Genomic DNA, 123,377 nt, shown 5'->3' with positions numbered 1-123,377 from the left:
CGAGGGCCCTATCCTCCAGGAACCCTGTTATACCTTCCCTGGGCTGGGGTGGATTATGTCACCTGCTACTAGCAAGCTTCTGAACTGGGCAGCTGGGGGCCCTCTACGCGCTTTGAGATCTACTGATGAAAAGAACTGTATAAGGGTGAAGTGTTATTAGTTCTGCCCAGGTCCTTTCCCTCTAGCTTAGGGACCCAGCAGAGATCCTGGCACATTACAGCCCAATGGGTGGGGGGAGAGATGCACCTTAGGGTATATCTATGCTGCAGCTGGGGGTGTGGGGCTGCAGCAGGAGCAGACGTACAGCAGACATATCTAGCTAGCCCGAGGAGCAGCTGGCCGCCTGCTGCTAGCCCAGGACCCAGGGCACATGTTTGAGCAGCCGCTGCCCCGTGCTACTGGGACTTCACTGCTATTAATACTCCAGCTAGCCGTGATCTCGCTAGATAAAGGGGGTCATCACCCGATCAGGGGGTGATGCAGCGCTCAAGCTGCGCTGGAATGTAAGTACTGGAAGCATCGCAAGATGCCAGGGAAGTGCTGGAACGGTGTGGCGGAGCGTTCCGGCACGACTCGACCGTTGGCTCAGATATGCCTAGAAGTGCAGTGGTCACACCTCCTGGTTGCAATGTAGGTATACCCTGAGCCCCCGTGAGGGGCCCCCCGGGGGTTCCTTGGTTCTCATACGTGGGCCTGCTGGGCAGTTCTTGGAACCCCAGCTTGTGGCTTCAAAGGGGAAGTTTCTTCCACAAGAAGTGCCACCATCCTGCACCAGGGCGATAAGAAGAGCTGCTGCAAGAAACCAAGGAGGGGAGCTGAGCTCTGGCAGGGAGATAAGGCAGCAGAAAGCTGCAGGGGTAAAGCAGAGAGATTGGTGCTGCATTCTGTGTTAACCCTCGCAGTGCTGGCCGGATGGGGACTCCTAGTATGTAGACTCTTCTCTTCCCCCCCACAACTCCCCATTGTTCTCCCCACCAGGGTTCTTGGTCCCCACAGCTGTCCCCTAGCAGCAGAGCACGAGATCCGCTGTGATGTGTTACCTCATGTCCTCTGAGGCATAGTGCTGCGAACTCAGTGCCTAGGTCAGTGCCAGGAACGCTGGCAGTCAGGTGCTAAAGCCCTGGCTGGCTGGCCCACTTGGGCTCCATGACCTCCACTTCAGACATATCCAGAAGCGAGAGTCATTCCATATCAGAGTAGGGCTTGTAGGGAGAGACTCTACAGCAGCTAAGTCAGAAGAAATGTTGTGTTCCTTCTATTCTGGGGCCATTCAGAACTCTGCCCAGCCCTCTGTGTAAGTTAGAGCAGCCTCGAGGCTGTTCTAACTTATGCTGCAACCTATAGCCTCGTGTACTCTGGTCATGCCCCTGATTTGCTCTCTACTCTGGGGACAGGGGGATGCAGGACCCCTATACCAGCTAGCGAGGCCCCCTGCCCACGGGACGTTTACGGGGGGGGGGGCATATCTGCCCACTTTATGCTGCTAGAGCGGCCTAAAGGGGCTGGCATGAAATCGAGATGGGGCACAGGGTCTTTGTTTCCCTTTCTATAAGCTGTACAGTCAGCCCCGAGCCCCAGAACAACTTCCTACTCCAGCAGGAAAGGCAAAAGTTATAGGCAAAAAGGTCAGAGTTAGTTACTAAAAGAAAAGAAAAGAAAATATAAGCATGCAGTCTAAACTCTCAACCCTGTTAGACTGGGCAACATCTAGATTAAGCAGGTTTTCTCACCCCACTGGATATTGCAGTTGATAGTACACAGATTTTACTCTTGAAATCTGGGCCAGTCCCCTCATTTGGAGGCTTCAGAGTGTCCTTGTTGCTTGCAGCATAGGTGGGTGAAGGAGAAAGGCCATGTGCTTGGGGAGCACAAGTCCAGACATGTCTGGGGGGCATTGCTGAGTCTCCAGGCAAGATTGAGCAGTTCTCTTGGTGGGGCCTCATGCAGGTGAGTCATTGAATTGTAGCTCCCTTGCTGGACAATAGCTGTTGATGGGTTGTTTGACACCCCGCCCGGGTGTTGGTTACTTTCCTTGCTGTTGACTCTGGGGAGCAAATATCTGGTGGATTCCCCAACTTATAGCATGTTTTAGTGACAACCATACAACATAATTCTCATAACTTCATATGCATTAATGATACACATCTATGGATAGAGACACGACTTTCAGCAGATCGTAACCTCTCCCCTGAAACCTTACAAGGCATGCTTTATATGTAAGATCACAATTATATAAAAATGAGGAATATGGGGGTTACAGGATGCTCCCCCAAGCTATAGAATGTCACATGTGGGTCCCAGGAACCATCCATGAGATTATTTAAAGCCTTCACATCCCACTATTATTATTAGCCAGTTTCAGTTCTTGAAAGAAAAGGAGAACAGTTTCTCCTGTTACTTTCCTTCCTGTAGATTGCAGGGAGGTAGGCGGGAGAGCTGGAACAATTTTTATAGTGGGAGGGGGGTGCTGCTGATGGAAATCATGTGTTCGGTGTTTGTTATTACTGCTTCAACCTGGGAGCCATGGCAGCACCCCTAGTTCCAGCACCACTGGAAGTAGGTTTACCCTCATAACAAACATTAGTGAGATGCTTAAAGGCCATCGTGGGTAGGGGAGGTGTATCTGTTGTGACAAAGCTCTGTCCTTGCTTCCGTGAGTCCCGCGTTTCCTGGCAGATTTCACTAGCCTCAGAGGCTCACCGTGACCCTCCACGTAGCCGTTCTCTCTCTGGAGACAAGGGCCACAGTCTACTGAGCCATTTTCATCATAAGCCAGCGAGGGAGGTGAGGAGAAGCTATCCTCCCTTGCACAGTCTCTGTTGTCTCCCAGTCTCAGTGATTAATCAGAGGGGCAAAGGGGGGGAGCCCGGGCCCGCCCTCTACCCAGGGACCCTAATAGTATCAGCTATGGCAGCTGACTTTTTAGAAACATGACATGTACAATTCCCTGGGCTACTTCCCCACAGCAGCCCTCACTTCCTCAAGTTCCACTTCACCCTTACCTCAGGGCCTCCTTCCTTGTGCCTGATATGGTGTGTACTGCTCAGCCTCTCCAACAGCGCAACTTCCTCCCACAGCTCCTGACACATGTGCCCACCTGACTAACTGGGAGGCTTGTAACTAGTTTCAGCCAGCCCCTGATTGGTTTCAGGTATCCCAATCAACCTAGCGTTCTCCCCAGGGCTGGTGCAACCACTAGGTGAACTAGGTGGTGGCCCAGGGCGCTAAGAGGTTGGAGGGGGGTGACAAAAAGTGGTGCCCTGGCTTGGCAGGGAGAAGCCACCTTCCAGAGGCATCGGAGAGCCAGACCGTCGGCTTGTGGGGGCGGCGAGCGAGTTCTGCGGCTCCCGGGCATGTGAGCCGCCGCTGCCCCTCCCGGAGCAGGCTCAGGGCCCGGGAGCTGCAGAGCCCAAGCGCGGCGAGGGGGGAGCCGGGGGGTGCACGGGGGCCAGCGCGTAAATGCATATTTAGGGTTCTTCAATAACTTGATATCCCATCACATTGCATTTTGGCCTTTTGTGTTTTGTGTTTGAAATGCAGATTCTGTGCTCACCATTGAAAATCTTGGTTACATTACCGAACAATGGTACACAATTCAGAAGAAGCCCTAGATTATAGTTTATCATGCAAGATGGGAATATTCTTCAGATTTCAGATACAAAAAGACCAATTACATGGTTGAGAAGTAAATATAAAGTATTTTAATATGTTTATACAAAGTGAGTTGGTTTATACTTGGACCATCACATCTTTTAAAAAGTCTTGTTTCACTAACTTTAATATTGTTAACAATTCGCAAAGAAAGAAAATGATTTTGAAAGTTGAGTATGGAAAAACAACCTTTCCCTCGCCACCCCTTTTCTACCTTTTGAGGTAGTTACTCAAATATCTGCACAGCATGTTTTGAAAGTCAAATGAAAAACAATGAACTCATATCAACGAAGCCACCAAGTAGTTTGGTTTCCAGAGGATGGGAGAGAGAAATACGTTTTTTATCTACGAGATAAAGAGCCTAGATTTTCAGGAAAGTTGCTGGAAGTTAGATGAGCAATTAACTGAAGGGGACTTGTCAACTGCAAAGTTGATTCTTGATCGGCTATGCCAAGTGACTTGATTTATTAATTTGGATTTCGTTCTAAAAGAAACATCCCACAGCCATACGCACCGCGGACAGCCTGCCCAGTTGTTTGTCTATGCACCTATTATATCATGTCTTTAGACTGTAAACACCTGGGGACGATCATTTACTACGTATCACGCACTGAAGCATGTGAGTAACTTTAAACATAGCAGGGCTACTCACACGGTTGAAGTTAAGCAAGTGCCTCCGTGCTGTATTGTCTAATCATCAGTTAGTAGATGCAATGGCATTTGAAGTGCTCTTTAACCATAAACAGACAGATTAGTGTTGTCCTGCACCCCAGGACACATAGTACATGGTTTAAACACGCCCTATCCCTGCTTGCTGGAGTTCTTGGGGGGCAATGTGCCTATTCCATTGAATATGAGGCACATGGGTGTCATGGTGGCCCAAGGATATGTCTGTGTAAAAGCTAGCTCTTCTAGATGTTCCTCTGAGTTGCCTTGCAAGGGAGGAGAATTTGTGTGTTCCAGGAATTCTGAGGAAAAGCTGGGAACAGAACATGGATCTGCTCGCTCCCTGGCACGTGACTCACACACAAGACCTTCCTTCTCAGCAGCATGTATGATTTATATTATAAGAGAAAAAGATTTATAACCCAATAATAAAATATCCCCTCTGCCCTTGTACTGTATGATTGTATTCATTACTGATCATTAAGAATTATCTTTTTAATAATCAAGAGGTAACAGGTGCAGTTAGAGCTATAATCATTGGGATTTGCCCCTCAGTGAATTGATGGGCGGGACGGGCGGGGGAGAGAAGCAAGGTGGAAGTTTCACCCAGGGCGCAAAATATCCTTGCACTGGCCGTGGTCCTCCCTGCCTTCTGGAAAGCTCTTAATGGGCCCCAGGTGTCTTAATTGACCTGTTTCAGAGTAACAGCCGTGTTAGTCTGTATTCGCAAAAAGAAAAGGAGTACTTGTGGCACCTTAGAGACTAACCAATTTATTTGAGCATGAGCTTTCGTGAGCTACAGCTCACTTCATCGGATGCATGCCAGGAAATGGCCCACCTGATGATCACTTTAGATAAGCTATTACCAGCTGGACAGTGGGGTGGGAGGAGGTATTTTTTCATATTCTCTGTGTATATATAAAGTCTGCTACAGTTTCCACGGCATGCATCCGATGAAGTGAGCTGTAGCTCACGAAAGCTCATGCTCAAATAAATTGGTTAGTCTCTAAGGTGCCACAAGTCCTCCTTTTCTTAATTGACCTGGAGCAGCTGCCATTTAACTTATCCTGGTACCAGGGATTTGTTTAGCCTGGAGCTAATAGATCTATCTCCTACTACTTTTCTATAGCCATCTGGCCTTGCTCCCTCACACCATCCAAAAAGAGACACAGCTGAGATAAGGCACGGTGATAAAAAGCCCCAGTAAAACCTGTGTCACTCAGCAAACTTCCTCTGAGAAAGATCACAACAGGATAAAGTAGATGTGGTTTTCTTGCCTGGCCGCAGAAGGCAGCGGCCACCATGAGGCAGCTTATCTCCCACCTTCTGGGTAAGTTTGAAAGGAATTGGGTTATTTTCTTCCAATGGGGGCTTGGTAAAAAAAAAAAAATCTTAGCTTGAGGTCTCTGGGGCAGGAAAACTCTCTTTCTTCTCTGTTTGTACAGTGCCTAGCACAAGGGTCCATGACTGGCTGCTGCTGCAATAATTGTGTTAGGATCTTTGTAGGGCCCTTCACTGCTGGGCATTCAGCCCAGATCTGTGACTCTTGAAATGAACACTCATTTCATCAATGACCTGGAAGAAAACATAAAATCATCACTGATAAAGTTAATAAACCACAGATTCCAAGGCTAGACAGGACTAGTGTGAGCATTTAATCTGACCTCCTCTCTACATAGACCATAGAACTACCCCCAAACTAATTTCTGGAGCAGATCTTTTAGAAACACATCCCATCTTGATTTTCATATCGTCAGGGATGGGCAATCTACCATGACCCTTGGTAAATTGTTCTAATGGTTAATTAACCTCACTGTCAAAAATGTACGTCTTCTTTCCAGTCTGAATTTGTCTAGATTTATCTTCCTGCCATTGGATTGTGTTACACCTTTCTCTGCTAGATTCAAAAGCCCAATATTAAATATTTGTTCCTGTGTAGATGTTTATAAATGGTAATCAAGACACCCCTTAACCTTCTCTTCCTTAAACTAAATAGATTGAGCTCTTTGAATCTTTCACCTACACACGTGCTCCAATCCTCTAATTCTCCTGGCTCTGTTGGGGATAGTCATTGGGCCACAGACTGAGTGAGATTGACCCTGCAGTGAGGGGGTTAGTACACCTGCTTGGGACACGGGAGACCCAGCGTCCAGTCCCCCGCTCCAATGGCTCTTTGAGCTCTTCTGCTTTGTATAACTAATTAAATATGACAGACTTTGGTAGCACAGAGGTTAGGACACACTCTTTATAGGCAGAGACCCCTCTGTTCAAATCCCTTTTTCTCCCCCCCGCCCCCCATCAGGCACAAGGGGGAATTGAGCCTCGGTCTCTCGCAATCCAGGCGAGTGAGCTAACCCCAGGCTAAAAGGTATGAACAAGGAGCCCCCACTGCTTATCCCCCTCCCCCAGTTTTGAATGGGACCCAGTCCAGGAGGCATGCTCTGAGCATGCCTACAAGATTGGGGCCCCCATCCCCCAATTTGTGGGGTTTAGGTGTGAGATAGGCATCAAGAGCAAGGCAAACAGGGCATGTGCCCAAAGGCAGAAACTCAGGTGCCTAGAGAAAGTTTTAGCCTGTGAGTTTAGGCATCTACAGGGTTAGGGGGCAGCTGAGGAGGGGTTTTGTGGATCTGGGATTTAGGCCCTTAAATACCTTTGTGGATCGGGCCTTAATTGCAAGACCCCCATTTTTCTTGTTGACTTCAATGACGTTATTGTAGATTGGTACCAGTGTAACTGGGACCAGACTAGCCCCCAGAGCTTTATCCTAACTCAGTGGTTCTCAACCAGGGGTACACGTGCCTCTGGGGGTCTGCAGGAGTCTTCCAGGGGGTCCATCAACTCATCTAGACATTTGCCTAGTTTTACCACAGGCGACATAAAAAGCACTAGCGAAGTCAGTACAAACTAAAATTTCATATGGACAATGACTTGTTTATACTGCTCTATATACCATCCACTGAACTGTAAGTACGGTATTTATATTCCAATTGATTTTATAATGATATGGTAACAATGAGAGAGTCAGCAATTTTTCAGTAATCGCATGCTATAACACTTCTGTATTTTTATGTCTGATTTTTGTAAGCAAGTCGCATTTAAGTGAATTGAATTTGAGGGTATGCAAGACCAATCAGACTCCCGAGAGGGGTGCAGTAATCTGGCAAGTTTGAGAACCGCTGTCCTAACTCATGATGCAGCTTGGAGCAGCCATATAACAAATGGTGGATTTAGTTAGTAAAAGTTCCTTAGGACATGGGACCATCTGGGTCATTGAGTCCAGGCCCCTGCTATCATACACAGTTCTGTCTTATCTCAGTCCTGTTATATGAATGACATTAATTCCATCTTCAGACTAGCTGGGTGGGTTAGTTCAGACTAGTCCTACTGGAAAAAGGTTCCAAAACCTCCTTCCTCTAACGTCCAGCCATCTTGGATCCACAAGGAAAAGACCCTCATGTAATGGGCTGCAAAGTGCTGGATCTCCAACACAAAGCAGTGAGAGTTGGGAAAAGCCCTCGGCCAACGGTAGTGAGATCTTTCTACTGTGCCTGGCATGACCTGTTGTTCTATTGTAAACTGCTGAATCCATTGGGAGGGTAAAATAAGGATCAGGTGACAATATTGTTCATCCAAAAAGGTTTGGTCCCTTCGTTTTTAAATCCTCACCGTGTGCCCCTGCATTTCTTAGTTCTGGCTGAGTGTGGAAGAGGAAGTATCAAGTAGCCGTTCTTTGGGGCTGCTACAGTGCAGGGAACAGAAGTAAACTTCTGAGAATTCCACCTGCATTCCCAGCTCCAGAGGGGTTTTTCCTGAGCAGCTGGGCTTCTGATGGTGGCATCCAAAGCACGTTTCTGAGGCTCCGCTATCTGTGAAAGGCGCAGAGGGTCAGTTGATGTGTACTGCGGCAGCAGGTTACAAAGAAATGGCTTTGAGACTGGTTTCTGAGACGATTTGATAAATGTGCAGTGGGGACATTGGGCAATCGGAGAAGTGAGTCACTCTCTCTCAGCGTAGGCTTGGGAATGAGACAAACCCCGAGTGTTCTCACTCGGGGTTTGCTCAGACAAAACTCCCTTGGGGTTTCAACGACAGAGGTCAGCTCAACAGTTGCTATAGCTCTGCTAAAGTCAACAGAGCCACACGGGTTTGTAGGCCGAGCACAACTCGATTTTAGTTCTTTATTTTTATTGATTTTAAATGTTCTTGGTTGTGGGGAAACTATGGGGGGAGTCGGGCAGTATTTGTTTAATGACCACAGACCTTGAGATTCAAAAAGTCAAAGCTCTGTCATTGTTAAAACACAAATTGTCAGTGTCAGTCACAATATAGAAAGTAAAAATCAGTAAATCAAACTGTAATAAATTCTCAAGTAACATTTTCTTTCTTTCCCTACCGGTCAATTTCAATTGTTGAGGGAAATATTCTTTTTATGGGTTTGTGTGTGTGTCTGGCGAAACTGACGTTTACCATCATCTACCCATAAACATTCAGTCCTACCAACCCTCCTGTTTTACAGGTCCCCATCCTCCCCACGAGGAGCGTTTGGCCCACTGTAAGCCCCCCAAAATTGCTTTTATTATCTATAGACTATATTCCAAAGTGTTTGGGGGTGGGGGGTCTCCACCGGTATCAGGACCTTTCTGTGCTAGGCGCTGTATGGACACAATGCTCGCCTTGAGCTTACAGTCTAAATAGAAAAGATGGACCAAGGGGATACTGAGAGGGGTAAGGACTTGTCCAAGGTCAACTGGCAGGTCAGTGACTGAGCCAGGAATAAAACTCTGATCTCCCAGCCTAATGCTTTATCCACTAGGCCATGCAGCCTCCTACAGGGTAACAGCAATAAAACCCAGTGCAGTAAGAGCATCCTTGGTTGTTTGTCCTCTTTCAGGCATTTGCCGGATCGTCTGCTTCAAGGGGACTCAATGTTTCACCAGAGCTCGTAAGCTGATGCCTAGAAACATGAACAAAATCTCCAGTTCCGAACCTCGGAGTGTCCTGCAGCTGGAGGGGGGCTTTGAACGGGCAAAGAACTTTCCATCCCATTTCCTCCTTATGTCTCTATGCATATTTTTCATTCTCTTCTGATCTCTTGATCTTTGTCTCTGCCTCCTTCTTCCCCACTCACCAGAAAGCCACATGCTCCACTGGTGGCTAAATAGGGCTGTGTTTTAATTAAATGATCATTGCTGTTTCCATGGTTCCTTCTTCATTTTACAGCTAATAGGTGTGATGATCCGTCTACGTGCCCTAAACATGCAATGTGCATCTATACGATCCAGAGCCATTACTGTACCTGCCAACCTGGGTTTGTATCCATTTCAGGGGACCCAGACTTCACTGATGCAACAGGTCAATGCAAAGGTGACTGAGTCCCTGAGCCAAACTCAGTGAGGGGGAGCCCTGGAAAGGGGAGACAGTTCTGTCACTTGCTCTAATGCGGCTGAGCTTGCAAAGAAAGTGCTCAATGCATCACCATCAAAAAGAGCATTACTAACTGGAAATGTGACTAAGAGACCAAGGAAGAAATGATCCAGGGCCAGGAGATTTAATGACTTGGCTTCCCCTGCCTGTTAATCTGGCCATCAATGAAGTCAGGGACCTCCAATGAAACTGGAAAGCAGCCATGTGCAAACTGCCCACAGCCCTGGGTGAGGAAGCTGCTGAGCCACCCAGGGTGTAGAGGTCCCCACTTGCCCTTACATTCTTCTGGGGGAATCCCGCATACTTCCCTCTATGTGGTCGGAGAGACCTTGGGCAAGTGCGGAGGGGAGGAGCCTACTGTGGCCCTATCTGTTTCTCAACCCCCATTTGTGGGACTGTGACCCACCAAGAGGAAGCAATGTACCTCATGCAGCCGCTGGCGGGGAGGTTTTCTGTGTGCATCCCGCCTCCTGTGTGCCATGTCGGGGCCAGTCACCATCAAATGGATAAAAATGAAGGCTTTGATTTTCCCCAGTGTAGTGTTAACCTGTGGGACTCACTGGTGCAGACGAGGAAACCCATATGTTGGTTGAAAACTCATTGAAGCCAGCTCAGATCCTCCCTGCCCCCAACACCAGTCCTCCATCCATACCTCCCTACCTCCTCCTGCTTTTCCTTTTGGGGCTTCTGGGGAGGCGGAGAGGGATGGGGATTTGTTCCCTCACCTGATGCCTTCAGAAGTGTCAGCCAGCTGGCTTGGTTCTCCCACCCCAGCCACATGCTCTGCTGGCTCCACCCTTTCTCCCTCGCTGCATGATTAACTGGATTAATGAATGAATGTAAACGACACTGAAGAAGTCAAACAAAAGGTGCAAAGGGTTATCCGTTGCTCTCTTTAAATGACACGATTCCTTCTTCCTTTAACAGATGACATCTGTGTGAATTCGTCTACTTGTCCTGATCTTGCAACTTGTCAAAACATCCCTGGGGGCTACCACTGCACCTGCAAAGCCGGGTTTGTGCCTAGTTTTGGGGAGGAACCATTCACTGATCCAAGAGTGAAGTGTGTCGGTGAGTTTTGGCTCCGGAGCCCAGCTAAGCGAGCGGGAGCCCTGTAATGGGGTGACTGTAATGTAGGGTGCTCTACTGCACTTGCGAGAAGCTCTTGCCAGAAAAGCCATGTATCCATGCGCTCTGCTGACTGGCGAACGCGACACAGTGACTGAGGCCGTGTCTACACTTCCAGCTGGGGGTGCGATTCCCCGCTCACGGAGACAGCATGCTAACAATAGAGGGTAGCCAGGCTGGTGCAATGGTGGGACGGGCTAGTTGCCCCCGGTCTGTACCTAGCGCCTTAGATCACGCTGCTGCGGTCACGCTCTACTTCTAGCATGCTGGCTTGATGGGAGCTAGCATGAGTGTGTCTCCTCGAGCTGGGAATTACGCCCCCAGCTCGAAGGGCAGGCATGCCCTAAAAGAGCAGGAAAGGGATGATCTACAGCCCCCCAATAGCTGTCAATCTTCCCCCCCCCATGAACCAGGGGATGTCCAGTCAAACTAAAAAGCAGCAGGGTAAGATTAGAATGAGCAATAGGCACAGAGCCCTGGGTCAGGGGTGGCATGGAGCTGTACAACCCTGCTGGGGCTGAATCTTTCCCTGAGCAGCCCAGGGTATATGGGGAATGTCCCGCCCCCATCCCGTTACATTCTTCACATGTTGCAATTCCAGCTTCATGTGGCCAGACAGATCCTTTGGCAAGTGCAGAGGGGAGGAGCATATTATGGCCCCACCTCTTTCCCTACCCTCTTTTGGGGCACCGCAAACCACCATGAGCGGCAGGGTGGAAGCAGTGACCCTTGTGCAGCCTGTGGAGAGGGTTTGGGGGGAGGCTGCTAATCACAATCTGGCCCCTAAATGGATCAGAGGAAATGCTTTTGTTTTACGCAATGCTATGTTAACCTGTGGAACTTACTGGTGGAGACTGAGCCTGGGAGCTGGGAAGGGAAATGGGGGCAAACTGAGAGACAGTCTTTGGAGGAGACTGCGGTTGGATGAGGAACTGGGATGGGAAACTGGGACTGGAAACCAGTGTCTGGAAGTAGGGCGGGGAGACAGATCAGTCCAGGCAACAGGGGGAAGATGGGACTGGCCAGGGAAAGAGACTGGGTTGAGGCGCTGGGCTGGGGGAACAACAAGGAGCTTGGACTGAGGGACACTGGGACTCAGTGGGACTGGGGAATATTGGAGGGGGGGGGGACTTGGCACAGCTGGAAACTTGGAGGGGAGGAGAAAGATAAATGGGATAAGGAGCCGGGATGCAGGGGAACTGGGACTGGCTGGGAAAGGAGACTGGGATGGGATGAGACCCCTGAGGCGTTCAGATTGGGACGGGGACAAGAGCCAGGGATGGTAAGAGACAGCACTGGGACAGGGACAAGTTGGCGGGGGCGGAAGGGGGAATAAGGCTGAAGGAGCCAGGCTTGTGTATGAGCATGCAGAAGAATCTGTTCCCATTAGTGGACACTCCACTCCAGTGCCTGGAATGGGAGCCAAGATTCCTGTCCACAGGATCAGAACCTCCCTACCCCCAACTCCCATCCTTCATTCCTACTGTGAAATTCCCCAGGGTACAACCTGAACTGCTGTGTCCCCTTAACACTCTATCCTGGGATTCTTTTTACGCTGCTTTACTGTCAGACCAGCCACTCCTGGCCTGCTCATGTACAGCCACTAGCCTGCAAAATCACTCCCAGATGTTTACATGAACGCTGTCCCAGCCATCCATGAATAGATACAGGGAAACACCCATATACCCCCCACTCCCAGCCTTGTGTCCCCTGAAATGTGCATGCTATACTGCTCAATAGACCCTTGGACAGTGTAAGCTCATAGATAGTCTGACATTCCAACAAAGGGTAATGTTTATGCACCAGCCTTTGTTATCTCAAGTAGAGGTTTCCCAAACACACTGGTTTAGATCAAACAGTAAAACATGTTTATTAACGAGAGAGAGAGTTTTTAAGTGGTAAGGCACAAAAGTCAGAATTGGTTACAAAAGAAATGAAAAGATAAAACCTCAAGCTAATTCCTAAACGTTACCAAGCTAAATAAGATTTGAAGCCAACATCCTTCTCACTACACCCAGAGGCTGCAGGAAGTTCTCAGTTCCCAGGCTGGATTTCCTTTCATTCTGGGACCACTTCCCTTAGTTCAGTGTTTTTCAAGGATTCATTGATGTTATAAGCAGACAGAGATCAGGTAGACAGGGTAGGTGGGTACAGGCATTTTTGTCCCCCTTTTTATACTCCATCGGTTTTATGCTGGAAATACCCTTGCTGGGTCTTGTGGGGAGGCAGGATATGAGCGCCGAACTGTCTTTCCGCTGATTTGTAAATTTCCTGTTTACAGCTCCCCAGTTAGTGAATCTCCAATTAACCAGGGGATGACTCTTTAAGATGGCAAAAGCACTTTTGCCTGAGAAGACATGCTGCTCCTGCAGATGAGCGTGGAATCTGAGAGCCCTTGGCAGACTTCCTGCTGTTGCTCTCCACGAAAGAGCAGACTGATGAGAAAGCTAGGCACTGTGCTGCAGTGTTTTCTCCTTTGCATTTTGGCAGCAGCTTCCCAGTGTGGATCGTGGGTTCTGTAGACAGTTATGCAAACAGTTATACGACTGCTGTGGTGGGGAATTAGCCCTTTTGAAATACCGGGAGGAATGGCAAGCCGTAAGGTGGCAGGAAGGGGATCTCCTGCATAGTTATTTGAGTGCCTTGCGGAGACTATTTGAGAGTTCTTTCCCTGCACCACCTGGCTGGGAGATGGCTTGAGTGCAGCAGAACTTGCTATGCTCAATTTGGAACTGGCAACGCAGATAGGAACGTATGCCCAGTGGCAAGCCATGAGAGAATCCTTTGTGAAAAGCCAGTTTATAAATGGTTTAATAGGGGAACTTCATAACCTGCTGGTGAAGGAGGGTGATGTACCGGATAAACCTATGGATTAGCTTATACACAGAGTTCAGAAGCCTCGATCTGATGTTCTAATGAACTCTTCAGTTTGTCGATGATTATGATGAAGGTATTAACTGTGAAGGCCTCCTTGTCACTGAATGAGTGGGCAGTTGCGTCATCATATGTCTTCTGTCTTTTGCGGTGTTTGGCTGACTTACAGTCATGGTTAGCAGTCCTTGCAGCCCCCTGAATTTCATGTTTCAGAGTAACAGCCGTGTTAGTCTGTATTCACAAAAAAAGAAAAGGAGTAGTCGCTAAGGTGCCACAAGTACTCCTTTTCTTTTTTTTCTGAATTTCATAGTCATCAAAACTATCCCGCATTTGTTGAAGAACACTTCCAAGACTCCTCATTAGGTTTACAGCAGTGGAAAGATCAATCTGAGCACTTTGTAAGCTTAGACTGCACTTGCTGAATGGCTGAAGTATATCATTCCAGACCTCCCACAAATACCAGTTTCCAAAGTAAGCATTGCATCACTGGGGATCTTCACATCTTTCCTCGTTGCTGATTTTTGAGATTCATCATCCTTGATGCTCTCTAACGCTTCAATGATGTTGTGGTATCCCAGAACAGCTGCATTCACAGCTTCACCGTTGGCACTGTGCCCTGTCCCTGAGAGTGATTTGAGCACTGAACATCCCTTTTGTAGTGAATCTCTAAGAATCATCCAACGACTGGTTGATGCCTAGAAAAAATTGTACAATTCTTGGACAAATCCAGGAAAAGAAACTGCTGCAACACAACAATCCACGGCAGACTGGCCAACAAAGTCGAGTGAGTGGGCAGCACATGGTATGTAATCAACCAGAGCATCGGGCTCTCTTATCTTTGCCTGTGTCCCTGAATATTTGCAGCTCATATTACTTGCTTTGGCCAGGACAAAGGCTGCTGTCAATCCCATTTTCGGTGAGGAAATTGAGTCGGTACGAGGCAAGTTTCTCCCGTGTGGCTGGTGATGTTTATGAAGGTCATGAAATGCTCAACTGGTCCACTGGATAGCACATAACACAAGATGACAGTCAGCTGATCTACCTGTGACACATCCAGTGTTGAGTCAGACACTGAAAAGTATCCCACATCTTTGATCTCTTCTACAATGACTGATAGCGTCTTCTTTGCTAGCAGTGCAATGAATTCATCACCAATAGTCTTTGATAGATATGAAGTATGGCCTTTTCCATGATTTGCGTGTTCATTGATGTGCTGAGCTAAGAGAGAATCAAACTTAACGATTATCTCTAGAACACCAAGGTAATTGCCATTATGTTTTGATCCAACAGTCTCATCTGAGCCACAGAATGACAGACCACGCTCAGCAAGAAAAACTATGGTTTCAACTATGCATCTAAGAACGTTCTTCCAATAAGCATGAGCTTCAAAAACTGGTTTTCCATTTGGGTATCAATTCTGCCACTAACTTACTTTCAGGCATGGCAGCTGCTACCTAACAATGTATGAGACTTGTTAGGGGGCTTATTCCTTCACCCACTTACTTCCCTGGTCCTTCTCGCATGAACAGAGCAACAATACCCGAAGTCCAAAGGTGCAAACAATTCGATGTTTATTGGGGTGAACTTCCAGCAAGCATGATTCCAGTTTCCTTCCTTAGTATCCTCCTTCCCAGCTCTGACACCACAGAGCCTTACACCTGTGTCCCTGTTCCCATTCCTACCCTTAGCCAAACATGATTCCAACTTCCTTACTCCCATTCCCTGTTCCCATCTCCCCCACTCACACACCCACTCACTTCCTCATTGACTACAGATTATATAGTAAAACTTGAGTTCTGCTTAGCTATACCTTAACCAATCATTTTCCTGAAATTTAACTAACCAATCCTAACATATTGTAACATGATTATGTAACCAATTATATCCCACCACCTTAATTAGTTTACACCCAGCAAAGTTAATTATACAGCAGACAGAAACAATCACAGAACCAGACAGAGATTATCCAGACAGACAAACAATAGTAAAGTGGGAACTATAATGACAAGACAATACAGAAGTGAGGATTTCACATCCCAGCTATTGATAAGTGAGTTCTTGCCAGACAGGATGCTATCAAACTAAGTTTCCTTTTACATTTTCTAGGCAAAAAGAAAAAGGAGTACTTGTGGCACCTTAGAGACTAACCAATTTATTTGAGCATGAGCTTTCGTGAGCTACAGCTCACTTCATCGGAAGTGATGAAGTGAGCTGTAGCTCACGAAAGCTCATGCTCAAATAAATTGGTTAGTCTCTAAGGTGCCACAAGTACTCCTTTTTCTTTTTGCGAATACAGACTAACACGGCTGTTACCCTGAAACCTGTCATTTTCTAGGCACTTCCCTTTCTCTGGAGGTGATAGGAATACAATCCTGTCCTGATAGTGCCTAACAGCCCAATAGCACCTTATTTCAGTGTGACTAGTTTGGAATGTGAGGATGTGACCGGTCGCTTCCTAGCTTATGGCTGCCTCTGCTGCTTAGCCAAAGGCCTTAGCCTAAGAACAGGGCCTCAGGCTGTCACAGTAAGAGAAGGCCCTTACACCGGCAGACAGTGATTTTGATTCTTTCTTTTGTACCTCTATAACGAGCCAAGTGATAAGAATACACCTAGATTCTTAGAGTCTAGGCCTTTACAGACAGGCCTGAATATCTATATCCTCATTGCATGATTGGTAATATATAGAACAGTGGTACCCAGACTAGTCCTGCCACTTGTGCAGGGAAAGCCCAGTACGTCCCTCGGCCCACGCCACTTCCAGCAGCTCCCATTGGCCTGGAGTAGTGAACCACGGTCACTGGGAGCCGCGATCGGCCGAACCTGCAGACACGGCAGGTAGACAAACCGGCCCGGACCGCCAGGGGCTTTCCCCGCACAAGCGGTGGAACAAGTTTGGGAACCACTGGTATAGAGTATTCTTCCCATCATTGAAGCTTTTGCAGAATATTCCCCACTTTTTGGTATCAGAAAACAGGCAGCAATAAAAACAAGTTCACTTTCTTCTTAGAAAGTGAATACATGAGCCATTCTCACTTGCCAATCAGTTTGTTAGGCTTCACCTATTCAAACATTGATTTGGTCAGATAACGATTCTGATTGGTGTGTTCTCGCTTCGTCAATGAAAAGTTAGCATCTAGATCCCGGCATTTCTGTGGGCCCTTCTCAGTCCAGTATGCAATGAGATCTTGATGTCCTGTCCCATTCGCCTGGATCGTTGGAGAAGGATATTTTTGTATTACTGTCACTAGAAAAGTCTTCAGAGTGGGGGTGAGACTGCAGCTAGGGAAGACACAGGAGGTGCAGCCCATTCACTTAGGCTGGTATTCTCCTGGACTTTCTCACCACCAGACTGAGTAGGAGGAAAGAACATTAGGAGAGAAGTTCCTTCCAGCACTACATCTTGCCTCTGCCATCTTTCTTTGGTCTCCTTCCATTTCTGCCATCCTCCTTTCTTCGACATGGTTTCTATTGTCCAGTGTAGGCCTACTGGGTACAAAGGTCAGTATTCCCCGGGCCCGCTGTGACGGTGCATCCCGTAAGCATTTATGGAAATATGCTTATGAATGTATATATGACATAACTGGAATATGTTTTATGCTACATATGCCATGTAACGTATCTCTGTAAAGGTTATGATCTACTGAATCTATTCATCCTATTTGTATGCATGTATTGTTTTTTGTATTCAAAGTTATGAATATTGGCTGTGTACTTGCTTGATTTTTTTTTTTAAGTAGCCTTAGTAATGTATTTGGTCAGCTTCTTTAGATAGGAATTTGCAAGTTAAGTGCCCAATCAAGAAGCACTTAACGCACAATGGATCTTGGAAGGCTCCAATCCACATAAGAAGTCTCCCTGAGGACGTTCAAGGTTGCATGTGGACAATGGCTGCTGCCTTTAAAAACTGAATCATGCATGGACATGTGACTTGCCCATGTGATCCCAAAACTCCATCTTGGAGCTGGACTTTGCATAGGAGAGAGGAGGGGGTCTCCTCCCACAAGAGAGCCTGGGGAGATCCCTCCATTTTGTCTTCAGCTGGCTAAAGAGAGCCTCTCCACCCCCAAGGATAACTGCACAGCATGGGGAGGAGGTGACCAGCCCTCTGTGGAGAAAGAAGTGGTTTGGGACTATTTAGATAAGCTGGACATGCGCAAGTCCATGGGGTCGGATGCGTTGCATCCAAGAGTGCTAAAGGAGTTGGCGGATGTGATTGCAGAGCCATTGGCCATTATCTTTGAAAACTCATGGCGATTGGGGGAAGTCCCGGACGACTGGAAGAAGGCTAATGTAGTGCCCATCTTTAAAAAAGGGAAGAAGGAGGATCCTGGGAACTACAGGCCAGTCAGCTTCACCTCAGTCCCTGGAAAAATCATGGAGCAGGTCCTCAAGGAATCAATTCTTAGAGGAAAGGAAAGTGATCAGGAACAGTCAGCATGGATTCACCAAGGGCAAGTCATGCCTGAGTAATCTAATTGCCTTGTATGACGAGATAACTGGTTCTGTGGATGAAAGCAGTGGACGTGTTGTTCCTTGATTTTAGCAAAGCTTTTGATGCTGTCTCCCACAGTATTCTTGCCAGCAAGTTAAAGAAGTATGGGCTGGATGAATGGACTATAAGGTGGATAGAAAGCTGGCTAGATTGTCGGGCTCAACAGGTAGTGATCAATGGCTCCATGTCTAGTTGGCAGCCGGTATCAAGTGGAGTGCCCCAAGGGTCGGTCCTGGGGCCGGTTTTGTTCAATAGCTTCATAAATGATCTGGAGGACAGTGTGGATTGCATGCTCAGCAAGTTTGCAGATGACACGGCATGCATCCGATGAAGTGAGCTGTAGCTCACGAAAGCTCATGCTCAAATAAATTGGTTAGTCTCTAAGGTGCCACAAGTACTCCTTTTCTTTTTACTAAACTGGGAGGAGTGGTAGATACGCTGGAGGGCAGGGATAGGATACAGAGGGACCTAGACAAATTGGAGGATTGGGCCAAAAGAAATCTGATGAGGTTCAACAAGGACCAGTGCAGAGTCCTGCACTTAGGATGGAAGAATCCCATGCACCGCTACAGACTAGGGACCGAATGGCTCGGCAGCAGTTCTGCAGAAAAGGACCTAGGGGTTACAGTGGACGAGAAGCTGGATATGAGTCAACAGTGTGCCCTTGTTGCCAAGAAGGCCAGTGGCATTTTGGGATGTAGAAGTAGGGGCATTGCTAGCAGATCGAGGGACGTGATCATTCCCCTCTATTCGACACTGGTGAGGCCTCATCTGGAGTACTTGTCCAGTTTTGGGCCCCACACTACAAGAAGGATGTGGGAAAAATTGGAAAGAGTCCAGCGGAGGGCAAAAAAAATGATTAGGGGACTGGAACACATGAATTATGAGGAGAGGCTGAGGGAACTGGGGATGTTTAGTCTATGGAAGAGAAGAATGAGGGGGGATTTGATAGCTGCTTTCAACTACCTGAAAGAGGGTTCCAAAGGGGATGGCTCTAGACTGTTCTCAGTGGTAGCAGATGACAGAACAAGGAGTAATGGTCTCAAGTTGCAGTGGGGGAGATTTAGGTTGGATATTAGGAAAAACTTTTTCACTATAAGGGTGGTGAAACACTGGAATGCGTTACCTAGGGAGGTGGTGGAATCTCCTTCCTTAGATATTTTTAAGGTCAGGCTTGACAAAGCCCTGGCTGGGATGATTTAATTGGGGATCGGTCCTGCTTTGAGCAGTGGGTTGGACTAGATGACCTCCTGAGGTCCCTTCCAACCCTGATATTCTATGAAAGAAACTGGAACAAAGGACAGTAACTACACGGGGTGTGAGTGATTGCTGGACCAGACTAGAAGAAGACTAGTCTGTAAAAGGAAGCTTACTGGAATTCCTCTGAGAGTGCGGTTTTTATCTGTATTCAGTTTTTTTACTGTATTAGACATAGACTTGCATGTTCTATTTTATTTTGCTTGGTAATTCACTTTGTTCTGTCTGCCATTACTTAGAACCACTTAAATCCTACTTTCTGTATTTAATATCACTTTTTACTTATTAATTAACCCAGAGTATGTATTAATACCTGGGGTGGGGGCAAACAGCTGTGCCTATCTCTCTATCAGTGTTATAGAGGACGAACAATTTATGGGTTTATCCTGTGTAAGCTTTATACAGGGTAAAATAGATTTATTTGTGGCTTGGACCCCATTGGGAGTTAGGCATCTGAGTGTTAAAGACAGGAACACTTCCTAAGCTGCTTTTAGTTAAGCCTACAGCTGTTAGGGGACATGGTTCAGACCTGGGTCTGGGTTTTCAGCAGGCTAGCGGGTCTGGCTCAAACCAGGAAGGGCACTGAAGTCCCAAGGTGGGACAGCAGGGAAAGCAAGGGCAGAAGTAGTTTTGGCACATCAGAAACCCCCTTGGGGTTGCCAGCTGTGATCCAACCCGTCACACCCACAAACACTAATTTAGCCCCCAAAGACAAAATCACAACCCCATAAATTGAATTCACAGTCGTGATGGATTAATTTGTACATAACAATATCTAATGAGACAAAAAAATTCTGTTCGCCCCGCTACTGTCTCTCGGCTGTTACTTCAATGTGGAATGGAGGGCCTACGGTAGGGCCAAAAATAGGAGGGCCTAAGCTATAGCTTTATTAGCCTATGGGTGAATCTGGCCTTGAATGTAGCCTGTCTACCCAAGGCGGGTTAGGTTGGTATAACTCCATCACTCAGGAATGTGGATTCTTCACACTCCTGAGCAACATATTTTAACAATATCGGTCTGTATTGTAGAGCTGTCCTGAGACCATGATTTTTAGTGACTAGCAGAGTTATGAATATAAGTTGCCATGCTCATCTTTTGAAGATGTTTGTTCCTTTGCACAGCACCTTCAAAAGACCAGCGTGAAAACTGAAATGGACTTTCTGGTGTGATGAGCAATATTTCTATTGGTATTGTATTGGCAGTGGATTTCATCTGAGGGACTCGCAAGAACTCCTGGAGTGTTAACACACTTGTTCTGTGGATTCATATAAAGGGGCTATTGTGATAATATATAATCTGACCTCCTGTATATCACAGGCTAGAGAATTCCACCCAGCCACTCCTACCTTAAGCTCAAAAACCTGATTGAATTAGAGCATATAGTTTAGAAAGATAACAAGGCCTTTATTGTCATTTACTCGAAGGTCTCTCCATGGCAGAGTCAAAGGACTATCAAAGAGTGTAACTGTAATTACTGTACCATAGCAAACATAACATTGCATATCCACGCTTCCCCACGGCGACTACACACACTAGGATAGGTTCCATGTTTTCCCGTGTAGACGTTAATGCCATCCAGTGCCCTCGCCCTGTGACACTAACGCTATCTGCAACAACACCAATGGGAATTTCATCTGCAAATGCTTGAAGGGCTATGATACTGTCACTGGGACAGTTGGTTTCCCCAGCCTGAAGTGCACAGGTAACAATTGCTGTGAATGCCTTGATGGTAGTCGCTGGACCAGATGGCCCTCTGGGCTCCTCCACAAGGTATTTCCTATGCTGGGTCCTCAGTGTCATCTGAGCGATCTGCCTGAGCTCCTCATCTGCACAGCGGGGATCACCGTATTTCCTTTGACTGTCACGTCTGTTTAGATTCAAAGCTCTCTGGGGCAGGGACTGTCTCTCTGGGTATCTCTCCACCGTCTGTGGGACCCAAGCTTGTGGACTCAGTGTTTCTCAGCCAGTGCTTGTGTGTCCACACTGCATTGTTAACCGGGGTTTACAGTTGCTGGACCCAGGTCTTGCAGCCGCACTAACGCATCCATACTGCACTGCACAGACCTTCTGACTTCAGTCTGTGGTTTGAGGTGCATCCACGCTGCAAAATGACAGAACTTGGACCTGAGTTGAAGCATGTCTCAGACTCTGACCCACCCCTCTAGTACCCAGATGCTAGGACTTGGGTCCTGAGTGCTTGCTGCCCCGAGTCCGATTAATTTGGGTGTGATTGCATGGGGAGCTTGGGCTAAAACCTGAGTCAGAGACCGGGCTTAGTGTGCAATGTAGACATCCCCTGTGCATCCTTGTCTGTGCAGTGCCCTGCACAATGGGGACCTGATCTTGGTTTGAGCCTGTAACTGCCACTGTGATGAATAATTGATTCCATATTCTTCTGTTTAGATATTGATGAATGTTCTCAGGTCCCATCAGTCTGTGGCCCTCACAGCATCTGCATCAATACCCCAGGGAGTTTCGCCTGCCAGTGTCCTCTAGGTTATTCTTCCTCCAGTGGGATCTCTTGGAAACCTGGTGACCCCCACACCTTGAACTGCACAGGTACCAGTCACTACAAGCTGACTTGGGAAATTCATGTAATATAATCAGGCCCTGATGGCCCCAAAGGCTAACAGTGGTCTGTGAGTCCTCTAATGGGGCTCTCTCTGGTCCGTGGTTCAGAAGCTGCCCACAAACCTGTGTGTGTGTGTGTAGCTAGGCCCTTGTATGTTTTGTAGGCAGTAGTATACAGGAGCCAACTGCACCCATGCAAATTCTTCATATTGTTGTTATGGGGAAAGTTGCATCTGGAGTGGTGCCTCCTTCTTGGGCCCCATAAACCAATCCCTTTAGCTTTAGCATCAGCTCTGCTGTCGACTGGACTTTGCCGGGTTTCATTTCTGTGCCCAGAAGTGTAATGGTGCTTTGATCGCATTATAAAGAGATTTGATGCTTATAAGAGAGGCTCCAATGTTGGCTCCCTCCGTCCTTCCCTAGAAAATCTCTTTATCTGCCAGCCCGGGATTCTGCAAGGAGACGATTTCAAAAGCCGGTGCGGCAACACCACCCAGCACGTATGTGTCGAGTGAGTCCAAATTGAGGCATCTTCGTGGGCAGGGCAGGAGGGGAAAAGGGAGAGTATGGATGTGAGGGGTGTGTGTGTGGAGTTTGTGTAGTGCACTCAGACAGTGTGTGTGCTGCTTCTGGGTTGGATAGTCTGGAGAGATAGAGAGGGAGGATGGATGGACTGGAGCTGGTACCTAGAGAAGGGTGGGGGCGGAGAAGATGGGTGGATGGAGAAAGAGCTAGACAGAGGATGGATAGAAAGATACAGTGGATTAAGAGGGACAGAACAGGTGGGTGGACATGGACACCCATCTTCCACCCCCCAGTAGATATGTTACAGCATAAACTCCTTTTTCCATGATTCCCCTACAGGGAAACCAGAAAAGCAACAGATTTTGCACCATCCTGAATCAGACCACAAAGAGCCTGGAATCTGCATGTGGCCATGGAAACCAGTCAGTATTGCTGAAGGTCAGAGGCTATGCACCTGTATTTGCCAGTCCCTGCCCTCCAAGGCAAAGTCCCTCCTCTTTGTCCCCAACCAGTCTCCAGATACTTCCTTCCAAAGATGAACCTGGGGGGAGTCTTTAAAAGCCTCTGAAAACAAGGCTTAGTTGCTTCTACTCAAGAAGAATAGACTGGAGCCAACAGTGAGTGGAATTTCAGCTGCCAGCCAAGAGTGGGTGATGAATGTCTTGGGGCAAAGGGAATGAGGCACTATCTTGATGGGAGCTGGGACCTGGGCAGCATGGGAACCATGTGGAGCGGAGGGCCAGACTATAAGAAGCACATGGAGGGGGAGGGGACCCTAAAAGCCTGCCTAAAATCACCCATCCATGTAAGCAGTTGTAGCTGCCCTGGGATGTTCTGTGATGGTGAATGGGGAGGATCAGTGGTGGATCCATGGGACCATCTCTCTGTTAACCAGTGGGCCACTGTTTGACAGCCCCTGCTTTACCCTGGGAATCTTCTTTTTAAACCCCAGAAAGTCTTCACTTCTCTTGATTCGCTTTTCAATGCCACTGCCCAGCAGTCTACTGGGAGCAAAGAAGAGGTCACATGGGCAGCCACTGCCTTTCTGCAACGCGTAGAATTGGCCGCCTTGGAAGCTGCTCAGAAAAGTCCCGAGAACAAGCCGCAGACTATCACAACCAAGATGATGAGTAAGAAAAAGGAAAAACCTCCACACAGCTCTGAGCACCACCCTAGCTGCTCTCGGCGCTGAAGCTTGGCCTCGGGGCTAAGGTGCTGGGCTGAAGCATAAGAGAGTCGGGTGCCATTCCTGCCTATGTCAAAGGCTCTTTGAGTGACCTTGGCAAATCGCTTGGTGCTTATGTTTCCCTGTCTGTGAAATGAGGACACAAACCCTTCCTGCTGTTTGGGGCAGGAGTGGTCTCTTACTGCATTTGCCTATGGTGCCCAGCACAACGAGGCTCTGATCACGGCTAGTAGCAGGATTGTGAGCTGCAATCATGATGGACCAGGGCCCCATTGTGCTAGGGGCAAGGCACAAAGGACATAAAGACAATCCGGGGTCCTGATTCTTCTCTCGGCCCTGCTGGTTTTACAGCAGCGTTGCTCCCTTCCGCCCCAGGAGTGGGAGGAGAATCAGGCCATGTGCTAAATGGAGGGTAGCTTTCAAAGCAGCGCAGTGAAGAACTTCTCCTTCTGCCCCCAGCCATTGCAGCCCTGCGGGTTACGGGCAGGGAAGATGATCGAACCAAATGCTCAAAGCGACTCGATGAGCATTGACTGCACGACCGTGGTTGGCACCAGCGAATCAGGTACCATCCGGGCGTTGTCTGGGTGGGCAACGGAAGGAGTCAAACCACTCCAACGCATTCCACAGAGCCGGCTGTGAGACCAGATCTTCCAGTGCTGCAGAGAAACCTGAAAGCAGCCCTGACAGACTCCCCAGGGGGTCCTGGGCTGCTTTACACCGACCCTCCGTGCAGTGCTTCATTTGTAACGAAAGTGGGGTCGGGACTCAAGTAATGAGGTGCCAGGACTCAAGCACAGTTTTTACTTTCATAACTGACACAGCAAGCCGGGAGGTGCCGGGGCTCTGAACTGCCAAGCCCAGAGGTTCAGGGGCTCAGCCCTGGCACAAATTAAGCTCTGCCCTTGTGGCTTTCCTGGTTCAGAGGGCATGTCAGGGCTGGAGAGTTTGGACAGACCAGGATGGGGGTGGATTTTCCCAGACTAGTGGTAGCAGATCTGGAGTGCAACATGCTCACCTGAGTCCTGGTTGGCTGATGGCCCCTGTCATAAATATAAAGGGAAGGGTAAACCCCTTTGAAATCCCTCCTGGCCAGGGGAAAGCTCCTCTCACCTGTAAAGGGTTAAGAAGCTAAAGGTAACCTCGCTGGCACCTGACCAAAATGACCAATGAGGAGACAAGATACTTTCAAAAGCTGGGAGGAGGGAGAGAAACAAAGGGTCTGTGTCTGTCTATATGCTGGTTTTTACCGCGGATAGACCAGGAATGGAGTCTTAGAACTTTTAGTAAGTAATCTAGCTAGGTATGTGTTAGATTATGATTTCTTTAAATGGCTGAGAAAAGAATTGTGCTGAATAGAATAACTAATTCTGTCTATGTATCTTTTTTGTAACTTAAGGTTTTGCCTAGAGGGGTTCTCTATGTTTTTGAATCTAATTACCCTGTAAGGTATCTACCATCCTGATTTTACAGGGGGGATTTCTTTATTTCTATTTACTTCTATTTTTTATTAAAAGTCTTCTTGTAAAAAACTGAATGCTTTTTCATTGTTCTCAGATCCAAGGGTTTGGGACTGTGGTCACCTATGCAAATTGGTGAGGCTTTTTATCCAACATTTCCCAGGAAAGGGGGGGTGCAAGTGTTGGGAGGATTGTTCATTGTTCTTAAGATCCAAGGGTCTGGGGCTGTAGTCACCTAGGCAAATTGGTGAGGCTTTTTACCAAACCTTGTCCAGGAAGTGGGGTGCAAGATTTTGGGAAGTATTTTGGGGGGAAGGACGCATCCAAACAGCTCTTCCCCAGTAACCAGTATTAGTTCGGTGGTGGTAGCGGCCAGTCCAAGGACAACGGGTGGAATATTTTGTACCTTGGGGAAGTTTTGACCTAAGCTGGTAAAGATCAGCTTAGGAGGTTTTTCATGCAGGTCCCCACATCTGTACCCTAGAGTTCAGAGTGGGGAAGGAACCTTGACAGCCCCCTAGGAGGAAGTGTTATTCATTGGCCAGTGCAGGGCGTAAGGAGTCCTGGGGTCTAGTTCCAGTTTGGCCACTGACGCTCTGCATGAATGTGGGGAAGCCGTTCCATCTCTCTGTACCTGTGTCCTTCTCATCTCTGGTTCGGCTGTGCCACCCGCCAAGAGCTCTTCCAGCTCGTTGTGGTGTGACACAGGACACAGGCTGTTCTGGCCTCTTGCATCTTTGCTCCTGCAGGCTCCGGAGCCGTTGCCTTCATATCGTACGCCATTCTCGAGTCCATCCTGAACAATAACTTTATCAACCAGCAAAACCTGATAGGTGATGACAAGCAGGATACCATCACGCTGAATTCCAAGGTAGTGAGTGGGATCACTGGGAAACCTGGACCCCTCTCCAAACCTTTCAACTTCACCCTGAAGCATAAACAGGTGATTGCCAATCATGTTCCTGCTTGATATAGAAGAGGGCCCCCTCTTAGCCAGGGCCTTTTCCCCACTGTCTTCTCTCTTTGCTTCTGTTGTCAACACTGCTGTCCTCTTCCAGTTGGGCTCACTAATGAGGGTCATCTTCCACTCCTTCTGCCTCCTCCCCTGCCCCCAAGATGAGTCCAAATCTTGATGCTGTTTCTTCCCCGCAAAACTGGCTTTTCCTCTCTTCCCTTGCCATGGTTCTGGTCACCTTCCACCTTTCTACTGCAGCCTCCTCTCTGGGCCCCGCAGTACCCATAATTCCCCCCTTCAGTCCTGCTAAAATGATCTTCCTTGCCCATCAGTACCACAGATCCCCTACAACTTGAATCTTTCCACTGGCTCTTCCTTCTCCACCACATCAAGTTTAAATGAGGAGGCAATTCAACTTAACATTGAAAATGGGCGAATGCTAAGGGTCCCCCAATACCCACCCTAAAGCCTACAAAAAGCATGGAAATTCCCAGGTGAACTTCTAAATCTCTATCTTGTACCAGTGGGGCATCAGCTTGGATGCCTGACTCTGCTCTCGTTTACCCCAATCCAGATCAATGGACTTATAGTGGTGTGAAACCCATAGCCATTATTATAGTGGCATGTGAAGGCTCAGTGAAAGCAGGGTCCCCATTGTACCAGGCACTGCACAAACACATGGGCCCCGTCCCAAAGAAGACAAAGGGTAGGAGGGGAAACAGAGGCACGGAGACTTCTCAAGAGATTGCACATCAGGTCAATGGCAGAGTTAGAAATACAACCCCAGTTCCCTGAGTCCTAACCCAGTGCTCTGTCTGCCAAGCTCTGGCTCCTCTTTGGTTTAGCTTGGGATAAACTAGCCCTCGGCTCTTTAAAGGATGAGGCTGACGCTGGTGCTGCAATTTCCGTTTCCAGAGAAAGGAAATGGAAGGGAAGACTGTCTGTGTTTTCTGGAACCCCACTGGCACCTGGTCTACTGAAGGCTGAAGACTTCTCCTCGCGAACAGCCCTCACACCACCTGCAACTGTAATCACCTGTCCAGCTTTGCGATCCTGATGGCTTCACATGCTATCAAGGTATTTCAACCATCCACTTAAGCTCATGGTCCACGGGTTGCATTAGCACAGATGCTGCGGCTGTTTGCAAGGACAAACCGGACATTTGACACCCTAAATGCAGGCGTCTGCCACTTACGCAAAAGGAGTAATGCCTCTGGCTGTAAATAGTTACACTGTCCGGAGCCAGCCACGAGGAAAGGCATGATCAGGTGCACTTGGCCAGCATGTTAGATGTCAGAGAGCTGGCATGGGGAGCGAGTCAGCCTGGTATTTGGTCCACTTTGTTTACAGTCATTACGAGATCCAGAGATCATCTGGGGGCTGCAAACTCAACACATGTGTTGCTCTTCTGAGTTCCCGGTGAAAGGGGCAGGGAGCAGATGGGTCCTCCATGTTCTCCAACAACAGAGCTAGAGGTCTGATTGCCCTGGGAAATTATCCGGTTATTTCAAAGCCCCCGTTTCTCCAGCATGATTTGCAAATTTTACTCTTCCTTTTAATTTTTCCTTTTGCAAGAGAGTGACCCACTGACCCTCGTCACCTACGTGGGACTGGCCCTCTCTCTGCTGTGCCTCCTCCTCGCCATCCTCCCCTTCCTCCTGAGCCGCTCCATCCGCAACGTCGGCACCTCCCTCCATCTGCAGCTCTGCCTCTGCCTCTTCCTGGCCGACCTGCTCTTCCTCATCGCGGTGGACAGAGTCACCAATGAGGTAGAGAAATCGGCCAAAATCCACCCCCCCCCCATTATCTATGAGATCGTAAGTTCTTCAGGGCAGGGACCATCTTCAAAGGTAGGTCTCTACTGCAGCTGGGGCAGGGGTGAGGGGTGCCTCCCAGAGTGGACAGACAGACAGACACATGCTGGCTCCGCTTGAGCGAATGCATTCAAACTCGCTGTAGAGCCTCGGCAGCGTGGGCCAGCTGCCCGCGTAAGTATCCAGAGGGTCGGGCGGATTGTACTTGAGCAGCTAGCCTGGGCTGCTGCCCGGGGATGCGTGCTCCCAGCTGCAGTGGAGACTCACTCTTCCTGCGCGTTTGTACAGCGCAGAGCACGACGGATCCTTGAACTTGTTTGGGGCCCCTAAGTGTTCCTGTAATGAAAGAATGAGGGGGAATGGGGCACATATGGAGCCCTTGACATGGGGGGGGAAGAGGAAGCAAGGGGGGGCACACAGAGACCTACCGGGGAGGATGGGGGGCAGCAAATAAGGGACTGGCATGTGGAGAGAAGACAGTAGGAAGGCGGTGGGACACTGCCCCTGGCATGTGGGGGGAAGAGGAAACATGGGGGACCACACAGAGACCCTACCAAGGGATGATGAATAAGGGACAATGGTATGTGGAGAGATGACAGTGGTGGGGTGGGGGGCTGAGTGGTGGGGTGGGTATGAGTCCAGGCATGTGGGGGCTTGCAGGGAGTCCTTGAAGAGGAGGATGGGAGGATGGCACAGAGAGATTGTGGGGGGAGGGATAGAGGAATACAAGGAACATGCATGCAATGCATTCAGATTGCAAGCTACGACCTGCGTGATGCACTAATAATCAAGGTGGGTTGCTTTTGCCCTTGGGACCCTTCACATGCCTGGTATCACGATGCCCAGAATAAATTCAGTGGTCCGGATTCTGAACTTGCTTACGCTGCTTTGACACCACCGGCCTCAGTGGAGGTACCTCAGATTTACACCAGCATCCGTAAAATCCGAATCGGGCGCCAGGGTTGAATTATCCCTTGGCTTCAGCTCCCCAGCCACAGGAGGGGTCCTGGACTGAGCAACGTAGGAAATCAACTTCACAACCACAAACGGCTGAAGATGCACATTTGGGCCGATGTGGGTTTCCCAGGGTTAAAAAATGCCCTTGGCCCACATGTGGAATACAGACAGCTGTGAATATGAGCTGGCTCAGAGGGTGAGGAAAGTGCGTGTGTTTCAGTGTGTGGGTTTCCTCGGTTTACTCCTCGCCCTGAGTCCTTGCCAGAAAACAAATTAACATGGTCACCGAGTATCTGGTGTCTGTGTGTGAAACACCACTGCCCCCTATTGGATGGGGTCAGGACTGCCTCAACTATTCTAGTCCTTTATTTGTGCTCTAGTAGCCAACGAGAGCCAACCGAAATCAGAGCTCCATTGTGCTGGGCACTGTGCATCGAGCAAGAGACAATCGTTACCCTGAAGAGCTTATGGTCTAAGCAGATGAGAGAATGGGTGGGGGGGGACAAAATTCCATTATCCCCATTTTACAGGTGGGGATCTGAGGCACAGGGAGATGAATTGACTTACCCAAGGTCACACGTGAAGTCGGTGGCAGGATTGGGAACTGAACTCAGAGCAGCCTGTCTCACTATGTGTCATAAGCCCTATACTGTTAACCACTAATGGAGATTCTCTTTTAGTTCATGAGGTAGGAGCCAGTGCTCTTGGACCAGGAGGATCCGAGTTCTACCCCTCGCGCTGTGATGAAGTTGAATGGCCACGGTATGCAGCGTGTAGTCCTAGATGGCTTAGGGGTTTTGTTAAATATTTCACAGGCCTTGTATGCCATTTTCTCCCCAGCTTGGAAGGGACACATCAAATAACTAACGCTTCCCCTATCTTGGAGAGCTAGATGTTCAGGGTCCCTGAGCTCTCTGTCTCCTCCAGGCGGCGTGTGCTGTCATTGCTGGCTTCCTACACTACCTCTTCCTGGCCTGTTTCACCTGGATGTTCCTGGAGGGGCTGCACCTCTTCCTCACCGTCCTGAACCTGCAGGTCGTGAATTACACCAGCGCCAGCCGCTTCAAGAAGAGATTCACGTACCCGTTCGGCTACAGAGTCCCAGCCCTGGTGGTGGCTATTTCTGCAGCGGTGAATCCTGGAGGCTACGGAATTTCCAAATAGTACGTGCAGAGCTCATCCCAGAGGGAGAACAGATATCTCATTACCCACTCAACTCATAGGCTGAATTTCAGAGAGACAATATATTCTACGATCCCTGTTCCTTCACATGTTTCACACAACGCACAGTCAACCTGTGGAACTCCTTGCCAGAGGATGTTGTGAAGGCCAAGACTATAACAGGGTTCAAAAAAGAACTAGATAAATTCATGGAGGATAGGTCCATTGATGGCTATTAGCCAGGATGAGCAGGGATGGTGTCCCTAGCCTTTGTTTGCCAGAAGCTGGGAATGGGCCATAGAGGATGGATCATGTGGTGATTTCCTTTTCTCTTCATTCCCTCTGGGGCACCTGGCACTGGCCACTGTCAGAAGACCGGATACTGGGCTAAATGGACCTTTGGTCTGACCCAGTATGGCCATTGTTATGCTCTTATGAGACTAGTTTCTTGAAGCTACATCCATGAGACTGTCATAAAGGGAAGCAGGCAGCATTCACCCTGCATCTCACCCCAAGTGCCCAAGAAAAGAGCCTCCAGACTTGCAGGGGGAGACAAAACTTATTTGCATACATATTATTCGCTTACTTTGCTTTCACCTGCCTAGCTACCAGTCTGCAGGCCCTAGGGTTGTTGAGAAAGCGCAATTATCCCCAATAAAAATAATTATCCCAATAAAAATACCCACTCGCAACCCAAACTGAGGCTCAGAAGGGAAGTGACACATCCAAGACCCATCAGTGGCAGAGTGAGGGATAGAACTTGGGCCCTTGACTCCCGATCTGCTGCTCTACCCCAAGGACTGTCCTTCCTCTTCGAGGGGGAGATGGAGGGTCAGTGAGGCCCTGGATACCTCATATTTCATTCTTCCTCTCCCAGGCCCCAGTTCAGGAATGCACTCAAGTACAGTAACTCCTCACTTAAGATCATCCCGGTTAACATTGTTTCGTTGCTGATCAATTAGGGCACATGCTCGTTTAAAGTTGTGCAATGCTCCCTTATAATGTCGTTTGGCAGCCGCCTGCTTTGTCCACAGCTTGCAGGAAGAGCAGCCTGTTGCAGTGAGCTGGTGGGGGCTTGGAACCAGGGTGGGCCAGCAGCCCCCCTCCCCATCAGCTCCCCTAAATTCCCTGTGCGACAGCCGTCTAGCAGGCTATCCATTGCTGACAGTTCAGCTGTCCCTCCCCCCACTGCCATGTGCTGCTCCTGCCCTCTGCCTTGGAGCTGCCCCCGGGAGCCTCCTGCTTGCTGGGCGGGGGCTGGGGGGCGCTAATGTCAGGGTATCCCCCTCCCCCACCCGCTCCTGCACCCCGCTTACCCCATCTCCATGGAAGGGACGGACAGGACAGGCTCAGAACGGAGGGAGCTTCCTGGGAGCCGCAGCTGTTGTCTCAACTTGGTGAACTACTTCAAAAGCCAGGTTTCAGAGTAGCAGCCGAGTCAGTCTGTATCCGCAAAAAAACCAGGAGGACTTGTGGCACCTTAGAGACTAACCAATTTATTAGAGCATGAGCTTTCGTGAGCTACAGCTCAGGAGAACATGAGACAATGGGTGTTTCGTTACAGTGTGTATGGCGAGTGATCAATTAAGGTGAGCTATTACCAGGAGGGGAGAGAAAAAACAACACACCTTTTGTAGTGATAATCAAGATGGGCCATTTCCAGCAGTTGACAAGAACGTGTGAGGAACAGTAGAGGGGGGGAAAATAAAATAAAACTATTTTTCCCATGTTTATTTTTCCCCCTACTGTTCCTCACACGTTCTTATCAACTGCTGGAAATGGCCCATCTTGATTATTACTACGAAAGGTGTGTTGTTTTTTCTCTCTCCTGCTGGTAATAGCTCACCTTAACTGATCAAATAAATTGGTTAGTCTCTAAGGTGCCACAAGTCCTCCTTTTCTTTTTGCGAATACCGACGAACACAGCTGCTCCTCTGAAACCTCTTGTTACAGTGTGTATGGTAACACACATTGTCTCATGTTCTCTGGGTATATAAAATCTCCCCACTGTATTTTCCCCTGCATGCATCCGATGAAGTGGGCGGTAGCCCACGAAAGCTTATGCTCAGATAAATTGGTTAGTCTCTAAGGAGCCACAGGTACTCCTGTTCTTTTTAAAAAGTCAGTGTACTTAGAGTGGGGTCAGCCTACTTAAAGGGCCAATGCACATCTCTCTGTCACACACACACGGTGTGCGTCTCTGTTTCTCTCTGCCATGCTGTCTCCCCTCCTTTCATTCGTGCTGCCTTGTAGAGTGTGAGGCTACATTAACAAAAATGGGTGAACCCTTAAGGGCTCAGCCAAAAGCTAGTTCATCATTTAGCAGGAAGGCTTTCCCTGGGAAATATCCCACCCTCTGACTTCACCACCTCAACCAAGTTTCACAATCATCATCGCTGTGTATAGTATGAAATTGTTTGTTGAAAGCTTATACTGTGTGTGTATATAATATATTATAAAATATAGTCATGTCTGGTGAGAAAAACGTTAAGCAAGGAGTTAGTGTATGTACTTAAGTGCTCTTCTGAATGAGGACCTTGTTCCCACCCCACCCAGATATTAAATCTGACAACCAAAAGGAGAGAATTCACTTCATTTTAATGCCAGGGATAATTTGCTACTCTTTTTACTTCTTGCCTTTTAGCTGCTGGCTCACAATAAAGGGAGGCTTTATCTGGAGTTTCCTTGGACCTGTCTGCCTTATTATTGTGGTGGGTATATTCCTTTTCTTCTCCTCTCTTCAGTGGATAATGGGAAAGGATGAATTATGCTGCAGGGAAAGGACTTTGATAGTGAGATGAGTCAGACATTGGGATGTTTGCTTAAGGAATGAGTTGTGGCCGAGATACCATGGATTTATTCTCTGGAAAGTGACAAGGTAACAATGTCACCTTCTTTATTTGTATTACAGTAAATTCATAAATAATTAATAAATCGCACATGATTTGTTTCCAATGGAGTGGAACGAATTTATAACAAATGCTGGGATTTGTCAGAGTTCAGCAACTCCTTCGCTCCAAAGTTATCCGGAAGAGAAGTCGGAAATATCTGGGCTAGGTGTTAAGAATGAAACCAGAGCTTCGGCTATGGCAGGTGTGAAACTGGGCAGCTGGAGGAACATGGAAAAGAGGCCAGCTGAAAGAATCCTTCCATGATCCAACAAAGAGAGGGAAAGTTTATGGAACATAAGACAGAGGACAGACAGAGCAGCTCAGGATAGAGAAGGATGGTGGAGCCTTATCTGTACCCTAAGAGATGTCTGGCGGTACAGGAAGGATTCAGCTGACAATAGCAGCTAGAGGCTCCCATCGGGGGTCAAAGTACCATTGTGCTAGGCACTGTGAACACATGAAGAATTTAAGCAAGATTCAAAAAGAGATTGGGCATTTATATGGGTAGCAAGAATAATATCCAGAGCTGTTCTAATCAGGGCTAAGAAAAGTTCTGGAAGGGATATTAAACCCCAGGTTTCAGGATTTAAATCAAGCTCCAGCTACCAAAGACCAATAGGAGAACTAATCTGCGGGGCAGATTATCCATGCCTCTGAAGCAGTTGGTACTGGCCACTGTCAGAGGCAGAATACTGGACTAGAGGGACCTGGGGTCTGATCCACTCGAGTTGTTTCCACAGATGAATTTAGCATTTTTTATCAAAACCCTCTGGATCCTGAGAGACACAATCTCCTCCCTCAATACAGATGTCTCCACCCTCAAAAACACAAGGTAGGAAAGCACTAAACCAGCCTGAGAGGTCCCGTTAGCCTTCTGCAGTGGGGGTTGTTACAGGCACTCTTGGCTCAATTAAACTGAGGAAATACCAGGGTGATACAGCCTTGGTATCAGAAAGTCATGGAGAACAGAACACTGAATACCTGGTCCTGCAAGCTGCTGAGAACCTTCAGGGCCTATTGACTTAGGTCAGAGACGAGGGTACACAGCACCTTTTAGGAGGTGCTGAGCACCTCATGGGACTGGGCCCCAATTTTGTATCCTGGCTTTTATGTAGCACTTTTCACCCACAGATCTCACAGTGCTTCACGATCTTTAATGCATTGATCCTCCAACACCCCTGTGAGGCAGGACAGGGCTCTTATCCCCATTATACAGATGGGGAACTGAGGCACATAAAGGCTAAGTGACTTGGTCAAGGTCACACACACAATCTGTGGCAGAGCATAGAATTGGACCTGGGTCTCCCAAGTGCTAGATTAGGACCCTAACCACTACACCATCCTTCCTCTAAAATCAAGGGAATTTTCAATGTAATTAACAAATTGGGGAATCCTTGTTCTGCATAACTGAAATATGGATAATCAAGACTGCCTTGTACAGAGTTTTCTGTTAGATCCTCCTGCATCTTCTCTTTTGGCTAGTGTAAGAACTCTTAGTCCTTTCAGTCAACCAGAGCGTTATAGATATCAATAATGGACAAGAGGTGTTAGATCATGCAGTTCCATTTTCCTCATTCAGTGCAGGATTCTCTCCTCCAGGAAGGACACTTTTTCTAGTGTTTTTGTTCAGCCTAGTTTGATGCCTTTTGCTATGCAAAACTGAGACAGCATGAGGAAAACTGCACAGTGATTTCTTGGTATCTAATTGCTAAATCCGTGTTTTCTGGAAGAGCTGGACAGGTGGCCATGGTAGCTGGGATTTACTACTGACAATGGTGAGAAGAGACCTAATTTGAGGATTTATAGGCTCAAAGTGCTGGGGACAAATTTTGCCTTCATTAACATCCATGTAATTCCATTGATTTCAGCAAGGCTGCATGGTGGAAGAGAAGGGAAAAATTGGCCCTAATTTTTAAATGGAAGGGTGGGCTTGCAGTAACGGCATGGGAGCAGAAATCAGATTTGGTGTCTATTCCTAGATTTGCCATTATTATTTCTATCACAATAGTGTCCAGAGGGCCCAACCAGAATGTGTGCTGGGAGCTGTGCAAACACAGAGTGACAGACACTTCCGGCCCCAGGGAGTTGACAATCGAAACGACCAATAATGACAACGTCTTGCCTGGCTTATTGATTAGGTTATTGATTTGGTTTGCCGAAGTAACACTTGTAATTTGGTAGGTTTTTGTTTTAAGATTCGGCTTGGTATTATTAGAGTTACTGCTAATAAAGGGTGGGGGGCAGGGTGGGCACAGCCATAAAACCAGTTCCACTTAGCGAAGACCTTCTGTAACTGTCAAAGTTTTATTATCACAATGACTAGTTTAAGTAAAACCATTTAAACAAGTGAGATAGTATAACAGTGTGAGAGGGACAAGCCCCATTACCTGTATATACTATATTTTGGGGGAGAGCTTTAAGGGGGATTGAGACAGATTTTGGTTTGTCTTTGGCATGCTGATGACTAATTTTAATGGCTGTTCCTCAGACTAGACTTTTTTCGGCCTTGGTATTTTTTATGCATATCTATGCATAGCTTTTTTTAAACCATATTTTAAGGGTTTTACCTTTACCTTGTTGGGGTGTTCTTATTCTACAGGTTAGTATATTAACTTGGTTAAGCTCATTAAAATATGTTAATTGGATTACTGCGGTTACCTGCGGTTAGGCATTTGCTGAAGTCCTCCTTTAAAAATACTTGAAACTGGTAGTAACTGTCTTTTTGCAGTTCCCCATCAGCAGTTTGCAACACGAGATTATTACAAAACAATAAACAAAAAGCCTTTTGCCGTTTTGTGACTTATGATTACTTTTAGTTTACTGACTTATACTAACGTATTGAGCAACTACTTCTACCTAGGCTGTAAGGCCTTGCACTTACACTAACTGCTTAAGCTATTTTTATAGGTGTCGGTCTACAGGTATTTTGCGTTTTTTTGCTACTCATTCCTTAGCCCTTTACCCTTTATTCTGACTATGTAACCATTATTAGTGGATTATGTATTCCCTGCCGGTGCTACAAAAGGATGTGAGGGGAAACGGAGGGAAATTGACGTGGTCAGCATTACACCACAGGTCAGTGACAGAGCTAAGATCAGGACACAGGTTTAAGTCAGATGGTATAATGCTGGGTCCTATACAGATATCTATACATGAATTAATCTTAGGTAAAATCTGTAACTCTGCAGAAACCAATGAAGTTTCACAGAGGCTGAATCTGCCTGGTACGGCTATGCATAGGCCACTTTTGCTGTCAGCTGACTTTAGTATCTGGTTCCGTCTGTCTGCATTGTACTCTCACAGCAATGGGCACACAACAAACCCTTAAATTAATTGAGCTACCTATTCCATATCATGAGTGCTGTGTAAGGACTAATGAACCAAATCTTTAATGGCAAGCCGTTCTCCTTGCAGGGTTTTATTATAGGGGTTTCCAAATCAATCAGAAAGGGAGAGAAAGGATGGTTCAGTGGTTAGTGTGCTAGTCTGGGATGTGGGAGATCTGGCTTCAACTTCCTGATCTGACACCGCCTTCCTTTGCGATGTTGGGCAAGTTGCTTAATCTCTCTGTGCCTTGGTTCTCCATCTGGAAAATGGGGATAAGCGCACTGTCCTACCTCTGAAGGTAAATATCTTCAAGACTGTAAGATGCTCTGATACTTCACCTGAAGTATCAGGAATAAAAAGGGGGGAGAAATACCTACCTGGAATTAGAGAACAAGTAAAACCTTCACTGGCCCAGCTCATTGAAATGACAGCTGTCCCAGATGTGTGGTACTGGTGGCCAGAGCCTGCTTGCAGCAAAATCAGGAAATGAACAAGATGTGCAGAAGGGGCGGCAAACTAGGGCCTGATCCAGACTCACTGAAGTCAATGGCAGTCTCTCTCTTGGCTTCGGAGCAGGCCCATGGAGAGTAAAGGGGATGGTAGAAGCCATTCTAACCTGGTTGGCCTAGGGCCTAATTGCAGAATCATTATAGAGAAGCATTACTCACCAGTGGTCCCTAGGGGAATTTTGCATAGTTGCTACTTGGAGGGCATTAGCCATTTCAAACCATCCTGCCCACTGACTTGGTCTCTCTGCACAGGGTTGTAATGGGATCTCTCCATTTGCTTTCATCCAGGCTACTGCCCTTTAAAGCCATCGCCCAAGTCTTCATTCTGGGCTGCACGTGGATTTTCAGTCTCCTTCAAGTCGGCCCAGCCGCCACTGTCATGGCTTATTTATTCACCATCGTCAACAGCCTGCAGGGAGCCTTCATCTTCCTGGTGCACTGTCTCCTCAATAAGCAGGGAAAGCCCTTTTACCTGTTCAGCTCCACTAATGTCCAGCCAGCCGAGCTTCTTTGTTCACATTTGTCTTGGTTTCACTCTTTCCAGGTCTTGCGTGCCTGTTGCTCCTTTCCCTATTTTGAGATTCAGCCTTTCTCCTCCAATCTCTTTTTTTTTTCTCCTGCAGTTTGCATTGTGCTGTTTTCATAGATTCACAGGGGTTTTGTTTTTGTTTGTTTGTTTTTTTAAGTCCAGGAGGGACCATGTCTATATCACACCACCAGCCTCTGGTGGGTGGGATCGAACCTAGGACCTCAGGAGCTAAATGCATGAGCCTCTACTGCGTGGGCCAAAAGCCACATGCCTCTTAGCTAAGGCTGCAGCAGACTCATTAATCTCATGAATCTGTGCCACTAGAGGGGGACAGGGTGCCACACCAAGCAGGCATGGGTTACGTCTACACTAGAGACCTTACAGGGGCACAGCTGTGCCTATGGAGCTCCGCCACTGCAAGACCTCTCGTGTAGCCGCTCTGTGCCGACGGGGGAGAGCTCTCCCGCCGACATAGCACTGTGCCCGCTGCCACTTACACCAGGGAAATTATGTCACTGAGGCGTGTGTTTTTTTTTCACACCCCTGAGTGACATACGTTTTGCTGACATAAGCGGTAGTGTAGACATGGCCTGTGTAACAAAGGTCATAGAATTTCCCCAGGTAATTCCCCATAGAATTTCCCCAGGTAATTTCCCCAGGTAATTCCCCATAGAATTTCCCCAGGTAATTTCTGCACCAAGCCCATTCACATGTAGTTTGGTGGGAGCTGCATCAACTTGCATTTCCTAGGCTAAATTTCTATCCACGAGTACTCCTTTTCTTTTTACCCAGACTTTGCAACCTGATGAAGTCAGTGATGTTGCCTGGGTGCGGCTGAAGTCCAAATCTGTCTCATTGCAACTAGGGGACTGAGGACCGCTCCTCCCCCTTCCCTTTACGTGTGGGAATTCACAGCGGGGAAGATGGTCATAAGAATTCCAGTTCTTTGCTCTGTTCAGATTTAGGACCGAGTGGTGTAAAACTGTCCGAGCTTCTCATGGGGCGTTGGTTACGTGCGCCAATGAGCATGTTCCTTATTTTTCTAGGTGAGAGAGGAGTACAAGAGATGGATCAGAAGGATTGAGACATGCAGAACCAAGTCTCAGACTTCCGGGCTATCTATGTCAGCTGACCCCGTCACCACGAGAACTGTAAGTGATGCTGATCTCTTTTCCAATACCGGCCTGGGGGACACATCCATCAAACAGGGTCTAGTTTTAGCAGCCTCACTGCTGTGTAGCTATCTACCGTATCAAATGGCCAAAATTGTTATAGGCCAACCCAACAATATCTACTTACTCTATATCTATCTCCATCTACTCTAGCAATAATAAACAGATGACTGCTGTATCTTCTGTATCTATTGGCTGTATATGAGAGAGGGTTGGCAGGACTGAGGGATCAAAGCTGGTTCTGTGGAAAAACTGGGTTATTTTTAATTTTCCTTCTGTCTGGTTATCTTTAGGCTGCTGGGTTTATACTACTGGATTGTATATAGTGATTGTTTAAGGCACCTTGAGAATAGAATGGGTGCCCTTTTATTTTGTATTCATTAGAATAGTTATAACAATAATTCCTAGATCTCTTATTGCACTTTTTATCTGTAGATCTCAAAGCTGGTCAGTGTAATTATTCCCATTTTACATAAGGGAAACTGAGGCACAGAGGGGGCACGACTTGTTGGAGGGTTTCCCCTCTCTGCGACTGGTTTGGTGGGTATTATCCCAGCCCAGTGCCCTATTCAGTAGGCAACACTGACTCCCCTTAAATATCTAGATGTATCTATTAATACATATCTTTCTACTTTTTCCAATGATGCTTTTCTAGTGGGCCTATCATTATGGTATGTAGCTTGCTTTGACTGGCACCTTGTTGTAGTCCAGCTGAGAACAGCTTTGGGAGTATTCGCTACTGGGTATTTGTCACATCCAGGCCTCGGGGAATCCTATGTGCCCATGGTTCCTGTTCTGACCAGCAGAGAAATCATTTTGAATAGCACCTTCCCTCCACATTTCCTTCTCTGGGTTCTCTTGTGAGATCTGTGGATCTCTCAGCGTGCCGTGGGCAGACACCAGCTTTTGAAACATCGTGACCTAAATTACTGGATCAGGATTGTTTTCTGAGTAAGACTGGGGCTGAAGCTTCATTAGTGCAGATGGACTGGCCCCAGTGAGGAGACTGCACTGCAAGGAATTTCTCCTGGTTCCTTCACCCCTAGAGGGAAAGAATCCAGGAACTTTGTCTACTGCCTTCCAGAGAGAGTCCCCCTTTTCAACATTAAACACTCAGGTGGGCTTGACCATGTCATCACATCTTTGCTTTCTTTCCAGGAAGGGGAAAAGTCTTCCTGAAAAAGTGAAGTCTACTACTGCATGTGGGGGAAAACAAAGCCCTGCTCCATTCCCAGCACCAGAAATCCCCTTTTTTTACCTAGAAGAGGAAGCTACTTATCTCCAAAATCCTCTGATAGCTGCTACTGTATGGCTTATCCTTGTATGGGGAAGGGGAAGGCTGTGTTTCACGTGTTTAGCTATTTTAGTACCTTTGACTTCACCCAAGTGGTTGCCATCTTCACCCTGAAGTCTTGAGTGAAGACCTGACTCTGCTCCAGTTGAAGTCAACTGGAGTTTTCCCATTGATTTCAGTGGGAGCGGGACTGGGAGCAGAGAGCCAAAGACTTGGCAAATCTGTCCAGTTAATAAAAGGTGGAAAAAATGATTTAATTTTCCTGACCTTCCCCCAAACCCTAAGGCTTGGCATTTCCCAGCCTGAGAGAACTTGGGCCAGCTTCTCATCTCAGTTTCGACAGATACAAATCCAGAATTACTGAAGTCAGTGGAGTTACTCCAGATTCACACCAAGATAGCTGCAAGCAGAATGTGGCCTCTTGTGCTTCTTTCTTTCTATTGTGCTTGACGTTGAATTGAAAACTCTGAGGTTGGCGTACCTGTATCCGTTCAGCATTAATAGCCAGGCAAGACCCTCAACCAATACTGACTGCTTAGCATCTGCGTAGGATTTAGCCAGTGTTTGAAATGAGGCCATGTCTTTCCTCAAATTACTGCCAGCTGGATGGACATTGTGTAGATGAACTCTGTGAGGATGCAAAATACAGAAACAAGCCTGCGTTAGTCAAAATCCATCTCCATTTAAGTGTAAAAGCTCACCCATGCTCCCTAGATATGACAGCTCCTTATAAACATCCAAAATTCTTATTAGAGCCGAGTGGAGAATGTACAGCTAGTAATTTGCTCTTCAAATTTTGCCTCTGTTTGTGAAAAATTATAGTTTTTATTATTTGTTAAGCTTTGGAAAAGCACAAGAGGGGTCAGAGGTGAAATGAGGTGTTTGCTGTGGGAATATTGAGGAGTTGTGACTTGCACTCCATAATGCTTTATAGAAATATGCTTATGAGTGTAAATATGACATAACTGGAATATGTTTTATGCTAGTGTCATAAATATAAAGGGAAGGGTAACCACCTTTCTGTATACAGTGCTATAAAATCCCTCCTGGCCAGAGGCAAAACCCTTTCACCTATAAAGGGTTACGAAGCTAGGGTGACCTCGCTGGCACCTGACAAAAATGACCAATGAGGGGACAAGATACTTTCAAAGTTGGAGTTGGGGGGGGGGGGGAGACAAAGGGTTTGGGCTGTCTGTGTGATGCTTTTGCCGGGAACAGTTCAGGAATGTAAGCCTTACAACGCCTATAAAGTTAGTAAGTAATCCTAGCTAGAAAATGCATTAGATTTTCTTTTGTTTAATGGCTGGTAAAATAAGCTGTGCTGGAGGGAATGTATAGTCCTGTTTTTGTGTCTTTTTGTAACTTAAGGTTTTGCCTAGAGGGATCTCTGTTTTTGAATCTGATTACTCTGTAAAGTATTTACCATCCTGATTTTACAGAGGTGACCCTTTTACCTTTTCTTTAATTAAAATTTTTCTTTTAAGAACCTGATTGATTTTTCATTGTTCTTAAGATCCAAGTATTTGGGTCTGTGTTCACCTGTACCAATTGGTGAGGATTATTATCAAGCCTTCTCCAGGAAAGGGTGTGTAGGGTTTGGGGGGGATATTTTGGGGGAAGGAGTCTCCAATTGGTCTCTTTCCCTGTTCTTTGTTTAAAACGCTTGGTGGTGGCAGCATACTGGTCAAGGACAAGGCAAAGTTTGTACCTTGGGGAAGTTTTTAACCTAAGCTGGTAAGAATAAGCTTAGGGGGTCTTTCATGCAGGTCCCCACATCTGTACTCTAGAGTTCAGAGTGGGGAAGGAACCTTGACAGCTAGATATGCCATGTAACATATCTTTGCAAAGGTTATGATCTACTGAATATAGTCATCCTATTTGTATGCATGTATCATTTTTATATCTGAAATTATGAATGCTGGCTCTATGCTTGTATTTAAAGTGTAGGACGCTCATAAGGCAGATTTGGTCACCATAGTGTGAAGGGGTTATTCAACTAATTGGGAGTACTTAACTAGGAATGGACTTTGGGAGATGCCAATCCACATCTGAGCTTTCCTGGGAACATTCAAACTAACATGTAAACAATGGCGTTGGCCTGCAAAAAGCTGAATCATTCATAGACCTGTGACTTGCTCAGGTGGCTACAGACTCCATCTTGTTGCTGTGATTTTTGCACAGAAGAACTGTAGGTAGGGCAAACTGGATAGCTCACGGAGTTGTTAACGGAACATAATGTCTTTCATCTCTAGATACCTTATTCTAGTTAGACTCAGACATGTAGTGACTGAAAAATATTACCATTTCATGGTTTTTGGTGGTCTAAGTGAAACAAGGACTCCTCCTTGTTGTCAGGCAGAGAGACCAAGAACTGAATGAGCCAGGGAAACTGCACTCACCTCTCTAACCTCTACAGGGGGTTCCATCCAGGTCAAAGGAAAGGCATAGTGGCGGCAGAGTGGGGAGTGGGGGCTGAGTTGAGCAAAGATGTCCTGGCAGTGTAACTATTCTGTAGATAGAGAACTCCAGACTCCTCTGTCTCATACATTTCAGCAGAACAGAATTCACAAAAACAAACTAAGACAAACTAAAATAAAATTATGTGACTAATGAAATGAATAGATAGAAGAATCTCAGCCTAATCCAGGAGTATGATGATTTCTGCCTTGTCTTTCTTTAAACTTTCTAGAGTTTTCAGGGGAGTGTCCGCAAAGCTGGGGAATACTTCTCCACAAGGTACAGCTCTCTGGCAACACCCTACACTGTGGCTATAACGTCCTATGTTTTAGCCCTGTTGGGCAAACTGGATGATGAGAAGGTGCTCGTGACAGCTTTGAAAGATAAAGTTTTGTGGCTAATTCAGTAACCGAAAGATGTGGCCATGGTGGAAGGGAATTCAAAAGTGAGCAACGAAAATGATAAAGGGAGACAGAGACAACAATGTGGGATACAGCATAATGGCCCAGTCCTTCAAATACTTACCGTCAAGGATAGTGCTTACTCTCAGTAGTCCCATTGAAGTCAGTATTACTCTATTAGTATCATTTATGCCTGGAAATACTCCCAAATGATAGCTACATTAAGATGGAGTTAAAGGTTGAGAATACATATCAGTACAATACATTACAGAAAAGTTGTAAACATTCCAAAATTAAGCAGGACAGTCAGATTTAAGGTTAAACTTAAAAAAAAAAATCCAATTGCATTGAGGTATGGAAATGCACTCTTCAAGCACACAAGAAAACTTTATCTCTGCCCTTGTAATGATGCCTTAAGGAGAAAAATTCTCTTTAAAAATCAGTTTAAAAAACTTTAAGACAATATAGTTTTCAGAGTAACAGCCGTGTTAGTCTGTATTCGCAAAAAGAAAAGGAGTACTTGTGGCACCTTAGAGACTAACCAATTTATTTGAGCATGAGCTTTCGTGAGCTACAGCTCACTTCATCGGATGCATACCGTGGAAACTGCAGCAGACTTTATATATATACACAGAGAATATGAAACAATACCTCCTCCCACCCCACTGTCCTGCTGGTAATAGCTTATCAAAAGTGATCATCAGGTGGGCCATTTCCAGCACAAATCCAGGTTTTCTCACCCTCCACCCCCCCACACAAATTCACTCTCCTGCTGGTAATAGCTCATCCAAACTGACCACTCTCCAAGTTTAAATCCAAGTTAAACCAGAACATCGGGGGGGGGGGGGAGGAAAAAACAAGAGGAAACAGGCTACCTTGCATAATGACTTAGCCACTCCCAGTCTCTATTTAAGCCTAAATTAATAGTATCCAATTTGCAAATGAATTCCAATTCAGCAGTTTCTCGCTGGAGTCTGAATTTGAAGTTTTTTTGTTTTAAGATAGCGACCTTCATGTCTGTGATTGCGTGACCAGAGAGATTGAAGTGTTCTCCGACTGGTTTATGAATGTTATAATTCTTGACATCTGATTTGTGTCCATTTATTCTTTTACGTAGAGACTGTCCAGTTTGACCAATGTACATGGCAGAGGGGCATTGCTGGCACATGATGGCATATATCACATTGGTGGATGTGCAGGTGAACGAGCCTCTGATAGTGTGGCTGATGTTCTGGTTTAACTTGGATTTAAACTTGGAGAGTGGTCAGTTTGGATGAGCTATTACCAGCAGGAGAGTGAGTTTGTGTGTGTATGGGGGTGGGGGGGATGTGAGAAAACCTGGATTTGTGCTGGAAATGGCCCAACCTGATGATCACTTTAGATAAGCTATTACCAGCAGGACAGTGGGGTGGGAGGAGGTATTGTTTCATATTCTCTGTGTATATATAAAGTCTGCTGCAGTTTTCACGGTATGCATCCGATGAAGTGAGCTGTAGCTCACGAAAGCTCATGCTCAAATAAATTGGTTAGTCTCTAAGGTGCCACAAGTCCTCCTTTTCTTTAGACAATATAGTGTTTGTGGTTCCAGGTTTTTAATCATCATCAAGCTGTTATTATATGACACCATTACAGGTAACTTTAATTCTGAATTTCCTGAGTATCTGATGGCTGGTTTTGGGGCTGGTGGCCACTTCCAGGAGCCATGTGAAGCCAGAGCAGGTAGGGAACCTTTCTTAGCCTGCCAGTGCTGACCGCAGCTGCCAGGGTCCATTTTTGGCCAGGCGTTCTGGTCGAAAACTGGCAACCCTACTTACTGGTAAACAACCATCATCATGAAGTGAGCTGTAGCTCACGAAAGCTTATGCTCAAATAATGGTTAGTCTCTAAGGTGCCACAAGTCCTCCTTTTCCTTTTGCAAATACCGACTAACACGGCTGTTACTCTGAAACCATCCCACAGTAACAACTTGCCATCATCAGCCTGAGCTAGGATTTTACCAATGATCTCCCCATGAATTCCTTGTGTGAACAAACCCGACATTTTCAGACTAATTCCAAGGTTTCCACATCATAAGACACTCCCCACCCAGTGAGTTGGCAATAATCAGCCCCCTTGTTGGCAGGTTCAGCAAAGGCCAAGAGTTGAGAGGCCCATACAAACTGAGCTGTCGTCTTACTCCTAGATAGAGTCCTTCTAGAAGAGGATCGAGGGGCCTGGACAGTGAGGCAATAGCGTGTGTATACGAGGACCTTGCCATGCTGCTGTCTGTGCTTTATATGTCCTTGGGGATACACCTAAAAGGTGCTGTGTACCCTCATCTCTGACCTAAGTCAATAGGCACTGAAGGTTCTCGGCAGCTTGCAAGCTGGATCCAGAGGGTTGTGATAAAACTCCACTGCAATCTTAAATTATGGCATTCCTATCAGTCTAATTAAGGTTTCAGAGTAACAGCCGTGTTAGTCTGTATTCGCAAAAAGAAAAGGAGTACTTGGGGCACCTTAGAGACTAACCTAACCAATTTATTTGAGCATAAGCTTTCGTGAGCTACAGCTCACTTCTGTAGCTCACGAAAGCTTATGTTCAAATTGGTTAGTCTCTAAGGTGCCACAAGTACTCCTTTTCTTTTAGTCTAATTAAGATTCATGTTTGAGGCTGAATCAGGTGCAGAAATCTCACGAGATTTTGGGCCCAAATTGGAGGAATGGTATACATCTCTTTTGATCAGCTGTTCGCATCAGCTCTCATGTGTCTCTGAAAAAGCTCTGCAAGATCGGTCTCTCCCAAGTTTTGATCTAGCTCAGAAACAAAACAGTTTGAACCTGGGGTTTCAAATCCAGCTTCCCACACAGAAAAATTCCAAGGGGATCAGATTTAAGTTACTGGTTTTGGTCCATGAAGACTTATCCAGTGATCGGTTTTGAACAGAGTGGAAGGCTGCTAGCCTCAAAATGAGCATTGCATGCTAAGACCTGTAGTCTTTGTGGGCCACTTATATCATTTATGCTATTAAATGCAGGAGCACCACTTGGTGTCTCAAGCATTCATTCTTTATATGGCTTTAACAGCACAATACATATGCTAAGAAACTTACACAAAGGCTTTGTTTAAGTTTGTTAGCATATGTATTGTGCTAGTAAGTTGGTCAGGAATCCTCAAGAGGGGAGGCTGGGGGGAAGTGTTTAAACAGTGGTTTTGATTCTGTTTCTCCCTATTGGTCTGAATTATCCATGACATTCATACTGCATCACATCAAGTCCAAATCATTAGAGGAATGCCTCTGCTTGCACTGGCCAGAGGATGTTTGGATTCTGATGTCAGCCCAGTTCTGCAGCCTGATAGGAATCAGGTGTTGTCCCCAGTGTACACAGAATTCATCTTTGCAGCCAAGTAAGTCTAACATGCATTTTGTTAACTGGAACTGGAGCAGCAAAACAAAGAAAACAAATGTCTCATTTTCCAGCTTTGTGGGTGAGAGAACTTAAGTGAAGATTATAATGCCAGACACTGACAGCCTTAAACTAGCTGCCTCAGGAATCTGTCAAGAACTTTGATGAAAATATGTTCCTCATCTTAGCAATGGAGCTAAGCCTTATCACACATCTGCCCACCTTTATTTGAATGAAGCTCCTTCTGATCTGACAGTTCAGACATTGTCAGTTTCATCCAGAACAATTTACAAACTTGGAACCAAATCCTGTAAATCCTTGATCATTTGATCAATCCCACTGAAGGCAATGGGATTATCTGCACGACTATGGACCACTTTTGTGGTAAGAGTCTCGGGAGTCTGTTCTGTTCCTAGAAAGGAAGTTGAATCTCCCATTGAAATGCAATGTTTGCGTACAATACCATAATGCAGTTTAGGATACAGTTCTACTTAAAATTTGTCTTTTAATAAGTCCTACATATGCTGAAATGGCTCCTCATTCAACTCCCATATTCCATATAAACAGATTGAAATACTACATATTTCGGGGGAAAGTGAGTAGTTAAGCATGTTGATGTTTGTATATACAAACATCCATTTCATCACTGGACTGGAAAATATAGTTGAACTTAATTTTCTATGGAATTTGAAGAAAGTTTAACAGCCCCAATTGTTTTCTGTGTTGCTCAGTGTGTACCTGAAAAAATGACATGCCTTCTCAGAGAAAAGAATCAGTCCACACTTACTGAAAAAAAAAATTCCTTCCAACTGGTGTTCAGAAGAATGCTACAAGACACATACGTAACCCCACGAGTAGAGGGCGGAAGGGATACCCCTTCTCCCACATATGACCAGCAATAAATAAATACTAAAATCTCAAAGAGGCAAAGGTTAACAGATTTGCAAACCTAAAAACCTGTGTTATGCTTTAAACCATCTCAGCACATACCGGGTTTACGAACACTAAAAAGTTAACCGCAAAGGAACACTGAAGCCCGTTACCCTGCATGTGTGCCAGCATATATCCTCACTTAACTAAAGGCTCAGTCACATCTGAACAGCTAAAAATTAACCTTGCCCTTTAGGCTAAACAGAGTCATGTCACTGGGTCCGGCTTCGTTGTTACATAACAGATAACAAAACTCCAGTGGGGCATGGTGCTGGCACATAGGGTCTCAGGTACTCAGGTACATGGTGTGATTTTTCAGACTCTCTTTTGGGCATAGTCATGTACGTGAAATAGCTGGTACTTATGATTATGCTATTTCTATGCATGTATCATCTTGGTATCTGAAGTTATGAATATTAGCGATGTTTAGCCAGCACATGAAGGGACAAGTCAAGTTGAATGGCCTATTAAGGAACACTTAGCTCACAATGGACCCTGGAAAATGTCTGTCTACACTTAATGGACTTTTTGTGAAAGTTCTCACTAGAATACGCATGGGGTTGATGGACATGACTTGCCCAGTGATGCCAAACATGAGAACAGATTTCCCTGTACTTGCAGAAGGCGGGGCCCCGGGCTGGAGTTGGGAGGAGTCACGTGGAGGGTCACGTGGGGAGGTCACTTGCCCCCCCCTTGTGTCCCTCCCATGAGTGCAGTACCCGCAAGAAATGATTTCTACTTGCACCAGGGCATGTGGGGAGCCCCGGAGAAGCAGCACCAGCCCTGCCAACGGGCAACAGTACCAACCTGAGCTCCTCCATTATTGCCCCCCGCCCTTCCCGGCTTAGCATTCTGCTGCCTCTGAGGCACCAGCACGGGGCCAAAAATTTACCAAACGTGTTGGGAACACAGGAGTGTGTGTGGGGAGGGGAGGGGGGGTGTGCTTTGTCTCTGCTGGCCATTGTGACGCCCCTAGTTAAATGAGTTAGGTGGAACTCCTAACACCCCGCCAATGCCCCTTTTTGGTGTCACAGTCAGATCAAGAACCAATGTGAAACTCCTAATCCAAGTGTGGCGGGGTAGATTCCCACCCAGGGCAGGAAAAGGGTTAAAGAGCTACTCGGCACAGTCGTCCCCAACCCAGCACACCGGTGAGGGCTTATCAACCCCAGGAGGATCCCTTTTCAGTGCAGGGTAATAGTATGAAGGGACCAGGACTGGAAGAAGGGTTTGACCAGGGAAACGGCTTGAGAGCCTAAGCTGCCCATGCCCTCTCCTCTCAGAAAGGAGAAGGGCTGGTACTTCTCTCTCCTTATTTAAAAAAAAACAACTCTTTGGCTTCTTGAGGGCTTCAGACTCTGCTTTTTGTTGGCTGCAGAAGCATACTGACTTTTTGGCTTGGACTCCTTTGATGCACACCTCTGGAAAGGGGCAGAAGCCCTTAACAGCACAGCCAGAGGGCTGTGCCCTGGGCTCTCCCCAGGAGCAGTGCCCATCCTCTCCTCAAAGAGGTGCTAGAAGGATACAAGACCGGCTCCAGGCACCAGTGAAAGAAGCAGGTGCCTGGGGCGGCCAATATAAAGGGGAGGCAGTCCGTCCGTCATCGGGGCGGCATGTCCAGGTCTTCGGCGGCAATTCGGCGGCGGGCCCTGAGGTCCCTCTCTTCCTCTTCAGCGGTATTCCGGTGGCAGCTCAACTAGGCTTGGTTTTTTGTTTTTTTTCCTTCACCGCTTGGGGTGGCAAAAAAGCTGGAGCCGGCCCTGGAAGTATAACCTATTACACGGAGACATGGAGGATTCTCTTAACACATGTAAGCAATGGAATCAACGCCCTTTATCCCTTTGACTCCCAGTGAGTTGATCACACACTGAACTCTCTGCAGAAAAGTTCTGCAAACTTTTAACTCATGTATTTTTTTTTTTTAGTGTATAAAATCAGGCTCTTAAAAACTGAAGAATCGAGCAGTTATGAGAACTACATGATGGAAATTTTGGAAGTCATTAAAGCCGGTAAGAACTTCTTTGGGTTGAAAAAAATCAAATTGATTCCAAAATTATAAAATCTTCTGTTTCAATGACCATTGGTATAAAGGCCAGTGTAAGAGATATTAGCTTAAGGGTCCAGGTGATAAGATAAAGATCATCCAGTCTCTTGCTTCAGGGCATTACTGCTCACCATAACAAATCAGGAAGGAAACTGCCCCCCATTCAGCACTGCACAATTGGCCAGTTGAATTATGGGAAGTTTCCACTTTCCTCTGAATTATCCACAGGTTTGGAAGGATTAAATTTTTATCAGTAAATGTCACACTGATTTCACCATACACACACAAACCAATGGACAAATATTTCTGTCAGCAATAATCAAAATTTAGAGATAGGCAAAGTAAGAAAAATGTTGCATGAAAACTTAGTTTGATTTAAGGATATCTACTTCATAAATTATAAAGTGTGATGCTGACAATTTGATTTTTAACTGTTATAATGCTTTAACTTTTTTTGAATCTCAACATCTACTGTAATTAAAAAATTATTGTCTGATACCTCCCACATGGCCAAGTGAGCACAAAAGCCAGGAATCAGATTTCAAGAACCTGTGCATAGAATATGTGGAGTTCTCCCAAGTCATGATGATATCTGAATGCCCACAGTCAACATAGAAATGGTCATTGCAGTGACTTGAATGGGATGGTTTGGGCTGAGCTGGAGCATAATGCTCAGGCCAAGACACAATCACTGCGACAGTCATGATACTGCAATAGCCCCTGCCCTGCTTGGGGCTTCTCTCTTTGCTTTCTTATTGTTTTTCTAGATGTATTCAGTGACCAAAAAACCCTACATTAACTCTGCGTTAATGTAGCTAGGTGGTACGTCGTCCCCTTGCAGAACGCTGAGTTGAGCAAAACTCAAACATCTGAAAACCAGGAAATGCAGAGTTAAGGTTGCCTGTGCAACCTTAACGCTGCCCTTTTTCAGCAATGCCCCAATACACCCTGTTAACACACATACCTTTACTGTGCCAACCCCATGGAGTGGGTGGGTGAGATTCTGTGGCCTGCGTTGTGCAGGAGGTCAGACTAGACGATCCTAATGGTCCCTTCTGACCTTAAAGTCTATGATTCTATGTACAAGCCCTTCATCGCCTTTTGCAGCCCATTCACTCCCACCCACAGAATTCCATTGAACACTGTTAAAGGACACAAACAAAGCGACAGAAATGGTTGCCCGCATCTCTTCCCTCTGTTTTCCAGGAGCTGGCAGTGACCAACGGGAATAATTTGGCCAGAGTCCAGGTGCGGTCAGTGTGTTAGGTGTACCTGCAGTAAATGGTGGAGGCAGTAGTTGGGCCTGCTGAGTAAAGGTAGGTCTGTGATATGCGGACATGTGGATTACTTTGAGGTGTGTGACAGAACTGTGATTACGATCTGAAGAGATCTATGTTTTGCATCCTCCAAAGTGTGGGAGCAAAGGGAAATGCCGCAGGTGTACTTTCAGGGTCTGGTATGGGGGACACGTTGGGGTGCAAGGTGGTCGGGGTGCCCTGGCAGAGCTGTGCGGTACAAGCATGTTGGCTTGTGTGTAGGGGGTTGAGGTGCTCTGGCAGAGCTGGGGCTGGTGGTCGGGGTGCCGGTGGGTTGGAATGGTTTGGCAGAGGTGGGGGGTCCCATGCCTCCCTCACCTGAGCCCCCAAACTCTTTCACCACACTTACCATCCCATCCGTTATTTATCCAATTCCCCAGAATTTTCCTTGCTCCAGCCCCAAACCCCTCTAGCCCTATTCCTTCCCCTCCTTAATACCCCTCCCATCTCAAGAAGCATTCATATTCTGACTTTTCCCCCCTCCAAATAGTCTGATTACATTTCCACCAAAATAAATCTGGCACCTATGACTCACACCTCCAGCCACTCAGTTCCAAACTCCTTTTGTCTTAGGTTGGGGGGTTGTGATTAACTTATCCTTAGCTAAGGAAATTGCAGGGTGAGTTCACAGCCATCAAGGGGTCTGAGGGCAAGTCTACACTACAAAGTCCACTTCAGTTACACCTACAGCCACCACAGTCATTACATCGGTTTTGCATGTCCACACTAATTCCTTCTGTCAGCAGTGAATGTTCTTACCAGGAGTGCTGGCATCGATTTAACTGTCTGTGTGGGGCATTGTAGGGCACTGCCAGCCACGAGCCCCGGGCTCAGCCGGAACAGTCTGACGTAAGCAATGCAGTGTCTATATCAACCTAAGCACTATGCCTGTTGTGGAGATGGAGTTATTAAGTCGGTGTAGTGGGCGACTTAAATCGGCAGGAGCAACATTGTAGTGTAGACACTTACAGAGTTAAGTCACTATAAACTGCCTTACATTGACCTAACTCTGTAGTGTAGACCAGGCCTGAGATTCATTCAGTCATTAGTACCTCGCAGATTAACAGCAGAAGGCAAAAGAAGGAAACCGTTTTTTGGAGGGGACCAGTAACTTGGGAACTCGGCCAAATGACCCCAGATTTGGATCCCTAACTCTACCCTATGCCACCGTGAGGCACACCAGATTTCAAAGCAATCCGATTAACTGTGCAGATTTTAGAGCTCTTACGAGTTGAGGATTAAAGCATATAAAAACTGGCATGGAACCCAGCTAGCTGGTTTTTTGTATTGGTGCACGTGCAGTGTAAAAATGTACATTTTCTTAAATTCTGTTATCAGTTTGGGTCCCTCAAAGATTTAGTGAGTGCCACGCACTACCTTGGGTAAAACTCAACAGATTGAGACCATTTTTACCTGCATCCCATCAATAGTTTGATCTTTAGCTCTCTGCAAAAAAAAAAAAAAAAAACCACCTAGAAACCTTTTTTAAAAAATAGCTGTTTTTTCCAGGCTTATATCTCTGGAATCCCTAGCTCAAATGACTCCAAATTTGCTTCACTAATCCTACCCTGCATCCCCCTGAGGCACACCAAATTTAAAGAAATCCAACAAACATGTCAATTTTAGAGCACTTAGAAAAGTCAATCTTTAAACAGACAGTTTGTCACAACAGAGGATTTTCTCATTCAGTACAAAAAAAAAATTCTGGCAATGTGCACTGCACTTCTTAAAAGGACACAAGTTTAATTGATTATAATCCAAACTAGTCAACAGACTTATTTGTAAACCCTCAGAAAATTCATTCTGTGATCAGTTATAATTGCTGCACGTTTGAGGAAAATATGCTATATTCTTTCTATGTAGCAATAAAGCAGAATCCCTGTTTTAAAGGGCAATACTCAACTTGACCGTAGCTACAGAATCACCTAATTATTATTCCACAAATGAATGAAAGGACATGGCTTAAGGCAGGGAGAGATACAATTTGCATGGAGTGATAGAAAGTGAAGGAGGAATATATGTAAGATTGGAAGGATTAGATGTTTATCACTCAATGTTGGTAAATGTCGATTTCACAGTACGCAAACAAACCGACAAAAAATGTTCATTTCTAATAATCAGAATTTATGGACAGATAAAGTAAGGAAAATACCGCTTGCGCATATATTAGAGTTTGATTTAAGGATATCTGCTTTGTCTATTCTGACATAGGCTTGAATAGAGATTGGGAGTGGTTGAGTCATTATACTAAGTGAAACTATTTCCCCTTTTTTATTCCTCTTTCCACTGTTCCTCAGACGTTCTTGTTAACTCCTGGATATGTGCTGGAAATGGCCCACCTTGATTATCGCTTCAGAAGGTTTTCTCTCCCCCCACCCCACTCTCCTGCTGGTAATAGCTCATCTTAAGTGATCACTCTCCGTACAGTGTATATTTTTTCATGGTCTGTGTGTATATAAAATCTCCTCACTGTACTTTCCACTGTATGCATCCGATGAAGTGAGCTGTAGCTCACGAAAGCTTATGCTCAGATAAATTGGTTAGTTTCTAAGGTGCCACAAGTCCTCCTGTTCTTTTTACGAATACAGACTAACACGGCTGCTATTCTGAACCCAACCATTCTGACATATGACATTGACAATTTGTGGTTTTAACTGTGATAATGGTTTAAGTTTTTGAATGTCTACATGTACTGTCATAAATATTGTCTGACCTGCCCATAATTTTCTACAACTGTGAAAATTTACATTGATTATTTTTTAAAAAAATACTTAAATAAACGTTTATTATTTATCTGTCAAAACTGTATATATAAAAACAGTCTAATTCTGCCAAGCCTAAATATAGAGTATGAGTGAAGTGGCTGCATCCCCTTAATGGGTCTTGTCAACACAGTCATATTTTTGAGGAGTGGATCTGAAGTATAAGAATTAGTCTATAGAAGGTATAATTTCTGAGAGTTAAGTAGACACTACTGATGCAGAAGTAACTATATTGAAACCTGTTGTTACCTCAGTTTAAAACAGATGCAAGTAAAGAATTGGGCCTCATAGCTCTGAGAGGCATGAACTTTCCTCATTTGTTTTAAGTGGGTGTTGATTCTGAAGCTCAATGGTGGCCATTTACATGTCAACACAGTTACATTTCAACTGCTGATCATTTTAGCTGAAGTGTGCAACTGCTCTGCGTTTTATGGGTAAAACTCGAGGAAGTGAACAGGACTGAGGGATAATACTGCCACTTTTCTGGGGACCAGTTGGACCCCTGAACCTACAGCACTAACTAGCATGCAGGAGAGCACTATTAACAATCTGGAGAAATGTCATCTTCAGTTCAGCTACTGGGGAGCCGGACTGAGTTCTTGTCAGCCACTGAGCAGGTGCAGAAGGAGCAGTGGGACTTGTGCTCAATCCCATAACAAGAGCGTGTTTGAAAAGTGGGTCAGCAGATCCATGTCTTTTCACAAATCCAGTAATTGGGCCGGGAGCACTCGGAATCGCTCCATGTCCCAGTAGACCTCATGCTGACACAGTCTTCTTCCTCACCCTTGATGTCTGGTTCCCCGAAGTTCCAAAAGCTGCCAAGAAAAACAAAGCCACATAGAGTCTGCTGATGTAGTTAAACTGTGCTGACATTTAAAAGGTCACCTTCAGGTTCCAGAGTTAAAACCCATTAAGACAAATGGGAAAAGTTCACGCCTCTCAAGGCAGTGCTAATAACTGTAGCCTCTAAGGAGGGATTTTGTAGATCTCAGCCCCCTTTATTAAATACAGCTCTGCCACTGCAGAGACAGATATCTACAAATTCTTCCATCGAGTTTAAGATTAAATCCAGCAGGCCATATTCTGGTAACGGTGTAAGAGTAAGCCAAATGGACGTCAATGGAGAGATTAAAGATTTACTCCAGTGTAATGGAGACCAAAAGCTTACCCTGAGAAGGTAATGCTACAGGCCTGATTATCCTCTTACACCAGTAAGTCCTGTCATCAGTACATTCCCGGGTCCTCATCTGATGTAAGTGGACATGTAAATGGAGCAATGCCAATTTACATGAGCTGGGAATCTGGCTTTCTGGATTTGCACTGGTGTTAGCAAGAGGGCAATCAATGCCAGTCAGATCAATGGGTCAATGGTTGCCCTGCAGTGTCGGGGTAGTAGGGCCTAGGGGTCATCCCACCCCTATCCTGTAGTGTGGTCCCTTTAAGGTTTAGTACCCCAGGTTCTTGGAAAATGACAAAGGCAGCTATGGCGAGAGGAGAATCTGTCCCAGGGAAGAGTCTGACGGGTGAAAACTTGTGCTATTCTTTTAAGAGTCCAGGACCTGAAGTCTTGTAGAGATGGTGAGGCAAGGCTCCACCCTCTCCTAACCAAGCAGGACCAGCTTCCTCCTGAAGCCTGATCACGCTTGTACTCCTCAGTCCTCCAGTAGCACTCCTTGCACACCCTCCCCTCACTGATGGGAGGTCCTTTTTAAACCAGGTGTCCTGATTCGTCTGTCTGCCATGATGGATTCTAGTATGTTCTTAATGGGCTCCAGGTGTCTTAATTAGCTTGCCTATCTTAACTGGTTCTAGCAGGTTCCTGATTGCTCTAGTGCAGCCCTTCAGGGAACAGAAAACTCTTCATCCGCTGGCCAGTATATTTGCCTTCTACCAGACTCCTGTATCCCAGTGGTCTGGGTCTGTCACAGTATATACTGTAAATCATCTCTTTGTAATATTCCCTAGGCACACTTTAACGTAGTATTGTTTCCATCAGCACTATGTTAAAGCACACTTGAGAACCTTTAGTCCACACCAGCAGGGTCTACACAGACCAATTAACGCACAACACATTAGTATGCTTTAAAAATTACCCATCCCAATGCCCATAATCCGAATTACTGCTCTGTGCAGACAAGCCCTTAGATACAAGTAATATTTTCCAGTGTTTATCGGATAAACACAGATTTTTTTTTCTTTTCCTATCGTGCTGTTTTTATCAGTCTCTTCCTGTTACAGCTGAAAATCAGATGACCTATGTGTATACACTAAATAAATTAGACCCCAGGAGAAGGGGAATATTGTTTAAAGATTCTGGAGGCGAGTGATTTTATTTCTGAATCCCTGTAGAGGTAACTGATGGAAGTGTGCCTGCAGGGCCTTGCTGTACCACAAGGAGGTGCTCTGGGAGGGCATGGTGCCACCCTACATACGGGGAAGGAGCTGTAGGAGGGGAAGGTTCTGTAGAACATCTCAAACCCTGGCAAGAGTGGCAACTCTCCAGCCAGAGTTATTCCAAGGCAGGGGAGATTGGATTGCTCTGAATACTGGAGGGTTCCAGTTCTAAAGTACTGGGTCAGTCCAGACAGGTTGGCTAAACAACCAGGAGATGTCACCATCTGATGGCTCTTTGGTGGTCTATGTGAAATGAATCCCTAGGACTAAAGTCTGGTCTGGTGAAAGCAGGTGCAAATCCACAGAGATGCACCCACTTATGCTAAGCCACAAGTTGTCCCTTAGTGTCAATTCATTTACCAGAGGGACAAGTCCATATAACAATGGAGAAGAATAACAACAAAGCACCATAATGGAACCCCATTTCCTGCATGCTGGGGCTGCCAGTCAGACATGCCAAACCCATGAAAAAAACCACAGAAATTGGGCTTATTTTTGGCTTAATTGGCTTGTGAGTTGCTTGTTGGCTAGTTTTTGGCTTGAGCTTGTTGCTTGTTTGGCTTGGAGCTTGTTGTAGCTTGTTGCTTCTTTTTTTTTTTTTTTATTGGATCCCGGCAAGCAGGGGCAAGGGGCAAGCAGGAACAATGAGGGGAGAGAGTCAGGAGTGCACGGTGGGCCGACCATAGTCACAGACAGCACGCCAGGGGGATCTAGTCACATAGAGTGTTGGGGTTCTTAGTAGGGCTGTCGATTAAGCGCAGTTAACTCACACGATTAATCCAAAAAATTCACTGTGATTAAAAAAATTAATCGCGATTACTTGCACTGTTAAACAATAGAATACCAACTGAAATGTATTAAATATTTTTGAATGTTTTTCTACATTTTCAAATGTATTGATTTCTATTACAACACAGAATGCAAAGAGTACAGTGCTCACTTTATATTATTATTTTATTACAAATATTTGCACTGTAAAAATGATAAACAAAAGAAATGCTATTTTTCAATTCACCTCATTCAAGTACTGCTGTGCAATCTCTTTATCGTGAAAGTGTAACTTACAAATGTAGATTTTTTGTTATATAACTGCACTCAAAAACAAAACAATGTAAAACTTTAGAGCCTACAAGTCCACTCAGTCCTACTTCTTGTTCAACCAATTGCTAAGACAAACAAGTTTGTTTACATTTACGAGAGATACTGCTGACTACTGCTTATTTACAATGTCACCTGAAAGTGAGACTTGTAGGTTCTAAAGTTTTACATTGTTTTATTTTTGAATGCAGTTATTTTTTGTACATAATTCTACATTTGTAAGTTCAACTCATTATAAAGAAATTGCACTACAGTACTTGTATTAGGTTGTAATCAAAAATAAATACAAAATGAGCACTGTATACTTTGTATTCTGGGTTCTAATTGAAACCAATATATTTGAAAATGTAGACGACATCCAAAAATATTTAAATAAATGGTATTCTATTATTGTTTAGCAGTCTGATTAATCGCATGATTAATTTTTTTTAATCACTTGACAGCATTTCAGTAAAAACGAACACTGCTGACCCTTCATGCTGCAAGAAGGCTCCTGGTGGATGCCAGGACCCCCACAAGTTTGATGCTGGCTTTCAGAATTGTTTATTGGAATGTGAGAACAATGTTTCAAACATCAAAGATCTTGCAGGTCATGAGAGAGAGGGACAATGACAGACTCGAAATCTTGAGCATCAGTGAGAGCCGGTTGATAGAGGCGGATAAGAAGCGTTTCAAGCAAGAGAGGAAACATCTCATTTACTCAGGTTGTAGTGACAACAAACACTTGGGGGAATAGCTCTCATTCTGACAGATTCTGCTGAAAAATTACTCACTGGCTGGGAACTGATTAATCAAAGCATCATATGCGCCAGATACCAAACCAGATTCCTAAAAATGTCCATCATACAGCGCCAACAAAGGAACATAGTGCTGAGGATAAAGATGAATTCTACAATTGTCTCCAAAGTGTGGTTGACTGAATACCTATACGTGGCTTACTCCGTGCGATGGGCAACTTTAACGTTAAAATAGGATGTGACAACTAAGGAATGGAAAGAGCAATGGGGAAACATGGGTTGGGAACCATCAACCAAAATGGTGAGAGACTACTGAATTGTGCTTGGTTACCTACCTGGTTCTTGCAAGTACCTGTTCCCTAACAAAGGAATACACACAGAAACCTGGATTTCATCAGATGGCAAAATGAAAAGTCAGACTGAGCACATCCACACTAGCTCAAGATCCAAGTAATCCATCCAAGATGTAAGGACATATCGAGCAGCAGATGTTAGCGGTGACCACAATCTTTGCATTGCTAAACTGAAATTAAAATTGAGAACCATCAATGCTAAGCAGAAAGCGGGAAAGGAAAATCACCATTATAAAACTGAAAGCAAAAGCGTAGTGTGAGAAATCCCAGCTTGAACTAAGAAACGGGCTTCAGGCACTGGCAGAGGCCGAGAGAGGTGAGATAGAGACTGGGCCTGAAGAAAAATGGGCAGTGATCAGAAACCATATGATTCAAGCGGCAGCAGTCAGAGTTGGTTATCAACATAGAGCAAGAATTGGATAAGCCAAGAGACAGTGGTATCTCATCAAGGAAAGAACTGAAAGGAAAACTCCTGAATGCTAAGACCAGGCAAAAGCCAAAAGAGGAGTATAAGAAAGCAGGAAAAGCGGTGTGAAGCAACACAAGGAAAGATATGTTGAAAACCTAGCAGCTGAAGTTGCTGTTGATGTTGCTGCTATGTTAGGAAACCACATAGCTGTTTACCAAGTGACTAAAAACCCATGTGAAAATTTCAAAACCGGACATGGGCCAATGAAAAGCAAAGACAGACAAAGGCTTACAGCTGAAGTAGAACCGATAAAACAGATGAGCAGAGCATTTCAAAGAAGTCGTCAATAGACCCAGTCCCATTTCAGCATCATATTTGATGGAACGTGGGAAGCTGATCAACTTCACATTAACAAGAGTCCAGTAAAGATGTCAGAAGTACAGGCTGCAGTCAAAAATCTGAAAAGTAACAGTGGTGGGAGATGACCAAATTATAGCAGAAATGATGAAAGTATTTGATCCTACTATCCTATCAAAATTGACAGAGATGTTCAATGATATTTGCGGGAAAGCGGGTTTCCTCCTGACCAGTGGAATCATGGAATCCCTGTCAAAATACCCCAAAAGAGTGATCTTCCTGACCGTAACAGCTGGAGGGGAGTTACATTACTCTGTTGTAGGGAAAGCCTTCTGCAGTGTGATACTACACAGAATGAAAGAGACAGTGGATGCAAAGCTTAGAGAAGAACCAGTTGGATTCAGGCCCAAAAGATCCTATGTAGATCAGATATTCACACTAAGAACCATTATAGCAAACTCCACTCTTTATCAGATTTATTGATTTTTTTTTTATTTTTTTTTCAAAAGGCATTTGCCTGCCTGCACAGACATACATTGTGGAATATTCTTCAATCCTACAAAATCCCAGTTAAAGTCATCGGCAACATCAAAGCCATGTATAAAGATGCAAAGTGCTCTGTAAGGGTGAACAACCAGAACACGGACTGGTTCAGAGTGGACCGCATGAAATAGAGTTGAATTTTATCTCCACCATTGTTTGGCATTGCAATAGACTGTATAATTAAGAAAGAAGTGTATTAGCAACACAAACACTGATATAGCAAGGGTAGATGCCAAAAAGCTTAGAAGACCTAGACTTTGCTGATTATATTGTGTTACTGAGAAACACCCCCAGAAAGTTAAAAACAAAGACAGAGAACTTGGCAAAAATAGCACGCCAAGGGGGGCTCAGAATTAATTACGCTGAAACAAACATCCTTGAAACCCAGATATCAAGCAGTAACATCACAGCAGAATGCAAAAATGTCAAGAAAGTTAGCCAATGAAGGCCTCAAGAAGGAAGTGACATCAAGGATAGTAAAGCCACCCACAGCACTTTCTAAATTCAGCAACATCTAGAAATCAAAGAGATACAGTACTAGAACAAAACCTGAGAATTTTCAATTGAAATATAATCTCGGTGCTAACATACTGCTGCGAGACCTGGAGATTTACTAAAATCTTAGACAGAAAACTAGGCAACTTTGGAAATTTAGTGTCTATGAAATATTCTGGGAGTTGATTGAAAAAAATGTCATCACCAATGAAGATATCTGAGAAATCAACAACCCACAACTCATTTCCATCAGAATCAGAAGGAAGTGCTGGACATATGCGGGGCTTGCACTCAGGATGAAAACACACAGATTCCCACATGAAGCTGCCAGGTAGAAACCAACTGGTGTGAGGAATCTAGGGCACTCAAGAAAAACCTTAAGAAGAACCCTTAGCAAGGAGGGCAGAATAGGCTATCTCAACACCATAAGTGTGGAAGAGACTGGTTTCCGCCCTGTGCGCCAACATTGGGACAGGAAGGACGTTGTGAGAAACTCACTCCCTAATTAGCAAAAATATGTTGGCCATCAGATCAGAGAGGCCAAGGATGGAATAGGCCATGGAGACTGAACTCCCCTCTCACACCAGAGGAGTCGCTCCAGGGCGGAGGTGAGGCGTATTGGCAAGGAAGAGCCAGCGCAGAAGTGGGGCTTGCTCAGCTGTACCTTCTCTGCAGATAAACAAAGGACTGCAGTCTCCAGGGTACTTTTTATTGGCACTAACTTCGTGTGAAAGAGTTCTCCCATGCTAAGATTCCAGCCCCAGTTCTGCATCCCTGCTTCCCGTGCTCAGTGCCTGTTCTGAGCCTATCCTGCTCAGTCCCCTTTCATGAGATAAGAGACAAAACAGACATAGCCATGGCTTCAAAACTCCTGAGTATTGGGACTAATTTTCTGATTAAGGAATTTGCATGAGAAGGGGCTTACCTGACAGAATACGGGCTATTGTCTACCCACTGCCACGTCCCTTCCTCCACTGCATCACTCAGTCCCAGCCAGTATGTCCTTTTCTGTTTATTACAGTCTTTCAAAAAAGCCTAGAACGGAAAAGAATTTAATATGACGAAGGCCAGCATGATGGCTCTGGGGACTGGCAAGGTGAAATGGAGCGGTCAGTCTGTACAATTCTAATGCACCCATCGGCATAGTATCTCAACAGCCTTTCCCTTGTATGTCAGCCAGCTGTCTAGCGATCAAAAGTCACGGCCTTCTGAATGTTTTTTCACTGCCTTAGGGGAGATGAGTTTGGGGGTTCCCAGTGGGGCAGGGTGCACCGCTCTGACAAACGTCCTCCCACTATAGCCTCCTCCCCAGTGCTCTAAAAGAAGCACATATGGGCTTTCAGGGCCACATCCTCAGCTGGTGTAGTTCTACTGAAGTCAAAAGGGCCAGATCCTCTGCTGATTTAAATTGGCGGAGCTCCAGTGCCTTCAGTAGAGCTATGCTGATTTTCAAATCTCAGGGTCTGGTCAAATCTCAAATCAAACGCATCCGATGAAGTGAGCTGTAGCTCACGAAAGCTCATGCTCAAATAAATTGGTTCGTCTCTAAGGTGCCACAAGCACTCCTTTTCTTTTTGCAAATACAGACTGCTACTCTGATACCCCAAGCTTGATTCTCTTCTCCCATCAGCGTAACTTAATTGCAGCCAGTCGAGTTACATCAGTCAGAGAGGAAGATGAGGCAGTGTAAACTTGTGAAACCCCCCTGAATTTACTGGAGTTACTCTGGATTGACATGGATGGAGCTGAGAGCAGGATCTGATCCTTATGCCTCACTCTTTCCATTCTGAATGGCGTACTATAGCAAACAGAGGGGATAGCTTACCTGTTCATTGTCATTGTTAACGATAACCAGGTAAGAGTTTTGATCAGTACAGAACTGCTTCGCACCCATCCAGTCTGTCGTCGTATTTGAAAAGTAATAGCATGCTTTCCCAAACTTCTTCCAGCCGGCTGCACATTTTATAGACTCTGGGAGAACACTGCAGAGGGATGCTGTAAGGGAGAATTCAGGACAGCCTTCCTTTACTGTTGGAAACTCTGGCTCATGCAGAAAGCAGTTTTTTGCTTATTTAGTGAGGTGGCTCACTGGGAGCATGTCACATGTTTTCCAGAAATTTCAGTCGTCTAATTTGTTTCCATGAGCCATTTTGACCTGTAAATCCTTTTTTATTTGGATTCTGCCTACCTTAGAATCCTCCTTTCGCCAAATCTTGCTCTTATTCATACTGCCATAAACTCAAAGTGACTCAATATTCTTCTGTTGAGTTACTCTGGATTTATACTGGGTAACCAAGAGCAGAAACTGACTTTCATTCACCAGCCCCTTCTGATGCTTCTTGGGGTAAAATTGATAACAGTCAACCATAGTTTTCATGGTACCATGAACAGACCATGAGAAAATAACAGCGATGAAAATATGCCCGATGTTCTCTCACCTGCCAAATCCCACAATTCCTTAAAGCTTTTGTTCATGTCGCTCTGGATTCTCTTTCGCTCTATTCGTCCATCAGCCAGGTCCTGCACCACTGAAAAGTGCAAAGCATCATATGAAGCAATGGGAAGTAGGCAGCATGGTCTAGCAGATGAGGTGCTGTGCTAAGGAGCTCGGTTCTATTCCCACCTCTGTCTGCAAGTTTGGGCAAGTCTCTTTTCCCTCTCACCCTGTGTCTGTCTTGCCTATTTAGACTGTGTAGGCAAGGGCTGTTTTTCTTCATGTGCCTGTAAAGTGCCTAGCACAATGGAGCCCTGACTTTGGTGTAATGCAAGTAATAATTGAAATTCAGTTCAGCTCCATTTGGAGCTGAAAAACTAAGCTTAAGCTCTTATGAGAGGCAGCCTTCCTCATGATGGGCCAGATCCTTAATTCCTTCATTGTGACTGTGTGCTCCTACGATTTATTTGTTGTTTTCACCTGATATTTCTTGTCTTTGAGTGTAAGCTCTTTGGATCAGGGACCATGACTTTTTTATATGTTTGCACAGCGCCTGGCATGGTAGGGATGGGGCCACTATGTGGTACCACAATACAGATAAACGATAACAATAAGCCTCAATTGATGTCAATTGGCATTTATTGATTTACATCAGCTAAGGCTCTTCTAAGTGTCCAGTCTCTTTTGTGTGACCTTAACCAAATCCTTTGCCTCTTGCAGCTTGTTTGTCCATCTGATTCTCCTCTCATACTATCCAGTGTAAATCAGGAGTAACTCCATTAAGCTCAGTGGGTCTGATCTTGATCGCACTTAAACCAGTGGGCATCTGCAGTAATTCCATTGGTGCTACACTAATATAAACTGATGTGAGAGCTGAATCAGGGCTAAAGGTGTAATTCTGGTGTAAATCAGAAGTAACTCTATCAAAGTCAATGGTTCTTTTCTTGATATAAATGAAAGGAGAATCAGATTTAGGGAGTGGTTTGTTTAGCTTTTTTCATTACTTACAAAAAGCTTTGTGATGCTTCAGTGGTGCTAGAGATGGGCCCAGGATTCCTGAAAGGATTAGCTTTGCCAAATTGATCCACCCACCCCTAATTCAAATCCAGCAAGTTCCACTGTTAACCAGAAGTACCTACATCACGTTGGCTAGAGTCCAAGAACCTACCGTTCATTAGCCTCTCCGAGTGGTTATAGTTTAAAACTTTTAACTCCTCTGACACCTCCAAGTCTAAAAAGGAAACAAAAGAATATGGCTTTTTCCATTCATGCTAAAATAAAGAGGCCAGCCCCTCAGCTAGTTAGAAATGACCACACTGGATCATATCAGGAATCTCATCTCGTCAAGTATCCTGTCTCCAACAGCGGCCTCCACCCGCTGCTTCAGGGGAAGGTGCACTGGTGGTAACCTGACTCCAAGGGATGTTTCCTCCCATGACCCAATAATGAGAGGTTGGCTTATGCCTTGAAGTCAGTGGGGCGATGTTGATTCACACAGCTGAAAATCTGACCCAGTGGAGTTACTCCAGATTTACACCACTGTAACCAAGAGCAGTATCTGATCCCTAAGGGTGGGATTGCTGGTATGGGACTCGACTGCACTGATAGGAGTCCCTCCCACCCTTTGGGTATGTCTATACAGGGGGTGAAAAAAAGGCCGGTGGTAGCCAGTCTCAGAGTCCAGGCCAACTGGCTAGGCTCACGGGCCTCACGCTGCAGGACTAAAACTAGCAGCGTAGACGTTCAGGCTCGGGCTGGGACCCTGGGCTCTGAAAGCGGGGAGGGTCCTGGAGCCCAGCTCCAGCCCAAGCCCGAACATCTGCATGCTAGTTTTAGCCCCACAAGCCCAAATCAACTGATCCTGATCTGAGACCGCTGCCATGGGTTCTGGGGTTCTTTTCTTTACTGTGTAGATGTACCCTCCTCCATTTAGACTGACAGGGCAAGGACCGCCTTTCTCTACATTCCTGTACAGTGCCGAGCACAATGGGGCCTTCATCTTGTAGTACAAGTAAGAATAGTAATAAATAAATCATTATAAGACCACGTGGCGGGGAGAAAGAGATGTAGCACTAACTCTCCCTTGGAGAGGACTTGATGGGTGAATCGCTGGAGCAGGGATTTGTCTGGAGTTGCTGGTCGCACTCTCCCCACCCTCATCCTCCATGTTCAATAATCGCATGAGCCCATTTAACATCCAGCGGTAAAGCCGTGTTGCTTGTATGGGTTGTGGAAGTAGATAAAGGAGAGCTTGATCTCCTGTTGCCCTGAACCTTGTGCAGTCCGTTACACCAGTGCAAGGTGAGTGGAAAGTAATACCAAGTCAGGACAGGGCTCAGGACAGCCTAAAATGACGCTTACAGCATTGTGACTTTACTGGAGTTACTCTGGATTTACACTAGTGTAACAGATCCGAGACACAGCGTATGGTGCTGTTGCACCAGTGTTCCCGAGATTAGTGTGTATTCTGATTTCAGTGGCACTGAAATCGGGGGGGGTGCGTGCATGTGTGGGCACGCTTTGGAACTAGCATAGTAGATCGGTGTGTGTAGGGGGTGTTTTAGCCCCAGTGTAACTGAAATCAGTGTGTGGGGGGCGGCCGGGGGAGCTGATAGCCATGCATTTTTTTCTGTTAGTTGCTTTTCTGTGATGCTCTCTCCCCACTTCTGCCCCTGTGGCATGCCTGTCCTAGCACAGATATATTAATTTAGAGAAGAGAATAACATCAGTAGGCCCCTCCCACCCCCAACCCCCCCACGTAGGTGTCCATACTAACTTGTGCTGAGACTTACATTTCACCACTGCTATTGAGAGGAGAACTGCCCACATTGCAAAACAAATCCCCATCAGGACATAGAGTGTCACAATGGACTTCGGTCTGTAGCCTATTCCTTGATTGGAGCCAGGAATGGGGTCAGCTGTGGAGAGCAGCACTAGTTAGATCTCTGACCGTACCTCCCTGTATTTTCAGCATTTCCTAGCAGGAAGGACCCCAGAATCGTTTACCCCAGGACAGGGTTTCACCCAGGCTCTTGATGTTAAAGGAAGACTTTGTGGTTATTTAAACTTTTCAGAATCATGTTGGCTTGCACTGAAAACAAAGACAATGGCTCTCTCTTTTAAATGAGTAATGGGAAGCGGTGTGGTCTAGTGGTCACATCTGGGTGGGGCCCAGAATTCAGGACTCCTGCATTCTCTCCCCATCTCTGAGAGGAGAGGGGTGCCTGGTGGTTAGGACTGGGCACCTGGATTCCCAGGTTCTCTCCCCAGCTCTGAGGGGTGAGTGGAGTCTCATGGTTAGATCAGAAGACTGAGAGGTTGGGGAAGGGAATACAGGACTGTTCACCTCTAAAGCATTGGCTCCAATCTGGCTCCAGGCAGGGGGTTGGCTGTGGGGTGTCATGGAAAATGGATGTGAGGACTTTAATCTCTAGGGCATCAGTCCTAATCCAAACCAAAAGGGAGAAGTGGTAGAGACTCCATGAAGTCCACTAGGGACTCTGCTAATACTATTAACTTTATGTGGAAGGTAGTCAGATATGGGTGGCAGGATAAAACCTTTAGACAGATAGATTGGTTCCAGGTCTATAGCAACCAAAAGCCATTCCCATCTGACGGCTGCTCCGTAGCCCATATGAATCCAATTACCCAGCGCAACACAGACAATAGAGTCCAAGGGACAGGAGACTGCAGGAATTCCAACTAACCTGTCCTTGGGAGACTTGAAGATGCTGGTTTCCCGGCTAGCACGTAAAAGCCTGCAAACAGGAAGGAAAATGCAGGCATTGGAGGAAGTGTCAATTCACCCATGATCAAATATGCAGGCTTCTCCAGGCCACGTTGCTGCTGGGAATGTAACTCCACATGCAGTCATGGGCCCCAACTCATCTCTGGTGAATCCCCACTGACGTCACCAGGGATCAGTTCAGGCCAGGGAGTGAACAGGAGGAGAAGAAGTAGGTTCTACCTGTGCCTTCCTTGCTTCTCTGGCTTGCTACATCTGTATTGTCTTTATAAGCTGGTAGCCTCTTTTGCATCTGATGTCCCATCTCGGACAGGGACACATCGTCATAATCCTCCTCATTGGAAAAGCTATCAGGTGAGCCTAAATAGATGAGAAGACTTAATCCCAGTGCAGTAATCGTAGAATATCAGGGTTGGAAGGGACCTCAGGAGGTCATCTAGTCCAACCCCCTGCTCAAAGCAGGACCAATCCCCAATTAAATCATCCCAGCCAGGGCTTTGTCAAGCCTGACCTTAAAAACTTCTAAGGAAGGAGATTCTACCACCTCCCTAGGTAACGCATTCCAGTGTTTCACGATCCTCCTAGTGAAAAAGTTTTTCCTAATATCCAACCTAAACCCCCCCACTGCAACTTGAGACCATTACTCCTTGTCCTGTCCTCTTCTACCACTGAGAATAGTCTAGAACCATCCTCTCTGGAACCACCTCTCAGGTAGTTGAAAGCAGCTATCAAATCCCCCCTCATTCTTCTCTTCTGCAGACTAAACAATCCCAGTTCCCTCAGCCTCTCCTCATAAGTCATGTGTTCCAGACCCCTAATCATTTTTGTTGCCCTTTGCTGGACTCTCTCCAGTTTATTCACATCCTTCTTGTAGTGTGGGGCCCAAAACTGGACACAGTACTCCAGATGAGGCCTCACTAATGTCGAATAGAGGGGAACGATCACGTCCCTCGATCTGCTCGCTATGCCCCTACTTATACATCCCAAAATGCCATTGGCCTTCTTGGCAACAAGGGCACACTGCTGACTCATATCCAACTTCTCGTCCACTGTCACCCCTAGGTCCTTTTCCGCAGAACTGCTGCCTAGCCATTCGGTTCCCAGGCTGTAGCTGTGCATTGGGTTCTTCCGTCCTAAGTGCAGGACCCTGCACTTATCCTTAGTGAACCTCATCAGATTTCTTTTGGCCCAATCCTCCAATTTGACTAGGTCCCTCTGTATCCTATCCCTGCCCTCCAGCGTATCTACCACTCCTCCCAGTTTAGTGTCATCTGCAAATTTGCTGAGGGTGCAATCCACACCATCCTCCAGATCATTTATGAAGATATTGAACAAAACCGGCCCCAGGACCGACCCCTGGGGCACTCCACTTGACACCGGCTGCCAACTTAGACATGGAGCCATTGATCACTACCCATTGAGCCTGACAATCTAGCCAACTTTCTACCCACCTTATAGTGCATTCATCCAGCCCACACTTCTTTAACTTGCTGACAAGAATACTGTGGGAGACCGTGTCAAAAGCTTTGCTAAAGTCAAGAAACAATACATCCACTGCTTCCCCTTCATCCACAGAACCAGTAATCTCATCATAGAAGGCGATTGGATTAGTCAGGCATGACCTTCCCTTGGTGAATCCATGCTGACTGTTCCTGATCACTTTCCTCTCATGTAAGTACTTCAGGATTGATTCTTTGAGGACCTGCTCCATGATTTTTCCGGGGACTGAGGTGAGGCTGACTGGCTGTAGTTCCCAGGATCCTCCTCCTTCCCTTTTTTAAAGATGGGCACTACATTAGCCTTTGTCCAGTCATCCGGGACTTCCCCCATTCGCCATGAGTTTTCAAAGATAATGGCCAATGGCTCTGCAATCACAGCCGCCAATTCCTTTAGCACTCTCGGATGCAACTCGTCCGGCCCCATGGACTTGTGCACGTCCAGCTTTTCTAAATAGTCCCTAACCACCTCTTTCTCCACAGAGGGCTGGCCATCTATTCCCCATGTTGTGATGCCCAGCGCAGCAGTCTGGGAGCTGACCTTGTTCGTGAAGACAGAGGCAAAAAAAGCATTGAGTACATTAGCTTTTTCCACATCCTCTGTCACTAGGTTGCCTCCCTCATTCATTAAGGGGCCCACACTTTCCTTGGCTTTCTTCTTGTTGCCAACATACCTGAAGAAACCCTTCTTGTTACTCTTGACATCACTCGCTAGCTGCAGCTCCAGGTGCGATTTGGCCCTCCTGATTTCATTCCTACATGCCCGAGCAATATTTTTATACTCTTCCCTGGTCATATGTCCAACCTTCCACTTCTTGTAAGCTTCTTTTTTATGTTTAAGATCCGCTAGGATTTCACCGTTAAGCCAAGCTGGTCGCCTGCCATATTTACTATTCTTTCGACACATCGGGATGGTTTGTCCCTGTAACCTCAACAGGGATTCCTTGAAATACAGCCAGCTCTCCTGGACCAAATCCTCAAACAGTATAAATGGGCATAGCTTCAAGTTATATCAACTGAGGATCTGGCCCAATGAGCTAATATATTTATATTAGAGCAAATCATTTGTATCTACAAAAAGAAAAGGAGTACTTGTGGCACCTTAGAGACTAACCAATTTATTTGAGCATGAGCTTTCGTGAGCTACAGCTCACGAAAGCTCATGCTCAAATAAATTGGTTAGTCTCTAAGGTGCCACAAGTACTCCTTTTCTTTTTGCGAATACAGACTAACACGGCTGTTCCTCTGAAACCTGTCATTTGTATCTGAGAGCATTCATAGGGAGGATGGAGCTCCCAGGCATGGAGCTCTTAGTAGCTCTGGAATTACAGAACACTTGCAGTGAGATTTCACCAACTGCCCTCTTCACTACTGGAAGAATGATGATGATATTACTCATTTCTTTTGGAGCCTCATTCTCTTCTCCCTTCTAATGGTGAAAATCTGTAGAAACTGCTGAAGTTAGGAGACGTTGGCTGGTCCAGTAGGTTTGGTTTATGGAGCAAAGCCAAAAGCCACTGTGGCCTAGTGGATAGGACACTAGTCTAAGACTCGGGAGTCCTTGGTGCTGTTTGTTGCTCTGCTACTGACCCACCATGTGACCTTGAGCAAATCACTTCCTGCCACTGTCCTGTCACATTTGCCTGTCTTGTAAATTTAGACTGTCAACTCTACAGGGCAGGGACTATCTCTGATGATGTGACTGTGTAACACCCAGCACAATGGGGCCCTGATCGCAGGTGGGGCTTTGAGGTGCTATCATAATACAAATAATAAAACTGGTGTGTGGGACAGGAGAATCAGTCCCTTTATGCACAGATCTCAAAGCACCTGTTTGAAGGTGGGTTTGAAGTTGTTATACCCGTTTCACAGATGAGGAAACCAAGGCACAAAGAGAAAAGAGGTCCAAGGTCGCATATAAATCACCTGCAGAGCTGGGAGTAGAATCTCTACACTGGCATCTCATCAAGGTTCGCTTTGCACCATGCTATGGCCCAGGACTCTGCTCTGGCCCAGATGCAGAAATCCTGATCCAAGGAACATCAGGAGGAAATAATATGTACTCACCCGATCTGACGTGACTTGCATGTGCTGGTCCCCCTGATAATAAGTAAATCCCTGCAAACAAGGAAGGAAAAGGGTATGTGTTTGGAGAAAGTGAGAATTCTCTAGAGGATACCACTGTGGGATCTGATGCTGATCCCACAGTCTGCGAGGCAGCCCTCAAACTGGTGAAACCAAATCATCTTCACTGCAGCTGCTCTTTGGCAACATCAAACTAAAGCAGCATTGGTAAGAGATCTTTGAACCTGTAAGCGTGAACCTTTGCTACTAGAAACCTGATCCATGGAGGTACAGTTATCCAGTCAGGGAAAGGAAGTGATGCCATGTGTCCTTGGATTTCAAAATATGGCAAATGGTCTTAGAAGCTGAGGAGTTGCTCAGCAAACCATTTCGGATACCACATAATTAGGACAGAAATTGAAACTGTTCACCAACGGGGGGGAGAAAGAGGTGAAACTCATCAAAGAAAAAGTCTGTTACAAATTATGGGCCAGATTCTCAGCAGGTGTAAATCCGCATTTACTTCAGTGGAGCTACAGTGGATTTTCTTCAGCTGCGGTTTGGCTCATTGACTCCAAGAGAGCAACACCAAGGGCTGGTCTACACTAGAAGAGTTATACCAGTACAAGAAGTCTATCAAACATTCTTACAACTACAGTACCCACCTGGTGAAATGAAGAAACAGATTGACAGAGCCAGAAGGGTACCCAGAAGTCGCCTACTGCAAGACAGGCCCAACAAAGAAAGTAACAGAACACCACTAGCCGTCACCTACTTCCCCACACTAAAACCTCTCCAACGCATCATCAAGGATCTACAACCTACCCTGAAGGACGACCCATCGCTCTCACAGATCTTGGGAGACAGCCCAGTCCTTGCCTACAGACAGCCCCCCAACCTGAAGCAAATACTCACCAGCAACTACGCACCACACAACAAAAACACTAACCCAGGAACCAAACCCTGCAACAAACCCCAGTGCCAACTCTGTCCGCATATCTCTTCAAGGGATAGGACCATCATAGGACCTAACCACATCAGCCACACTATCAGGGGCTCGTTCACCTGCATATCTACCAATGTGATATATGCCATCATGTGCCAGCAATGCCCCTCTGCCATGTACATTGGCCAAACCAGACAGTCTCTATGCAAAAGAATAAATGGACACAAATCTGGCATCAGGAATTATAACATTCAAAAACCAGTCAGAGAACACTTCAATCTCCCTGGTCACTCAATAACAGACTTAAAAGTGGCAATTCTTCAACAAAAAAAACTTCAAAAACAGACTCCAGTGAGAAACTGCAGAACTGGAATTAATTTGCAAACTGGACATCATCAAATTAGGCCTGAATAAAGACTAATTTCCCCATACTAATTTCCCCCTACTGTTACTCACACCTTCTTGTCAACTGTTTGAAATGGGCCACCCTCATTATACTACAAAAGTGATTTTTCCTCCCTTGGTATTCTACTGTTAATTGAATTGTCTCATTAGCACTGACCCCCCACTTGGTAAGGCAACTCCCATCTTTTCATGTACTATGTGTATATATACCTGCTACTGTATTTTCCACTCCGTGCATCTGATGAAGTGGGTTTTAGCCCATGAAAGCTTATGCCCAAATAAATTTGTTAGTCTCTAAGGTGCCACAAGGACTCCTTGTTGTTTTTGCTGATACAGACTGACACGGCTACCACTCTGAAACCTGTCACCAGTACAACTGTCAATTAAGGGCACGATTTTTTTAACCAAATTCTGGTATAAGCCTCAGTGTAGATGCATTTATACTGGTTGAAAGGTGCCTTATACCAATATAGCTTATTCTTCTTCCTGTATCAGAAGAAGCTATGCCAGGATAAAAACTTTTACGCTGGTATAACTGCATTCATGCTACCTGGGGTTTTCCACTTTAGCAATACCAGTATATAGTTAAAGCAACAAACATTTCTAGGGCAGACAACTCTAAAATAACATGAGCTGGGGATCTGGCCCTAATTATCCAATGGTAGCAAAGCACAGAATTCAGCTAGTGCCATCTCCCGTGGAGGTTGGTGGACTGAAGGTTTGTAGCAGGAAGGTTTCCAATGATAACTGCCCTCTGAAAATACTAGGGCTGTCAATGAATCACAGTTAACTCATGCGATTAACTCAAAAAAATTAATCACGATTAATCGCACTGTTAAACAATAGAATACCAATTGAAATTTATTAAATATTTTGGATGTTTTTCTACATTTTCAAATATACTGATTTCTATTACAACACAGAATACAAAGTATACAGTTCTCACTTTATATTATTATTTTTATTACAAATATTTGCACTGTAAAATGATAAACAAAAGAAATACTGTCTTTCAGTTCACCTCATACAAGTGCTGTAGTGTGATCTCTTTATTGTGAAAGTGTAACTTACAAATGTAAACTGCACTCAAAAACAAAACAATGTAAAACTTTAGCGCCTACAAGTCCACTCAGTCCTATTCCTTGTTCAGCCAATCGTTAAGACAAACAAGTTTGTTTACATTAATGGGAGATACTTCTGCCTGCTTGTTATTTACAATGTCACCTGAAAATGAGAACACATGTTCGCATGGCACTTTTGTAGCCGGCATTGCAAGGTATTTACGTGCCAGATATGCTAAACATTCGTATGTCCCTTGATGCTTCGGCCACCATTCCAGAAGACATGCTTCCATGCTGATGATGCTCATTAAAAAAATAATGCGTTAATTAGATTTGCGACTGAACTCCTTGGAGGACAATTGTATGTCTCCTGTTCTGTTTTACCCACATTCTGCCATATAGTCATGTTATAGCAGTCTCGGATGATGACCCAGTACATGTTCATTTTCACACTTTCACAGCAGATTTGACAAAACAGAACGAAGTGTGAGATTTCTAAAAATAGCTACAGCACTCGACCCAAGGTTTAAGAATCTGAAGTGCTGTCCAGAATCTGAGAGAGACGAGATGTGGAGCATGCTTTCAGAAGTCTTCAAAGAGCAACACTCAGATGTGGAACCTACAGAACTCGAACCACCAAAAAAGAAAATCAACCTTCTACTGGTTTCAGAGTAGCGACTGTCTTTGTCTGTATCTGCAAAAAGAACAGGAGGACTTGTGGCACCTTAGAGACTAACACATTTATTTGAGCATAAGCTTTCATGGGCTACAGCCCACTTCATCAGATGCATGCAGTGGAAAATACAGTAGGACGATTTTATATACACAGAGAACATGAAACAATGGGTGTTACCATACACACTATAATGAGAGTGATCAGTTAAGGTGAGCTATTACCAGCAGGAGAGAAAAAACAAACCTTTTGTAGTGATAATCAAGATGGGCCATTTCCAGCAGTTGACAAGAACGTGTGAGGAACAGTAGGGGGGAAAAATAAACATGGGGAAATAGTTTTACTTTGCGTAATGACACATCCACTCCCAGTCTTTATTCAAGTCTAATTTAATGGTGTCCAGTTTGCAAATTAATTCCAATTCAGCAGTCTCTCATTGGAGTCTGTTTTTGAAGTCTTTTTGTAGTAATATTGCGACATTTAGGTCTGTAATCGAGTGACCAGAGAGATTGAAGTGTTCTCTGACTGGTTTTTGAATAATTCTTGACCTTCTACTAGTGGCATCTGTGTCAGATGATGAAAACAAACATGCATCTGTCCGCTCTGCTTTGGATCGTTATTGAGCAGAACCCACCATCAGCATGGATGCATGTCCTATGGAATGGTGGTTGAAGATGAAGGGACATATATGAATCTTTAGCACATCTGGCATGTAAAGATCTTGCAACGCCAGCTACAACAGTGCCATGAGAATACCTGTTTTCACTTTTGTGTGACATTGTAAACAAAAGCGGGTAGCATTATCTCCTGCAAATTATAACCCAACTTGTTTGTCTGAGCGATTGGCTGACGTAGGACTGAGTGGACTTGTAGGCTTTAAAGTTTTACATTGTTTTATTTTTGAATGCAGGTATTCTTTGTACATAATTCTACATGTGTAAGTTCAACTTTCATGATAAAGAGAATGCACTACAGTACTTGTATGAGGTGAATTGAAAAATACTATTTCTTTTGTTTTTTACTGTGCAAATATTTGTAAGAAAAAAAGTGAGCACTCTATACTTTGTATTCTTTGTTGTAATTGAAATCATTATATTTGAAAATAGAAAACACCCACAAATATTTAAATAGTATTCTATCATTGTTTTACAGTGCGATCAGTTGTGCAATTAATCTTGATTAATTTTTTTTAATTGGGTGATTAATCGCGATTAATTTTTTAATCGCTTGACAGCCCTAGAAAATACCTGATACTTGGCGTATTCCAAAAGGGAAACAAATTTTCTCTTCAGAAGCGTTTTTCCTTGGGCATGGAGGTCGTATGTCCTGACGTGGTTGGGGAGATTTTGCTCTCCCTTGAGCCTCCTACATCCCATCCCTGCTACGAATCCAGCCTGGTCAGGGGTTACAGTTATGCTTTTCCCAGAAACTGTTAAAACACAGTTCAATCTTACAGCACAGCCAGGATCTGTATGGGTTTGAACGGCCTCTGAGATCTGTCCTAGAGTCTTGGACATGACTTATATGACCATGGTGACATTTTAATATTATTTCTACCGTCAGGTCTTGTCTACACAAGAGTTTATGACCTGAAGTTAATTACTTGCCAGTTCACTGGAAGAAGTTAACTTTGCAATGGTTGATGTTTTGCATTCTTCCCAAACGCTTGTAAACCTCAAATTAAGATATCCCCTGATGTAGACATGCCCTTAGTGACAAAGGTCCAGATCCCCAGTTGGTGTAAATCAGCGTCATTGTGCTGAAGTCAATGGAGTGATGACAATTCATACCAGCTTGGGATCTAGCCACATCCAGCCCCCCTAAGTTCCACCCGGGTGCAAGCAGTTGCAATTCTACAGCTCCAGAGGAACTAGGCCTCCTAACACCATCAGCCCATTGCCTGCATTTGAGTGGGAGCAGAATTCAGCCCACAGTCAGTTATGGTTCCTCAGTTATTTTCCAAGTAATTTTCTTCCACAAAGATCTAAACTGATACAAGTGAGAACCGCAGTGCGGTTCCCCAGCTACCCCTAGATTTGAGTGGGAGATGTATTGTGTTTATGATTGACTGACCTTATTCCATCTCACCCCACTCCCTTCTGAACAGACATACACCACGAAGAGCACACACATCTGCATTCTTTTTTGCTACACACACAAAATGACCACACACTATACAGCATGTGCATCTGCACATACGTACACACATACAATCCCCCTCCCATACAAATGGCACACACCTCTGCCTACACACACACAACACCCAACCCTGCACACGGAAAGATGGATGTGCTACACACCCATGTACACACACAGAGACACAGCTCGCTCACACAACAGCACGCGTGTACTCATACAGCCCTGCACACACACACACACACACACACACAAAGCACATACTTCTGGGATGATTTAGTTGGGATTGGTCCTGCTCTGGGCTGGGGGTTGAACTAGATGGCCTCCAGAGGTCCCTTCCAACCCTGATATTCTATGATTCTATGTAGGTACGTGTTCCTTGCACATACCCCACAATGCACATGGCTGCACACTTCACACAATCCCAACACAACACGCATCGGCCCCTTCTAAGTCTGGATACAGATGGTGCCCTGTTTCCAACCACTTTGTCTTTACCTGTTTGTCTCACCAGTCTCTTCCCTGGTGACGGTGGAGGACACAGCCAGTTCCCATAGAGCTCCTGCTGGGCCATTCCTTATTGCTGGGGACCATGGGCTTAGGTGGGCTGCTGCTGAAGCAACAGACCCCACCCCAACCCCAGACCCTGTTCTGCTTGAGGCACTCCCTTGCTCTCAGTGCCTCGCTCAGAGCAGTTGTATTATTTCCTTACTTTCAGTTCCTCTCTCTGCTGGGGTGGGATGAATAAGATTATGCAAATAGCCTGAAATGCAGCAGTTATGCACAGAAGCCAGGAAAGCGGGGAGACCATGCTGCATGCCATGGAGGGTAGCTATGCCACAACCCCTCCGCGGGGTGCATAGTTGTGGGATGGCTGGTTGAGTGGTGGTGAGGTGGCCACCTGGTCTGTGAACTGCATGGGTCTACTGCCCACACTTTGAAGAGCAGTGGTTCTCAGTCGGGGTATGCATATCCCTGGTGATATGCACAGGTCTTCCAAGGGGTACATCAGCTCATCTAGATATTTGCCTAGTTTTACAACAGGATACATTAAAAGCACCAGCCAAGTCAGGACAAACTAAAATTTCATACAGTCAATGACTTGTTTACACTGCTCTATATACCTTCCACTGACCTGTAAGTACCATATTTATATTCCAATTGATTTAATTTTATAATGATATGGTGAAAATGAGAAAGTCAGCCATTTTTCAGTAATAGTGTGCTGGGACACTTGTCTTTTTATGCCTGATTTTGTAAGCAAGTGGTTTTTAAGTGAGGTGAAACTTGTTGGGGTGCAAGACAGATCAAACTCCTGGAAGGGGTGCAGTAGTTTGGAAAGGTTGAGAGCCACACTGTAGAGTATAGGAGTCACCATACTGGATTGGACCTGTGGTTCATTTAGGCCAATATCCTGTCTCTACCAGCAGCCAGCCCCACTGCAGCTTCTCCTAGAGTCCATAGGAAGACCTGTGTGTCCTAGCTGCACCAATGTCCCCACGCCCTGGCTGTGGGTGGTTCGTGGAGAAAACACACAGTCCTTCCCTGGCTTTGCATAAATGGCTAGATTTTTATCCTACAACTCAATCGATACCTCAGTCCTGTAGCAGGGATCAGTGCCAATGCAGGCCCCTGCCACAAATAAGCGTGCCTATGCTATGAGCTGGGCTGTTGGAAAGTGAGCATCCATACACAGCATTCCCCCCGCCGAGACACCATGTACATCCTCCTTAAGCCCTAAGCCTTGGGCTAGCCTTCTGCAGCGAGGTCTGTTTCACCCCTAGTGCATTGTGAGATACCGATCCCGTCAGATCGCCGGAGCCGCGTGTAGCCCAGTAGCAGCTGGAGGGCTGGAGGTTATAGGCTGGCAACACTTTTATTTTTAAGCATCTATTTATTTGTTTTATAAATAAGATGGTCATTGATGCAGCAAACCACAGTGCTGTGAGGAAGGGGCTAGAAGAGGATGTATCTGCACCTGCTAATAATGTATCACATTTGTTAAGTCCCAGTGATCCTCATCACCTATAACTGGTCCTGTCCTGCCCACACAGGAAGGCGTCATGGGTTAGGGTAAGAAGGAGGCTCCCTATACTAGCTGTGAGCTCGGAGGTGAGGGTCCTATTATGATCATTACAGTATGTGTGTGTCTCACCAGGCCCATCCACCCCTTGCAGCCATGGTTGTTTCAGTGCATTCTGGGATTCACCTGTCTGGTAGTTCCTGGGAGAAGGGGCTTGTGGGAATTTCTTAACACAAAGCACTGAATTGTGGGATGGAGGTCACAAGTGGGGGTGGAGGACAGGGCAGCTGCAATTCTTGTGGGAAGAAACCAGTCCCAATCCAGACAAACCTGAGCTAATGACAGTGTTCCAGGCTTTCCAGGCAGCTAGGTAACCCAAACCTTGGAAGCACCTGGGGATGCCTTGCAGGCGTCATGAGACCAGGGCATCCAAACAAGGGTTGCTTGCAATGACTTTTCACCTGCTATAGATAGAGGTCCTAAAGTAATCCTTTAACTCTTGACTTGCTGAATCATATTACACGTTCATGCTGGATGGAGCAAAGATGTTTTCCCATCTTCACCATCCTTCCTCCCAGGGGCTCATGGCCTAAACTCTACAACATACATACACTGAAGAGTTCAGCCAAAGGGCCAGGCTCTGCACTCTTACCCGGGTGTAAATCTGGTGTCACTCCACTGAGGTCCAAGGTGTGACTCTGGATTTACACCAGTGTAACTAAGATCAGAATCTACTCCGGAGATCTTTACTTAGCACTATCAGAAATCCAACGTTCTGCTGCTCCTCGCCTTAACATGACATGCAGGAATAACACACAAAAGGGGCTTCATTCTGATCTTGTATATATGGGTGTAAATCACGAATAAGTCCATTAAATTCAATCGGCCAGATCAGCTGGTGTCAACATACAAACATACCAGACGCACATACATTCTCACACTGATTCACACGGTGTCTCACACTTTCACCCATATGCCCCTGGTAAATGTGGTAAACCCACTCATGTACCGTCCACTAAAAGAGAAACCCACACAGGCTGCCATGCTCCAGTAGAGGGGATCTGTGAATTTGCATGCGCAGGCAAAATGTTTGTAACAATCTCTCTGTTTTTTAAAAAAGAAAACGCCCAGAACAGAAACTCCCCTCAGATGTCAAAGAGCATAAAACTGAATCTGCTGCTGAAGGAGCATAAAGGGCAAGTAATGCAAAGAGGTGAACGCAAAATGAGAGCATGAGAGAGAGAGAGATGACCACTTTTGTGGGCCACATCTTCAGCGGTTGTAAATCGGCATAGTGCTATTTGAAGTCAATGGAACTATGTAAATACGCACCAGCTGGAGATATGGCTGACTGACTCCAAGGAGCAATGCTGATTTACATCAGCTGGAGATGCGGCCTCTTAATGCCAGTTATTTTACACCAGCTATGGATTTGGCCCTGTGGACTCTAAAGCAGTGATGCTGAATCCGATTTACAGCAGATTGGGCTGCGTCCCGGCACCAGTTAGAAAATCACCTCTCCAACAAGCAGTTGTTTAATTAATATGTTTATCCCGCAGTCAGCCGTGCTGTGCCAACAGAGCAGGGACCTCAGCCCCAGATGCCAGCTACAAACATCTCAAGGGTGTAAAACAAAGAACCAAACTCTGCCCTCGGAGACACACAAGCAACTCCACTGCCTTCAATGGGAACCGAGTGTGTGCGTCTAATGGCAGAACAGCCCCCTAAAGATGCAGATAGGTGATCTGGGAGCACTTCTAGGAGCAGCTAGAGGCCGCAGCTGAGCTCACAGCCCCATTGTGCCCCTGACACACAATGAGACACTCCCTGCCCCACAGAGCTCACAGGCTCAATGGACAAGACAGACACAGGAAGGGTTGTTATCTCCATTTTAAAGAGAAGGAAACTGAAGCCCCCAGACAGGTGAAGGAGTCAGTGGCAGAGCTGGAACTGAACCCAGGTCCCAGTCCTGTGCCTTACACATCAGATCATCCTTCCTCTCAGTGGAGACGCCCGGGGGCAGAGTCAGGAGCAATGAGATGAATTTAAGAAAAGGACGTTTGAGGGTGAACGGCCCCGATTCCGATCTCACTCACATCGATGTCCGTTCAGGGGGACTCCCTTGAAGCCGGTACAACCTGTGCATTTCCAGCAGTGCACCCGAGATCAGACTCTGGCCCGGTGTCAGGGAGAACAGCCTGGCCATGAGATCTACCAGGCTGGAGAATTGCTTCCTCTTGTGGGAAGGGCAGGAGCCACATGTCATGCTAGAGCCGTGAGGGGAACAAGCCGGTCCCGGGCCCCAGTGTGGGAGGGAAATGGATCAGATGGTCCAATGCCAGTCAGCTTCTCCACCTCTGCTTGCCACGATCCTGTCCCATAGCTCCACTCACTGTAATACCTGCCCAGCATTTTGAGCAGTGATATTCAGACCTCAGCGGCTCAGGAGCCAAATTAGCCATCGCCATTATGCAAAGGAGCCACAGGAGGGTGGATTCATTGTTTCATTTACTATATTACTATTCATATTTAAACAGTACGATGGGAAATATTTAGTTTTACATCTCTCCATATATTATTCTCACAGCAAATAAGTTAGTAGCTTAGTGCAAGTTGATAACTGAATGAGTTAATAACATAGTAAAAGAATCCAGATTGGTTAATAACACAGATCGATTAATAATTAAATCACAGTGTTTTAATAGCATGTGCTGCAAAGAGCTGTAGGAGACCCATGAAAGACCCTCTTGCAGCTCACGAGTGGAAGTCTGAGAATCACTGATTTAGAGAGAATAGGTCCGGAGCAGTCCCACATGGGGCAGGCTGTGTGACACCTCCCCTCCCTGCTGTGGATTCAGGGACTCAGCTAGCACTGCCGTTCACAGATCCAGCTCTCAGTCGTGGAGCATCTGGCATCGTTCCACTTCCCATCGAAGCGTATGCTGCCACAGTCCTCCCCATACTGCCCAACATTGTTGGGTTCCCCGGCCCCCCAGAACCTGAGAAGGAAACAGAAGCCCCATGGAATTAGAGGTCTCTGATTTGAAAACCTCTTCCATGTGGGTGGTGTGAAATGAGCCAGTTCCTAGGGGACAGGTCTCCCTGTCACCGACGCCAGTGGGCACTGACTGGTCTGATAGTTTTAGCACAGAGAGTCAAGGTGGGCATGGACTGATCTGCCTACTCACTCCTTGAGGTGGTGCCTGGAGGTCAGAGCCATGGCAGGTTGGTGCTAGCCACTGAATAGTGGGAAGCTGTCCCAGCCACTCCTCAAGCCATAGCTGTTCTCAGCTTGGAGGACATCAGTGTCCGGTGCATTTTACGGGTGAGGAAACTGAGGCAAAGAGCAGGAAGCGATGTGCCTCACAGTATGCCAGCAGAACACATTGCTGGGGCTGGGACTAGAACCCAGAAACGCTGCCTACGTGTCCACTGCCCTGTCCACTGGGCCATGTTGCTGTTCTCCCCAGCACCTTTCCTTAGCATGACATTCGGAATGCCCCATGGTAAAGCAGCTTTCTGCTCCGCAGAAACAGAAAGCAGACTCATAACCTTCTTTCCCTGGTTGAGCCACTAAAGGGGACCAGAGACCCCCCGAATATCAATTGCATTGGTATCAGTGCTCCGTCTGGCTCTTTAGGGAGAGAGGAGATAACGCAGAAACAGTTCTCGCTCCAAAGAGGCTGAACAAAGAGGGACTTGCCTGATAGACAAGAGGCTGCCATCCAGCCAGCGCCACTCCCCTTCCTTCGCTGAGTCGCTGAGGCCCAGCCAGTACACTTCGGGCTCAATGATGTGGTTTGACAAAAATATCTATGTGGGAAAACGGGAAGAAGACAATCATGATTCCAAGCAGAAGGTGAGAGGGGAGGGGAGGGGGTTCCATGGGGCCTGTGTTTGTGGCCAGCAGAGTCTGTAGCTGTAGATTCTCACCCCTCTCCGTTTTTCCAACTCTTTACATTAGGGCTGGCCACCCTGGATTTCTCAGGATGCACCAGGCATTTCCCATGGATGCATCGCTTCCCCTCTCCAAGAGGAGTGACCATTGTGCATCATGGGAGTTGTAGACGGGCTGGGTAGCCTGACCGCTAAAGAATGGGGGTCTGCGTCATCGAAACTACAGCTCCCATGAGGCACTGCAGCAGCATGTCCAAAGTGAAATGTTTCCGTTTTCCGTCGAAAATTTGCGGTATATAAATATTTGCCCCCCCAAAATGAAATTTTCCACAGGGAAAAAAAAGCTCATTTTCTGACCCGCTGTACTTCAAATGCCTCATCCCTGCCCTTTGCCCTGCAAATCTCCCCTGCAGAATGGGAGGTGAACAGTGGCCTGTTTGGGGCAGGGCTGTCTTTTTGTGACGTGCGTACAGCACCTAGCACAACAGGGCTCTGATTGGTCCTTCTAGGTGCTACCACAATACAGATCAGTGATAATAAGGCTGAATATTACACTGCTGTACCCTGACAACTGCAGGTCATTTTCAATCCTTCTACAGCTGCTGAGGGTCTGCCTTTGGGGCCTGTGAATTCCATGGTCTTAGGTCTCCTCCGTGCAGGGGTACCAAGGAATCATCTTACCGTCCCTGTTAAGTCCCATTCTGCACCCTGGTTACTGGGGGAGCCTTAAGTCCATGCCTGAAGATGAGACAGCGAAATACACACACTATGAGCTGTACTGCTCGGGAGTCAGATTTTGGTTCTGGTGACTCCAGATTCACACCAGCACCTTGACCACCTCTGCACTACATGTGCATCCTCCCAGCACCAACTAGTCTCTCAAGGTCCTGTTCCCAGCAGGCACCCGTCTCAATGTAAACCTTAAGGTGGATTCTCCCTCAGGGCAGGATTCCTTCTGCAAAGTCCTGATGAGGAATCTGGAGTGGGGTCTTCCCCCGGATATCAAAAGGCCTTCCCTAGTGTGGTAGTGAGCAGCTGTGAAAAGCATTTTACCTCTGGGTCAGCAGCTGAAATTCTGCGCAGGTCGGTAGTGATCAAATGTTATTTTTAGGTCCCCATGGGACTCTGTGATTTGGATTCACAGGGGATTAGAACTGCCCCCCACCCCACACACATGAATTTTGATTCATCCACATCTGACACTGAGATTTCTGTTCACAAAGCTCACTCGACATTTTTCAAATGACTCTAAGTATCCAGGTTCCCCCAATCCCTCTTGAACAGCAAGCTACATCCAAAGATTCCTAAAGAGGAATTCTTCTAAATTCCTGGAGAACTTGGACCAGACTCTGATCTCAGTTATGCTGGGGTCAAGCAAGAGTAACTCCAGATTCACCCTGGGGTAACAGCACAGAGTCTGTCTCCTTGTGCTTAATTCCCTCCATTCTGCATGATCCAAAATAGGAATCTGAGTGGATGGCTTACCTGTTCCTGTTTGGTGTTAACAATAACCAGATGAGACCCTTCATTGGTACAGAACTGCTTAGCATCCAACCAGGATTTAGCCAATGTTGAAAAGAAGTAGCAATTTTTCTCAAAATGCTGCCAGCCAGGTGGACATGTTGTGCAGATGAATTCTGCGAGAAGTCAAATGATGGGACAAGCCTGCATTAGAGAGTCAAAATGCAGTCCAACAGCAGTGTAAAAACTCAGCCGTGTCCCCATACTTTTTATTTACTTCTGACATTCTCACTGGGTTCCAGAAAATAATTTGCACTGAATTTGCGTATTCCCTGAAATTGGATTCTTTTTCCTTCCACCAGCTGCTTACAAGCAGTTAAAGTGATTCTTGAATTTATTCAGTACTTAGACTTATTCGTGAATTTCACCATGAAATTTCCCCGCCCGCTCTTGAAAAGCTTGCCATATAGTTTGTTGCAAATATTCATACTTCGACATTCATCCTCTGTGGGGTGGTTTTAAAAGTTACAGGCATTGTCACCGCTCTGACATGTGGTAGCAGGTGGCAGGGCGTGGTAGGTTGGTTTCCCAATGAAAAATGAATCAGTGAGTTAATATTTTCCTCGTATAACTTGTTGATTTTTGCTCTGTGCACAAGTCCTGGGAAAGAGGTGCCCATAAACAAAATGAAGGCTAATCTGTGATCTCTGCCCAGACACTGATGTCCAGTTTCCTAGATACAACTCTGCCCCAAGAATTGACCCTAGTTAGAGAGTGGCAGGCAGGGAGCAAACTCCCTTGCTAGTTGCAACAGCTCCCCCCACAAAATATCACAGCCTGCACACAACAACATAGCATGTCTTCAAAGACTGAATACTGCTGACATGTTTGGAAAGAGAACTTGCAAGCTGATGTACAACAGCACCATCTGGTGGCTTCTGCCATACAGTATTGTATCCATCCCATGTTAGGCTCCATTATGTATTTAGCCAACTAGGGGCAAGATTATCAGCTGTGTCTGTTTCCACTGGGTGGAGGGCTGGTATCAGGGAATGGGTTATGGCTCCCTGAGTCTCTGGCCGGTTCTACACCAACTCTGGTGCCCAAGGCGTAGAACCAATGAGAGAATCAGGGCCAGGCAGGAGGGTGGCATGGGAGACATCTGTGCTGCCTCTACAGCCTCTGGGGACTCCCAGCTGGGGAGATGTGGTCGGTTTCAGTGAATAGGGAGCTGCGCAGGTCATAGGCCTTTTGGGAACATGAAAGTCGAATCCGCTGTTCCCTGTTGACTTTCACTGACTCTGGGCATTTGCGGTTAACGCTGTCACTGGTTTCAAGCCCTGTCTGGTGCCCCCTTACCCGTGATGTTCTGTAACTCCTCCTGCACCCTGCTCAAGACCTCCTGGAGTCTGTCATGGTCCCTTCTTGCCTCAGCCAGCTCCTTCGACAAACTGTGCGTTAGGTTCCTTATCTCTGTCGGAACAGGCAGGGGGTAGAAAAATGCCACCGGAATCAACAGGTTCATATTTCTGGGCTGGCTCAGATCTTCCTGCACAGCAGCTGGAAATTTCTATCTATGTGTCCATCCATCCGCAAACACATTATCTGTCCCCATTCACAGCCTTCGACCTAGCTACACTCCGACACTAGAGGCCACCATTGTATTAGCTAAGTACCTTTGCTATCCTAGGCTCATTGATTTTCCTTCAAGCCGACTGTTGGATTCAGTGAGGGAATATTTAGCTGGCAATCAGGTAGCCCACACTCCCCCTCAGAATCACGGGGCTCTTCTATGGAGGTCTAAATCTATAGTCACGGCAGTGACCCCACCTTACCAAGATCAGAATCCGGCTCATGTTTGCACGGGATGGGCCTGATACCAGAAGGGCTGAGCATTCCCGAATTTCTCCTGCAGGCCATAGGAGCTTTGAGCTCTCAGCAGCACTGAGTGAACCAGAGGCCCCCCCACCCCCTCCGAGTCCCTGCCAGCCCTGCACTCCTACATATCTACAGGGTACTGAGACCACAATGCAGCAAAGCACTTAAACATAAAGCCAGTGATTTTCAACCTTTTTTCATTTGCGGACCCCTGAGCCTTAGAACGGTGGTGAGGACCCCTTTGGAAATCTTAGATATAGTCTGTGGACCCCCACGCGTCGGTGGACCACAGGTCGAAAACCATTGCTCTGAGCACGTATCATCCCTCACAGTAATCAGGAGTGTAGAGTTGTTTGACAGCTGCTATCATGGGTAACAATTTGGGGATTGAGCTGGGGCCCTCCAGAGATAAAGCTACCCATCCATCTCCCCAAATCAGCCCAGAGCGGGACCTGTCACGCGGGCTCACCCGTGGGTTACACGTGCATAGTGCCTTTGCTGGATCAGGGTCTGAGATCCAAACTTCTGCTGCAGCATGAACTGGGCTCAGGATAAAACCCGGGAAGGCCCAAGGGAACAGGATGCAGCTGATCCCAAACTAAAATGGGATTATCCATGTAGGGCTCCCTGCTCCATCCTCACACTTCCCCTTTCTGATCCTCCTTCTCTCCTTCCATTTCAGCTTGCCCTCCACACGGGAAGAGCAGACGCAGGAGTCCTTCTACAAGGAAGTAGCAGTGATCAGGCGTTGGAAGGAAAAGGATGTTTCTCACCTATGGCGTCCTGGAGATGTAATGGGTCTTTCGCATAATCAGCTTGGACCTCCTCTATTGCCAGCCTGACCCCAGCCAGCTCCTTGGACACTGCAAACAACAAGGGGCAGAAAAGAACTTTCGTACATTGGTGCATCGAAGGAAGAGACTCCACCCATGTGGAGCCCCCACGATTTTATTGCACGTCTTCTGACATTTGATATGTTTCTTCAAGCCCCCAGTCCTCGATTTATGCAGTTAGGAGAGAGTCTCAGCTTTCATTTAAAAAAATTAATTTCTACCCCTCACGGTAGCGGAGAACAGCTTAATAACGTGACCCAAGAGGCTCAGAAACCAGAACACAATAAATCAAGCCCAACTTTTATTGTATTTTTTAAAATCTCGTGAGTTTTAAGCCAGTCTCATGGGCTTGACTCAAGATTTTTGAATGCTGGGGTTGGCAGCACAAGGGAGCTGTTTATGCCCAACCTCGCGAGAGGCATCCGCAGAACATACCATTAAGAAGTCGACTGTTAAACACGCTGAATTCTTTGGACATCTTCAACTCTAAAAGGAAGATGAGAGAATGGGGAGTTTCCTTTTTAAATAACAACACAGGACCTCATGCTGCCCCACCCACACGCTCCACCCCTGAGGAACGCGGGATAAGGACCATTCATCCAGGAGTGTGTGAAATTTATGCAGCAAGGGCAGTCGTTGGCAAGGATGTAAATGGGTTTCACTTACAGCTATTAATGATTTATATTACAGTGCTGCCTAGAGGCCCCAACTGAGATTAGGGCCCCTTTGTGCCAGGTGCTGCACAAACATGAACTGATATTGGGTACCATTGCTCTGGGCACTGCATAGACACAGAGCGAGAGACAGTTGCAAATAGATAAGAAATGTTATCCATTTCACAGAGAGTGAAACTGAGGCACAGAGAAATGAAGTGACTGTTTCAAGGTCACACAGGGCGTCAGCAGCAAAACTGGGAACTGAAGCCAGATCTTGTGAATTCCAGCCCATGCCTGAGCCAGAACAGCAGCCAACCTCTACTCAGCTGGAGCTCAGACCCCCTTTGGGGCAGCAGGGTCTGAGTACTAACCCACTGTTACTGTGATGTTCTCAGTGCTCATGACGTGCTGCACAGTGACATCCCTGCAGTCCAGGTGGATGCAGGCTCATTACAGCATTTAGAGTCCCGGGGAAAATTAGCAAATTAAGACCAGTGTTTATTAAGAGAGATCCAGTCAATGACCCACACAGGGGAACTGTGGTGGAGAAAACAGATCAGACTCAGGACTGCATTAAGGCAATTCAGGGGCATCAGGCACACCCCAGCATGAGGGTTCCCATTGGCCCTGCCCCTGTGCAATGATCCTAATCGTAGGTGGGTTTGCAGGGCTATTTGCTGGGTTTTTGAGGACACACTAGCACACTCTGCGTTGCATCCAAGGGTGCTAAAGGAGTTGGCGGATGTGATTGCAGAGCCATTGGCCATTATCTTTGAAAACTCATGGCGATCGGGGGAGGTCCCAGATGACTGGAAAAAGGCTAATGTAGTGCCCATCTTTAAAAAAGGGAAGAAGGAGGATCCTGGGAACTACAGGCCAGTCAGCCTCACCTCAGTCCCTGGAAAAATCATGGAGCAGGTCCTCAAGGAATCAATTCTGAAGCACTTAGAAGAGAGGAAAGTGATCAGGAACAGTCAGCATGGATTCACCAAGGGCAAGTCATGCCTGACTAATCTAATTGCCTTCTATGACGAGATAACTGGCTCTGTGGATGAAGGGAAAGCAGTGGACGTGTTGTTCCTTCACTTTAGCAAAGCTTTTGACACGGTCTCCCACAGTATTCTTGCCAGCAAGTCAAAGAAGTATGGGCTGGATGAATGGACTCTAAGGTGGATAGAAAGCTGGCTAGATTGTCGGGCTCAACGGGTAGTGATCAATGGCTCCATGTCTAGTTGGCATCCGGTATCAAGTGGAGTGCCCCAGGGGTTGGTTTTATTCAATATCTTATTATTGGTTTTATTCAATATCTTCATAAATGATCTGCAGGATGGTGTGGATTGCACCTTCAGCAAGTTTGCAGATGACACTAAACTGGGAGGAGTGGTAGATACGCTGGAGGGTAGGGATAGGATACAGAGGGACCTAGACAAATTGGAGGATTGGGCCAAAAGAAATCTGATGAGGTTCAATAAGGACAAGTGCAGAGTCCTGCACTTAGGACGGAAGAATCCCATGCACCGCTACAGACTAGGGACCAAATGGCTAGGCAGCAGTTCTGCAGAAAAGGACCTAGGGGTTACAGTGGACGAGAAGCTGGATACGAGTCAACAATATTCCATTGTTGCCAAGAAGGCCAATGGCATTTTGGGATGTATAATTAGGGGCATTGCCAGCAGATCGAGGGACGTGATCGTTCCCCTCTATTCGACATTGGTGAGGCCTCATCTGGAGTACTGTGTCCAGTTTTGGGCCCCACACTACAAGAAGGATGTGGAAAAATTGGAAAGAGTCCAGCGGAGGGCAACAAAAATGATTAGGGGACTGGAACACATGACTTATGAGGAGAGGCTGAGGGAACTGGGGATGTTTAGTCTTCAGAAGAGAAGGATGAGGGGGGATTTGATAGCTGCTTTCAACTACCTGAAAGGGGGTTCCAAAGAGGATGGCTCTAGACTGTTCTCAGTGGTAGCAGATGACAGAACGAGGAGTAATGGTCTCAAGTTGCAGTGGGGGAGGTTTAGGTTGGATATTAGGAAAAACCTTTTCACTAGGAGGGTGCTAGTGAAACACTGGAATGCGTTGCCTAGGGAGGTGGTGGAATCTCCTTCCCTAGAAGTTTTTAAGGTCAGGTTTGTCAAAGCCCTGGCTGGGATGATTTAGTCAGGGATCGGTCCTGCTTTGAGCAGGGGGTTGGACTAGATGACCTCCTGAGGTCCCTTCCAACCCTGATATTCTACTCTTCTGGGCAGGCTGAGGCCTCCACCTGCCCATATTTCTGCTTCCTTTCTTCAGATGGTCTGGGGAGTGTCCTGGAGGAGACGGGTCTCAATTCCCACTCACCCAAGCAGTAATTGTCTGTATGGGGCCCCAGGGATGTTCCTACCCCTGGTACAGACCAATTCCACTCATGCCTATGGCTTCCCCAGGGGTAACACTCTCAGACTCAAAGTAGAGGCATGACCTCACCAGAACAAAATCTCATTGGAGATTCAGTGATCCTAAGATCAGGGTAGTTGTTGTGCAACAACTTCCAAGAGTATGTCTACACCTAAAATGCTACAGCAGCTGTGCTTCAGTGTAGACACTCACTACGACAGGAGGGGTTCTCCTGTGACTATGTTAATCCATTTTCCCAGAGCCAGTAGCTAGGTTGATGGAAGAATTCTTCCATCAACCTTGCACTGTCTACTGCACGGGTTAGGTCAGCATAGCTACATCTGTCAGCGGTGTAAAAAATCACACCCCTTAGAGACGTAGTTATGCAGATTGTTAACTTTTAAAGTAGACCAGCCCCAAAGAGCTGCTTATACCTCCTGTGATTGTCCCACTCCCCACAACGACCTATGGTCCTATATGAGCTGTGGGTCACATCCACAGCTAATGTACATTGGTTAAGCTCCACTGAAGTGATTTCCACCCGCCAAGAGTCTGACCCCGTGGGACTGACTCTCCTCTCCCTTAAGGCATAAGAACCACAAAAGATGTGCCAGATCAAAGGGAGAGAAATGTTTCCTTTATCCTCTCACCCACATAGTCCTGGAGAGCTGACAGATTTCTCTTGGAATCTCTTCTGGCCATATCTCGATCCAGCTGGGCTTCAGCAAGACCCTGGAACACTGTAGACACGAGACCTCTTGATAGCAGAGTAAAGTTTATGAGCAGGGGAAAACTCATATCTTTGGGGACATCAGTGCTGCTGTAATGTGCACTTTCCTCCCAGACACCACTCAAGACCCATTGCGATAACTGGGTCTACAAATTTACCCTCCTTGTGAGCTCAACTGTGAAAAGCGAGTGAACATTCCTCAAATGTCACAGTGACAGCAAATTTTGATGGGGAACGGTGCAAAAGGGAAACAGAAAGACTGAATTAGTCCAGACAAAAAGGCCTTTTGATAGAATTCAAAGACTGTGGTTTAGATCATGCCTGGTAAACAAGAAAAATTTGAGACCAGAGACTCCAGCCCTGGAGCACCCATGGAGTTGGTACCTATGCCCACATCAGTGCACTGGGCCATGCACTGTTGCCAACTCCCATGATTATTTCACAAGTCTCACAATATTTGATCAGCTTCTTCAAGCCGCAGCTCCTAGATACATATCACTAGGGAAGAATCTCAGCTTTCATTTAGAAAAGGTAAGTCTATGGCCCTCGTGTTTGCACAGAAAACCTTAAAAATGAGAGCTGACCAAGACCCTAACTTCTCAGAAACAAGGAGATGAATAACACGAGCCCAAGATTTATCATATTTTTAAAAAGCTCATGATTTTTAAGCCAATCTCATGGGCCTGACTCATGATTTTGAACGTCGGCGTTGGAGATACTCATCGGTTATGCCGTGATCTCTTGAGAAACACCAGCAGAACATACCGTTAGCCAGTTGTTTGGTAAATGCACTGAATTGTTTGGTCATCTCCAACTCTAAAAGGAAGATGAAAGCATGGTTCGTTTCAATTTTAAACACCAACAACTGAGCCCCTCACGCTGCCCCACCCACATGCCTGCCCCATGGGGAGGACCGGATCATGGCTATTCATCCAGAGCAGTGTGAAAATTATGCCTCAGTGGCAATGTGACAGGGTGTACCTGGCACTTTATGGCCCCCTGCTGGAGGCCCTAAGGTCCAACTACACCCTGGTCCCAGGAAGGAGCAACGAAGGTGTGTCTGCAGGACTGCCTGGAAAGGCAGCACAGAAGCAGCCAGTCAGAGCCCAGCAGGCTCAGATAAAAAGAGCTGCAGGGGCTGACTGCAGGTCAGTCCCTAGCTGGGGCCAGAGTGGTGAGGAACAGGACTGTGTTCTAGCCAAAGGAGCTCAACAGGCTGCATTTGCCAAACCTAGGAGCTGAGCGCTCTAGCCCTAAGTTAACAGACAGAGGTGAAAAGACCAGGTGGGAAGAGGCCCAGGGAATATACCAGCAACCAATTAAAGGAGGCCATACGTAGTGGCTGTTTATAGGGTCCCTGGGTTGGGACCTAGAGTAGTGGGCAGGCCTGGTGTTCCCACCAGCACTAGCAAAGTGGACTAAGCCCCAGGAAGGGGACAAGGCTTGTTCAGAAGAATGGAATTCAAAGGGCCCAGAGATGGGACGGAAGCCTTTAGTGAGGGTGACACTTTGTTGAATTCTTTGCTGCTTCAGAAGGTGCTCATCCATTTTTGACTGTGTGACTTGGCCAGAGGGCTGAGCCACTGAAGGTGACAACCTACAGGGGGCGCCAGGAGCAGGAGAAAGTCCTTCAGTACCAGATGCAGCAACTGGAGACACTCAAGAGACGAGTGTCCCCCCATTACAGGCAGCAATTGGTAAGGTTGTAAATAGGTTTCACTTATTATTATTTCATTATTATTGCCTAAAAGCCCCAGCTGTGATTGAGGCCCCCTTGTTCCAGGTGCTGTACAGAGCCCAACTGACACAGAGACCCCGTTGCTCTGGGTACTGCACAGTGACAAAATGAGAGACACTCCCTTACCCTGAGCTGGAGAGCATATAATACAATTAGACAGGAAATGTTACCCATTTCACAGATAGTGAAACTGAGGCACGGAGAAATGAAGTGACTGTTTCAAGGTCACACAGCAAGTCAGCATCAAACCTGAGAACTGAAGCCAGATCTCCTGAGTTCCAGCCCATGCCTGAGCCACAACAACAGCCAACGTCTACTCAGCTGGGGCTCAGACCCCCTTTGGGAGCAGCAGGGTCTGAGTACTAACCCTCTGTTACTGTGATGTTCTCAGTGCCCATGACGTGCTGCACAGTGACACCCCTGCTGCCCAGGTGGGTGCAGGTTTGTTACAATGTTTAGAGTCCCAGAGGAAAATTAGGAAATTAACAACAGCGTTTATTCAGAGAGATCCAGTCAATGACCCGTGCAGGGGGACTGTGTTGGAAAGAACAGGTCAGACCCAGGACTACATTGAGGCAATCCAGGGGCACCAGGCACACCAAGCCTGGTGGTTCCCATTGGCCTTGCCCCTGTACAATGGTCCCAGCCCTAGGTGGGTTGGCAGGGACCATCCGCTGGATGATTGGAGAACCACCACCACACTTCTCCCCCTGTCCAGTTTACTACTTCCTTACTTCATTTGAGCTGGGGTCTGTCCTGGAGGACACAGGTCTCTTTCCCCACTCACCCAAGCAGTGGCTGTTTATGGGAGCCCCAGGCACATGCCTGCTCCGGGAGAGACCATTCCATCTACGCCAAGACTTCCCCAGCAGGATAACACTCTCAGCCAATGAGACACTGGTAGAAATGTGACCTCATCAGAACAAAATTTCATTGGACAATCAGTGATCCTAGGAACATGACAATGTCCAACAGCTTCGAAGAGCTGCTTCCACCTCCTGTGGTTGTCCCTCTCCCCACAATAATCTACAGTCCTGTCTGAGCTGTGGTCAGATCCCCAACTGATATATGTCTGCTCAGCTTCATCTAAGTCCAAGGACCTATATCAACTTCCACCAGCAGTGCAACTGACCCCGTGGGCCCGACTCTCCCCTCCCTTGAGGTGTATGGACCAAAAATGATCCGCCAAGTCTTACAAGAAATAGAAGCATTTCCTTTATCCTCTCACCTAGATAGTCCTGGTGATGTGACAGATTTCTCTTGGCATCTCTTCTGATTGTATCTCGATCCAGCTGGGCTTCGGCAAGACCCTGGAACACTGTAGACATGAGACTTTTGATAGCAGAGTAAAATTTATCAGCAGGGGAAAACCATATCTTTGAGGACATCTGTGTTTCTGTAAAAAGCACTTTCCCCCCAGTTACCACCCAAGACTTCTGGCGTCCATTACCTCATGCTAGCTGTGATCTTCCACAACAGGCGCACTGTGCTCAACACAGGGATAGATTATTCTGGACACCAGCTCGGTCCTGGGTACAATGTAGAGCTGTGTTGGGGCTGCTCTATGTTACATGGAGCTGCCAGTGGCCCCACTCTACGCAAGCACGGGATTGGTTGGACAGCTCCAAGGGGCATAGCAAAGCTGAGAATGAAAAGGCTCAGCCTTCGGAGAGCAATGCAGGGGTCTGACTGCGGTGCGGAGCAGAAAGCTGCCTGCTGCCACAAGGAGCCTGCCTCGGCTCGTGTGTGGTTAGCTGGTTGCAAAGTTAAAAAGGACAGGAAGGTGTTTGTCGGGCCCAAGCTCTCCTTGTGTTAATGTGGAAGAGGCAATTGTGGCATCGCACGGTGCCATGCTCCTGTTGCATTGTTCTCACCCCCAGACATTCCCTCTCCGACATTCATCTCCCTCACGCTGTTGCAAAAAGAACATTTTGATATAAATATTTCACAACCTTCAAACTAGCAACACAAACATGGCCCAGTTATTGATTTGGGATGAGATTTTTCGGAGCTTTGCGAGCTCAAGTCCCCTGGAAAGCTAGCAGGAGTTATGCTAAGGACAAATCCCACCCCTTTGAAAATCCGGTCCCCTTAACTCAGAGGTGAGGGAAAGTTACCTAGCAATGGTATCTGCTCCACAATGAAGGTCACAGCTGAGCCTCCATTCTCAGCCCAATTTTGTGCCCCACTGCTAAAATCCACCAAAAACTCGTCAGAGCAGCCTCATTCTTGGCAGGTTAGATCTGAGGCTGAGGTAGAAACGAACAGGAGACTTACATTTCCCAAGCTTCACCCAAATGAGAGCTGTAGATACTGTAATGCAAATTGCCAGCAGGACACACAGGATCGCAATGGCCTTCCCTTGGGCGGAGTTGGAGAGGCAAAGAGCTGTGGGGAGCAACACTGGTTAGATCTCTCAATGTGGGATTAACCCCTCCTAATGTTCCCTTTGGGGAGAGACTCCAGGCACTGAACATGCTTCCCTTAAAGAGAAGATGACTGGACAAAGGGCATGGAGGGATTTACCACAGGGTAAATACCTTGAAGGACTTCTAAGTCCCCTGTGTTCCATTTTCCATGTTGGGAATCCCTCTCCCTTTTGGCAATCTGGGAAGGACAGGGTGAGTGTGACCCCCAGATTGAGAAGCTCTTGCCTTAAAGGGAACATGAGAATCCTCTCGGGCTCAAGCAGGAAGATATGGTCAGGCTCCCAGGACCAGTTTCGTCCCTGGAATAGCAACTCTGAAGGCACTGGAGTGACCCAGGGATGAGTTTGCCCCATGGTAAGAAAGGAGTTTATGTGGAAGATGGGAATATCCAGACTTGACCAAGACACTAATTGGGAGAGAGAGAGAAACTCTCCTGATTTTGGGCACCGGCCAACCACAAATTCGGAAAGCCAGGAATAGGACCCAGGCCTCCTGACTCCCAGGGCAGCTCCTTAATCACAAGAACACCCTTCCTCAGGCCAGCTCACCTTTGCCACCTTTCTCAGGTGAGCGGCTCGCTCCCTGCACTGTCAATTCCACCTGCTCTTCCTCCCATTTGTGATAGGAGCTGTCCAGTTGCATGGCTGCGGATGTCTCTGTTCGGCTTCTTGCGGTTGGTGCGGTTTATATTGATAGGAGCCATCATCATGCCTTTCCGGGGGGAACGGACGCCTCTGGTCACACTTCCCATTCTCACAGTTGCCTGGTGAGGGACCGTGGCCCAACCATTTCCTCTCCAGATCAGTGCAGATTCATAGAGTCCCTGTGGTTGCAGTTTCTGGTTCTTAGACTCCCAGGCTCTGGGATTGCTCAACTCCCATTGACTTTTATCAGAGCATGTTGAAATCAGCACTTCTCTCCCAGAGGCTGCTCAAGACAATCTGCCACCCTAGGCAAAACTTCAGTGTTCCATCCCCCTCCTCAGAGGCCAAGGGTAGCAGATTTGGCCAGTCACTCCTACGTCGTGAAGGAAAGGGCAGCAGTGCCAAATTCCAGTGCATGGCATTGTGGTCTTGTATGACTGGGGGGCAGCCAGGCTAAATTTGCCACTGTAGGCAGCTGCTCAGAAGTCTGCCACCGTAGACATCTGCCTACACTGCATGTACCTAGAGCAGCCTCTGCGAGCACCTCACCTGATGGGGTCCTGTACTATTCCTGGACACACTAGACAGGATGGCAGGTGGGGTTAGCAGAAGGCTTCATGGCCAGAACAATATCAGTTTCTCACCATTAACAGGAGTCACACTCACTCTTCCAACTGGAAGCTTGTGGCATGGGCATCTTGATCCCACAAGGGCAAATGAACACTTGAAGAACTAAGAGGACATTCGACCCCAACGTGGACACCCCAGGGTCTGCTGGATCAGATAATCTCCTGTAGACGTCTCAGGGTTTGTGGGAACATGTGTCAGTGACTGCAGGGCAGTAGAGCTCACTACACCAGCTGTAACCCTGCCAGGGGCTCGTCCACACCCGCTAGTTCAGAGGTTAGGGGCAGTGTTCACTCTCTAAGCACTTTTTGCGAATACAGACTAACACGACTGTTACTCTGAAACATCTCTAAGCACTGCTTGTCCAGCTGAAAGAAGCCAGAGCCTGTCCCATGGGTGGAACCAATGCCAAGGTGCTCTGCCGAGGGGCAGTTTGAGTGGGGGAGGCAGTCCAGCCATGCAGGGGGAAGTAGCCAGAATCCCTTCCTTCCACTTGTAATCCAAGAGCGGCCGTTGCCTCGTAGTGACTCCTTGGAGACAGCAGCTCAGCATTTCGCTGATAACTCTACATACTCTCGCTCATATTAGCAAAAAATCCACTAGGTCAGCGATTACACGGTCCCAAGGATGGTCATGAGTAGGACCCTACCATATTCACGGCCATGAAAAACACGTCACGGACCATGACATCTGGCTATTGCAGAGGCGTTGCAGGATTGCCACCCTTACTTCTCCACGACCACCACCAGCTTCCTCCAGCCAGGGGAGGTTCCTGGAGGTGGGAGTGAGTCCTCAGATGGGGTACCCTGAGCCCTGCCCCTCCCTGGCTCCAGGCCGAGTGCTTGGGTTAAAGGGGCTTAATGAGGCCTTGGGGTGGCTTTGTGTGTGTGTGTGGGGGGGGTGACCATGGCACCCCCCAGACCACAGCATCCTGGGTGATCACCCCCCCATAAGGCCGGCCCTGTCCCCCCCCCTCCCCCGCGCAAAAAGTTATGACCCCACCCATAGCATGTCACCCTCACTTCTGCACTGCTGCTGGCGGCAATAAACTCTGAAGTTGGGTTCCCGGCCAGCAGCCGCCACTCTCCGGCCACCCAGCTCTGCAGGCAGTGCCCCCTCCAGCAGCAGTGCGGAGGTAAAGGTGGCAATATCACGACACCCGTACAATAGCCTTGCAATCCCCCACAGTCCCCTTTTTGGGTCGGGGCCCCCATGGTTTCCACGCCATGAAATCTGAGATTTAAATATCTGAAATATCTGAAATTTACACTTTTTAAAAATCCTCTGACCTTGAAATTGACCAGAACAGACCGTGAATTTGGTAAGGCCCTAGTCAGGAGATTTTTGGCAAGTAATAATTCTGAGGCCAATTGTATATTGTTTTAAAAAATCACCCTGCAGGTTATGTTGGAAGCATGAAAGTGGGGTCTGGTGGCAGCAGAGTTGGACTGGGGGTCAGGAGATCTGGGTTCCAATCCTGGCTCTGTTGCAGAGTAACCCTCTGCATTGGTCTCCCCATCAATAAAATGGGTATAATAACATTGACCTCCTTTACGAAGCATTTTGAGATCTGCTGATGAAGACCAGGGTACATTATATGTATTAGACCTCTTTGACTTGAACCACTATCACTGCTTCAGAGGAAGGTGTAAGGAGCCCCTAGGTGGACACGTCTATACCAGCACTGTTGGGCTGATGGATGCCTTTGAGGAGGCAGCTGTCAGTAGTGTTGAGCTGAACACCATTCTGCTTTGAGATCCTGAATACGCCAATGACATTGTCCTGTTGGCCCAGTTCAGTGAATCACTGCAGCCAATGGCAAGCTGGTCAGGCAAGAAGCTGCATGCATTGGTCCGGCTATTAACCCAGATAAAATGAAATCCCAGGCATTAGCATCTAACAGCCTCCAGCTCCCAATTACAAGCGACTCAATGTTCACCTGTCTGGACTGTTAAATATTTGGGAAACATCATAGAATCATAGAATATTAGGGTTGGAAGAGACCTCAGGAGGTCATCTAGTCCAACCCCCTGCTCAAAGCAGGACCAATCCCCAACTAAATCATCCAAGCCAGGGCTTCTTCAAGCTGGGCCTTCAAAACCTCTCAGGAAGGAGATTCCACCACCTGCCTAGGGAACCCATTCCAGTGCTTCACCACCCTCCTAGTGAAATAGTGTTTCCTAATATCCAGCCTAGACCTCCCTCTCTGAAACTTGAGACCATTGCTTCTTTTTCTGTCATCTGCCACAACTGAGACCAGCCGAGCTCCAGCCTCTCTGGAACCCCCCTGGACAGCCCTGGTAGATGCTTCAAAGATGTGGGTGCCCAAGCTCATATCGCAGCAGCAGCCGTGTTTCAGGTCATTCAGGATTCTCTGTGGGACCATCATGACATCAGGCTTGCTATGAAGCTGTGGACCTACAGAACCACAGTTCTACCGACTCTGTCATCTGGAAGTGAAATGTTTGTGGTGAGGAAGGCTGAAGGACACTGGACTGGTGCTGTCAATTCTCCTGATGTTGTCGTTGTCTCCGTCAGGTGTTTCATATCAAGTGGCAGGAGAAGATCAGAAATGAGGACATTTAAAGCTGAACTCAGCAATCGCCTCCATCAGCACTGGTTTGGGATCAGCAGCTTTCCTGGTCGGAAGTAATATAAGACGAACGAATTCCAAAGCATGCGTACCAAGAAATGCTGCTAAAGAGCCAGCAATCGTGCGGGTGTGAAAAGCTTACGCTTGCCAGTGATGGACATAAAAGGAGTATGCAATCAGACCACCCTAAGTATCTTGCCAGAGATCGACCTGGGTGGCGCTCACTTTGCAGGGGCCATGTCCCTTTGGGATTAGCCATTAATTCAAATCAAATAGACTTCAGGTGGACAATTCTGAAAGGTGGGGACATTTCTGACTCCAGGCAACTAGTGATTGGTTTGTGCCCTGAAGAAGAAGGGCAGAGACGTAGAGCATTTATGTTTATTTTTTTATCCTGTCTAACGTAACTGGTTATTTTTATGCTGAAAATACATAGGGCCTGATTCTTAGTTACATGAAGTTCCCTTTATTTCAGTGCAAAGGGCCCTGTTTGAAAATCATAATCAGGCCCTTCACCCTCGGTCTCACTGACATCCAGTGGCAGTGAGTTCGCCTGGCTAATTCTGTGCTGTGTACACTTTGGTGCCATGTTTGTGGCAATGCCTGGAATGTGCCAGGTGCTTTCCACCAGCAGCAGCTTCCTCCAGCCAGTTGCTTTCCAGAGACACAAGAAAGGATGGTCCTTGCCCTGAGAAACTCGCAGGCTAAGAATGGACAGAGAAGCAGGGACCAGGAAAGGGGAACAGCCAAACCACCAAATGCCAATCAGCAGATTCACTTGAGGCAGCCCATCAGAGAGGGACTGAAGTGTGTACAGGGTTGGAGCCTGTGGGATTGGCTATGGGAGGTCGTACCGTGCATCGGTGTCTTCCTGGGTGGGGGGACACAGCAGTGGCTGTATCAGCTGAGACAAGCCAGGACATGAGCCGATCAGGAGGCGTGGGACAATTGTACAAGGGGCAGATAAGACTGAGGACACAGAACGAGCGGTGGAGTTACTGGACAAGGGCAGACAAGGACGGGGACGGGGGTGGGGTGAGGGGCATGGATGATTGTACGAGAGCAAACAAAACCAGGATCACAAACGGCGCAGGGGCTGTGGTGACCGGGGGTTATGAAGTTCAGCCAGGGATAAGCAGGGAGCCTCACTGTGCCTGGATGTCTGGGATTTGCCTCCTGTGGGGCTCCATGGTTTGGTTCCAGCAGCCTTTGCACAGAGTTTCCTCAATTTAAACATTAGGGTCATTTCTGAGGCGCTTCCTCATTCTAGTTAATTTCCCTCTTCCTAGTCCCAGAGCTAGTTCTGGGCACAGTTCCATTACTGAGTGTGTGGAAGCTTATTACAAAGGGCCAGATCCTCAGCTGGTGTAAATGGGTGTATTGACACCAGTAGAGTGATGCCGATTTTCACAGCTGGGGATCTGGCCCCATCGACTCCAATGGAATGATGCTGTTTTACACCAGGGGGAGATCAGGCCCCTAGTTGTCCCTCTTACGCCTTTTCTACGTTATACTGCTAAGAACCAAACTGTGAATTTAAATTGCCTTTGTTATCCTAGGTTAGCCCCTCATGTGGATCCTCTTAGTCCAGCGTCAGAGTGACCTTTATTCAGTTTATCTGATGTCACCTTGGAAGGGGTTTAGGCTAAACAGAGTAAGTTTGTCCACATGTGGGGTTAGATGAAGACCTGTGTCGCTGCATTGTGACAACACAGCCCTTCGTCAGTGGCTCTTCTACAGTGGCTTCTTCAACCAGCTCCCAGCCTGGGACGTGCTCCCCACAGATGTCTTTGTTTGTTTGTGTGGAGTGTTCCACTGGGCCCTGCAGGGGGTGCTGTGCATGTCTGGGTTCAGTGCTGGGGGAGGGGAGGGATACATACACGTCTATATATCTTGAGGATGAAGGGCCAGAAATTTAGGTGGTATAAATTAGTGTAATTCCACATACTTTCGTGGAGCTCCACAGATTTATAGCAGCTGATGACGAAGCCGATGATTTTTACTGGCTATGAGAACATAAAAATGGAAGGGAATAATTGCATTTCTACAGTGTTAACTTGTGATCATGAACCTAACCCCCTTGGACCTTCACGACATCTGCTCAGAACAGCTCTGCCGGCTCTTACTCAGTCAGGGATTGGGGAGTTTACACTTGTCTCCAAGCAGCCACTCAAATGAGGAATATCTGGATCCAATGTCGTGTTAAAAGAACAGACTTTTTTGGCAAGACAATCTAATGGCCCCCCTGATTAATGACCCCCCCATACACAATGCCAGCATCACTCCACCAGCTCCCAGCAAACTGAAAGTCAAATAAATGTTTGTAGCCACTGGGAATATGTTGTTCATTTGCCTTACTTCCTCCTTCGGCACCTCTTGAAAAACTCCCCTCTGCTCACCACAATCCAGACAGAACAGCCACCAGTAAACACCTGAGAAAGGGAAATTAACTGGGCAAAAATTGACTTTATATGGCCCATGAGTGTGTGCACTGTTTTCTGAATAGAAGATGGATGCATGATGTGCCAGGTCATGAATGTGAAAACTTTGTAAGATATCTCACAAGATCCAGCAAGTCTAAGAGAATGGAGAGATATAGAGGACATTTTTGAATGGCAGTTTGGCATAGGGAGGCCACTTGTCTGGTTTCACGCCAGATGGTCCTCTTTTTGGCAGGTTTGTCTCCCATCTGGTAGTGGTAAAAACTGGGGGTGGTTTCTCCAGTAGCAGACAGGAGACCCCATTTTGGAGAGTGCACTTCTCTGCCCCACCAGTATGACTTTGTACACCTGCTCCATCCAAGGTCAGGCCAGTAGAAGCGGGACACTCTCGAAAATGGCATCCCCCATGCAGTGTGACCTTGCACACACCATGCGGACGAAGTCACGCTGGCAGGGGCGAGGCAATGCAGGCAGGGGTGGGCTCATGCCATTCGCAGAAGTGCCAGGATATCTGGTATTCCAGAAACGTGTGAGTAGCCAGTGGCCCAACCTGTAAGAAAATCAAGCTTGGTTGCACAGAGGTCTCCAACTGTCCAAGGAAGACAGCTGATCATTGCTGGAGATTCAATACTCCAAAAATTGAAAGAATGTTCTGCAAGGGATAGGAGGAAAACAGGACCGGGCGTTGCCCTCCCAGAACCAAGACACAAGGTATCGCTCTAAGATTGGACAGCCTTCGGAAGTCGACAGATAAGGATCCATTGGTGATGGTTCATATCGGCATTGCTGTCATTGCGCCGCGGGATATCTCACAGATAGTAGATGACTTCTGGGCCCTTGGAAATGTGCTGAAGATGAAGAATGTCCGAGCCATCTTTGAAAAAATCCTTCCTGTCCCACGAGTAAAGGAAGACAGAACCCATAAAATTATGGAAGTGATCTGCTGGCTAGGTAAGTGATAGAGGGTTTTGGTTTTGTAGAACAGTGGTCCACCTTCTGTGGGGAGAGGGGGCTGTATAGTGTAGATGGCCTCCACCTCAGTAGAAGGGTGGCCACTCCTCTCGGTGACACGCTGGCTAGAGTTGGTTTGAGATGGGGTATATTTGGCCTGCTAGGGCCCTGTAGTCTTCCTGCATCCTACTTCCCCCCAGCTCAAAGAAACAGTGGTCTGAGAGGAGAAGAGCAGCAAAGGTGAGTGCTCCAAGCTTGCCTAGATTGGAGTCTCTGGAGCAGCCATTTTGGAAACCACAGAGACCTGGTCCTCCACGGGCTAGAAGGGTGAGCAGCATCCAGCCAGGGACCAGCTGGCCCAGAAAAAAGGAGTTCCTGGCCTTAGTAGTTCAGTTCCAGGCTGAAACCAGTGGAAGTGAGCAGTGTGTGGCTGCTGTGCATAGGGTCCCTGCTTTCGAACCCGGAGTAGTGGGCAGGCCCGGGTTCCCCTACCGGCCACAGGTAAAGTGGCATAAATCCCAAGAATGGGATTGGGCTTATTTGGGAGCCCAAACAAAGGGCTCAACTGAAAAGGCTGAACTGGGCTGAAGACCCTAGGAAGGGCAAAGAGACTGGTTATTTTTCGGACTCTTTAATATCCTGAAAGGGGTTCATTTGGACTTCCTTACTTGGCTGGAGGGCCAAGCTACTGTAGATCAGCCAAGATCTGTCAGCGGTCTGCAGGGGGCACTGAAAGCTAGGAAAAGGACTGTGGTACCACATCCCACCACTCAGAGGCGCTCAAGAGGTTAGTGCCCCTTTAGAGGGCTAAACTAATCGCAAAAGGGGAGGGTAAAAAGAGGGAAGATATGAGCACAGCACAAAATCAAGAGGTTGACAACAAAATTAATCATGGAACCAAGGAACATGAAAAGAGGAATTCTTGAATTGCCTATAGACCAGTGCCAGGAGCCTCGGTAACAAACGAGGAATTGGAATTGCTCATTTACTAGCATAAATAGGATCACAGATGGTATTACTGACACCAATGTCAGTCGCCCTTCAGCCCCTGCAGAGCTCACCCCCTGCCCTGCGTCTCTCTGCAGGTAAAGCGGAGCAGCGGAAACAGCAGTTGTTGCAATTTCTTTAATTCGACCTTAGAGATTCTGACGTCCACGTGTGGAGACGGGAGTGCGACGTTATCACTGGAGGTGAGAGGCTCCGTCCCTTGAATGTGCTCTGCGGGCTAGTGCCCCTGAGTGTGCCCCAGAGCCCTGCGAGCTGCTGTGCCGGGTTAGGAGTCTCACTGGGGGGCGGGGAGACATGTAGATCCTCTTCAGAAAAGACCTGTGCCCTCCACTGCTGTGGGGCGGGGGGTGCACCCTCTAGTGGTGTTTGTCTGTGTCTGCGTGCACATGCCCTCCAGGGGGGTGAGAGCACGTTTGTGTTTGTCCACCCACATGCGCCCTCTAGTGTTCAGACCTGTTGTTGTTCATCAGAGGTGCTATACTGCTGACCCTTAATGGGGATCCTCCTTCAGCTCATCTGTCATGACCTGAGTTTTTCAGGCAGCAGGATCTGGGCTCTATCCCTGCCCTGCCAGACATTTCTGAGCAGCTGCTGGATGCAGCACAGAGACAGCCTAGGAAGCCATCGGCTTGTGACAATGTTGTTCCCTGGCATCTGTAATGGAGGGATGGGGGAGCAGGAGCGAAGAAGGAACGACAAAGGGTTCTAGCCCCAGTTGGCTTCAGGTCCCAGTGGGGCCCCAAGTCAGCCTCAGTGAACCCCCTTTGTAAAGGGCTCCCCTTCTGAGAGTACTGCAGCCCCCGAAACTGGGAGAGGCTGTGATGCCCGATGTCCCTTGGGAATACATAAATACCCCGGACTCCTCACTCCCAGGGCTTTTCCTTTCCTGTCCCCAGGACGCGACTCGCTCTTTCAACTCCCTCCTGAACAGCTCCTCCCTCTGGGAGGTCAGAGACAAGCAGGAGGTGGGGTGGGCCGTGACGGTCCTGCTGCAGAGCGTGGAACTGGCCGCACTGGCCGCTGCGCTCCGGTCCCCGGAGAGGACAACACAGAACGTGACGACAGAGTCTCTGGGTGAGGGGGGACGTGTGGCTCTCAGCGCCACCTGCTGGCTGCTGAGAGACACGGGGTTGTACACTGTGCCCCAAATCCACTGGAAGTTAGCGCCTGTATACCGCTGTGGATGTGAGCCTGAGGTCAGTACAGACAGAGAACAGCACTTCCCCTGCACCAGGAAATAGAACCCAGCCCCCCCAGTAACAGCAATGCCCGAGAAGGGTTGAAATGTAATATTTGGCATTCCACCACGAGGGGCCGCCACGCTGAGCCAGGCACCTGCCTCCACCCCCACTACTCCCCCGGGAGACACAGCCAGAATGGGGGGAGGGGATATGGGGGGGTGATCAATGGAACTCACGGGGGGGGCTCCAAACTTCCCCCTCCCACAGTGCGGAAGAGCCCTGAAGCCCCCCAGCCCCAAGTGGAGGGGGAGGGGGGAGGGTCTGGCCGAGAATGGACAGATTCCCAGTGAAGGGGTTTCACAGCGAGGGGCTCTGTCATTCCTCACCCCCACCCCCCACAGCTATCCAGACGCGGCTCGTCACTGGGGACTGCAGCCGGGACAGCGAGGTCTTCACGCTGAGAGCTCACAACGACACGATGGGAGTGCACTGTGATACAGTCACCGGGGCAGCCACACACGGTACCATCCTGGGGATGGCGACACCCACGGCCCAAACCACGGCACAGAGCAGTTCCCGGGCAATGAACCCCAGTCTGGGTTCCCCCGTTCCTCCCTCCCTCCCCATGGATCCCCAGGCCGGGCCCTGGCCTCTGTCTCCAGCCCTGGAGTTCTCCTTGCTGGCTGACCAGTGGTTCTCAGGCTGTGGGCCATGGAGTTGACACCTTCCTTCCTGGCCGTCCCACAGCTTGAGCCCCAAGCAGTGAGCAGTTGGGGGCACAGAGGGGAGACGGCTGATGAGAGGGGCTCTGGTATAAAATGACAGGTTTCAGGGTAACAGCCGTGTTAGTCTGTATTCACAAAAAGAAAAGGAGGACTTGTGGCACCTTAGAGACTAACCAATTTATTTGAGCATAAGCTTTCGTGAGCTACAGCTCACTTCATCAGATGCATACCGTGGAAACTGCAGCAGACTTTATATACACACAGAAATCATGAAACAATACCTCCTCCCACCCCACTGTCCTGCTGGTAATAGCTTATCTAAAGTGATCATCAAGTTGGGCCATTTCCAGCACAAATCCAGGTTTTCTCACCCCCCCACCCCCATACACACACAAACTCACTCTCCTGCTGGTAATAGCTCATCCAAAGTGACCACTCTCCCTACAATGTGCATGATAATCAAGGTGGGCCATTTCCAGCACAAATCCAGGTTTTCTCACCCCCCCCTTTTTTCCGGGGACACACACACACACAAACTCACTCTCCTGCTGGATGAGCTATTACCAGCAGGAGAGTGAGTTTGTTTGTGTGGGGGGGAGGGGGCGGAGGGTGAGAAAACCTGGATTTGTGCTGGAAATGGCCCAACTTGATGATCACTTTAGATAAGCTATTACCAGCAGGACAGTGGGGTGGGAGGAGGTATTGTTTCATGATCTCTGTGTGTATATAAAGTCTGCTGCAGTTTCCACGGTATGCATCCGATGAAGTGAGCTGTAGCTCACGAAAGCTCATGCTCAAATAAATTGGTTAGTGTCTAAGGTGCCACAAGTGCTCCTTTTCTTTTTGGTATAAAATGGGCCCAGAGAATGGAAAGGGCAGGGATGCCCTAGTCTAGCTAGACTCCCAAATGGAGATATGGGGAACTAGGGTAATGTGTACCCCTACCCTCACTGGCCATATTCAGGGCCCCGAATGCTCCAGTACCAGGGGAAGCTCATCCCTGGCCAGCCCCTCTCCTGCTCTCACTGAGAAAAACTGAATCTTCATCTCTGCATCCTGCAGCTAGACATTTCCAGCTGGACGTGTTCCTGGAGGCTCCGAGGGAGGAGGTAGCACGGTCCAGTGGCTAAATCTTAAGAGTTGTGGCCAGGATCCTGGGTTCCATTCCCAGATCTGCCACAGACTCACTGTGAGCCCTGGGCACCTGGCCGGCTCATTCTTCGCCATAACGTCTCCAGCTCCCTAACGACTCCATCATCCTGGACTCCATCCTGGACCCTGGACTCCATCATCAGTGCGAGACATCTCAGCGAGGGAAATCTACCGGCTTGTGGGAAGCTGGAGAAGAGTCATCTCAACTCCAGGGTGGTGAGTGGGGCCGTTGGAGACGGGAGACCCATTAATCTCTCCAGACCCGCAAACCTCACCCTGCGCCACAGACAGGTGCGTGGAGGAAGATCCCCTTGCTTTACTCCATATCTGGGCCTCTAGAGGGGCATATACAAGGCACAATCTCCTGTCCGGCATTTGGACTGTGCTGCCTTTCTGGCTCCCGATGGTCCTAAGAAGCAGAGGCCTCCTTATTCCGGACGCGATGGGGCTGTTTGACTAGAGAAGGAGAATAGGGGTCGCACCACGACACACGGCCGTGCAAAGTGCTCTAGGGTAACAGCTCCGCTTAGCTCACCCCTGAGCCGGAATAACTGGCCAGCCGCTTTCTACAGATAGTGGAGTTCAGGAAATCAGCATGAAACACTGTGATGCGGTGATGCAGTGGTTAGGGTGCATATGTGTTTGTGTGCGCACAGCACTGCCCCCTGCTGGCTGCAGTCAGAAATCCTCGGCCAATGACCACATTCCGTTTAGTGCTAACGGCTGGCAAGGATTTATTTCCCGTTCGCTCCAACAGCAGGGCCTGTGCGTTTGGAGCAGCAGGATCTGCGTTCTCTCTCGGCTGTCACCGGGATGGCCCCAGTGGGCGCTGGGGCTGCGTGGGGAGAGCCGTGGAGCTGTAGGTGGCCTCGGGTTTGCTGTAGACATGTGATAACACAAACGATGTTCTGTGGTCCCGTGAGGACGAGGATGATTCTGTTGTGTTTCCAGGCCAAAAATCAGGAGGAAGAGGCTCTCTGCGTCTACTGGAAAGTAGTGGCCGAGAGCGGCAGCTGGTCTCCGGACGGCTGCACCGCCGTGCACACGAACAGCACTCACACCACCTGCCGCTGTGACCATCTGTCCAGCTTCGCCGTCCTAATGGCTCCCACCACAGTGACGGTATCTCACCGTGAGACTCGGATCACAGGGCTGGAGCCTGAGCTCCGCGCTCAGCCATGGGCAAAGCTCTCCCTGGAGCGACTGGAGGCTTTGCTGGGGGAAAGGCTGAGTCGGAGCCCAGGGGGCTGGGCTGGGGTCACTGGTGATTCTCCCTTTGCTGTGTTACAGGAGAGCGACCCACTGACCATTGTCACCTGTGTGGGACTGGCCCTCTCTCTGCTGTGCCTCCTCCTCGCCATCCTCACCTTCCTCCTTTGCCGCTCCATCCGCAACGTCAGCACCTCCTTCCACCTGCAGCTCTGCCTCTGCCTCTTCCTGGACGACCTGCTCTTCCTTATCACGCTGACCCGCACCGGCAGTCGGGTGCGGCCTGATTCCTCCACTCGCTGCAGAGCTGGGGTGTGTGGCTTTCAACCCCTTTATGCTCCCTGGATTCTGGGCTGTGCAGGACAGAGGGGGAATTCCGGGTGGGGGGGTGTTTCCACCCCATTAGGCCCCTTCACACTGGGCACAGTGGTCTGAGTGTCCCCAGTCTCTGGAGTTCAGCCAGTTCTATCCCTATGTCACAGTCTCCCTGTGACTCGATTCCTCTCCAACCTGACTTGACTATGGTCACCCAGGGACTCTGTGGCAAGGCTGGGAACAAAACCTGGCTCCCCAGCTCTAACCACTAATCTCTGCTCCCTTGCGAGAGGTGGTCATGGAACCCCCATCCCTAGGACAGTGCATCTCATGCCTTCCAATCGGGGGAGTCTCCTTCTGTTCCCTTCCCTCAGATGTATCATCTAGTCCACTCTCCGCATTAATACCTGTGGAGAGAACATGAAAACGGTTGCTTATCTGTATCTGCGTAGCTGGTACATGGATTCTCCTCTTTCTTCTTCTGCAGGTCACATGCTGCCAATTTTTTTCACCGTCCTGTCCCCGCTGCGCAGCCTGCTCTGATTCTTCAGAACATTGTGCCCGTAGAAGCATCTCCCGACATCTGTCCAGGAAATCTTCAGTATCTTTTATACAACACAGGGTTGATACTTGTTTCTCCAGACCTTGAACCTTCTCTTCCAATATGAAGACCAGCTTGCACTTTGTACAGTCAAAGTTGCTTCTCTCCTGTGGAAGAAAGACAAATATGGCACATCCTGTGCAGGTCACAACAGCTGATCACTCACCATCCATATTACCTTCCTTCTAAGAGCTTCCTCAGCTGTTGCAGTAACTACACAGAAAAGCCTGCAAGATGAAAGCCTCAGTGGGCTCTCCCCAGTCAAACTCCCTCTTAGCCACTCCGCTGTTCACAGCTCAGCTGGTTTGCAACTGACTGCCTTTTTATAACAGTCAGACCCATCTGGAACAAAGCACTCCCAATTCATACTTTTCAAACAATCAAGCACATGGACAAACTGACAATCTGGCCCCGCAACAGACACTCAGGGTATGTCTACACTACGAAATTAGGTCGAATTTATAGAAGTCGATTTTTAGGAAGAGATTTTATACAGTCGATTGTGTGTTGTCCCCACTAAGCGCATTAAGTCGGCGGAGTGCGTCCACAGTACTGAGGCTAGCATCGACTTTCGGAGCGTTGCACTGTGGGTAGCTATCCCACAGTTCCTGCAGTCTCGGAATTCTGGGTTAAGCTCCAAATGCCTGATGGGGCAAAACCATTGTCGCGGGTGGTTTTGGGTACATGTCGTCAGTCGCCCCTCCCTCCGTGAAAGCAACAGCAGACAATCGTTTCGCGCCTTTTTTCCTTGCGGGCGCCATACCGCTTTCAGCAGACGGTGCGGTAGGACTGCTAACCATCGTCATCATCCACCGCTTCCGCTCCCACTCTGCTCTCCTGCTCTCCCGCTGCGATGAATCCAGCTCGCAGGTCCTCTATATGACTGTCATCATCCACCACTTCTGCTGCCACTCTGCTCTCCTGGTGGTCTCACAGGGCCGCTTCCACTGCAACTCTGCTCGGCTGCTCTTGTCTCGCCATAACACGGCAATTGTCCAGCCCGCTCAGCTGTTGTGTCCTGGCAGCAGACGGTGCAGTAGGTCTCCAAAACTGGTCATCCAATCACCGCTTCCCCTGCAACTCTGCTCTCCTGCTCTCCTGCAGATGCCATACCACGGCAAGCATGGAGCCCGCTCAGATCACCGCGGCAGTTATGAGCATTGTAAACACCTCGCCCATTATCATGCAGTATATGCAGAACCAGAACCTGCAAAAGCAGGCGAGGAGGTGACAACAGCATGGTGAGGAGTGAGATAAGGACATGGACACAGACTTCTCTCTAAGTATGGGCAATTTGGCCATCCTGGTGGCAGTGGGGCATGCTCATGCCGTGGAATGCCGATTCTGGGCCTGGGAAACAAGCACAGACTGGTGGGACCGCACAGTGTCCCATGGAGCTGGATGCTGATGGTGGAAGCTAGTCAAAGGGGACAGAGGAGACAGGGGCAGGGCGGAGAGTGAAACTCCTGGGAATCCTCACAGCATCTCACGTGCACCGCCCAGCCTGGTTCCCCGAAGGATCCTTGGGAAAACACAGGGGACTCCCAGGAAAAGGGATTCTCTCCTGATGAGATCTGCACAGTCACCTGTCCTGATCAGCTTGCCACGCTGGCCAAACAGGAAATGAAATTCAAAAGTTTGCAGGGCTTTTCCTGTCTACCTGGCCAGTGCATCCGAGTTGAGAGTGCTGTCCAGAGCGGTCACAATGGAGCACTGTGGGATAACTCCCAGAGGCCAATACCGTCAAATTGTGTCCACGCTAACACAAATTCGACCCGGCGATGTCGATTTCAGCTCTAATCCCCTCGTTGGGGAGGAGTACAGAAATCGATTTTTAAGAGCCCATTAAGTCGACAAAAATGGCTTTGTTGTGTGGATGGGAGCAGGGTTAAATCGATCTAACGCTGCTAAATTCAACCTCAACTCGTAGTGTAGACCAGGGTTAAGAAACATTTGGGCTCTGACTTGCATCACAGAGGGACTTCGGCTCTGACCCCACCCCCTAGCAGGCTCTGCAAGCCTGAGTCAAACTAACTTCTGTGTTGGACAGAAGTGGGGCTTGGTCTTAAACCTGAGTCAGAGCCCCAGCTTAGTACATTGTGTAGACATACCATAGGGGTCTATAGGCATAGTAGGCACATGTCTAGGCGTGTCGGCATTCTAGGGGCACCTTACCTCTCTAAAACTGTGTGCAACACGAAGGCCAGCTGCAGGCAGGGGGGCGCTGAAGATGCAGTGCCTAGGGGCGCATAAGGTGTAAATCCAGCCCTGCCCTCCGGGGCTTGAGATGCTGCCATTTTAAAGTTACAAACTGATGCGGAAACACCTCTAAGGTGCCTGAGTCACTTTGATTGTCCCTGCCTTTTAAGGGCAAAGCTTGTAAGTTTTTTCACTGCTGCTTCCATTGTCTGTTGCTTTTCTCACTTGGGTTTGTCATGTGTGAATGAAGGAGTGGATGGTTCACAAGGGATGCCCATTTACAGTCTGAGCGCAGCACTAATTGTTAGCCTGCAGAGAATGTAAGAACATAAGCCTGGCCACACTGGGTCAGACCAAAGGTCCATCTAGCCCAGTGTCCTGTCTTCCGAGAGTGGCCATTTCCAGGTGCCCCAGAGGGAATGAACAGAACAGGTCATCATCAAGTGACCCATGCCCTGTCGTCCATTCCCAGCTTCTGGGTTGCAGCAATCACCAAAGCCAAAGGGGTTATCCTGTGTAGGAGTCAGAGAATGAATGTTTGGAACTCTATCTGGGTGCAGATGAACCCCCAGTGATTCCTTCAATCTGTGTGGGCAAGCCACCGGCAGGCTTGATCTTCTGAGAAAAGATCTCTGCCTGACTGGTTGGACATGCCGGGAAAAGCCCTTGGGCCAAGCTATCTCGTAGGAGACAGGGGAATGGCTTGGTAGTTAAGCTTAGATTCTAGAAAGTGGGTTATGATTTTATTCTCTGCATGTAACTGTGACACTGGCAAACCAGACGTCAGTTCTGCCAAAGCTTTAGGCCTCAGCCAAGCACTGACAAATTCATTGCTGACAACCAGTCTCACTTATCTATGTGTTAGCATGGTTAAGATGGGTACTGGACTTACGACAATGTGTTTAGTGTTTATAATTTATGAAATGCTTGTAAATTGCTGCATGGATTAATCCTATTTATGTCCCTATGCCATGCTACAAGGTAATATTACATGTTTGCTCTGTAATTGTAAAATGTTTCTTCTGAATAACTCACCAGCCAGGGGGGAAAATCACTTAATGTACAATGCTGAATCCTTACAAAAGGTGTTATCTCCTGCCCATCAGGATGGACTATTGAATCCAAATGGGCCATTGTGGGACATCACAACACAAAGGCTTTGTTAATGACCCCATCGCACCCATGGAGAGGGTCCTTGCGAAAGGGCTCGACCCATCATCTTGAATTGTGGAAGAAGGAAATAAAACTAGATGACAAGAAACTTTTTCATCTCTTTCTCTCTCTCTCTCTCTCTCTCTCACTCTGCTGTTTGGACTCTCACAGGGCTGGAACTAGGAAACAGGAGCTAAGATCTCCTGGGTCAACCTGGGTTAGCCCTAACAGACAGGCAGTGCTGACAGATTTCTACAACTCTCTCACCTTTTGGAACCACAGAGTGTAACTCATTTGTGTATGCATGTTGCCTGCTTTAACTCTCTTATTTCATTTGCCTGGTTAATAAACCTTTAGTTAGATTATTACAGGATTGGCTACAAGCATTGTCTTTGGTGTGTAATCTAAAGTCCAGCTTGCCTGGCAAGACAGCCTGGAATGCCCACAGGGACTGTGACTCCACGAGAAGACTGTTACAGTACTTCAGGAATTCACTCTTGTTACGGGGTTAATGAAAGCTAATCACAGAACATACCACCAGTTTGGGGTCTCTGCCTTGAGGTTGGCACTCAGGGTTGTGAGCCTCTCCAGACAGTGTGACAGTAACCATTTGTCTCCAATATTCTCACTCTCGATTATGGAGACTGGCCACTCCTTACTTACAGACAGCCCCCCAACCTGAAGCAAATACTCACCAGCAACCACACACCACACAACACAACCACTAACCCAGGAACCAATCCCTGCAACAAAGCCCGTTGCCAACTGTGTCCACATATCTATTCAGGGGACACCATCATAGGGCCTAAGCACATCAGCCACACTATCAGAGGCTCGTTCACCTGCGCATCTACCAATGTGATATATGCCATCACGTGCCAGCAATGCCCCCCTGCCGTGTACATTGGCCAAACTGGACAGTCTCTACGTAAAAGAACAAATGGACACAAATCAGACGTCAAGAATTGTAACATACAAAAACCAGTCGGAGAACACTTCAATCTCTTTGGTCACTCGATTACAGACCTAAAAGTGGCAATTCTTCAACAAAAAAACTTCAAAAACAGACTCCAACAAGAGACTGCTGAATTGGAGTTAAATTGCAAACTGGGATACAAAAAGAAAAGGAGGACTTGTGGCACCTTAGAGACTAACCAATTTATTTGAGCATGAGCTTTTGTGAGCTACAGCTCATGCTCAAATAAATTGGTTAGTCTCTAAGGTGCCACAAGTACTCCTTTTCTTTTTGCGAATACAGACTAACACGGCTGTTACTCTGAAAACTGGATACAATTAACTGAGGCTTGAATAGAGACTGGGAGTGGATGAGTCATTACACAAAGTAAAACTATTTCCCCTTGTTTATCCCCCCTCCCCCCGCCCCCACCGTTCCTCACACATTCTTGTAAACTGCTGGAAATGGCCCACCTTGATTATCACTACAAAAGGTCCGTCCCCCCCCCTCGCTCTCCTGCTGGTAATAGCTCACCTTACCTGATCACTCTCATTACAGTTTTCAGAGTAACAGCCGTGTTAGTCTGTATTCGCAAAAAGAAAAGGAAAGTACTCAAGTACACAAGTACTCCTTTTCTTCTCATTACAGTGTGTATGGTGACACCCATTGTTTCATGTTCTCTGTGTATATAAATCTCCCCACTGTATTTTCCACTGAATGCATCCGATGAAGTGAGCTGTAGCTCATGAAAGCTTATGCTCAAATAAATTTGTTAGTCTCTAAGGGGCCACAAGTCCTCCTTTTCTGTTTGCAAACTTACTCTTGTTTTCACTACAGTAGAACCTCAGAGTGGCTAACCACACACCTCATTTGGAACCAGAAGTATGCAGTCAGGAAGGAACAGAAACCATTCCTTTGTTAGTGGCTGAAGATTGCTTCAGCAGCTAGTTCCTTAAGTAGGATGAATTGCATTGGGCCCTGCCGTCTTGAATACATCTAACTTATTAAACTATCCCTTAACCTAATCATTTGCGAGTTTGGCTTGTGTTCCTTCCCGCAGTTGTTAATATTAATTGTGCCGAGTATCTGGTCTCCATTAACCTGAAGACTGAAGCAAAATAGGCACTGAGTCATGGTTTGGGCGGGGGGGAGGTGGGTTGTACCCCCTCACATGTTTCCAGGAACGCTGATTGTACGAAGGTTCCCAGCCGCTGGGGGAGAAGTGACAGGGACACGGATCTCTGCAGTTCTGAAGAGGGGAAGGGTGACTGGGTGCATGTGTTTCCTTTCCAGGGAAAGCTGCTCAGAGGCTCTGCGGCTATAAAACTCACCGGCGCAGAGTCGGGAAAGGGAGAAGCTTGGAGCGATGGCTTTCGACCGCATTTACCAGAAGTGTGAAGAGTCTGACCGAGTGGAGCTCAAGGAACAAGAGGCAGAAATGGCAGCTGGAAGAGCAGGTAACACCCGGGCTGCAATAGTGAGAGATCCCACCGTCGCTTCCTCCCAATCAGCTGACTCCTGAATAACAGGCCCCGATCCCGCAGCTCTCACACACCACTGAAACCAAGGGCTGGGCGGTTTGAGGGAGCTCTGTGGAATCGGGCCCGGCATACAGAGCTGTGCAGTGCTCACCCGTGAAGGGGCCCCTGTTCTCCGGAAGGGGATGGGGTGGGAACTGAGCAGGTTTCTACTCTGGGATGTGGCTTTTCAGACATCGCAGCCGGAGGGCGCTGCACAGAACCAGGCTGGACTTCCCAACTTGGTTCAGCAGCATTTTGTCAGATGTTTGTGTTTGGTGCTTGGGTAGTACAGAAACGAGGGATCTAAAAGTAGGTAGACAGATAGATAGATAGTCGGTAACTGTATTGGTCCCAGGATGTGTGAGAGACAAGGCGGGTGGGGTAATATCTTTTCTTGGACCAATTTCTCTTGGTGGACGGGACAAGCTTTTGAGCTTCACAGAGCTCATCTTCAGGTCTGGGGAAGGTAAACAGAGTGTCCAAGAGTTCAGTCTGATCACCCTCTAGTTTTATTCTTTCAGTGCTAAAAATTGTAACTGAACTTCATTGAGATCTATCTATCTAGACAGATGAGGTTACCTGACGGTTATTGTTTGGTTTGTATTTTTAGTAGCATGGGGGGATCTGTGTCTCCTGCGGGATTTGCGGGATCTAAGGTTTTTACGGGTGGGAGCAGGATAAAAACACAAGTAACAATGCGGGAGCGGGTGGGCCTGCGTATTGCAGAGCAGGACTAGAGCGGGATTAAAATAATTGTCCCATGCAGGGCTCTCATACACATCCCAAGTCGTGCCATCAGCAGCCTTGTCCCCAGTGCCTTTCCTTGGCCCAGAGGTACACGTCCTGCCCGCTGCATTTCAGCCCCGGAGTCCTGCTGACCAGGCAGCATGTCCCGGGTTGTGCAATGGGAAGGCGTCACGTGCTTTCTGGGTAGAAACAATTCTGCATTTACAGCAGAGTTTCAGTTCTTTTCTTCCTCTTTTTTATTTTCATGCCTGGGAAGCAAAGGGGGGTGATGGGTGGGATGAGGCTGATGTGGGGGTTGGGGACACAGCTGCTTCCTTCCCCTCCGAAGCCCCCCGCTGACAGGAGCTGAGGCTGGGGAGCGGCTGGGGTGCACAGGGCACTGTAGGAGGCTACAGCAGAGGGGACAGTGGCACAGAGCTGGGGGCAGCCTCGCTGGCTGGGGGTCTTCATGACGCATGAGTCTTTGGCACGATGGGGAGGATTCTTGGGGGACAGTGCTGGGGAAGCTCCAGGCACTGGGAGAGGAGGCCAAGGCAGGGTACAGGCAGCCATCAAGAGGGGATCACAAGTCGAGCAGGGGCTGGGGCTGCGGGGGGAGATGTACACAGAGAGCTGAGCCATGGAGCCGGATGCTGATGGTGGAAGCTAGTCAAAGGGGATAGAGGAGACAGGGGCAGGGCGGAGAGTGAAACACCTGGGAATCCTCACAGCATCTCACATGCACCGCCCAGCCTGGTTCCCCGAAGGATCTTTGGGAAAACACAGGGGACTCCCAGGAAATGGGGTTCTCTCACTGCTAGGGTAACAGGAGTGATGGAAGCCTGAGACGGTGGATGGACTCTAGATGTCCTGGGGATAGAGAGATTAGATAGAACAGGGGTGGCTGGATGGAAATACACAAAATCATGTTCCAATTCCTATTTGATGTCCCTCCCAACCTCTAGGGTGTGAATTGCCCTGCGGTGCCCAAGGTGCCTGACCCCAGAGGCACGTCCATCACTCTGAGTTAGTGAAGGTGAATAACCGTGACTGCTGATTTCGCTCGTGCCTTCCCCATGGGGCAGGGATTGGTGCTCTAACCGCCCCATCTCTGCTGCTCCCTTCCAGGGAATGCCTGGCTGCAGTTTCCTAGGGGCCCGAAGGGGGCGGCAAAGTCCATATTCACCCTTTACGCCCTGCATGCCGTGTCGTTCGTGCTGTGGGCCGTGCTCCTCGCCGTGGCAATTGCGAAGTGTAAGTATCCTGGAGAGCATTTAGGACCATGACAGAGGAACAGTCCCAGTGGAAAAGCCCAGGGGTGCAATCCTGGCTCCTTTAAGTCAATGGTCAAACTCTCATTGGCTTCAACAAGGCCAAGATATCACTCCACATGTCCCTCCCATCCCCAGCCCATGTCTCTGTCAATGGCCAGCGTGGGATGCTGCAGGGGTTGGGGTATAATCCCCCATAATGCACATAATGCATAATGAGAAAGTGACATGACAATTCAGGAACCAGAAGGCAAAGAAAAGGGATCCAAAATTTATTATTTTTTACAAAGCTCATGATCTTTAAGCCAATCTCTGATTTTTTTAACATTTGGGGTTGGCCAGACTGCGCCAGGGCAGGGGTGGCTCAGAGAGGACTGGGAGATTGTCTCCCCCAGACACAAGTGAGCAGTGGGAAGCTGGGAAATAGAAATGCAGCATTCCTCCCTGGGCCGTGACTCCAAACTGAAAACCCACCCCTACTCTGAGTCCCCCAAAACCATATAAACAACAGCTGACGTCTGTCCCTCTTTCTAGGCGCAGAGATGTCCAAGGAGCTGGAGCAGATGCGGACTGATCAATCCATGCTCAGAGCCAGTGGTAACAATTCATCTTTCTCCCAGGCATCCATTTGTTGGTATTACTCTTGCTACCCCTTTGGCCCAAGGCAAAATCTGAGGCCTTGCCACGTTTATTCCCGTGAGGGGGGCAAACGCTGCTCCCAGGCAGGTCTGTTCTCACTGTGACTTGGGGTGACTAGTTTCTTGGGGTCCTGTTCTACTGAGCAGGGCAGGAACTAACAGCAGCAGCCAGGTTCCTTGCTCAGAAATCTCCACAGCTGCCCCTCCAGCGAGCTCTGTGCCTGGGGAGCTCTTTCTCTGCTTCCTCCCAGGGTCCCACTCACAGCCCCTTCATCCTTCCACCCATGCAGCTGGCAGCCGGTTTCCTAGCACCTGGGCTGCGACCTATGACACCCTCAGGCCGACCCACCTCAGCTCTAACCTGCCATGCAGCCTGGTGCTTTGGGCAGTCTCCTCCATTGTCTGCAGCCATCTCACGGCCTACAGGGGCTTGATTGCTCCTCCCACACTTGGCACCCATTGGCTTTAATGAGGTCTGTCATTGTCTGTGGATCCCAGACCCAAGTGAGAGCAGTCAACAGCACCCTCCAGCATAACACTATTAGGTGTATTACGTAGCAGGTAGAAGTCCCACTCGCAGCCCAGACCCCAATTGCACTGGGCGCTGCACAAATAGCGAACAAAACGACAGTCCCTGCCCCAGGTCACTTCCGACCTAAGTATTAGACAAGGGACAAGAGGTGGAGGCAGGCAAACAGATGCGGGAACACAAGGGAACAGGACATATCAAGCCTCTTATTGTTTTGGTTGCACCCCAAATCACTGATTAATGATCTCAGCCCGTTAAGCCTGAGGGAAAGACTCCTATGATCTTGAATGGTGTTTGGATCAGGCTTTATTTAGCTAAGAGCCTGTCTGCAGCAGGGAAATGTACACCCTGGTAGCTCACAAACCCATGAATGTTACGGCCAGAAGAGACTGTTCGGAGCATCTGTTCTGACCTCCTGCAGAGCCCAGGCCAGAGGAGGCCACTCAGCGATTCCATATTGGGTGGTGGAGTAGACCAGTGCTTTACGGGAGAGAGGCCCAATCTGTTAAAAGCTCCGAGTGACGGAAAATCCGCCCCGTCACTGAGACTTTGCCCCGATGGTTAAAAGGTGATGCAAACCCGTTCATGTAGACGTGCTTCCTTGGTGCAAAGCAGGACTCACTCCGGTGGGTCTCATGCTGGTGAATTACAAAAGGGAATGGCATTGTGCAAGCCCCGTGCTGTGTGTCGACACTAGAGATTTGCACCAGGACATGGAGACACTAATAGAATTTCCCTAGGCTAGAGGGCTGGTCAGTTCTCTTGCTGCTGTTTGGACAGCATAGAGGTGACGGAAGGCACTCTGGGCCTCCATGCTGTTCTGCCCTGAGCCAAAGCTGCGCATTATGAGTTAGGATGCCGGTGAGGGACGGGTCTCTGACACCGTACAGCTGTCACGTTTTAGGTCTCCCATCCAGCTTTCCTCGGGTCAAAGTCGAAGAGAGTCTCTCAGGGAAGTTGGCAGGACTTCGGAGCAGATGACCATGCCGCCTGAGAGAGGATTGGGCGACCGTCTAGTCGAGCAGGACCTGATTCGTTAGAAAGCAGATCCCTTCATTCGACCTGCATCCCAGGCATTTGATGCTTTCGATCGTTTGAAGACGCTTCGTCTGAATGGCGCCCAATTTCTTGCCAATCTCGACGGTGCTGGGCCACAATTCAGTCCCAGAGGCCCAGATACTGAGCACCGCAGCTCTGCAGAGCCTCAGCTTCATCTCTCGACTTTTCAGGGCGTTCTGCTTGCAAAGGCTGTTCTTGATGGGGTGCCCCATTACTCACTAGTCTAGGGGGGACCCTAACTAATCCCACTAACTGGCTCTCCCCTAGGCAGGGCTGGCTGACGTCCGTGGGTCTGGGGGAATGAGCACAGGGCAGGGAGTCAGGGGGCCCTGAGTTCTAACCTTGCCTCACTGCCTGGCCTGGGGCAATTCACTCCCATCTGGAGCCTTAATGACTATCAGGGCCTCGGGGGTTAAAGCAAATCCACCCGCATGCAGCCTCCTCTGGGGAAGGAAACCAGCCCTGGGCGGCCCTCGTAGACCCGCTCTGCTCGGGAACATGGCCCTGCCCCACGTGACCAGTGCGGGGGAGAAAGACGGTTCCCAGCTCACCGGGCTCTGTCTCTTCCAGGCTCCGAGATGGCGAAGCAACTGGGGATGCTTCATTTCAATCAATCCGCCATGCACCGCACTGGTACGTACCAGAGTCCTCACGATCCACAGCCCGACGTCCCCTCTCTGACTCCCCTGCACCTCTCATCTCACCCCTTTGGCCTTCCTCCCTCCTCCTCCTCCTCCTCCTCACAATCCCCTCCCTACCCCATTCCCCATTCCTGACCAATCTCCACCGCTCCCCACTCCCGCTCAGCCCCGGTCCCCGAGACTCCCCAGGAGTGTGATGGGCTCTGTTTGTCTCTCAGGGGAGGAGCTGGCCAAAGAGCTGAAGAGGCTGCAGTCGGACCAGGCCACGCTGAGAGAGGAAGGTGAGGACAGGCGGGGGTGTGGAGCGGGGCTCAGGCGGAGGAAGGCCGGGGTGGGGGAACAGCAGCAGGAAGCTGAGATGGGGCTGGAGAATCCCAGCCCTGGGTGGCCGTGGCAATCTGGGATCCCCCCCACACCGGATCCAGCCTGAACGAGCGGCTTTTGTGATTCGTTCCTTGAGATGGAGGCACCAAGGCAGGAAACTCAGGGCCAAGTCCCAGCCTTGCGGACCCCAGTGGGGACGCAACCAATACCCCCAGAGCCTGCACCCCGGGCTCTGTGTGCACCAGGGGCCCCATTCTGAATGGGGGAAAGTCGATTAACCCTTTAGTGCCAGGGATTCCCAGTCTGGGCTTCAGGGAACTCTTTGGGCTGGGCTGCTCCAGAGAGGCTGTTTCTTGCGCCCCAGAATCATTTGGGGAAAAGCTGGGAGGATATGGGGGATGGGGACCCATTGGGGCTGAGGGGAGGCAGGTAGATTCAAGGGCTTGGCAGAAACAGGAGGCCCAGGTATAATAAGCTTGGGGTGTTGGGGAGCCAAGGGTAGGGAACTGGGGGGCAGGGCAGAGGGGGGAGAGGCAGGGCTCCTGCTGGGGTTTGGGGAAAGAGAGAGACCAGGGTTGAGCTGAATAAATTTGACCCTGGTGAAAGGTGGGCTTCTGCTGGAGTGTTCGGCCAGGTCGCCAGTCCCTAATGACTATATCGGACCGACTGTAACAAGCTTGGTGCCTCCCGCTGCTGAGAAAGGGGCCCCATTTCAGTGTCACAGACAGGCCCCAAATCCCGGTGCTTACGGTCTGTACACAGACACGCCAGGCCGAGCTGCACACACCCGCGGCTCTGGCTAACTTCTGGCAGCTTTGGATGCACAGAATATGGTGAGCGCCACTCGAGTCTCCCAAACTATTCAAAGGGATGGGACCCATTCCCATACATGACGGCGTGTTCTGTTTCCAGTGTCCAGGGATCTGGCCAAAGCGAAACATGACAGAGATGACATCAGGGCCGAGACCTACAAGATCCTGGATGCCGCACAGAAAGGGAACGGTGAGATACACGCCAGCCTTGGCTCGCTTTTCGCAGCAGGGGGACCGTTTTCTGTTCTGCGTCTGTACAGCGCCTAGCACAACGGGGCCTGATTGGGGGGCTACGGCAGTACAGATAATAATACTGAATAACTCTCAGCCCCTCGCGAACATTGGGGGGCCTTCCTATTTGTTGAAGCCGTAGGGAATGAGGGATCTGTAGGGGGCAGTCTTCCCTCGCAGTCAGTGCTGAGTGCAATCCCCCACCACGGTCCTAGGGGGCGCTCTTCCCTCGGCGTTATATGAAGGATTGTGCTGAAAGAGTCAGTTTAATGTTTTCAGCAGCGTATTAAGCAAAGTCTCTATTATATCTACCCATCCATCTCTCTCTTCTCATTAGCTAAGTGTCTAAAAACCTGCTGGCAAGCTGAGAGAGTAAATAGTGATCTGTTCCATCGGGAAGTGACTCAGAATTTCCTCCACATTTAGAGGAAGCATAAAATGGGTGAATAATATTCTCCCAGGTTTCAGAGTAACAGCCGTGTTAGTCTGTATTTGCAAAAAGAAAAGGAGGACTTGTGGCACCTTAGAGACTAACCAATTTATTTGAGCATGAGCTTTCGTGAGCTACAGCTCACTGCTCAAGTAAATTGGTTAGTTTCTAAGGTGCCACAAGTCCTCCTTTTCTTTTGGCAAATATTCTCCCAGTGACCTTACAGCTATGCCCTTGCTGAAATGCTTTCCTGGGGCAGGGCCTGCTTGAAGGAAGCTCCCGCGGTACCTGGCAGCTGCTGAAGGCATTCGCTGGGTTTATCCAGGGTGGGGAGCCCCTCTCGCCCATACCTCCCGAGTCACGTGCTGGCTCTGCTGTGTTCTCTCTGGCAGGCACTTCCCAGTGCCAGCCTGGCTGGGAGCAGTACCGAGGGAGGTGCTACCTTTTCTCCTCGGCTGCCCAGGGTTGGCCGGTGGCCAGAAGGACCTGTTTGAGCCAGACTGCCGATCTGGTGGTGATCGACGATCAAAGGGAGCAGGTAGGACCCTCCGGCCCCCTCCTCGGGTAAAATGCACCCATGCAGGGGGCCGCCATGAGGCCTAGCTTATGCTCCAGTTCTAACCACCCAGTCCTCTGTGCTGTCCCCTCTCTAGAATTACTTGGCCATTAAAGCTGATTCTGTTCGTCACTGGATCGGCTTCACAGACCAAGGGACTGAAGGGGTCTGGCGCTGGGTGGACAATACTCCTGCGGCATTTACGTAAGCATGGGGCGATCCTCTGCTCTCCCCTTCCTGCCCCTGGCCTTCCCCAGCTGCCCCTGCTCCTGCAGGCGCTTTCCACCTCAGTAGCTCCAAGGCTGAGGCCTGGGGCAGCACCACTCAGGTTTGATTTCATGCCCTGACGACTGACTGACTCGAGCCTTTATCAGTCCCCCACAGGTCACTGGTTCGAATCGGGCCCAGGTCTGTAGCGACTACATGGCGTTGCTGCTGGGTGCCCTCTGTATGAAACGAGCTTGCTGGGTCTCAGCCCAGTTCCCAGTGGGAAAGGCATCCACAGATCGCACTGGGGGCTTGTCGGCCATCACAGCCGAGGGGCCAAGGACTGAATGGGCCAAGGGGACGGAGCGCCCCTCTCAGCCTACAGAAGGGTCTCTCCAAGGCAGGGCAGGTCTGAGCCACCATGGCAAGGAGAAATTTGTGCTGCCATAGCCTGGGCAGGTGGCAGCTTCAACCACTGATAAGGTGACATCCTCCACTGCATGGGTGTGAACTGAGGGCCTGTAACAGTAACGTCCTGGCCCAGTGGTTAGAGCCCTGCTCTGGGACTCAGTAGTGCTGGTTTCCATTCCCGACTGTGCTGCTGGCCTGCTGGGTGGCCTTGGGCAAGTCACTGCCCCACTCTGTGCCTCGGTTTCCCCAGCTGCAAAATGGCCAAATGATGCTTTGTCAAGTGCTTTTCTCTCCCCTGTTGAAAGGTGCTCTCTCCAAGCTAGGCGTTATTGAGCCCGAGGAGCAGCTCCATTAACTGGTAGTAGGTTGTTATCCTCTAGTGGCCCAGTAATGAGGCCTGCTCTGCTAGCAGGTGACACTTTCCCCAGACCTGTGTTGATTTGGATAATTCAAAATAAAAAAATCTGTTTGTTTGTGGGGGGAATTTAATGAACCCTTGAGTTTGGGGGTGAAAATGCCACAAAACCCCATTCAGGGAGAGGTCATCCTGCCTTCCTTAGAGGCCATGTTGTTCCCTCCTTTTTCCTGAGACCCCCCTTTATGCAGCTCTGGTGCCATCAAGGGGCCATAAAGGGAACGTAATCTCCCACACACACACTTGCCCAGGGCTCAAGGGCCTGGAGAAGAGCAGAAAAGCCTCCTACGTAGGGGTGGGGCTGGAGCACAGCTGGGCTTTGGCTATTTTTGGCTGCCCACAATGCTGCAGGGGCCTGAGCATAAGTTAGACCAACCCTGAGGCTGCTCTAGGTTACGTTGAGGGGGAACCCGGTTACCAGATAGCACATAGATGGGAGCATCTCAGCCAGAACCGGTGGTCCAACGGCTGGAGGGCTCTTCTCTTCCTTCCCTTTCAGGTTTTGGGCCACAGGGGAGCCCAATAACAGGTACAGTTTTCACATCAGAGATGAGGACTGCGCCCACCTGCACGAGGACGGCCGGTGGAATGACGAGCCCTGCAACTTGCACTACAGGTGGATCTGCGAAAAAGCTGCTTCTGTCTAGATGGCCGGAGTCCCGCCCTTGCTCTGAGCACTGGCTGAAATGTACCCCGACCCATGAGGCCTGAGAACCGTTCCAGCCCCACACCAGTCCGTTCGGGTTGCCAGATTACTCTAATGGCACAAAACTGAACTCCCTTGCCCTGCCCCAGCCCTGAGGCCCCACTCACACCATCCCCCCTCCCTCCATTGCTCGCTCTCGCTCTCCCCCACCCTCACTCACTGGTGCAGGCTCCAGGGGGGGTGCGAGCTCCAGGCTGTGGCCGAGGGGGTTGGGGTTCGGGAGTGGGTGCGGGCTTCGGTTGGAGGTGTGGGCTCTGGGGTGGGGCCAGGGATGAGTGATTTGGGGTGCAGGAGGGGGATCAGGGCTAGGACAGGGGGCTGGGGTGAAGGAAGTGGTGCGGGCTCTGGGAGGAAGGATTTGGGTGCGGGAGGGGGTTTGGGGTGAGGGCTTCTGCCAAGCAGCGCTTGCTTCAGGAGGCTCCCAGAAGTGGCCAGCATGTCTGGCCCCTAGGCCAAGGGGCAGGGGGCTCGGCATGCTGCCTGCACACGCGGGCACCATCCTCGCAGGTCCTGGCAAATGGGACCTGTGGAGCTGGTGCTTGGGGCGGGGGCCGTGCCCCTACACCTAGGAGCTGGATATGCTGGCCGCTTCCAGGAGCCACCTGGAGCCAGGGCAGGCAGGGAGCCTGCCTTTGCCCCACTGTGCCACAGACTGGACTTTTAGCGGCCCGGTCAGTGGTGTTGACTGGAGCCGCCAGGGTCCCTTTTCAACCGGGCATTCCACTCAAAAACCAGACACGTGGCAACCCTACGGCCCAGAGGGCTCGTGTGCTCCCTCTCCATACAGGGGCAAATTTCTCCCGCGGCGGCCACCCACCGGAGATGCTCCACGCTCTGCCGGTGCCACCCTGCCCCCCGTTCACCACTGCTTCATGTTTACAGACTTGCTGTTCGCAGTGCGAGCCCCTTCTCCCCTGCGATCCCTGCTGCCTGTCTCCCGCCCGCTCTGAACCCCCATCGCTGTGTGAACCCAGCGGTCCCCAGTTTGGTGCCATATGGGGGAGGAGGCAGCTGGGGGCAGTGGTTAAAACGGGGGGGGCTGGGAGTCAGGTCTCAGCTCCAGGTGGCTGCTTCCCGCTGTGCTCTGCTGACCCTCCTGTGAAATGGGTTTGAGAATGCCTCCTCCAGCCGTGGGCCGGGCGAGCTGGCGAATGGAGGCTTTAGACCCACCTTGAGATGCTTGTGTGGTTGTGGCCATGTGCGTGGAGAGGGCCCTCAGTGCTACACGGGCTGCGGAGGGCGACCCTGTGTGGAATACAGCTACCTTGGACTCAGAACATGTGCTGGTGTAAACTGACTTGTTTCTCTGTGTAATTCTGGGTGTGCACTGACCAGAGGGCTGAGACGTACGTACACACATGCACAGACAGGCTGTGCTGGGACCGCAGGAGGTCTCGTCTCATCTGCAGCCAGAGGCTGGTGGCAGCCCCATGATCTGCTGGGAGCCACTGGGGATCACACTGGGCTGAAGTGGAATAAAAATGGTGCCTAGCTCTCATGCTGGGCCCTGCCTAGGGGTGAGACGGGATAACAGTCTCAATCCCTCTATCCCGGCATGATTCCGGGAACTGAGGCCCTAGCCATGGGCTTGTAGCACCTACGCCTTCATCCAGCCATGGGCCTCATATAGGTGGAGGATGAGGAGGAACAGGCCAACAGCCACACTGGGTCAGACCAATGGTCCACCTAGCCCAGTGTCCTGTCTCTGACAGTGGTAAGTGTCCGATGCTTCTGGCAGGTGGAGGTTTAGGGACACCCAGAGCATGGGGTTGTGTCCCTGAGCATCTTGGCTAATAGCCACTGCTGGACCAATCTTCCAGGACTGAGGTGTACAAGCATTATCAGACACCAGGAGGAAGGTCCTATGGCGAGGATAAAGAAGGTGTTGGGAGGAGGCCATGGGGAAGTAGCCCAGGGAGTTGTAGCTGTCACACAGCTGTTCCAGGAGGCACTCTAGACAGCTGCATGCCACAGGGCCCTGGGCTGGAACCCGGAGTAGAGGGCGGGCCCGGGTTCCCCCCCAAATCCTCCCAACTCCTGGTCAGACACAGGAGGAGTCGACCTGGACTGTGGGTTCAGAAAAACAGCCAAGCTGAGGGCTGCCATGAAGCTCCAAGGCGAGCAAATCCGCCAAGAAGCGCAAGACCCACCAAGGTAGAGGCGGAACTTTGTCACACCTGTTATGCTTTTGGCCTTCACAATTCCCTTTGTGAGTTTTAAACCCGCTGCCTAATAATTTCCTTGGACAACGCCTGGTTCTTGCAGTGGGGTAAATAACACTTCCCTAGTCACTTCCTCATGATGTCACAGCGCTCTATCATAACCCCCCTAAATGTCTCTTTTCCAAGCTGAACAGTGCAAGTCTTTCCAATCTGTCCTCATACAGAAGTTGTTCCAGCTCCCTAATAATTTTCATTGCCCTTCTCTGCATCTTTTCCAATTCTAATATATCCTTTTAGAGATGGGGCACTCAGAATTGCATGCAGTATTCAAGGTGTGGTCGTACCATGGCTCTAAATAGAGGCACAATGATATTTTCTGTTTCATCATCTAGCCCTTTCCTAGTGGTTCCTAACCTTCTCTTGGCTTTTGCGACGGCCGCTGCACATTGAGTGGATGTTTTCAGAGAACTCTCCAC

General features: G+C 48.0%; 3 protein-coding genes and 1 pseudogene across 4 annotated transcripts; 2 read left to right on the top strand and 2 right to left on the bottom strand.

The window, feature by feature from the left end:
• Positions 1–1,941: 1,941 nt before the first annotated feature.
• LOC140901071 (adhesion G protein-coupled receptor E3-like) lies at positions 1,942–39,732 on the top strand (annotated as a pseudogene).
• Positions 39,733–52,489: 12,757 nt separating this feature from the next.
• On the bottom strand, positions 52,490–75,165 carry LOC140901112 (C-type lectin domain family 17, member A-like). Of its 2 annotated transcripts, XM_073319372.1 has the most exons (10): positions 74,988–75,165; positions 69,272–69,322; positions 65,931–66,068; positions 65,671–65,721; positions 64,756–64,881; positions 63,132–63,194; positions 61,968–62,057; positions 61,355–61,524; positions 60,455–60,564; positions 52,490–53,958 (listed from the first exon to the last, which is right to left on the bottom strand). In XM_073319372.1, the coding sequence occupies exons 1-10, from the start codon at positions 75,061–75,063 to the stop codon at positions 53,823–53,825; spliced, it is 1,011 nt and encodes a 336-aa protein (XP_073175473.1). In that variant the 5' UTR covers positions 75,064–75,165; the 3' UTR covers positions 52,490–53,822. The 2 variants fall into 2 exon arrangements, with proteins under 2 accessions (XP_073175473.1, XP_073175474.1); XM_073319373.1 differs by lacking the exon at positions 69,272–69,322.
• A 4,213-nt stretch (positions 75,166–79,378) lies between these two features.
• On the bottom strand, positions 79,379–93,152 carry LOC140901114 (CD209 antigen-like protein C). Its single transcript, XM_073319376.1, has 9 exons — positions 93,059–93,152; positions 92,359–92,469; positions 91,310–91,399; positions 85,017–85,067; positions 84,522–84,611; positions 83,230–83,343; positions 81,895–82,046; positions 80,216–80,325; positions 79,379–79,511 (listed from the first exon to the last, which is right to left on the bottom strand). The coding sequence occupies exons 1-9, from the start codon at positions 93,150–93,152 to the stop codon at positions 79,379–79,381; spliced, it is 945 nt and encodes a 314-aa protein (XP_073175477.1).
• Positions 93,153–111,484: 18,332 nt separating this feature from the next.
• Positions 111,485–120,978, top strand: LOC140901113 (C-type lectin domain family 10 member A-like). Its single transcript, XM_073319374.1, has 9 exons — positions 111,485–111,720; positions 113,638–113,763; positions 114,315–114,377; positions 116,577–116,639; positions 116,866–116,928; positions 117,884–117,973; positions 118,837–118,982; positions 119,098–119,204; positions 120,533–120,978. The coding sequence occupies exons 1-9, from the start codon at positions 111,630–111,632 to the stop codon at positions 120,678–120,680; spliced, it is 897 nt and encodes a 298-aa protein (XP_073175475.1). The 5' UTR covers positions 111,485–111,629; the 3' UTR covers positions 120,681–120,978.
• The last annotated feature ends 2,399 nt before the right edge of the window (positions 120,979–123,377 follow it).

Source organism: Lepidochelys kempii, chromosome 20 (genome assembly GCF_965140265.1).
Source record: "Lepidochelys kempii isolate rLepKem1 chromosome 20, rLepKem1.hap2, whole genome shotgun sequence".
In the NCBI taxonomy this organism is placed as follows: domain Eukaryota; kingdom Metazoa; phylum Chordata; order Testudines; family Cheloniidae; genus Lepidochelys; species Lepidochelys kempii.
The sequence above is the reverse complement of the archived record's forward strand: the minus strand, read 5'-3'. Positions and strand labels throughout refer to the sequence as shown.

Bases quoted from the DNA above. Each gene is read 5' to 3' on its own strand.
- LOC140901112 (XM_073319372.1), bottom strand. From the start codon at position 75,063: ATGGCCCAGCAGGAGCTCTATGGGAACTGGCTGTGTCCTCCACCGTCA. The intron at 65,722-65,930 runs GTAGAACCTACT...TCCTGTTTGCAG, and splicing joins GAGAAGCAAGGAAGGCACAG to GCTTTTACGTGCTAGCCGGG. The intron at 60,565-61,354 runs GTAAGCTATCCC...TTTCCGTTCTAG, and splicing joins TTAACAATGACAATGAACAG to GCTTTTTTGAAAGACTGTAA.
- LOC140901114 (XM_073319376.1), bottom strand. From the start codon at position 93,152: ATGCAACTGGACAGCTCCTATCACAAATGGGAGGAAGAGCAGGTGGAA. The intron at 85,068-91,309 runs GTGAGAGGATAA...TCTTCCTTTTAG, and splicing joins ACATCACCAGGACTATCTAG to AGTTGAAGATGTCCAAAGAA. The intron at 79,512-80,215 runs GCAAGTCCCTCT...TTTCCTTCTCAG, and splicing joins GGCAGCCTCTTGTCTATCAG to GTTCTGGGGGGCCGGGGAAC.
- LOC140901113 (XM_073319374.1), top strand. From the start codon at position 111,630: ATGGCTTTCGACCGCATTTACCAGAAGTGTGAAGAGTCTGACCGAGTG. The intron at 116,929-117,883 runs GTGAGGACAGGC...TTCTGTTTCCAG, and splicing joins GGCCACGCTGAGAGAGGAAG to TGTCCAGGGATCTGGCCAAA. The intron at 118,983-119,097 runs GTAGGACCCTCC...TCCCCTCTCTAG, and splicing joins TCGACGATCAAAGGGAGCAG to AATTACTTGGCCATTAAAGC.